General features: G+C 34.2%; 13 protein-coding genes and 2 long non-coding RNA genes across 23 annotated transcripts in view; 6 read left to right on the plus strand and 9 right to left on the minus strand.

The window, feature by feature from the left end:
* Positions 1-1,141: 1,141 nt before the first annotated feature.
* Positions 1,142-22,277, minus strand: LOC120327166 (annexin A6-like). 4 transcript variants are annotated; one of them, XM_039393596.2, is made up of 22 exons: positions 22,084-22,277; positions 19,786-19,866; positions 13,421-13,542; positions 13,084-13,192; positions 12,640-12,789; positions 11,870-11,968; positions 11,308-11,389; positions 10,525-10,739; positions 9,252-9,317; positions 9,126-9,159; positions 8,703-8,851; positions 7,636-7,840; positions 7,103-7,232; positions 6,692-6,831; positions 5,981-6,210; positions 4,862-4,949; positions 4,394-4,552; positions 3,870-3,979; positions 3,424-3,609; positions 2,489-2,666; positions 2,269-2,378; positions 1,142-1,923 (listed from the first exon to the last, which is right to left on the minus strand). In XM_039393596.2, the coding sequence occupies exons 1-22, from the start codon at positions 22,177-22,179 to the stop codon at positions 1,780-1,782; spliced, it is 2,883 nt and encodes a 960-aa protein (XP_039249530.2). In that variant the 5' UTR covers positions 22,180-22,277; the 3' UTR covers positions 1,142-1,779. The 4 variants fall into 4 exon arrangements, with proteins under 4 accessions (XP_039249530.2, XP_077968361.1, XP_077968360.1 ...); XM_078112235.1 differs by having other exon boundaries at positions 3,424-3,606; positions 9,126-9,162; XM_078112234.1 differs by having other exon boundaries at positions 9,126-9,162.
* Positions 22,278-23,945: 1,668 nt separating this feature from the next.
* Positions 23,946-29,607, plus strand: LOC120327219 (transmembrane protein 192-like). The gene is made up of 7 exons (XM_039393677.2): positions 23,946-24,105; positions 25,187-25,333; positions 25,869-25,991; positions 26,733-26,904; positions 27,657-27,812; positions 28,723-28,837; positions 29,260-29,607. The coding sequence occupies exons 1-7, from the start codon at positions 24,103-24,105 to the stop codon at positions 29,399-29,401; spliced, it is 858 nt and encodes a 285-aa protein (XP_039249611.2). The 5' UTR covers positions 23,946-24,102; the 3' UTR covers positions 29,402-29,607.
* Positions 29,608-30,210: 603 nt separating this feature from the next.
* Positions 30,211-34,434, minus strand: LOC120327185 (uncharacterized). Its single transcript, XM_039393622.2, has 11 exons — positions 34,307-34,434; positions 33,865-33,972; positions 33,331-33,512; positions 33,131-33,248; positions 32,797-32,920; positions 32,430-32,599; positions 32,092-32,322; positions 31,668-31,917; positions 31,190-31,399; positions 30,916-31,065; positions 30,211-30,536 (listed from the first exon to the last, which is right to left on the minus strand). Exons 1-11 carry the CDS (start codon positions 34,356-34,358, stop codon positions 30,344-30,346), a joined length of 1,788 nt encoding a protein of 595 aa, XP_039249556.2. The 5' UTR covers positions 34,359-34,434; the 3' UTR covers positions 30,211-30,343.
* A 1,723-nt stretch (positions 34,435-36,157) lies between these two features.
* Positions 36,158-91,577, minus strand: LOC120327206 (glucoside xylosyltransferase 2-like). 3 transcript variants are annotated; one of them, XM_078112256.1, is made up of 8 exons: positions 91,563-91,577; positions 40,184-40,287; positions 39,539-39,743; positions 39,216-39,353; positions 38,626-38,838; positions 38,050-38,224; positions 36,864-37,048; positions 36,158-36,689 (listed from the first exon to the last, which is right to left on the minus strand). In XM_078112256.1, exons 2-8 carry the CDS (start codon positions 40,267-40,269, stop codon positions 36,534-36,536), a joined length of 1,158 nt encoding a protein of 385 aa, XP_077968382.1. In that variant the 5' UTR covers positions 40,270-40,287; positions 91,563-91,577; the 3' UTR covers positions 36,158-36,533. The 3 variants fall into 3 exon arrangements, with proteins under 3 accessions (XP_077968382.1, XP_039249590.2, XP_077968383.1); XM_039393656.2 differs by lacking the exon at positions 91,563-91,577 and adding an exon at positions 40,413-40,715 and having other exon boundaries at positions 40,184-40,330; XM_078112257.1 differs by lacking the exons at positions 36,864-37,048; positions 91,563-91,577 and adding an exon at positions 40,413-40,716 and having other exon boundaries at positions 36,551-36,689; positions 40,184-40,330.
* LOC120327215 (uronyl 2-sulfotransferase-like) lies at positions 41,189-44,983 on the plus strand. Of its 2 annotated transcripts, none has more exons than XM_039393673.2 (7): positions 41,189-41,302; positions 41,571-41,783; positions 42,267-42,505; positions 42,616-42,754; positions 43,116-43,210; positions 43,901-44,051; positions 44,411-44,983. In XM_039393673.2, the coding sequence occupies exons 2-7, from the start codon at positions 41,607-41,609 to the stop codon at positions 44,573-44,575; spliced, it is 966 nt and encodes a 321-aa protein (XP_039249607.2). In that variant the 5' UTR covers positions 41,189-41,302; positions 41,571-41,606; the 3' UTR covers positions 44,576-44,983. The 2 variants fall into 2 exon arrangements, with proteins under 2 accessions (XP_039249607.2, XP_039249605.2); XM_039393671.2 differs by having other exon boundaries at positions 41,194-41,302; positions 43,895-44,051.
* On the minus strand, positions 45,098-52,563 carry LOC120327196 (uncharacterized). Of its 2 annotated transcripts, XM_039393640.2 has the most exons (11): positions 51,569-52,563; positions 51,088-51,222; positions 49,716-49,818; positions 49,202-49,322; positions 48,982-49,116; positions 48,424-48,537; positions 47,109-47,229; positions 46,613-46,709; positions 46,191-46,376; positions 45,604-45,688; positions 45,098-45,512 (listed from the first exon to the last, which is right to left on the minus strand). In XM_039393640.2, the coding sequence occupies exons 1-11, from the start codon at positions 51,654-51,656 to the stop codon at positions 45,249-45,251; spliced, it is 1,449 nt and encodes a 482-aa protein (XP_039249574.2). In that variant the 5' UTR covers positions 51,657-52,563; the 3' UTR covers positions 45,098-45,248. The 2 variants fall into 2 exon arrangements, with proteins under 2 accessions (XP_039249574.2, XP_039249575.2); XM_039393641.2 differs by lacking the exon at positions 51,088-51,222.
* On the minus strand, positions 52,699-67,661 carry LOC120327179 (BTB/POZ domain-containing protein 9-like). Its single transcript, XM_039393613.2, has 13 exons — positions 67,364-67,661; positions 65,985-66,117; positions 59,183-59,413; positions 58,115-58,239; positions 57,457-57,632; positions 56,873-57,107; positions 56,166-56,285; positions 55,587-55,696; positions 54,943-55,132; positions 54,548-54,655; positions 54,317-54,464; positions 53,866-54,024; positions 52,699-53,452 (listed from the first exon to the last, which is right to left on the minus strand). Exons 1-13 carry the CDS (start codon positions 67,561-67,563, stop codon positions 53,366-53,368), a joined length of 2,022 nt encoding a protein of 673 aa, XP_039249547.2. The 5' UTR covers positions 67,564-67,661; the 3' UTR covers positions 52,699-53,365.
* Positions 73,262-74,335, plus strand: LOC144421915 (uncharacterized). The gene is made up of 3 exons (XR_013475034.1): positions 73,262-73,318; positions 73,573-73,656; positions 73,881-74,335. It is a non-coding gene; the product is annotated as an uncharacterized LOC144421915 (long non-coding RNA).
* LOC120327230 (uncharacterized) lies at positions 85,957-89,895 on the plus strand. The gene is made up of 6 exons (XM_039393689.2): positions 85,957-86,148; positions 86,897-87,033; positions 87,518-87,585; positions 87,917-87,985; positions 88,088-88,171; positions 88,423-89,895. Exons 1-6 carry the CDS (start codon positions 86,023-86,025, stop codon positions 88,593-88,595), a joined length of 657 nt encoding a protein of 218 aa, XP_039249623.2. The 5' UTR covers positions 85,957-86,022; the 3' UTR covers positions 88,596-89,895.
* Positions 91,578-91,801: 224 nt separating the features above from the next.
* On the plus strand, positions 91,802-94,077 carry LOC144422259 (uncharacterized). Its single transcript, XR_013475245.1, has 3 exons — positions 91,802-91,984; positions 92,460-93,514; positions 93,791-94,077. It is a non-coding gene; the product is annotated as an uncharacterized LOC144422259 (long non-coding RNA).
* Positions 94,078-94,123: 46 nt separating this feature from the next.
* Positions 94,124-112,161, plus strand: LOC144422257 (uncharacterized). The gene is made up of 22 exons (XM_078112255.1): positions 94,124-96,911; positions 97,363-97,613; positions 97,953-98,227; positions 99,030-99,213; positions 99,280-99,587; positions 100,152-100,332; positions 100,415-100,607; positions 101,173-101,269; positions 102,068-102,227; positions 102,335-102,467; positions 102,559-102,761; positions 103,306-103,555; positions 105,904-106,064; positions 106,720-106,819; positions 107,358-107,606; positions 107,673-107,822; positions 107,904-107,968; positions 108,417-108,565; positions 109,097-109,179; positions 109,289-109,425; positions 110,183-110,363; positions 110,678-112,161. The coding sequence occupies exons 1-22, from the start codon at positions 96,740-96,742 to the stop codon at positions 110,938-110,940; spliced, it is 3,945 nt and encodes a 1,314-aa protein (XP_077968381.1). The 5' UTR covers positions 94,124-96,739; the 3' UTR covers positions 110,941-112,161.
* Positions 112,162-125,777: 13,616 nt separating this feature from the next.
* Positions 125,778-128,166, minus strand: LOC144422085 (protein mono-ADP-ribosyltransferase PARP11-like). Its single transcript, XM_078111878.1, has 2 exons — positions 128,038-128,166; positions 125,778-127,710 (listed from the first exon to the last, which is right to left on the minus strand). Exon 2 carries the CDS (start codon positions 127,628-127,630, stop codon positions 127,448-127,450), a length of 183 nt encoding a protein of 60 aa, XP_077968004.1. The 5' UTR covers positions 127,631-127,710; positions 128,038-128,166; the 3' UTR covers positions 125,778-127,447.
* On the minus strand, positions 128,083-139,303 carry LOC144422082 (protein mono-ADP-ribosyltransferase PARP14-like). Of its 2 annotated transcripts, XM_078111874.1 has the most exons (14): positions 139,208-139,303; positions 138,217-138,376; positions 137,977-138,129; positions 137,688-137,890; positions 137,110-137,359; positions 136,508-136,668; positions 136,246-136,345; positions 135,876-136,124; positions 135,643-135,795; positions 135,494-135,558; positions 135,023-135,171; positions 134,650-134,732; positions 129,519-129,655; positions 128,083-128,218 (listed from the first exon to the last, which is right to left on the minus strand). In XM_078111874.1, the coding sequence occupies exons 5-14, from the start codon at positions 137,306-137,308 to the stop codon at positions 128,183-128,185; spliced, it is 1,332 nt and encodes a 443-aa protein (XP_077968000.1). In that variant the 5' UTR covers positions 137,309-137,359; positions 137,688-137,890; positions 137,977-138,129; positions 138,217-138,376; positions 139,208-139,303; the 3' UTR covers positions 128,083-128,182. The 2 variants fall into 2 exon arrangements, with proteins under 2 accessions (XP_077968000.1, XP_077968001.1); XM_078111875.1 differs by lacking the exon at positions 135,643-135,795.
* A 415-nt stretch (positions 139,304-139,718) lies between these two features.
* Positions 139,719-140,696, minus strand: LOC144422084 (uncharacterized). The gene is made up of 2 exons (XM_078111877.1): positions 140,272-140,696; positions 139,719-140,087 (listed from the first exon to the last, which is right to left on the minus strand). The coding sequence occupies exons 1-2, from the start codon at positions 140,694-140,696 to the stop codon at positions 139,892-139,894; spliced, it is 621 nt and encodes a 206-aa protein (XP_077968003.1). The 3' UTR covers positions 139,719-139,891.
* Positions 140,621-143,668, minus strand: part of LOC144422083 (uncharacterized) — a 4,837-nt gene continuing 1,789 nt past the window's right edge. Inside the window, exons 4-7 of the mRNA XM_078111876.1 lie at positions 143,297-143,492; positions 142,685-142,959; positions 140,964-141,147; positions 140,621-140,879 (exon numbers count right to left, since the gene is read on the minus strand). Of these exons, the coding sequence (XP_077968002.1) occupies positions 140,748-140,879; positions 140,964-141,147; positions 142,685-142,959; positions 143,297-143,492 (787 nt within the window). The 3' untranslated portion in view covers positions 140,621-140,747. The remainder of the gene's footprint in view (positions 140,880-140,963; positions 141,148-142,684; positions 142,960-143,296; positions 143,493-143,668) is intronic.

A 143,668-nucleotide genomic window follows, 5' to 3' on the forward strand; every position in this document is an offset into this window, starting at 1 on the left:
TTCATCATTCACTGCCGAGAATATTATTGAAATCATAAAATCTAAAACCCGTTTCGCGAATTTTTTGTTGTAGCTGAATTCGAGGGACAGCATGACAACAGACAAGAAAAGCACGGTCGCCGCCTTTAGTTTATGACAGGGTTTCTTAAAAGGGGACCCAGGCCTTCTTGAAGGCCACGGATCGGTTATCTGGCAGCAAATATAAAAAATAAAAACATTTTATAGGAGAGAAGAAGAAAAAGTGTCTTTGGTAGTTTGAAAAGCATTGGCATGGAACATAAACATGAATTAGATTCTTTCCCAGGGATAAAATATAAAATGTAGCAATGTTCTCATTTGTGTTCTCGTAATAGCATTATCTTTCACTGCATCGCCGTGATCATCCCGCTGCATAACAATCTTTGCTAACAAATAATAGACTGTTCTCCACTGGGTGTATATTTGCGCACAAACTGTGCGCAATCCACTTGAACCCATGTCGACTGCATTAGCATACTTGTATTGTTAATTGCAACAATAGCGGGTTTTTTAAAATAGTAGCCTACTTTTTATTTTAGGGGTATGTTTCAACAGTGTTTCCCTATATTTTCGGTACGATTTTTTTCAACAAATATATACCCAAAAGTTTTTGATTTTATTTCCTAGTAAATTTGGTGCTTCCGTAGTATGTGCACCAAGATGGCGCACAACTTAGTATGTGTACCAGGTCATGTTTCAGGTTGTCGCCATTAGGGTACACAGATTGGACGAAAAACACTAATACAAATATCAAGCCGTAAAAAAAAAATTGCTCAAAGCTGCAAACTCCACATCCTTGTAGAAATGATGGCCAATGACCCCAAGATGAATAATCACAATTAAAAAAACTTTTATGTATGAAAACAAGGCTGGGCCCAAAAAGGCCCCTCATCTGCCGGACTATTTGGAGTACTGACCAACTTGCAGTTGTGTAGAAATATTCTCCATCATGTGGTAAAACTTTAGATAATTAGGTACCCTTCCTAATCGAGAGTAGCATTAGCTACTATAAAACTCGCAATAGCCATAATCGGGCTCATGAAGTCTAGCCGTGTGTGGCCGTTGTAACGTGCCTGATGTTTTGCTAAAGTGAATTTAAAAACTACGCCTGTTGTCATGAAAATATTTCTATATTAGAGGTATGATAAATGTGCAAAGTCGTTAAAATTGATATAAACTATCTCAAATGTAAAAATAAAGTTCATAGATAAATATTTTATTATGCAGTGAAAAGTTCGCGCAATATATTTTCTGTGGCGACTTGGCGAGTAGTGAAATTAGCTGAATTAGGGATTTTTAGAAGGCGTTTTTCAATAGGAATTTTAACAAGGGGACATTCTCGTGCCAGTAGCTACGATTTTTCAAAGGGTTTAAATCTATCAAGTATCCTACAATCCCTACATCCTTAGAGATGTGCTGGGTACGTAGGCTAAGAGAGTTTTACCGGCGTATTTAAATCCAATTCCTCAACGCAAATAGGTTCACAAAATTTAGGCAATGGCGTTTTTGTTTAAAATTCCTAAAAAACATGGGGTAAATGCCAGCGACTAATATAAGCTTACTGAGAGAAATTTCTCGACATTTTTTTGATTCCAGTATGCGCATCGCGTGAACACATATGCTGCTCTTAAACAACGCTACTGGTTTTTGATATTACTGTCACCAATATTTAAAGAATAACTGCCACAATGTGATATTTATTATTCAGCACATAGAATCGAGATTTGTTTGTAACTGAATCATCTGTTCAACATTCTAATTTCATTTTGATGATTTACGTTGCTGGCTATTTAGAAGTTGCAAAAGAAATTGTTTATAATCGCCGAAACAAATTGAATTCAAATCTTCTGTGATCGATTTCCCATATGTGTCGTTGTAAATCTGCTTGATGAGTTCGAGATCAACCTGCGTTCCAAAGGTAAATAAAATAAATTAACGAATATGAATATTGCGATAAAATTTGAAGGAGAAGCAAGGATATACTGCACTATTAGGTTAATTTATCAGCTCTAACAATTCAGCAGAAACACACCGTACGCGAATGCGAAACAGGGTGGGTCGTTTTCAACGAAGTCGTCCATGTTCTATAAATGTTGTCAATATCGATAATTTATTAACGATACGAATTACGAATAATTCTCGTCACGTGAATAAGATGAACACATGAATCGCAAACCATTTACGAATTAAGCGAGTGTAATCAATAAATAAGTAAAATTCCGTATTGGCAATATTTTTTAGTATACGAACCTCTGCTCTTGATAAAATGATTCGACTTGCAGACGCTAATTCTTGTTCTTCGACGATAAGTTTGTAAAGTTTTTCACAAAAATAGCCAGCAGGATCTTTGCAGCAGCATACTGAAATATATATATATATCAATAGTAGTGCGCCCTGAAAAACGTTGAAGATCAACTGCTTGGTTAGCATTCATAAGTTATGAATTGTAAACAATTATGAATATAATTACCAATAGCGTTCATTGCTTTCTTCTTTTCATTACTTTCGTCAGGACTACTTTTAATAAATTCATTTAGATCTTTTCCGGATACTTTCTTGAACGCATTAATGATCGCTTTTATTTGAGAGAAATTACATTTAGTGAAAATATGAATAAACTTCGAGCCGCCTAGTCCTGATATTTCATCCTGTAACATAAGAAAGTAAAAAACATTGGATTCTTTAATAGACAGACATGCAGTAGTTTATAACAAGCATAACTAAAAACATCTAGAGCAGTGGTTCTCAACCTTTATGGCCCCCTTACGGAGTTTTACAGCACGCATGGTCTCTCTGTTTATCATTCGAGTTGTATTTCTATTGTTATTTTGATTGGTAGATTTCAATACCTCATCACGCAATGGAACTAGAAAAAACGGGGAGTTTTCTTGAAAAGGGAAAGTAACGTCTGTTTTGCGCCTAGCATTGTCGCCTCTTCCAACTTCCATGTTGGGAACCAACAATCCACAGAAATCTGTAGTAGTCCAACGTGTACACACATAAAACATTTGCCTAGTGTAGAAATGAGCAAACTACGACCTGCAGGCAGCGTGATGCCAGAGCATATTGTGCGCCATTGGAGTGCCATGCTCTTGGAGAATGTTGTAAAGTTTCTTAAAATTATATAGGCCGACATAATTTATTTTCAAACTTTATTTGAAATATCTAAAGTGTGAATTATTAAAATAATATTAGTCATTTTTTATGTCCGATTCAACAACGTCAGTCACCAATAAATCCGACACTACCATAGAGAATGAGAAATTCATAGTCAAATGGAATATATACTTTATTGAAGCAGCGCTGGCAAAAAAAAAACTTTGCCCCTCCCTATAGTCCAGTGAAAATTTTCACGAACGTAGATGACTTCATAAAATATTTATTTTCATATTCTTATTATCTAACCTCATACAAGCTAGTCGCACTTGTCGTTGCTGTTCCAGTCGATACTGCATTTGTAATATCCCGTTCTGTTCTCGATAGCGCATATAAAATCTGCTTCCAATATCCTTCCCTGAATTTTTCTTTGATTGTTTCAGAAATAGTGGATCCATATAATCGACGATAAGCATCAGCAACATTTTTCACCTGCTGTATAAAAGATAATGGCTACTGCATTTCGACAATAGAAGCTATGTAATCGCGTTGACCTACTATCCATCTAGTTATCGTTCTAGTTACCGTTATTGCTCATATCAATTGATGAAGAAAGATTCAGCAAGAATCTAAATTAATATGATGACAATTATCATTGATCGAATGTTTTAAATAGTTAAAGTGATTTTTGTCGTTATCATCTTTAAAAATTATGAAAAGTAAAGGGACGTAGTATTGTATCGATATTAGACTACCTTGTTCGGTCTCGTGCAAAATATTTCCATGGCAATCTCTTGCATCCCGACATGCGTGAGTGATTCGTGCATTGCAGTTGCATCAAACTCAACCTTAGTTTTTAACCAACCTAAATAAAATTAGTTTATAATAGGTTGTAACAAGCATACTACGATTTTCTCGAAGTATATATCGGTGTGAACAATCGAACAATCAAGTTATTGAGTACCAGTAAATACATAGGATTATTGTTTTTGAACCGTAAATTATTCTGTCGAAGATTAGGAGCAAATTAGCACAAATCCGTTTGATATTTGATAAAAGTAAATATAAATATATATATGATCTTAATAAATTTTAGATTAAATTATCCCCATTTGGAGAGCAGGGTTAGATTTTAGGACAGAACCAAACACAAAATGCGTACCGCCAATTTAATGCGAGATCGTTTTTATTAGCTGAATAAACCTGACAAAAATCTATTCGGTATAGAAATAAAACCATTTTAAACCACCTATAAACCGTCTTTTCTCAGTATCCTTACCTGATAGCAGCTCTCCGTAAAAATTATCCCTGACAGTTTTTCTGAGATCGGTCACAAGATCTCTTTTATATTTCGAAGCATAAATAGATCGTAATTTTTGTCTTTGATCATTACTTCTACCACATAGAATTGAAAGTACAGTGCGATGACCTTCTCTCTCTAAAGAAATTATTAGCTTGTCACAGGTTTATATAAATATATATAATTATTTTGTGTATACTTTCCATCACTGCGGTTTGTATTATGTAATTCGCATTTTTATATAACATTTTTTGAACAAAACTGTGAAGGCCTTTGATATGTAGAAAGATACAAAGTTGTAGAAAAACTTGAATCTTCCTTCTCAACTAAAAGCACACCACCGGGCCATGCAATGAACTTTGGGCTTGACCGCATAATCTGCCAAGTAGTTAAGTTGAATGCAAATACCATATGCGGCTTCATAGCTGATCAACATCATCTGCTTACCCCAGATTCTCAGTGAGTTCCCGATCTGTTCGGCATCACGTTCCGCGTTAAAATCCCTGGCCTGCGTCACCGTTGCCATGTTTGACATCTGGAATTAAAACCTTAGGTAAAAACAAATCTATGGAAGATTTTCATAACTTTAGCTCATAAAGAATCATTTTTAATTATGGTATATGTTTGTACTGGATCTTTTCGATCTAATTTATTTTACATTGATTATAATGCAGACGTAGGCGTAGCCATGGGCTTAAGATATTGTTGGATATCAGTGGTTGATTTTATTTAATCTCGTTCGGAGCAAGAGGCGCGAGTAAGCGTCGTATTACGTCATTATACAAAAACAAAATTTGTCCATCCATAACTTCGGGCTGGCTACGCTCTTGAATACAAATTCGAATCGAAAAGTAGTAACCTGGAAGCATATAAATAGACAAATAGTTTCATAGAAGACAACATTAGAAAGCTTATTTTTAACAGCGTTAACACAAAATCATGCATCACACAAATTTAATAAATATATGTATATTAAATTAATAAATAAACATAATATTCTTACTCAACAGATCATCACAAGGCAACACGGAGCTAATAATTATGTCGTACATAATTGCCTAAACAACAACACATGTATAAATTTTACAAAGAACCTTGCTATTTATTATAGAATATAGGTCCACTAGAATAGCGAACATCTTCACAAGAATGGTTTTGGATGAAGTATAGGATATCTTGGCCTGGTTTTGGTCTAAATTGGTTTGTAAAGAAACATAGATTAAAATTGAAGGCTGGCTAACTTAGAATTTTGAAATAACCTGAAATTACGTGCCATCCCGCGTAGGCACAAAGTAGTGGTTGACGCGCTAGGAACTATACGTTTAACTTTGAGATATCAGAAGATAGAGGTTGACACAAAACACTCACGGAAACAGCGTGGGTCTTTGGGGAGAGGGATGAGAGTCACGGATGTTTATGGGAAAGATTTTAGTAAATAAATTTTGTGACAACTGGTAAGCTCAGTTTATGTATATAGAGTGGAACGACTAAAAAGCCTCCTGTATTCGTATTAAATAGAATGACAAGTTGTAACCCTAATCGGACAAAGACTATTTCTTCGCGTACCTTTCTTCTTGTATTTATTCTTCCATTTTCATCGAATTTTTTTGGTGTTGTTGTTGGTTTGTTTTGACCTTTATTCAAAGGACTGTTATTGAGTCTATCGGATGAATTCCAAACTTGAGTAGGTCGACTTAGTGATTGTCGCTGGGGTGGTCCTCTTATAAGCATTCCAGCTACCCGTTTGCCATTTTGTTGGTGATGAGGATGTCGTTTTCGTGAACCATTACCTTGATCTGCAATATATATGATTGAAATTTTAATCATCTAAAAAAATATTAGGCCCGTCTAGTAGATAGCAATCATAGGGTGTTGTTTATTTCATTCTTAACCAGGTAATATTTAGTGTAAAATTTAATGCGCAATTGCAAACCGTGTTAAATTGTATAAAATAGTAATGATTACGAAATTGTTGACAGTATGATTATTTAATTGCCCGTCCGTCTGCTAGTTCTTTACCGTCATATTTATTCGCCGCGTTGGTTGCGGTATTTGCTTTTTCGTGGTGAAGATCTCTACTTATTACTCCACTGTGATAAATGACTAAGTAACCAATGGGCCACCACTCACACACACCTGGGGGATTGGGACGTAAAATCAAGGACTCAAATAACGATTTATAGAAAAAGCGTTGAACCAATCTGACATCGGTGACCTTTTCTTATCTAAGTAAAACTTATGAATATGCAAGGCCATGCACTCGGCTTTGGGACTTACATTTTATAACTGCAAGAAGAATGTCTTTGTAAGGTAAATTGCAACTTTCATCGATATCTGAATGAAGTGTAATACCGAATTTCTTTTTATATGTGCGCAATATCTGTGAAAGATCGGCTTCACATCGTGTGAGAATACATCTGAATATAATATAACAGTTTGTTACTTTGTTACTGATGGGCACAGAAATCAGATCGTCCCCCTAAGAAAATTGGAGTTTGCCAAATAACAGTTGCATTTTTCAAGAATAGGAGATATTCAACAGATATTCAATATTGTCGCTAAAAAGCCATTGATACTTGTATAAATCACTACATATGAGAAACAGCACGCAACAAAAGAAAAGGTACATTCAATGTGCTATTCGAGAAATGAGATAATAATAGCAGTAAAAATAAGTCATATTTTTACCTTATTAGTGTTTTTTCTACCCAAGTAGAAATTATATCTTTTCCATTATCTGATGTTTGCGTTTTAATAATTGTCAAACTTTTGTGCATGTTGTCAGCGAAAAACGATGGGCAGTTCCGCAGACATTTTACTGAAGAAAAATAACAAAAAAACATTTATTTGGGGGGTTTTTCAAATTCATTTCAGTCTCAACAGTCAACACTACTTCGTTTGGCAAATGTTTGTCTTGTCATTGGAGGCTATAAATGCTAAGTACAAGCCGCTGTGAGTTCAAGGCTCCGCCTACCCCACCCATTCCCCAAGTTGTAAATATTTAAGTAGAAAACTCTTCCGCATATAGGTAATATAAATGAAGTCAATTTTGTTCTATACGTTTTCATTCAATTTCTGTCAATGTCAATGTCCATATACACTTTGCGTTGTATTTTGAATGCTGATGGCGCGGAAAGTCAAATTTGCGTCTCATTTCAAATCTATAATATTTCTACAATAGCTCAATGGTTTTCACCATCATATTTTTAGTAATAACTTACCAAACGCGAGTACGGCATCCCAATATTCTTCATGTGCTTCGTTTTCGTTTTCCATCGCTCCAGTTACTGAAGCTGAAACTTCCAAACCAGACATTCTTTCATATTCAACAAATGCAGCCCGCATTTGAGCATAACCTTCTGTCTTCAGCATAGTTGAAAATCTTCCCGAATTTTCACTTATTCTCCACCGATCTTCAACATCAATCTGAAATATAATTAAAAATGTTAGTGGCTACCTAGTTATTACTTATCGATTTTAATCGTAAGTATGTTGATAGGTTTTTGTCTGTCTGTCTGTCTGTCTGTCTGTCTGTCTGTCTGTCTGTCTGTCTGTCTGTCTGTCTGTTAGATGCACGCGATACTCACGAAAGCAAGATTGAATATGCTCCAGATTGTGCATGTGTATTCATCATATCTCGGACCAGAAGCCTATTGATTTTGGGCAAATTATGTCGTATAATTAGCGAGTTATTAATTAATTAGTGATGGGACACAAGGTGTAACTATGGAGCAAGAGCGCTGTTTTGGGGGATCTCCTAACTTTCGATCGATAAGTCTTCGGTCTGACCGATATTCTCGTTTGTACATAAATATAATTTGTAAAAGCTGCAAATTAGAAAATGTGGGTTCAATCCCAGTCAACGTACATAACTTAAACTTAGTCTTCAGTATGTAGTAGAGTAGTGTAACAGGCTCGGCGGTGTGGCGCATCGTGCTAAGCCTTAGAAATACGCTTGCCACCGCACCTCTGATTACTATGCGTGGGTTCGCAGGTTCGAATCGCTTGGGGAAAATTATGTGCGACAAGATTGCTGGACTCCTCGCCGCCGTTACGACTACCTCAGTCATCAAGTCCATGCATATAAAACGAATACCTACCTAACTAATCCAATAACCGACATGAACTGGTAACCGTAAGAGGCCTTATCGTCTTTCATGGCCCCCGGGATAAATATGTAAATCCTGGTCAGGTGAGTAAAATTTGCCGAAAGGCAAAATTTTTGTCTTTCCAAAAATCTATCCCTGCTCTGCGTTTAGAATCCTAAACGTAAAGAACATAAAAACACCTTCAATAATTCTTCGGCGTCTTCCGACGCAAGATCTTGATTGACGTCTAAATCTGACGACCGTTCTTGAGACAGTAACGTTAGCAAAAATTGTTTTAAATCTCCGGATGTCATCGCGGTGATGTCGCTGCTTAATTTAGATCCATATTCTAAATATAGAATAACAACTGTAGTTATTATCCGATAGTTACATGTGGAAATTAACTGTGCTGTCACGGCGTCTGTAATACACTAAAATAATAAATCAAGGATTCTAAGTTTAACGAAGTGTTAATGGATCATTTTTTGTTCTGAAATGGGAAGAGGCGACATCGCTCGTTAATACAGTCAGTGAGGTGCTTGATGTCAATAATAAAATAGTTTAACCACTCAAATTGACCTACACTAATCACGGTAACAAATACAATTTTGTTTGATACTTACTGTTTGCATATTCTTTTTCTATCGCCTTTAATGCCTGCTGATACAAAAACGAATTATGTGTAAAATTAATCGTTGTGTATATACATATATTTCATTAACAAACGAGTAATATATAAACAACGTTACCAAGTCATGTCTTGTGCAAATGATTTCAATCAGTGTTGATTCTCTTCCTCCAGCTCTGGGAGCATCCTGATCAAAATAAATTTTTAAAATATGTGAGAGATAGTTACAAGATATTTATTGTATCAGCTTTGAATAACTCGAATTGTATCGCTAGTTTTAACAACTGGATTGTAGAGTTTATAGTTTATACAAAGTATTATGGTGCAGGTATTGGGCTTGGAATGCAGAATCATCCAATCTAAAAGTTTCAATTTCGAATTAACCGGCAATCGTTAACTTATGCTTCAAAATAAGACAGACGCACTATCCGACTAATCACTTCTCCAGTCGGTCTTTCTTTATATTTGCAGGAAAGTAATAAAAAGTTGGTCATCATGGGTAGTTAGAATTCAAATGATATCCTCCGTGACTAAATTTGGACACCGATTGCTCAGTTTTCATTTGTGAATTTATATATTTTAATAACTTTAAAAATAGAAACGCAGTATTAATGGCAGTATATTCTCCAGACCAAGTCAGGTTTGAAAGTCAGAACACCTGCATCGAGAAAAAAAACATTCCTTTATTTGGCGTATTCAATACAAAGTTTAGAAATTGAAGGATTATTTTGACGAGCAATATGATATTAATTACTCACAAAATATTACCTCTTCGATCAACACGAGGTCATTTAATAATAGAAATATTAAGACGATAATGACAGGCTATGAATTATATGGGGTCGCATTATGAGGCCGAGGGCAAACTCAATGCTTGAGAAAAATAGGTGAAAAGACCGGAAATGTATTAAAAAAAATAAATTAAATGTGATATTTAGATGTAATTTTTGAGTGTTGTAATTTGTATCGCATTGCGTGACACGGCATTTCGTAAAGTTAGACGAGATAACGGTTGAGAAAACACCCATATTTTCTTTGGATTTTTTTTTGGAAAATATGGAAGCATGTCGGACAACAAACATACCTACAAAATGATTTTTTAATGTCATTTTTTGTGATTCTTTGTGATTAGTTGTATATTACTTTACAACGTTTAATAGCCGACTTTCAGGACTTTAAATTCTACTAACGCGCCAGCCTAATGCTGAAATAATGGAAAAATGAACTAATTATATCTGTGATAAAATTTTTGTGATTGATTGAAATTTCCGCTATTACTTGTATTCGGAAAATATCTTTTGATACAACTACAACATTGCAAGAATTCATACTGTACAAGAGTCCCTCAGCGCCCTTGAATATATATAACATATTCGTGTAATTTATAAACTCACATCTAGCGCATCTCGTAAAGTCAATGCGTCGTAAGCTTCTCGTCTTGATAGAAATGCTGTGATGATGGGATTGAAAGACGGATGAAATCTTTCCTTCAAAAAATCAACAAGATGATCTTCTTCATACAAACGTTCGAATTCGTCCTGAATTTGCATCCTTTCACGAAATCTTTTCTGGGCGAAACATCGCGATAATATACTGCAATCTGTGCTTCCTAAAAAGCAAATAAATGCACAATAAAGAAAAGAAAAAATAACCAAAAAATCGGTATTCTGTAAATAAAAAATTGGAATCTTGTACATTATTATACTGCTATCTGGCTTTGCGCGCAGAGGAGTATTTAGCATTGATGATGTACATCCAATAAATAGAAAATGCCCGAAATGGTACGATCCCGTGCAAGAACGTGACTTCATGATATAGCATAATATATATAGTCTAACTAAGTCGGCTCAAAATGTGACACAATAATTTCATACCCAAAGGGTAATTAAAATATTACAAGTAACTATAAAATAGTCATCGACTATCTGCCAAAATCTTGCGTATTAATTTTAAGAAACATTATTGGACGTTCCATGGTTCCCCAAAAGAGGTTTTATAAGTATTTGCGAGCAGCATAAACAAGGGTTTTCGATGATTATGAATTATCTTTGTGCAAATTATTTTCCGGTACTTGGTTTTTGTAGAACCAGAAGTTTTATTGTTAGTTGATTATGATGAAATAATTATAGGCTAATCACAAAGTGATTACTAAAATTGGTATTAAAACAATCACGTACTTTCATAATCCTCACAGCTGTGTAATAATTTTGCTTCTCTTGTTGCATCAAATTTTTCTTGGGTAGCCGCTGTTGTCTCAGACTAAATTAGAATGTAAATTATACAATTTATATATGTGACATATGGCCCAGGGTTGTAAAGATATAAAGCATGCCTCGAAAATAATATCATTTGCTGCAGTTCACCACAACATTGTAATTCCGTGATTTCAACAAGCATCAATCCCGACATCGGGCTTATAAAAAAAAGATATCCCATTTGGAATATTTAAAAATAACTTAAAAATGTTCTGCCAATAAATACAAATAACTGCCAATGGTTTCGTGCACGCTAAAATTGTTTCGCGGGCCGCACGGAAAATGTCGGCTTGCTGCATGCGGCCCACGGCCCGGTTTGGACCACCCTAAAATTGCGTGCAACATTTAATTTCTTGTAATCAAACACTAAAGCTAGGAAGAAATCGATTAGATGAAACCATGATTCAGAAAATTGCAAATTCTATAATTGTATTATACTGTATAGCGCAAGTATATGTCCTTGACAGCTTTTTCCGTTACATACCTTTCGGGTTAAGCCGTTTTCTTCTTTTGGATTTGCTATTTTGGGAAGTTTCATAACTCTATTCGGTGACTGCATTTTTATATTTCCGTTACGAAAATCCTGCACAATAAAAGAAATAAATGAGTTCGAGGCACAAAACGGATTTATTATTCATTCAGCTTAGGTCAAACAATGCTGGCATAGTAGATTTCATATCATGGTTTGAAAACTCCAGGTCCGGGTTTTTTGAAAGAGGAAAATTTCAATTTTTCCAAAAATTATTAACCACCTACATATTAATGGCTGGTTATGATTACCTAAAGCCCTTCTTATAGGTAGAGATGTAAACACCCAAACATTTTGCAATTCAATACTTTGCACGTAGGGATGAAATGTTCAATAAAGATATTTCCCAGCACATAATATCAAGACCCTAGAAGACTGAAGTTAAACCAAAATGTGAGGAGCTTATTCAACTCACTACTGAATCTGAGTTCCGTTTTGACATCCCATCTCTGATCATCTTGCACAATTCTAATCCCGTGGCGGAAAATTATGTGAAAAAGGATTTCGGGACTCCTCGTTGCTGATGGGTTACAGCTTTTTCACCTTCGAATGTGCTCCCGAAACGAACATCTGGTGAACTATTCTTATACCCAACATGGATTAGTAACCGGACAAAAGAACTAAGTCATCGGATTTCCTCTTCTTGAGATAAATATTAACATGTTGTCTCATTCTGATTATACCTTACTGGAATATACAACATGTTTTATTTTGCCCAGACTCACCACAGAAGGAAGTTTTATTCTTTCTTCCTGTCGTGTCGGTGAATGATGAGGTTGAGGTGATCTACTGTTGTTCTTTGGAACTGTTTCATAATCTTTTGTCGTTGACTTCATGTTTTGTAAAACGTATTCGTGAAAATTGAAATCATTTTCCTGAAAAATGTGATTGTTACGAATAAAATGAAGAAGAACAAATGCAGGCAAGGATAGAAAAACAAGCAACAAAGGGGGTGTATCAAGAAAGATATTGAAACAAATAAAACGTAATATTTCGCACAACTTATTAAAATATTTAGCAAAACCACATTCAAATAGCATTTTGAACTATAGGCCTAATGACAAAACTTTATAAGCGATTTAACCAACCAAACTAGTTACAGCTTAAGGCTTCTGCGTGCTGTGTAATATTTAACTTAGGATAAATATTTATGGTAAAAGATACTTTACCCATTTTCTGATATCGTATAATGGCTTGATCGCATTCAATCTCTTCACCAGCAAGTTGTTTTCACCTTGAATCTTTGTGGCAACAGTAGATCGGTATCGATGATTGAGACTATAATTAATTAGTTTTGTCTAAGTAAAACAACACAGCACTAGAACATTAAAAAGTTTATCAAAATGAAAACCGGAATTTCAATCCCATTTAATCAAAGCATGACCTGTTGATGACTTATGACGAACTCATTTCAATTGGCAACAGCTGACCTAAACTTGGCCTAGCCGACAAAATGAAATCAATGTGTTTTAACTGCTAGATGCAAGTATATTTTCAACAGCGTACCTTCGAGGTTTATATGCTTCATTCCAATTATCCAGTCTTCCTCTTTCTCTCATAATCCGAGATATTCTGTCGACAAGAACCTTATTTTCATTTTGTACTGTTGCGTTAGATTCTTCCTCAAGCTAAAATATTCCACATGAAATCAAAGGTATGATTATTATGAAACCCAAAAAATATTAGGCTTGACAAAGAATTGTTTTTTGTTTATGTACGGAATGTATGGCAACTATCTCTCTGGGTCAAAGGGTCATCCTTGATTAAAAGTTTCTATGATCGGCTGGCGTTGTCTATACTGTATATTTAATCTGTATGTAGAGTTTATCTGTACTGATTAACAAATACAAGTTCCTGCAGTAGAACATACTAAATGATCAATCAGTCTGTCAGTGCTGTTAAAAGTAGCCTGTTATATATAATATAAGTGCACAACATAGCAATACAGAACAATGTATAGTTTATGCTTTCGCGTTAACCTAACGAACGATGTTGTCAAGGGGCAATAACACGAAAGATCTTTGCATATGTGGCAAAAGTTAGCACGTTTTTTCATTTAGTCTCGAGTTATGTGGAACAAAAAAAAAACAATAACTCTATACAAGTATGCATATAGTATACAGTGATTTAGTGACAGTACACGTCTTACGTAGATCTCTAAAAATCAAAGCCATCGTCTGTATACCATTGCAAAACACCTTCTACAAAAGAGGTCAATCAAATAGCGATCGGGACCGTATATCTATCCCTACTTTTAAACTAGTTTAAGTGTTTGCTCACAGCTACTTCACGAAATATCTCATAAAAAAACTACGTTTGACTTTGTACTTCACAAAGTGATTGTAGCAAAATAATAATGATAAATTTCTGTAATAATTTCACTTGCTATTCTCAATTTCAGCATTTAAGAACACTCGGAATACAAACCCCTGACTTACGAAACACCTTTTCATAACAAACTAGAGGTAAATATTATCAGAGAATCTATTTTATAAATGAATACGTCAACTTTGATCAATAAGCGAGTCCTTTCTTTCTGATACGTCTGTACTGTAGTGATATGAAAAGCTTCAATGTTTTCCAACGCTGTTACAAAAGGAGGGGCGGTCACTAGAATTACCAAACTAATATTGTTGCGTGAATCTTGAGTTGCTATATAAATATATCATTCATTGAATAATATAATGTGGGTTTTCTCATATGTTCAGGGGTAACCTAAGTTCAATTGTTGAGACAAATTTGTGAAAAGTAACGGTACAAACAAGCCATTGTCAAGAAGAATATATGAGTAAAGGTTGTTAATAGATAGATTATATAGTATGGCTAAATCAATTAAATCTTCAGTACATAATATTATTAGTGAAACAATTCGTCACTTGGTCTGAAGAATTTAGTATAAACTAAATTTTAAAATGTAAATATTAGATTGAATTTAAATTGTTTGTTTCCCGAGATTTTTATTTCCGTAGCGAAACCATAATTTATTTCAAATTTTACGAAGAAACCCTGATTCGGGTGCAAGCTAGGGGATTTAATTCGTGAAAAAATTCAAAATCATTTTGATTTAAAAATAATCTATTTAAAAAAATTTCAAACGAAATTTGGCATTTATTCTTAATGCAGAATAATTACATTTAAAATATCCGAAATCAAAGTTATCTGCAATTTCTAAAGTGTCGGACTGTTCGGATAGTAAAAACCACAGGCAGACCAAAACCAAAGCAAAATAAGAGCTGTAACTTGTTGAGTTTGAGTTTCACAACGCGGGTTAGATTCAAATGTCACTAAGAATATTTTCATAACATTGATTTACGTCATCCTATCCTTAGATATAGTCATACTACTGGTAGATCTATTTCGTTTCAATGTATAGCAGGCAATGAATTGTATTTCTGTTGTGAGTGACAATATTACAGTGAAAGGACAAATAGTTTATGTGAGTTCACAAATACGATTTCGATAAATCAAAAATTTGAATTGTGAAGCTACTTCAGAGGGTCTGGTAAAATACAAAATTTTTCAATATTTCAGAAAATGATATTTGTGAATATATTGTCATAATTTTTGACTGTTTTATGTCAACCACCTTGACCTTCGACCCCATGAACACTGTTTTCAAAACGCAAACCATTGGACATCATCAAACACCATAACCACCAACTTAAAATGTTTTCACATATTCCGCTGAATACACTAATAGCTACTTAAAAAACTCCAAAATGAAGGGGAAGATTACAATGTTTTGCTAGTATAATGTACCCTTCAATAATTCATCTTTTTGTCTTATTATTGTACAGTTTTGATGTATCTTTAGGAAAACGACACAAGGATTGCGTTACAAAAAATAAGCCCTTCATATTTCTATTTTTAAACCACATAAGTACGATAACACACATATTCTGTACTATAGTCCAATTGTGAGTCATTGTGATTGTTGTAAGAAGAAACTTTACGGAAAGCAAATAAAGTTTAATGGATATTGAAATAACAAATTGACTGTTTTGATATTTATAAAGATCTTCAAAGATGTAAAAACAAATATTAGTTTATATTATACCAGGATATTTCAGTCACCCCGTGTGGGTATATACTATCAATAAATATCAGTAAATTTTATGATATGTTCAAAGGCAAATGCCCTTTTAGACATGTTGATGTGCTTTGCACCGATGCGCAAGGAGTGATGCGCAATCGTAAAAATGTAAGCAGATTAGTACAATCATGCTAACTACTACGAACCCTTGCTTACATTCAATTAATTCGAGCCAATTTCGTTCTGTTGAAAAAGTTTCAATTCGAGTCTCGAGTATCAAATTCACGTCGAGACAAATTATCGTTCGCTTTCTACTAAGCCAAGTGAATTTTTATGTCCAAGATACAAATAAGCCAAACTACTGCTGGGTCATTATATTGGTCATAATGCAGGGCACTTATTTAAAAAATTAGCCAACTTTTGAAACGTTAATAATTCAATCGTGTGCTTTCACATCTGAAAAAATACTAACAGAAATACAAGGGTGCAATATGGGCACGAAAGCCAAAACGAAATATTTTAGTAACAATTTCCCGAAAATCATATACGGTAACCAATTCCCAATTACAAAACGATCTATATGTAAATTTCAAGTTCAGAACTAGATATGGATACATAAGAAAATATTAAATAAAAAATATACTTCAAATATTTAAATAATACTGCCACATGAGCGATTGTTTAAATGAAGTTGAATGTAGTTTTGTTTTTATTTCTAGAGAAAATGTTAGGTCAACGAGCTCTTCAAACGTAAAATAAATCAATCAAAATGATACCACGAATGTTTTCCAAAGATTCGATCTATTGCTTATAAATCATCAATTCGACTTTTTGAATGGACCATTGTCATCTTATCGTGAACGATACCCATTAATCATATTACTATCAATCTTTTTATATTGGTCAATATTGTCCCTAAGTTGGCAATTTGGATTTAAAGCGATGTTGTCAACTGCAAATAATGGAGGATACCATATTTGGGCAGCATAGGGTTTTCAAATATCCGCCTAAGTTTTCATTACTTTAATGTTAATGAATTAAACAATGCTGTTATTAATAATCGAAAGTGGGTAGGATATTATCGTCAGGTCTAAGTTTGAATCGAAAAAACGAAAACTCTAAATTTTGAAAAAGCATTCAGGTTTTTACGGAAAATCGGATTAGCATTGGGTTCAGTTTGTACCTGTTTGGATGCACTTGAACTGCATTAAAATCTTTACCCCATGTCCACCATTTCCTCCAGGTCGTATGAAGAAGACTTCAATAAATATAAGATGTCCATAAAAAGCATGCGAATGGATATGATCAACTTCCATATTTTTCGTTCTCGTATAGAATAAGAGTATGATATATATTTTAGAAAAGTCCGAAACTAGTGGATTAAATAAACCTACAACCACAGCGTTGTTTTTACAAAGCGCCACGCAAAATACAAACAACAATGACAGCGTGTCATATCCCATTACAAAAGAATTTGTCGCGTCGGGTCACATGTTGATCCTATCTTAATCAGGTTTTTTCAAGCGATTCATATACGATACATGCTTGTTGTACTAAAAAGCACGAACTATAGTCTTCCATAGTTATCATAAGTAATACATTCATAAAGAGAAATTCAAACCAATAATTAGCCAGATTAGGATCAGCAGGCGCCGTGACTCTTCGATTTCAAGAAGGATTTGGCAACCTGGTTGAGTGGAATACAAATAATACCTTACCATCGATATATATTATTTCTATGAATGGGGGCAAAATAAACAAAGCATTGTACTGCTTAAACTATATATATTAAACGATACAAACTTTATTGGAGACATCAATATACTGTGGGGTCCCAAAAAGATAAAAAAAAAAAAGGCAACAAATGTAAAAACCCTAAATCTTTGAAATGTAATGCACTGCAAAAACTATAAAAAGCAGATATGCAAATTTTTAATGTCATTTCACGAAGATTTTTATTATCGTTTGATTTGCCAATGGTAATCGATAGTTCATAGCGGGCCGTGCTTGAGTTTGGCTATCATACAAGCGCGCGCTTAGATAAAGGACCTTATCAAACGGCCTAATTTGAAGTACATTAATATGTTATAGCTTATTGTTAACTTAAATATTCGTATTCATCGACAAGACGATAACATGATTACTAAACGTCATGACATTTACCGTTATGCAGATCCATCTGCATTAATATGTTATAGCTTATTGGTAACTTAAATATTCGTATTCATCGACAAGACGATAACATGATTACTAAACGTCATGACATTTATCTTTATGCAGATTTCCAAACTTCCTTCATTTATAATTTAACCGTGTCTCGTGATTTCATAATAGTAAATGTTTACGTAGTTCAGCATCTCAGTGGTAGCTTATAACATTTTTAGGTGAGAACTTGGGGCTTCGCATCATAAAAGTGCGGCAATTTAAAATCTTCCATGTATATATATATGAATTATACCGTAGGAAGCAAGCTTATACATCGGCTGTATTTGGTGACGGGGAAAGTAGTATGTATTGTAGTGTCAATTTCAATAGTACTTGAAACCTCTTAAAAATAGAATTCGAGTACAAAAGTACGACGATTGAGAATCGGAAAGCGATTTAAAACGTGGATTCTACACATAAGTGTATGGCATAGTAGCATAGGCATTGTTTTGTTTGGCTTTGGCGGATTTCGAGTGGAGAATGACATGGGTATGTTTGCGATAACGATGTGTGTGATTTTAGCATCGTTTGAAATTATTCGGATAAAAATAAACCAAACATGTGTTGCATATTTTGATGCCTGGTTTATGACCAGACCATGCAAAACGAGACCAGATTAAACTACTATAAAGTTTTTTGTGTGCCATTGAGTTACGATATAGCCATAGCGTATATAGCAATGCGAATTGAACCAAAATTATAGCACCCATATTGAATACATTCCAAGAAATAAAGATTGTTTAACCAACTTCGTCTGGATGACAGTAACCTACCAAGTTCATTATATCGAATACTTCGGTGCTAAATGTCCTCATTCGTAGCGTCAATTGGTACGATCGCCCGATTCGTCATCAGTTCCACACTATTTAAGACCCAATCCAATACACTGTACCAACAGTATATATGCATAAAATGAGCAATAGAAAAAATTCATTCAATACGATTTCGTTTCACTTCGTGATCATAAATTAACCTTTAATCAAGGATTTTAACGAGTAGTTAACAACATTATATTTTATCGACAACATGTAGCGCTATCAGATGGATCACGTGCTTTGTAAGGACATGCAAAGTCAAGATGGGAGCAATGCACTGGGGTTTAATTACTTTTATATCAGAATAAATCAATACTAATAACATGCAAATTTTTCCTTTTTAACAGTGTCTACGCTGTCTACGTACGAATATGTGAAAGTAAACAAGGTCATTCAACAAACTTCATTTATGAAAAAGGCGGATATTGGGCGTTGATTAGTTCGAACAAGACAATGAAAACCAAACAATTTAAAAACCTGCCTGAAATAGTCTGTTATTGGACAATGGAAATTTTCTGTAGTCCGAACCCGGGCAAAAGTTCAAATGAACGCACATTTGTTGAAAATAAAAGCTAAATTAACGACCGTACTGAGATAAATCTGACTTCTTAACGCACTGCTTTCGATTTAAATTTATTTGAGAACACCACAAATGTTAAGATATATTTTCACTTCAAATCATCCTGATGATTTGAAGCCGCTCGTTTTGCGGTGAAGTATTTTCAACGACAGAAAAAAAGTTGAAGAACACGATATTTTTTTTTCAGTTATTATACATCTATTATTAGTATTTGCTATAAAATCAAGTGTTCACAAACCTGGATTTTCTTCAACTTCAGTCTTAGATGGGAATGCACGAGAGGATTCTTGTTATCGATATCCGCTTTCATTGAAGCAATCTGAACAAACAGCATGAAATAAAACGAACACAAAATTAAAAAAATGTTCAACAAATCACCAACAGATCGTAATTATCGAATACATTTTCGATATCCGTCATTAGGTGTTGCTAGTAAAATATTGTCCTTATCTATATGACGTAAAATCAAGTATAAAATGTTTTTTAGCTTGTTTTGTGCAATCAAAGCATGGTCGCAAAATATCGTTATACTATTTAAATATTACTCCTACTCAACGTCTCGTAAGTTCAATAATTTCAGAAGTAACTCTCAATAAACTACATTATGATAGTGGATGTAACAAAAGATAGATGATCTGTCCTCCTGTAAAACGCAATTTTGTTGGATGCTATTCAAACCAAAAAACGATCATTTACCTTCTATATATTTTAAAACTCTGTCAAATTTAGCTGGAATACGAGGCAAACGATAAACTAATCTTATTTCAATTTCAAAATATAACAATCTTACGTGTTTTATTCGGAACATTGTCCGTTGCTGAGATTCTATTTTTGAAGTATTTCTATTTTGGAAACAGCGAAATTATATTGTTACAATTACCTACTGTTTCACAACCAGTAATGTCGATTCTGGTTTACAAAATAGCAATTGAGTCGCGAATCAGGTTCCTAATAATTGTCTTTAACCGGCCAGACATTAGCGCTCCAGAATAAGACAAAATAAGTTCAGCTAATCATTTATCAAGTGTGGCAAAATACATTTTGGGATCAAATTCTGAATCCATTTACATGAAAGAGGAATATGTTGTTTTAAGCCTTGTTTAAATACCACGAGCTCTTGTTTTCAGATCAAGTTTTTGATTATTGACACTTTTAACATGATATATGATACTCGTAATGAAACAGTGGAAGACACCGAATCATACACGAAAAGCGCTTGATTGTGTGTAATTGTGTGAAATTTACAACAATGACTCATACACGCATCCAATTAAAAAATAGAGTTGGACCATGTTGAATACGTTGAAGTCGAGACAAAGTTACAGTTTAAAAGTGGTATAAACTGAAAAGTAATTTGTTCGATTGTTTTTAGGTATTGGTATTTCATAACAAACCCGTTTGAATAAATTGATGTGGTGGACTTCGATTTTGATAGATTTGATTAATGTGGATCTACTTTGTTTTATAAGCTATTTTGAACTGTCAAAATTAATCGAAGACTCGAGTATGTTTCGAATGAAATAGAAATATTTCCATACGATAATCATCCCCGTGACAGCGCAAAACCTGTGGTGATCTCAGTAAACTTTGTTGCTATTCATTCCTATTATTGATAGTAGATTTGTAATGCTTTTACACTAAAAAAATTGTAATGAAATGCACTGTAATATGCCTATAGTTGCAACCGATAAGTAAATGTATACATGCATAAATATAAATATGTGCCAGTCGGCATGTGATAGCGTCCAGCAGCCTATGAATGAAATATAATAATTTTCGCTTGGATTGTTATATACAGCGTGACGTTTATCGTAAATTAAATTTTTGGCTTTTGTATCACAATAACAGAGGTATTGTGTTCCGCGTAAATTGGCGCTTGAATTAAAGTACCGATTACTCGAAATAAGTATTGAATGGAGGGAAAATAAATAAGGGGTTACCGTAATGAAAGTACAATAGTCAGTGGATAATCTATAAATTCCTCAAGACATTAAAATATTCTTACATTGCAAACAGGTAAAGTAATTTTCATTTTATTGGACTAAGTATTTGTGCAATTTGTAGAATCCTCATATTGAACGCAGATTAGCAAAAAGGGTGCGACACTGATGCTACTATAATACTCCAGAAATATAATTTTAGTTCTTTCGCAAATTTTTGTTCAATCATAGACAACTACAAACTTTTTAAACATAACTTAATTGCGGATAAAATAATCACAACTGATTCATTGTCTAGATCTAGATCCTCAACAACTATAACTACAATATAAAATAGTCCGATTTGAAAATTAACAAAGATCGATTAGTATGAATGGGATATATAGTACTCAAGTAATCTCAAATTCAAAATGAATTTTTTTTATCGTCTACTGGAAAAAATAGTGAATATTCATTGCCGATTCTTACAATTAGACTCGAATATACACGAACACAGTTATTATTAGTGATTCATTCATTAAAAACTGTTCAGATTATACAAAATATGGTTAGACATTATTTCTGTGCTTTCAGAACCTTTCATTCAAATGACTTACCTTCGTTTGATGCGTTTTTAATTGTCTTTCGTTCCATTTCTTTTGTAGTAATTTGCTCCCGACAGGAAAATGTCCGACAGACATGCTAACCGCCATACGTGAATAAACACGATAATATATTTATATATCACAGAGGGGATTAAATATTTCCACTTTTCAGATTATTACAACAGATTCATATTTAATCGAAGTAGATATCTGTAATTTTATTTTTAGAGATAATAATATTGATTACACCAGCATTATAAATTAAGGAATGAATGCACATTACCTACTCTATTACATGATATTCATCTATTTTAATAAGATCAAAAGCCAATAATGTTAAATAGATTTTAATATGCGATGAGCTTCCTTTTTCAGTAGCTTCGATTTTTGTTCCGTGGTCGAACGCTTACAAACTATCCTTTTCTATTTTTGCTACCAGCGATAGCGGTTTAATTCTGATAACATTGTCACAGTAACTAAGGCGACTATACTAAACCACTTTTGTGCGCCCATTTCAGTCAAGTGCCTCAAAATGATCGTAGCTTTTTGTCTAAGCGTTAGCGACATCTAATGGAGTTATTTTGAGCAAAATTTTATTGTTCAAACACGTCTAGGTTCACGTTCAAAGGTCTATATATCACTATAATAGCCGAGACAAGTCTTCATAATTTGTGTTAAACATTGGTTGAATGTTATTGGACCGTATATATTCATATCATATTGACGATGTTAATAGGTTAGCGAACAAGGCACAGCTCAGTCCACGAGAATGAGAATATATGCTTTGGCCAAGAATACGATTGGGCTCCTAGGAAGTTAAGAAAAAGTTAACTTTTATCAGTTATTTAGTCAGTCCCACTTCTCCTATGGTGCAGAAAAAAGTGCTGCCCAAGAAAACCAGCATGAGTTGATGCTAAATGTTCCGTCAGTTTTTTTGATCATTTGTTCAGATACGATCGGAGCCGCCCCAGTGAGAACAGCCTTGCTGTGTTCCTGTCTACGTGTCGATATTACAATGAAGGAATGTTTGTACTTCTAATATTTTTCTAATTCCAAAAATACCGGGATTGTTAAGTTATATATATTCAGTTCTGAAATCTTAACCACGTCCCAGAATGAATATGAAAATCCAATTCTGATAATACTTCGAGTTTTTATGACCTTTAACTCCCAAAAAATTCTTCCTATACTTTACCATTGCAAAATGTTCGGGGGTCATTTTAAGAGTGGTTTCACCAGTTGGCGCCTGTAAAATGGGGTATTTGTTTCAAACCATCATTATGATTCAACGCATACAACAATCTGTTTATTGAAAGTACCGGTAAAAATTTTTAGCCTGGTCTATCGCAGCTATTTCTACACCAATTTTTTTATTACTGCAATTAAATTAAAACTCATGAGAAGACAGAGTGATCATTGAATTATCTGATTTCTATTTAAATTTCCGAAACACAACTAAAAACTAACGAATAGAGTTCGAAAACGAGATAATGTTTACGACCATGCCTGAAAATCTGTCTGAGTGAGAAAAGTGTCTGAGCGGATGCGAAAAGGGAGCATTGTTAAGTCACTTTTTGCATCTTGCTGAATGGCTAATGTCACGAAGTAAACAAGGGAGTCGATGCTCGGGGAAAGGTCCATTGTAAAAATAACAATGTTATTCGATCAAATATTCTGTCAAATTGACTTTTAATCTCCTCAACCACTTTTTAATATGCATACTACCACAGAAAAAAATTCTATTGAGATTGACCATGGGCAGTGTTACAACTAAACCTCATTTGAAGACAATTTTTCGGGTTCCGACCCGTGTATAAAGCAGGGTCAAAGGTCGGTGAACCCTTGATGATTTTCTGATAAACCCGCGAGTAGGCGCTAAAGAGCAGTTAAAAAAAGTGAATCAGGTTTGTTTTATCTTCTTCATTGTTCGGACTTCCTTGATTTGCTTCTTTACAAATGATTCAGAGATTGGATGTGTGCGCTGAGGTTGCAAGCTGAAACTTAATATCTTCTTCTTGAAAAGGTTACATTATGGTATGTTGTGGTTTTAGCTTGTGCTCTATTTATTCATTCATTTATTCAACTATATATGTGTAAATAGTTTGCAGTGTAACTTACAGTGTAACATTTTTAAACATTCATTTAGTGGCATATTTTTGATTTGTTCTCTCTGTGTGTATACCGGTACTGTTTTAACAATGTTGGCCACGTCAATGTATCAATTAGGCTACAGACCTGCTCACGTGTGATTAGTGTTTTTCCTAATAATTGCTTTTATGAGTGTCCGCACACCGAATTTGCCGCCATGGTTTTGCGTTTGTTTGTATATTAAACCACTTATCACCTTTTCCGCAATGCCCAATCTAGCAATCAGTGTAGTTTTTCATGGCTTGGTTTTTCTTAAAGCTTTCATGGCTTCATGAGTATGACTATCGTCGCAAATTTATTACATTCCACTCCCCACATTATTTTTGCATGAGGTTGTAGGTATTGGTCATTATCAACGTAATTGTTGAAAGAGAGTACAACAGCCCGAAAGTTTATTACTATCGTGTATTTTGTTTTTTTAAGTTTGGCCCAAGCCTCATTTAATTGGGCTTGTGTTTTTGTGTGCGTGCTGGTGGGCAGGCACATGAGATACTTCATGTTTTAAACTTTTTTGTAGGTTTTGCTTGCCCTCCAGAATTCTCCATTTTAAATTTAAGTTTGTTATGGAGTTTTCGAAATAAACTATCTATCTATCTATTTATACGACAGTACTGTCGTATGTTTGTGCGATATTTTCAGGCAACGTTTGTGTTATTTTTTCAATTTTTGTAACGCATATTGATAGTAGGTTCCACAGACTTTGGTTTAAACATCTCTGTACTCTAATACTGCTATTTTTGTCTGGTTCATGCGAATCTAAATTAAAATGCTTCAATTCAATCAACATGTAGGCTACGGTACGCTTTAAACCTTACTTGAGGTTTCGTTTGCTTTCCCGATTTTATAATCAGTTTTATTTATTCTGTTTTTATCAATTATTTTTTTGTCTATTGTTGATTATGGAGTAGAAATAAACTTATACTTATGCAATTAGTGAAAGGTAAAATTTTTTTTCAATTATTTCTAGAGTCAGCCATCGACATCAGATACTTCACATCTTCTTACTGTTGGGGATTTTGGTCATGGTGTTGACAGTACTTTGGTCCAAGATCAAAACAGTTCATTCAAGCCTCTCCGAACTGTATTTTTGGTCATTTTTCAAATATTTTTAAATGTATGTAAATATGATTCTTTATCTATAATGGAAAAGGGTGAGTGCTTGAAATGCAATGTTCAATATAATGATATATTGAAGTTATGAAGTTTTTATTCTCTTAAATTGTTTCTGACTGCTGGGATATTGATTAATACTGATTCTGTAAATGTGCAAACTTTGAATGGTTATGCATATGTGTTTCATAGTATATTATTGTATAATTAGCCCTGCAAGATGACTACAGTGTTAATACTAACCTACTGACACTACAAATTCAGAAATTAGACTCTCGGATCGGACCTTATTCTCACAACCCATGATGTAATAAATTGGGTGAGCCACTGCCAAATGGGCAAGATCTCAGTTCTTCTAGAAGTTGTAGCTCCTTGCACATCAACAGAGGATCCAACGGTGCCTTGTTTATAGTGTGGGTGTGGAAGCGGCCTATATGATATACTATAATAAAATTTAGAGCCCAATGGTTGAAGTGTGATGAACTTTATATTATACACTTTTCGGTTTTAAGATTTTAATCTTTTCTCACTTTTCACAGGCTGTCTTATTGACAGAATCTATTTTCTATCTTGACTTCACCAAATATTGCAAAAATCAAACGAATACTGTAAATAACTTTACAAGTGAGGATTTCATAGGCAATGTGCAAAGTGTATTTCAGGTAATTTAAATTAAATTACCCATCTACCTTGAGATCGAATCCTGGTTCACATAGTGTTATATGGAACACTGGATTTGAAACAAAATTCATCCAAAATTAGGAAAAATTTATATATCAATAAGCAAAGTAATCTGTTTGAATTGATCGATGACATTTAATCTAACGTGTGATAATATCATACATTTTGTCCACCACCTCACTCAAAGTGCTGAAATGGATTCTGTTCCGAAAATAGCGTTGTTTCTTGTAGAAGTGTTAAAACTTTTTCTGCGTATCAGTTGCTGCTTATGCAAAGCCTTGTTCTGAGTGAGGGGGGGGAAGCTTCTAAGTTGAAAATTCGTCATGATGGCCACTCTAAAATATTAAGCCATTGTGTATCATTGGAACAGACGCATTTGTTAATTAGGTGCTTAGTACCGTGTTTCGCTGAAAATAAGACAGTGTCTTATTTGAATTTTCTTTCGAAAAATAACACTAGGGCTTATTTTGGAGGGTGTCTTTTATTTTCATTTATCAAAAATAAAATTACAGAGTAGAAAATAACGAGTTTCTTGCTATCGACTAGATAAAAAAATTTGTGCTATTGACTTGGTCTTATTTTAAGGGGAGTGCTTATATTAAAATAATTTTTAAAATTCAGGCTGAGACTTAATTTTGGGGAAACACGGTTGTTGAAGCATCAATTTTCTTTTTACTGCAAAACAATTTGTATAATAAAAATTTCTCTTCTTTGCATTTCAGAGGGATTGCAATTCTATCGTTATATTTTCTATTATTCTTGTTTGGATATTTACATGGTTCTTGCAACTTGGATTCAAGTCATTTCATCGTCAACATCGTAGCTCAGGATATTTAAAGCTTCATTCACAAATAAATCACATCACAGATATTCCTATGACTGTTATGACAATAGGTTAGTATTTTTGAATTTCACTTCATCTAGAATAGATAATAACAGGTGTACTGACAATTTAAGGATATAGCGAAGAATGCATTTTGGTTTGTTTCCCTTCAGATTGTAAGTCATGGGAATACAGCAGGCAATCATGCTTGAAACACATCAAATTCTTTTTTCTTTTCACAAATTCCAATTAGTTCTGACATGACTGTGACAAAAACCTCAAGGAAAGCGAATATTTCGAATTTGATTATTTCACTTACTATTTTGGTTAGAGTATTGAAGTCATGATATGAATATAATAATTTAATTGTGTGTCTCATGCAATCTCTGGTCGAATTGAAACTGGCAGACCAAAGAACTAGATGACAGAGATCAGTAATATTTTGTCACACAATAATGTAATTATTTTAACAATGCAAAGTTTGAGTATAGCGACTAAATCTAAGCCTGCATTAATACATGACCAGCCTAATTGGGCACTCCAGAAATGTGTGTACCAATATGGAGGTAGCTGATTTTGTTCGCCTATTTTACATCTATATTGTGTAGGGGACTGGAGCCTATGGGCAGGGGGTATATTGACTTGACCGACACAAACAGTCTCCGAACTCGTGATAGAACTCGAAAAAAGAAAATCAGAATAAAATTATGGCTAAACTCCAATCTGATACACACACTATGGGAGTACCTGTAATAGGGTGTTCTACTTGTTACATTAGATTTGCGACATATTCATCAAATAATATTGAACCCATTTTTTTAAGGAAATGCCATTCTTTTAATTGCTGTTACATTAAAGATGGATCAGCTTGTTTTCACCAATGGAAAGATATTTTCAAAACCTATTTTTTCTTTCGTTCTTCAAATTATTGCTGGATTGGAGTTCGTCATCATATTTATTTCTCTTATTATATATGCAGGTGAGACATCATAAAATAATTATAAATTTATATACTGAATTTCCATCGCAGACCGCAGTACATTTGTCACTTGAATCATTATGCATAATTTTTTATATTTTGCCATATTTTGAATTTTGTCTATTTTCACTGGTGGACCTGTATGGATCATTAACCTTTTAACCGAACCAAGTCTGTTAGAATCGGATCATGCTAATTCCGGTAGAAGCCTACCCATCCTAACTAAAATTACATTTGAACCCACGCATGTGTATATCCGCGGGTTCAATCTATATGCGGGTGCTAAAAATCATGGGTTAGGGTTAGTATGGGTTCAAATATCCGTAAAACAAAAACAAAAAAATTCTATAGGTGCAATAAGATGCAGGTGCAATTGTCGTGGGTTCAAATTTAATAGAACCAAAATTAAGCATTAATAAAGGTAGCAAGAGTCCTGAACAATTCATCATCTCAAGCGTCGGAAATACGATGAATAAAATTTGATATGAATGCGTCGCGCCGTTAACTGCTAACATTCTCTCCTCTCGGGCGTATCTCTTTTCCCGTCGACAAATAACGTCATGTCATACAGTGGGGTTGATGAAATACCAAGAAATTAATATGTAAATGTCATTTGAAATTCCAGAAAATAACAAAACTTTATTCGGCTATTTAATTGCATCACAATATATGTCACAAACTACACATATCTAAAAATCATTAAATAACAAAATAATTCATAGATATAGTTAATAAAAATCCGACAATGTCGGAACTCTGAAACGATTCGGGAAAAAAACACTCGTGACGCAAGAATATTATGTATTGTGCGTATTATGTATGGAGGTCGAGGTTCTGGTTCTTCCAAAATAGCATCTCTTTGCATCTTGTGACTACTGGCTACATCAATGATTGTTTTGGTTATTTGCAGTTAAAGTGATCAAGTTCAACAAATCTCGAGCAATGCCAGATGTATTCAATGAAAATTATGTTTCTTCCATGCCTACCATATTCAATGCAAGGAGAGCGGTGACAGTGGGACCTGGGTAAGTCGAACTAGAATCTTTCAGAAAACAAAGTATAATAAAAGGAATTCTAGAAATAATTGTCTAATCTCTATCTTTCATTTCACTCTATTGATTTCTTTCTAATAGAGATATTTCATTGTAAGTTTCTGCGTATTATTTTACTTTGTCCCATTCATATTGTTCAAATTTTTGTACCAAAATAGCAGGCGTAAAGACAGAATGGAAGTTTTCAATGTCTCTGCAAGAATTAGGAATGCTCAAGCAAGTGTTATATGCGTTAAGTGAATATGAATATGATTGTCCTTTGGTTTTAAATTTATAGTTAGATAGTTAGTTTTAGGTGCGAATGCTGCTGTCCGAGATAACACAATCAAAATCTAGAAGATCCACACGTTTTTGAGGTGTTCAATTTGTCATTTTTTTTGCTTTTTTTTTCACAGCGTCAGGGATCAGGACAAGGAAGTCACAATGTTGCAGTCTGTATGTGAACAACAGGCCAATCTTATTGAATATCTTAGGCATAGATGTAACGTATTATCTGGGAGACTACACCAAGTCACCGCTTCCAATGTCCATGTATAAGCATTTATGCTCCGAGGACGATTAGGGCTTATATCCACGTCATTGCCATAATATAATCTTTGTCTCTTCACCATGTTATCAAGGAAAGTATGTCGAATAAATTTTTTTCATTTCATGTTTTTTACCCTGATTTTTGATTCCGGTAAAAGCAGTATTTTGTTAGTGTGGCTGCGTTATCATTGTCTGAAAAGATTCAACCTGTTAGATTTCTTCTTGTCATGTTGCTTTTGAGTCCCAGAAAACACTGAGTATTTATCGAAAATCTCTGCATTAAGCAACAGTATTAAAATGATTTCAATTCACTGGGTAAAACTATACCAATGCAAAGACGACGAATCTTGGAAATGAGCAAAACCAGAAAATAACAGTACAGTATGTCTGCCTGGCACTGCTGGCGTAAAAAATATTCTGAGAGCTATCTACGGGAATACATTCGCGAATGTAGCTTTGTGAAAACAATCTTCCGATCTAATGGAGTTCGTGTAATGCCTTTTCTTAAAAAAAGGTCGTGCTCGCAAACTATCAAAACCCGCCGAACAAAAATTGCCAAAGCTTGCCTCCCGCAAGTGATAATTATGTGTGATATGATTAGTGGATTCCCCGCCGTCGCGGGGTAGTCAGACAATCGGTTGTAGTGCCATTCGCCTTCCAAGTTCGTACATATTAAACAATCATTTGATTGACTTAACCGTTTCTATACAAAAACTAGAGTGCCAACCTGTCGCAAAGAGTAATATCTAACTGGAATCTTGTTGAGAATTTGTTATTAGGGACCACCTATCTTCTTTTTTTAATAAACCAGAACAAAATTTCGAAGCAAATAAGATTTAATTATTTAAAAGTAAAAAAAAAAGAATCATTTGTGTTGAGCAACAATCTATCTCTGTCTCATTCACTCCTTCATTGGTTACTTAGTAGCCAAATGTCAATTTGCAAACATATTCATGTATGCTTGTTAACCAGTATTGAAACCTTGCCGGAGTTACTTCGACAGATGAGGTCGCTTTTACCATCGCCGTTTGCGTCAACAACCATTATTTTCTCGTTTTCTTCATCACAGAAATTATTCACATTTACCGTCCAGTCAGGTTTATATCCGAAACCACCACCCTCCGAAAACGTGACAGAAAGTTGCCTAAATAAATAAAAAAAAATAACAATATAAACCCACTAGGTACGACTGGTCGATTACAATTTTCTATGCGGTATAGAAATATTCAGCAGTGCACGTCTACTCGAGCCCGAGAGAATCTAATAAATTCTCTAGTCCTCATGATTTGCGAAGAATTGCTACAACATCTTGCACTAGGGCTCATTGGCCGATTAGGCCGCCCTGCTTACATATATGGTACATTGACCAGAAATAATTCAAAGCGAAGATGAGAGATCGTTCACAACCGAGATGGCACGCCGCCTATTGTTCTATTTGAAAAATGTAATGTATATATGAACTTCATGATTAGTAGTTCTTTTGTGTTTGGATTAGATGAATTCTACAAATGTTCAACACTCACCCTGAGTTTACGTTTATGCACATCATATCATCTGAGGAATCTCCGTTAAAGTCTCCAATGTAGATTTGTGCTCCATTGTTGCACGGAGTTGTTTGTGCTTGCCAGAGGTATTTACCAAAATAGTCTCCTTCATTGTCGACAATGATTTGCCTGTAAATATAAAATCTTTTTTGAAGAAGGGTCCTCTTTAATAATAACGACTCAAAGTTACTTGTAGCCTACATGATCATGAAATCAAATGTAATTGTAAGATGCAATACGCATGAGCACTTACGTCCAGCCACTTGAAAAAATACATAACAAATCGCTCTTCTTATCACCGTTGAAATCTCCATGATATAGGTTTCCACTGAGACAAAGTTGTTTTGAAGTCTCGATCGGATTGGCTTCGAACATTCCAGTGCTTGATGAACAGCTATTTGTGTTGCACTTTCCAGCTTGCCATACAGAGCCAATGCATTGCCCACCGTTGCATATTCTTCTCCTAATTTATTAATATATCTCAAGGGTTAGTCAACTATAATTTAAAAACTAATGGTACACACCCATATAGTGATTTAATAGCATAATATTAGTCCTTATTTCAATTTTCAACGGTCATGCACAATTTTGAAATTCCGGCAATTCAATTTAGGACCGACTGAAAGTGATACTATGCTTCGAGTTTTTATAATGAAATCATTGATGAGACATGAAATCGTGTTAGTTTTAATCTATGTTTAATGAGGCAAGTGAACAACATGATAACTGACCTCCATCGATATCCCCCACCACATGAAACGCTGCACGTAGACCAGGACAACCAAGAAGACCACGTTCCGGTGCTCGTTGTTGAACAATCTTTAATTTTACAGTTTTCTTGCAAAACCGCCGATCCTTCGCACTTTTGTACAGAAACAGTTTGGGATCCGAGCATACATGTTCTTGTTCTTCTCTTTTGCCCAACTCCACAAGTTAGAGAGCAGCTTGACCACTGTGACCACGTACTCCATTCAGGTTGCTCTGTTGATATAATTGTTTTTGTTAGACTTCTTGAGATAACATAAGGGGTTCTACTTGAGTTCTTAGTATTTATCCAGCACACACAATTCATTATTATTTAGTTACTGAAAAATTGGGAGTTTTTTACTCAAAACGAGTGAATATGTAGATATTTATGACATGAAGAAAAATTACCTTCTCCGCCTCCCTCAGCATTGCATTTATACATTTTATTGACTTGATATTTATCTGATTCAGACATTCCTTCTCTCTGCGACTTTATAGGCTGTCCTGTCGTTATATCAACGATGGTTGGTTGTCTGTTGCTGGAGAACGCATATCCTCCATAATGCATGATTGAGCCTTTGTCGTACATGGATCCCATTGAATCAATTGCCTGGCGTTTGTTGAAATTGTGTTTCATATCTGAAAGACGAATTAAATAGAATGAACATTTCCGTTTTCAATTCGTATATCAGTTAATAGCACAATAATCGATTGCCTAATATTTTATATGCCTTGATGGAACTTACTGCTAGCAATGTTGTCGAATCGAATCTCGACGTACGAATCTCTGTCTGGTCTTGATTGCTCATGCCAGAATCCTAAAGCATGCAGAAGTTCATGTTGAACGACTCCAACCCATTCGCACCCAGAACCAATAGATATATATTGCGGCCCTCTTCTTCTGCCCACATACGACCTAGTAGTAAAAAATTGGTTGTTAAGGTTGCTTATGTTCATCTTCCGACTGTTGTGTCAGGTATAAATTAGTGAATATATAATTATGTTATTAAAAGCATGTTTCTTAGTAAGATGCTTTGAGATAAAACGAATTCGGTAATGTGTCACGGTTTAGGATATATACAATGAAAATTTAGGCAGCAGATCAGCACTTACCAGCAGCCTCCCATACTTGCAAACAACAAATAATCATTCTGATCGGTTCTTGGTACAAAATCAATGCAAGTTTCTTCAGTGTATTTGCTGATTGCTTCTTCAATTGCTGCCCTGGCCCGAGAAGCTGAAAGTAACAAATGGAAGATAAGTCTAATTGTCTAAAAGCGTGCTGAGTTGATGTATTGACATCGAAGGTAGCAAATTCCTTGTTGCTCCAGCAGTCAACCAAGCTTTAAAAAAACTTAGACACAACTCTTTAGGTACAAGTTACTACTTATATGGAGGGAGCCTTGATGAAAATGAAAATTTGAATTCCAAGTGACTTGGTACTCACACATGTCAGACTTGATGACGTAGCCAATTTTGACGCGGCCATCAACCCTGTCTTCATCCCATCTAGGCATGTTTTCTGAAGCCGCTTGTTGCTTGTCTTGTGGTGGTTCATCATACGCCTAAATGATTTTAAAAAAAATACGACATTAATATCAGACCATAGGTTTGACAAAGTTAAAACAATTTTAAGAACAAAATTACCTCAATTAGTAATGGTATATCATCCAATGTAAATTTTATATCTCCTTCAAAGATGCCTTCGGTTGCACAAGTGCAGTCTCGTTTAGGGCAGCCGTTCTCATCGAGTTCGTATCCAAATCGACACGGAAAATCGCAAGAAGATGTGTCGAGTTGACAAGCTCTAGTATTACTGCGCAGTAGATCTAAACAAAGTAGGAATATGTTAGGTTTAAATTATATTTATTCGTATTTTGTGGATAATTGCGAATTTAAAAATTGGGAGTCGTGTGTATCGGAATCATCAATAAGTGTCTGGGAATTTATTTTGTATATATGTGATGATCACGAAAAATTATTTGCGAATCAAGCACAATGTTAATGTGGTTTAGATATCTTCGAAATCAAATTTGAGAAATTATAGCAATATTAACGAAAAACTTTTCCTACTGCAATCCCTGTAACAGGTCAATTTCCTCCTTTAATTTATCAATTGAAAGTTACATTATGTTTATTTCACGTTTTATGCTTTTATAGAAAATATAGTACATTACTCACTTGTACAATGGTTTACTTCGATTGGACTTGGTGTATCAGATCCTTGAATTTTATCATTATGCATCAGAATTTTGTTACAGTGCATATCAGGAGTCTCCAACAAAAATCCTAAAATCAAGACAATGTTGATGAAAATAGTACTTTTATTTTGCGGAGTAAATATAAAAAATTAGTTTAAGTAAATTAATCACGATGTGATGTTTTTTTTCAGCACTTTAAAATATTATGCATCTAATAATGTAAAAAAAAAACGCTGAAAAATATACGTTACTGTTGATTTCATCTTAATTCTAACATTAAAAAACTCCTCTGGATATTCAATAAAAATACTGATTATGGAGCTTTTTTATGAAATTTGAGGAATTTTTGAATACAAACTACATGATTTTCCCATACTTTTCTTTGAACATTTACAAATAATTCCCATATCCTGTATATTTACCACATGCGACTCTGATCATTGCCAAAATTAGTGTAAATTTCTTGTTTTCCATCTTGCTTTCTTCAGTTTGTATTTACAATATAAATGGAATGAGTGTAAACTGAGACATTCCTCTTTTATATATTTTCAAGTCTTACATTTTTTTTCCTGAATAAAAAAATATCATTGTTTACCGTAATTATTTCTAATGAGTAATAATTAACTGCTATAATTACGACCTTTTTGGTAAAGAAGCGTTAATTGTAAGCGCAATTTTTGAATAGCAATTGTTGATTGTTAAATGCTGGGTTAGTTTCATAGGCTCAAAGGGATTAAATTCAATCATTAAATAGGTCTAATGATCTTCTGTATTGGATATTTTTAAATAGTGCCCACCTACAGTAATTTTATAAGCATTATATAGCGACGATATGTCTATCTTTGGCATATATATGAAGAAAGTCTATGTCGATCGAAATCAGCGTAACTTAACATATTATAGTTCGTTCCTCTGTTATCTATGCACCAATGTATCATTCATTAGGATAATGTAGCGCAACTCAATGCAACACGATTCTTGTTCTATCTTCTAATTTTAAAATTCTAAAATTAAAATGAAAGTTTTCAAGCATTTAGACTCGATAATTAATCTTGCAATCGACTTACGGCGGCTCGTATTTAACGCAGCAACGGCCAACCCGTGGTCTGAGGACAAGAAAACCACAAGACTAAACAAATCCATTTACAAATCAAATTTAGCTTTTTTTTATTTTTAAACTTTTGCAGTGTGCAATATTTATGAACTGAATGACATCGATTACATCAAGTCCATATTCGAAATCATATTTATTTTTTCAATAAAATTCCACTATACGTCAAAGGTTTTTGAACATCATTTTATTGATGTTGTAATGTCCCATTGAAAGGGATTATCGAAAACGAGCTGATGTGACGGACATTGATGGAAATAATTGTTTTCTAAAATTTTGGAAAATTTACGTCATTTTAAATGAAGAGTACAGTGAGTTGAATATTCATCTATTCGCGTTTTTTCCTAGAAGAGTAAATTATATGACAATTGCGCTTGGCGTATATGCACTTTATCAATAACATCTTGGAATAGTTTGTATTAAACATTCTAATGTGGTTTGTTATCAATTTTAAACCGTATCTTTGTGCTGCCAATATTAAATGAAATGAAACATTGGTCTAAATCCATTTACCAAGCAAAATAAGATTTGCAACTCACACAATGTCTTATGTTGGTGGATTAAATATTCATGTTATTTTGAGAAACGGCCACTTTTATATCATATTTATATTCATATATAAGATTCTTTAATCACATTTAGAAAGATTTTGAAATCACTTGTTTAAATATTTATAATTTAGCTTTAAATAACTCATATATATATATATATATGGGACATGCATATACTAAGCATTCTCTTCGAATTCATATGATTCTGTAGTTTGCATTGGATCCTGTCACATATTGTATTTTAATACGATCATTCGTTTTAGCTAAAACAATACACAGCGGACAGTCACACAGAATTGCAAGGAATTCCCATCCTGCAAGCCTGCCTTGTTATTGAATCTTTTTATCGGCGGGGAAGATTATGTTTTAAGCCTATACATCTTATACCTCCCGAATATAAAATACCGATACCCCGAACAATTTGTCGAAAGATGTAGAAAATAAGAAGATTATATATTTCGTAGACAATAAGAGAGAAACATTCGCAATTTGTCTACTTGAAGCTGGTCAGCTTGTGGTGCTTTCAACAAGAATTTGATTTGACTGATATTATAAACTACACTGTCTGTCTGCCAATCATTAGCTGTAGTGCATCATTCGAATTTTATCAATCGATTTTGAGTTGAAGTGTAATTTAAAATAGACAAATATTTTCAATCAAAATAAATGAAACAAGATATAGGAAGTTGGTACAAAATTCAGGTTTAAAACCAAGTTAAACATATCACAAGAGAAGAATATAAAATGACAAAAAAACTGTAGCTTACGAAAATTCTTGGCCTGATACAACGCAAAGTCATTAGTAAATAAATTTACAATCGTAAAAAATCTAAGTATCAAACATTTTGATTCACATTTCCAACCAAGAAAAATACGTTCTTTTCACTGCTGTTTCGAAATTTTCGTTTTTGAAATGATGATATCGTTGACAACTTTGCTGCCATCTTGGTGCGCATACTTCGGGAGGTTCGATTTATCTTCCTGATATCAGCTTAGCTTTGTTCTTTCAATGATGTTTCGAATATGTTTTGTAAATAGTTCAGTTTTGCCTCCACAGTGTTCATGATTCTCAACTTCTGGTTGCTGTAGGTTGTTTATCATTGGTTGAAGTAAACTCGACGTTAAATCATTTTCAAAATTATACTGCAAATAAGATAAAGTTGTAACTACGTTGCCGGTGCAAATGAAAATAAACACGGGTTAAAAATTCGATAAAACATTTACAACTGAACGACGTAGCCGATTTATATATCAATGATTTGAGCTGTGAGTATATTTTGTCACGTGTATATCTGATAAAAGTACAATGCCACTTACCTGTCTAAACGCATTGTTTATCGCACCAAATGCAGGTGAATAATTATTGTAATATGTGTTTGCACTTCCATGAATTACAAAAGCTCCTTCTGTTTCGGCAGAAAGACATGATCGTCCTGGACGATCATTCTTGAAGCAAAACTTGTGATGGTAGTTAAATTTACATGGCAGGTAATGTAGGAGATCTGCAATTCAAAACATAACTCGAGTTTGGGAATTGTATTATGAGTTATGAGTTGTATTATGCAAGCAAAAATAATAGGACACTAAACTCGAGATAAAAAACTAATCTGGAAAAGATAGCTTCGCTAATCGCGCGTTGGCAACTATGTTGATACCTAAGTTTATGAGATTAAGTGACGGTAAACCCTTTTAAACAGCTCAATAAAGGCGTAAGGCAGGGATCGGCAACCTTTTGTTGCTTGTGGGCCAAAATTAGGGGTTGCAAGTCTTGACGGGCCACACATATTTTCAGAAAGTTAAAAACCGAACAGATGGCGAATGAGTCACAATTTATTTACACAGATCAGAAGTTGAAATTAAGAGACTGCGACAACTCGTGAACTCAACTTAGTCTTCTTAATACAATTACAAAGCCATTTAATGTGACACTTTTTGTTGCATCACGTTTGATAGCTTCCCGGCATCAGACAGCATGCTGGATGAAGCCAAAATTAAAATATTTTCTAAATGGGCATCACTAATCAGAGTTCTCAGCTTGTTCGTTGTGATGTTCATTTCCGAAAATAATTGTTCGCACGCATATGTATTTCCAAACATAGATGTGAATTTTTTCGCATGGTTTGTCAAATTTGGATAGAGTTTTCCTTCAATAAGATACTTTTTATAAAAATCAAGCAGTGATACATCTCTCGAATAGTATATAGATTTCATTTCCTCATTGCATCGAATATTTTCTGCGCCATCGAACCCGCTGCACCGGGAATCAACTTTTCTGCGTTTTATTGACATTTGTCTAGTTATAATTACATTGTAAGCTTAAGAGTCTACACGTGTCTCACAATAAATTCTGTTGCGTATAGAATATAATCTTGAAAACGGCCGTTTTGTCGCTATAACTTAGTGACCCGGATATGACCCGCGAGCCCTAGGTTGCCGACCCCTGGCGTAGGATACCTTGTGGAGTTTTAATTAAAGTAGAGACGTTGCACATTAAAAATCTCACCAGGATTATAATGAAATAGTATATTGATGAGATTCTGATCTCCGTTCATTTCTGCTTTATATTTGTGATAAAGAGGTAATAGTAAATCTTGATTCCACGAAAATGTATCACCAGAAATCGACGGATCTGTGTTAAATCTTCTTTCCCGCATACGAGTGAGATTCATCAGAAAAACCTGAAAACGCATTCAGTTTTGAAAAAGCGAATTTGTCAAATGACGCGGTAAATGGCTTTCCAAATTATAGATCATTTTTTTTTGATAGATCAATATGTGTTGGTCATATGAAAAAGCAAGGGTACTCCTGAAGTATGCGTACTAAGATGGCGGACATCGGAACGTATTATGTGTACCAGGTTAGGGTTAGGCCATAATTTTATTCCAATTTCCCTTATTTTCGTTCTATTACGAGTTTGGGGACTAGCCAAGTGACTCCCGTAGTATTTGTACCTAAAATTATGGCCTAATCCTAACCTGCTACACTTACTACGTTCCGGTGTCTGCCATTTTGGTACGCATGCTTCAGGAGTACCAAAGCAAGACCAGAAAGAAAATACTGTTTAGTACGTATTACCTACCCCTGAATTAACTTGGGTTAATTTCCCCTCGGGCGTCAATATAAAGTTCGGATTTGAAGAAGGAACCATGAAATCCCATCCAACTCTGGGTGCGAGTGCTCCAACTTGCTCGTCTTTAAAGAATTTCATTTGGTTCCAAAGATCATCGATTGCACTCAAAAATATAACGTCAGTATCAACGTAGATGACCGAGTCAATGTTGTAAAGAATCTCCTGAAATAATTTTAAAAATTCAGTACACAAATTTAGATGAGAAATGGGTATCGGAGAATATATATCCTATGTTTATTGGGCCACATAATTCAATGAAATTTCAGGCGGACCATACGAAATTCTCATTGTTAGATACCGTGTGTAAAAATACCAGTAGTAACCGTTTATTGTTTTTGGGGTACTCCCGTAGTGTATGTACCAGGTTAGGGTTAGGCCATAATTTTGTGAAGTGAATATACCCCCTGCCAAAAGGCTTCAGTCCCTTTACCCAACTTTATGTAAAGTAGGCGAACAAAATTAGTTACCTCCATATTGGTATACACACTTCGCTGTTTTCGGCAACTATTTATCAACTGTAACAGCGGTTAATTACTCACCGGTAAAAATAATCGAAAGGAAGCACAAGGTCCCCACCAATTTTTCAGAAGAGAAACTTCATCAGGATTGAGAGGATACTTTACTGGAAAGAAATGAATATTAATCTTGTTCTTTGTCTTGCGTGGCCATTTCGAAAGCTGTGAGAAGATACATATACCTTTAATATTTACTCAGCAATGGGGGTTCATAGGAAATAATATTACTAAATCAAAATTTATGTAGTTCTAACTAAAACACGTATTCGAATGTAATATAAACTTGCCGAGAAGATTTTTAGCCAATTTCAGATGTACATAAAACCCCAGCATTTCAAGTGACAAACCTCGTTATCAATATTTTGTTTTAATTCATCCGTAAATAAATGAACTTCAACTTGATTTTGCGCAAAGACGACGGCACTTTTTAGCATCGTCAACGTTTCTTGAACGATTTGTTTGCTTCCTTTACATGCAACAACTACGAGGTGCATCGCATCTTGTGAGAATATTGGCAAGGTGTCGTCGTTTTGACTTTCTGGTATTTCTTCCCTGCAAAATGAAGAATATTAAGTTAGAATTTCCCTTCTCAGCACTTCTAAAACATTGAAATTTGTGATTACTGTAAGAATGAGATTTCAATTTCAACTAAAATTTCTGCGTAATAACGCTGTGTCATGGAAGGTTACTTGAGAGTGATCATAAGAATTTTTTGTATATAGTGCGCTCATTGGCACCTTATTTAGAAAATTCACATTGTATACAAGGAGCCGCACCGACCTTAGAGAATGTTTATGGAGGGTTATTTTGAGCTCTTTCAATTTACAAATTTCACGACTGATTTTTACATTGTGCATGCCCTCTTGTGAGTCATGACTTAAGAAGTGTGACTTACAGTACGAAGTACCTATGTCAGACGATTCACCCTAATATTCATACCGATTGAGTCGGAAAAAGTGTTTAAAAATGTCGAGCAACGTCAGCCTACTTACCTCGGGATATAAACGACGTAAACAGTGAGAAGAACGGCTGCGACAAGTGAAACATTTCTTATCAATTTCAAAACCAATGGTGCCATCAATATATACTATTTCAATTGTTTTATCTTGCAGCGAAGCATAAACTTATAGCCATACTTGCTGAAAAAATGGAATAATGACATTTATACAAACACCATTGACAAAGTCAGACTTCAGTTACAAATATTCTGCACATTCTAACCTGTATGGTTATATGAAAGTATCGCGACAGACCTACTCTTAGATTTCGAAAATTGACTGATTTGACTTTGGTGTACTCAAGTCAGAAATGGTAAACGACATAAATATACTTTGTTCTTCAAATCAAATGATTCCGGTCTTTTTCCCGAGTCAGTTCTATTATCAAGTGAGAATAACTTAAACTAGTTTCTTGACTTGTTTCTAGCCTTAGTATGCATAAACTGTTTGATCACAAATGCAATACATTTAAAATCCACTGAATAATAATGGTTTATATCACTTTAAAATTAGACAATTCGTAACCTAAGAGCACACACTACATGGTCGGCTTAATTCTATTCGAATCCAGCACTTATTTCGTGAAGTATTTCGAACTTACTTCACGCGCGGGCGAACTTTTCTGATATCTAAACAACCTCTTGTGCCTCGGGCAATGTTAATTGTGTGTCTCGCTGACGGCGAAGATTTCCGCGTACGATTTTCCTCGGCGTTTTCTATAGTTAGGGATGGTAATAACAGGTATTGTAGTCGTGGTAACGTGACGGAACCCCGGGTTTTGAATCTGTTTGTGAGATAATTTGTTTACGCGATAATTCTCGGGATTTCAATACCCTCTTTATCGTTAGTAGAACGATAAGGTTGTATGGTTTCAGCGTTCAGTGATCAGTTAGACTTGGAACAGTATTAAATTTTATTAGTACTCATCAAGACCGTTTTCATCGAAATCGCTTCTTGTTATATTTCTTCTATGACAAAAACAGGTACAGCTAGTCTGAGTAGGTCGGCTTCAAGGCAGGTACCAACTTGAGTTTGGAATTGATAAACACGTTTTCCGAGCCCTCGACATATAGTTTCGTTGCAGATGGAACTTACGATTATGAATTCGTTGAAGTACGTAATATTTTAGGCCTGCTATCCAGTTTCCCAGCTTATAATTCTAGAATGGCCTAACAAGATCGTCCAAGTAATTTAACAATTATGGTTGATAACAATTGTCATTGAAATGATCTCATTCCAACAGGAAAGTGACTTGTCTGCTTTTTCCAATGTTTTCGACTAGAATTTGGTTTTCATCAAATTAACGAAAAGTATCTATCTCACCGTACTGAAGTAAAAACAGAAATTGAATATATTCGTTACCATATTTTCAACTTTACAGAACTTATTTTTATCATACTGTACGTCGTGACTGGAAATGTTTCTGAAGCGAAGATTTATCAAGCGGAGGCTTTTATACTTGGTCATTATATCTGCATTCATGGTGCTGATGTTTATGAACAATGGTCATCGTTTTACTTCGGCAAGAATGGGAAATCTTCCAAGATCAGGAAAGCATTTTTCTTCTGCAAACATTCAATCTTTAGTCATAAAGGTGAGCTGAATTTTAAGCCCGCATATGGTAGAATACTCTGAAACTCATTGTATCAAATGCAAAAATTCCATGTTTTAAAGTTTCAGAATTTGTTTTTTAAAAAAATTTTTTTTTTCAAAATGTATTCAAGGTTTTTTTTTATTTAAAAATAGTAAATGAATTAAATGGTAAAGCTTCAACAACGGTAGCAGACGATACACTCGGTATATTTTGAACCAAATTCACAGGAACCACCATTTAATACCATACAAATATCGATCGCAATAATACCGATGTCAAGATCCAGCTAGCATTTATAGGTTCCAATTGGGAACATAAAAGTACCATCAACCGCCAATTTTAGACATTTTTCTAGAACTCGCAATCCTCACGGCAGTCGGTAACAGTTAATATTCCAAAGAATGTATTAGTTTATGATTGGCGCCTTGTTGTTCTCTGTGAAATGGTCTACAATTTACATGACTCAACTGAATTTTGTTACAGAAAAACTATGACGATCGATACTTAATTTTCAATCGAGTACCAAAATGTGGCAGTATGTCGTTGACAAGTACTAGTTACAGCTTGGGAGCACAAAATGGTTTCAAGGTTGCAAGTCCGTATGAAGATGGAGAAAAACCAAACAAGTCTGGTGAAGAACAAATGGAATTTATTAAATATCTGCATTCACAAACACATCCGTTCATGTATATTCGACATCAATATTTCATTGATTTTGAAAAGTAAGATATTGGAGCTTATCTTCTCGTTATTGTTCTTCATTCATTCACTGATTCACTGATTTTCTAATCATTCTTTTTTTTTCTAATAATTTTCTCTTTCTCATTTCAAGCTTTGGCGAGAAACAGCCAATTTACATCAACATGATTCGTGATCCAATTGCCAGATTTGAATCATTTTATTATTTCTCACGATTCGGCAATCAACGTGGTGGGGGTGGTGCTAAACTTGGTGATCAAAAAACTCAAGAGGTAATTAATCATTCGTTCAATTATGCGATGCCATTGCTTTAATCGGACGAAATATCATCGTGGCTCATTCCCAAAACTATGTGACTTATTTTGGATAAACCACGAGTAACCCCGTCTTCGGATTCACGTTTTTGCGCCGTCTCTCCTAGGAAGGCCCTAGACAAGTTCTAGAAGAGTAGCTACTGATACACAATAAGCTTTCATTGCTTACCTATTTTTATTACCACCAGTGTTAGGTTTTATGCAAGGCCCGGATCCGAATTCTTGATTCTGCCATGCTAACATTGTTATCAGTTTTGTTACTATAATTTTATATATAGGACATATAGCAGTAATATTTGTTTTTCTATAATTCATTTAGACAATTGACGAATGTGTACAAAAGAGACGACAAGAATGCACAAAGCCATATTGGCAAGTTGTACCTTACTTTTGTGGACAAGAACCAGGATGCATGTAAGTTACTTAAATGTAAGTTACTTAAGTTAACGAATTTTCGAGTTGGGACCCACTATTTATCACCACAGCTTATGGCGACCCATCTCGTGATTTTCTACAATGTAATTTTATATTTTTGACTTGCACATATTTTTAGTAGGATGAGCGATAATTAAACTAATTAAACGCGCAATTGGGAATTATATACTTGTTAGGTTATAATATAATTTAGTCTACATGTGTCTCAAAATAAATTCTGTTACGTAAAGAATATAGTCGTCAAAACAGCTGTTTTGTTACTATAAGTGAGTTAGGGGCGGGCCGGATTATATTGCTCCGCGGGCCGGATCCGGCCTGCGGGCCGTGGGTTGCCGGCCTCTGTGCTATGCGTAAAAAGCCACATGATCATTCTTCGTGTAGCAAATTTTTTCTACATCTTTTCACGACCCACTAAGATTCTTTTCGACCCGACTCATAATTTGGGAACCGCTGTCCTAGAGACCTAGACTATTTAATTCACTCTAATTGAGTAACACTAACGCCTATAGCGCGTATGCCCAGTGTTCATACCTGAGATTTAAAATACCAATCATTACGAGTTGTTAGGATGCCAACCAAAAAAAAAACTTTGACGCAATTGAAACACGAAGATATTTCATTTATCATATATATCCATCAATCGTCTCATTTCTATATTTGAAGGAGCAGATCGCGCTGGGCACTGGATAGAGCCAAAGAAAATATTAAAAATCATTACGTATTTGTTGGGACCTTAGAGGATCTTGATGACAGCTTAAAAATTCTTGAACATCTCATTCCACGGTATTTTAAAAATGCTGCTCAGTCTATGAAAAGTCAGGTAAAAATCACTCAATTTATGGTATCATTTTTTATTCACTAAAATCACTTTCTATTCTCTGTTTCCTTTTGTATATTTATTGAAATTTAAGAGAATTATCGATGATGCTTGCCAATTGAGAGCGTCAGTATGTCCCGGGAAAGATTTTTAAGCATTTTATGATCATATAAAATGTTTTATCGAACACTTGAAGAATAATACACACAAAATGTACTTTAGTAGGTTCAATTTTCTCGCCATAAACAATGAAAATCCACTCTATCAGTCAAAGATTAGTTACTTATTTAATTGCAGTCATCGTTTTTTGTGTTATTTTATTCTTTTCATGTATGTCTAATGTATATATTTATTATTTGCAGAAGACTATAAAAGTCAGAAATGAAACATATACAAGAAATAAGAGAGAGACTTCTGAGGCAGCGAAAATTTTTCTCAGGACCGAAACATGCCTAAGTCTTGAATACGAACTTTATGATTTTGTCCGGGAAAGATTGTATCAATTTAAAGATATGTTATTAGACTAAATTATGGCAGATTTTCTATCTATTAAATGCGCTGTTTCGGCTTCAATAACTTTACCTATGCAAAGCGTTACAAAATAAATTCAAAACTAGAAAATGGGTGAAGAACTGCACGGTAGAAAAATGGTGCTCGGTTTAGAAACGTGAAAACTTCGTTGCCGAGAAGCATAACGCAATAAAGTCGCCGTCATGAAATTCAATTTCTCTCAATCGCAAAATTGATTTTAGCAGTCGGCAGCATGATAGAAGCCTATTCCGGACTGCACGTTTTTTCAAAATCTTATTCTGTACTTTTAACAAATCTTGTATACGAAGTAACGTTGTAGCAATGGTGCAAACATGCTGATATTTGTTTCTACTGCGTCAAACTCATTTATTGAAATATATATTTATATACAAAACCGACAAAAATAGTACATTGATATACAGTGAAAAGTGAGAACATGCATAAATATAACTATATATAAGTAATATGAAAATATCTGGGAATTTTTGACCAAGATATATCATGAATAGGTGAACAATATCTTCTTCCTGAAATCTCTTAACAGATAGTTTAATCGAGTCTTTATTGCGCGATAGATATGTTTGTGGTTTTTTAAGATATAATAAGTATCAAATTACTCATTCAATGCTAAAATAATATTCCATTTTGTTGAGGAATTGTCGTTTCGATTTATACACAATATCCAGCCACACATTTTTGTGATGGTTCACAGCAAGTATAATAGTCGGAATAGGCACAGCATGGTTGATTTGGCGGACATGGGTTATTTTTACAAGTAAGTGGCTTTGGTGTAGGTTGTGGTGGGTCGAAACCACAGTCTTTACCTGCACATTTGGTCTCCGAATTTATGCTGGAAACGAATAAATCCAAAACTGCCGTTTGAGTTATTGGATTAGATATATTGTACGGTCCTCTAAAGTCTTTGCTGAAAACCTGAAACATTGAATATATAAAAAATATTGAAGATGTAGATGTTTTCTCGATGTAGTCGTGACTAGTTCATTCAAATAAAAATATATTTTACCGGCCCAACTGTTACGTCATTCAGTGAAGGTCCATCCGTGAACATCACATCGCATTTTTCATTCAACGGCTCGCAACGATCAGACCTGGTACATAAACAATATCAAATGCTGTTTTAAATATGCTTTGTGGTGATGATTGCAAAGAACATATTAACCAATAAATAAATTTTCTATGCACTCCGACTCACCGAGGAATAACATCATTTTCTCAACTGCTTTCGTATTTTTTGAAATAAATTTGGGCAAATTTATGAGAACGTTAAAACTATATCAGGCAAATTTAAAAAAAAATTATTTATCTGTATATCATGAATGCAAATTTCACAAAAACTGTATGTAGATCAGCTTAAGATATTGAATTTACGACGAAAACACAAGCTATGGAACAGGATCAAAAGTTGTAATTCGGTGGATTAAATATAGTTTTGATGGCGCGTATGGGTCTGTTATACAAAATCGATGATCTGTAATCATGTTTTGACAATTAAGTTTGCGCTGATTTCCCACTCAATCCCAAAACCCAACCAGAAAATGCCCGCTTGACAAATAGCTCGGGTATATATTATAGCTGTTAACCTAAACGTACTTCCATACAGTGTCGCTGTTGTTACGTAAGTAACTTATGTATTCTCCCTTTCTGAAAACGTCCCCTCTTCTAGGATTCTGGTCCATGTAGTCGAGTAAGTACCGAAGATTTCGTAGAAAAATTCCCTTAAACAGTTTCGCATCGTCGTCACAAGTTGGTGTGCAGTATTCAACCAGGGTCCCATTTCTAATTTTGAATTAGTACAAAGCAGTAAACCTTATAATTTCACGTTTAGATCTATGCATGTATCATTTTAAATTGTTGCTCTATGGCTTTTCAAAAAATTAATAAATCTTACAATAGTGGAAAACATTAATAATGCAGTACAGTACTCATATGTTACTATCACATACAAAAAGCAATAGTCCACAAGAAATTGCAATGTCACTTGAAATTCGCATGTTTCATCTAATTTGACTTACTTTGTTAACAACTTTATCGCAGCAAATGCGATGCTATGAGCAATATTTAAGAATTCATCAGTTCGATTAAGTACTGGACCAGCTTCAACCAAAGCACCTATAATGTAAAACAAAAAAGATTTTAGAAATATTACCAATACAAACGGTAATTGTGATACATCTGAAAATTCAATGGCGGGAATGTAAGAAATGTTTTATAGGATTACGTTGGTTGAACTTTATAGGTTCTATTCCCGAATTCAACAAGAATAAATACAGATGTTCAACAAACAGTATGACTCTTCCCTTTCAAAAAAGTTGTAGAAATAAAACGGTACAATTTACTCTTTGATAGAATTTGAAAATTAAATGTGATTGGATTTTAGGTGAAAAAAATTATGTTGATTTTTAACTGCTGACTTTTATTTTATAGCGAATTTGATATGCCGGTTAATTAGATTACTATATCAATGCGTTTACATAGCCTTACAGCTGTATTGGGTATATATTAACATACTTATCATCAGTCCCATGTTGTAGGAAGGCCCGTAAACCTCATCGCTGCCACACGTAGTTAGGTTTATTCCATCTGCTACCAGGAATGTCACATTGTTGATTATATTATTGTCGTCAATGAACTGAAGAGATGTTTTAAATTTTGTTTGTGTTTATACAATTGTCTGTTTGTACACAGGGTGTACTCCTAGATTGTGCTTAATTGATGTTAGGAGAATATTACTTTCAAATGTCCAGTAGCAAAATGTGTTCAAACTACATTCATAACCGCATAAACATAATTATTTTTATTATTTTTGCTGGCTGTTTAATCTCAATATTTGAAAGAAACAGGATACCATAGGATTTTTCAGTATGTTATTTTAATTTTTAAGCAAGTTCGTTGCATGGTTACGTGAGGGTGGTCTACCAACATTGACTGCGTGTTTGACGCTCCAGAACCTATGGACATGGGGTATATTCACTTGGCTAACACAGACAGTCCCCGAACTCATAATTGAATTAAAATAAGGAAAATCAGAATCAAATTATGGCCCAACTCTAACCTGATACAGTGGCGTAGCATCCACCCCCGCAGTCGCGGGAGGGCCCACAGCGCAAAGGGGCCCAAGCGGTTATAATTTAGAAATTTAAGCCGCAAAACCAAAAGCTGCATCGCAAATCCAGTAATGCACATCTTATAACGTTGATGTTAGTTCTGCTCAAATCGTTTTGTTACGTAACAATGCCAGGCAGTCGCCGATTTTCGGCGTCTTGTGGTTTGATCGCACCGGCAAAATTACAAAGGCTGTCAGAATGATGTCGAAAGCAAAACCTCTCAGTGGCGCACAGAAACGCAGAAAACGGACAGAAGAGGGAGCACGTATGAAAAAAATTAAAGTAACCAAGATAAACGGCAAATTTTAGATTACCATCGCCTTTCAATAGCGACATGTTACGCTTTTTAACAAAATAAAAAAAAGCGTTGTTTTAGCTTATGTCCGAGAGTTTTCAGGGTCATTTCCACAAAATATTTTTGCGGGGGGGCCCACGAGAGTCTTGCTACGCCACTGACCTGATACACATATATACTACGGGAGTATCGCGTGTTCATATGTTTGATCATTTGTGTTTTGCTCTTGATGCAATTGTATTTGTTAGGCGTTTTCAGTTACTGTGAGCAGTAGAAAGTAAATTAGTATATTAGATACTCTCTATTTGTATTCTTATAGTAAACTGTTAAATATAGATAGGCCAGGCAACCTTTTGGTATAGTTCGGGTTTAACATAAACTAAAAAAGTACTCGCTAACAATTCTGTTTCATTTGCCTAATTACCTTCCAAATTGTTTCAGTTTGATTAGCAAAGCTGTCATTTCCAGTAATTCGGTGTAATTTTGCCGCCAGAAACAACATTTGGGCGTTTTCAACAGTTTGTTTCGATCCCAACGTCTGAAGAAACATGAAGTATGATTCAATTTAAAATATGACACGGGTTTAAGAAAATGTTATCATAAATTAAGGGAACAAAGTTAGAGTGGCCAGTTGATGGTCAACAATTATTTGCTAAATTGTTTCAAATCTATTCGAATGGGAAAAAAGGCGGACATCGAACGGACATCAAAACATAATTTCTAAATGTGCGTTTGTTTGATACCCAAAATATTCAGCATATATATACTCAAAAGATTAATCACAAAATACTTTCAATATTTCAATACTATTGATGGTAGTAGTCATTGCATTTTTTAAAGCGATTAATATATTTACAGGTTTTGGTTAAAGACGAAATTACTCATTTAGAATTCAAACAAAAAGAACGCTCAAGTGGTCGGTTATCTTGAATAGGTCACTGATTTAATTAATTATTATTGGATTGTTATCAAGCTAACCAACCTGATCAAACCAAAATCCTCCACCACATTCCCCGTATTCATCCCATCCATATTCCCAAATCCAATTATAAATTTGTATTGTTTCTCCAAAAAAGTTGTTGTATGACGTTGGATCATCATCTGCAGGACCTAAAACCTGATTTTGTTGGATAGATAGAAACGTGAGTGTATAAGTTGTAACCTAAGTAATTGAATCATTGAACTCATTAAATCAATCTTACTTCGTGTATTCGGAGATAGCTGATAGCATACCATCCCATATCATCATACGAAGGCTGAGGTCCGTAAGCTACTAACAGAGACCAAAGATCGCGGATAGAGGCTGTGATAACGGACTTGTACCTGAGTAGAAACATAATAGTAATGTGAACAGACAATGCAATTTAAATCAACCAAACTTGATGATTCTGTTATTTGCGTGGTTCAGTCTAATGTCTGTTCAGCGCACCGCGAAAACCAAGAATACTTGAGTCAAATTATCTATACACACTCATCTATGGCGCAAAGCGTAAAAATTGGAATTCCACCACGACTGTTCAGTCGTTTAACTTGAGGGCCAGTTTTAACTCGCGGTTCATGAATTACTGAGAAATTCACAAAAAGGCATGCTCTTTTCAGATTTCCTTGTGATGTGTTTTGGGTGTCTAAAACTAAAATAGTAAACACAACCAATATAGAATACTTCTGTTTGATGAAGGTAGGTCAGTAATATTATATATATATGTATATACTTACATTGTATTGTTTCCATACCACATGAAATTTGCAAGCGTTTCAAGCGCAGCACCATCTTGCCAAAAACCATCAAATCCGTTCCACACCGGATAACTGAACAAGCCTATAAATAAAGCGAATCGAATTAGCAATTCGATTACCAATTTCAGAGTTAGCTGTCGTATACAGTGATATATCTTAGTTAGGCTTACCATACGTCCCGGTTTAGCCGGGACAGTCTCGATTTTGACAAGCTGTCCCGGCGTCCCGCCCGGTAGACTTAAATGTCCCGGTTATGTAGCGTGGCAGTCAAAAACAATTTTTTCATATAATATTATTACAAAATTATTTTCTTAACGGAAGCATCCAATTTATCTCTGATTCACTAGTTAACAGAGGGAGAGAGAACTGCTGTTTTGTTGTGTCATAGGTATTATAATTATGTTAATTGCGATAATTTGACACACAACGTTAACTGACCTGTCGATAGATTATCAAAATTCCAAATAGACGCGTAGAAAGACACAATAATGTTTTTTTCAAACTCGAAAATAAAAATGAAACGAGCCTCTACGAGACTGGAATAGGATTTGCGGCTCATTTACCTTAAAACTGAATTCAACATCATTCCGTGGTTACTTTGCCCGTTTGAGTAGAAAGTCTTGTTGTCAAAATTTATAATTTTTTCGAACTTACACTGTTCAAGTAACAGAGCAGAAATCATTCTGCTATTTTGTCATTATGAGTACAATCGCAGGTGTCTCTCTTATGTCGATTATTGAAATGTTCAAATAATTGACTGCTTTCATAAATAATGTTTGGCGACTGCGCGTACGAATTGATTTATGGCTAATTTAATGCCCGGTATCTACTCGCAAAGATATGATAGAAGTTTCAGATATTACTTAGCCTCAGAATCGAACCGCAGTTAGTCCGATCCGTACCGTCCCGTTTTTTTGTTCCAGATATATGGTAAGCCTAATCATAGTACAGAAAAAATAATAAACATAAAAATATAAAAGTTATTCATATGTATATATATATATATATATATACTAGATGAGAGTACGCCGCAGAAAAAATCGTTTATGGAAAATTGAAATAAGGCCCCTAAATTAACACCATCAATCATGATAATATTCATTTTGTACTAAACACCAATCTCTACATAAAAATCGCGCTTCGATTCTCATACTTTTCGGCATTGAATAACAGGGAAGTAATTCGATTTTTGTCATAACTAGGGTTGGGAATGGTCAACCGGTAAACCGTTTTTAGATGGTTACCGGTTACAACAAGTTCTTTTGATCGTCAACTGGCGTCTAAGTCCTAAGGTAATAACCAACTTTATATTGGGTCACTAGATATGTATATATTACTAATGTATACTTGCCAGCAATTGGAGAAGGATACCAGTTGTGCTGCAATGCAAATGCTGACATGCATGCACGATATGCATGAATATCAGATGGATATGCTTCTGAACAGTTGGGTTGTGTGACTGCATTTATTACATCATTTTGACAAGCTGTATTTTGAAATGAATATATATAAGTATATATATGTGACTACTCTTTTCAATTATCTCTTACCGGTAATGATTGAACCTGATGATCGCATGGTCACCACCCAGACTATATATACTGAAAACTTTTCGATTATAAATTGTGTTTTATTGTATTCATATTGTTTTCTGGTTGCGGAAAAATAATCTCTCGCGATTCTTAATTTTATAAATTGATGGAAATCTAATTACGATCCGGCAATACGAATACATCGTGACCAACGACTAACATACCGTGACATATAGTAATTCATAAAAATGTCAGAATTTATTCAACTCTAGTCCACCAAACAGATATGCATAAACTTACTCTTTATTGGCATAAATTTACCAAGGCAGAACATAAGAAAAGCAGCCAAAGCAAATAAAAGTTTCCCGCGATGTTGTGGGTCGTCCATGTTCTGCGCAGAGTCAAATAAATATCAAACAAAACTTATTCCTTTAGCGACTGTATACTGCACATCTTTACTTCAACACAAACCCAGATTAACACTGATTCAAATTGCATTCTGCATTGCAATCACTAATTAATTTCTTGCTCAAACATACGAGTGACGTAAATTCGAATTAATTATTAACGTTAAACGATTCATATTTCGACACTTTATCGCACGCCTTCAGAACAGCCAAGCAAGCATATGTATAAATGAATACTGCTTATCGAATCAAAGTAATAGCCCTTCATGTTATATATACATGCATATCCCGATGATAGTTGCTTTGCAATTCAGCAAGTAAAAGCTATCAGTGAAGAGTTCACGTTAGCAAATAATCACAAATAAAACGAAGGGTCGCGCTAATGCTATGCAAATTGAGGATTTTTCGATCAGGCTTCGTCTTACTAACGAAGAGCATGTCCGCGACAACACTTATTGCATAAGATCCTTTCAATTTTAGTCCTTCATGGTTCACGAAATTCAATCTTCTGCGTTATGCGATTTGTGAACTCGAGTTCTATGTATATAGCGCGCACAACATGCATACTTTGTAGCATAACGTTTGTGCTCGAGTGTATTACATTTCTTCGCCGCTAAAAAGATCAAATCTGGGATTCCAACGAAGTTTCTCGAATGGCCCCGATATCAATAACGGGTACCGCTCACATTTTCAATTTCGGTCTCAACTTTAAACGATGCACTTGATAATATCAAGTACGATATATAATGTACCGCGTAATGTATAATGTAAGAAATTATACACTAAGATCTCGGAAACGAACAGCTATGGAGATCTGATCGCGAAACAAACCTACATATTCTGACAAGATGAATTATACAACGAACGATGAAAAATAGACCTTAAAAAAACTCAATATTGAGAAATATATTTTGGAATTCAATAAAAATGAACTAACAGCACTCTTAATTTTGGCAGCCTCCATTATCTTTCATACAAAATGCCTAAACTTGTTATTACAATTGTTAGTTATATTACAAATGCTTCCAGTTTCAAAGTTTATTGATTCAAAATAAGCTCATCAACTAATACTTTAGGTTAGTGTAATTGCATTACAAATGCGATGCATGGATATAAGGAATTTAAACTATAATAATGGAAACACTATATACTGGGTTTTAAAATTAATGGGGTTATGATTTCGTCTCAGGACTCAGTTGACATAACAGTCATCAAATTAGTTCTTTACTTACTTAAAAATAACATTTAAAAGGATATTTGCTCAAACAGCAAAAAGACTAAACCATTTTCTCAATTGCAAGTTATAAGCAAAATTTACAATTCTTAGGGCAACGAATATTGTTATTACTTTTTAAGTAGAGCATATTATACAGCTCATTTTTATTTTTTTTAATTTTTACAATCGAACGAGGGAAAAGGGCAGTAGAAAACTAAATGCAACTAATTTTTTATGGACAATCAGTGGAACAACGCACTGTGAATCGGAAGAAACTCATATCAAACATGTCACCATGTGATAAACAATTACAATGTGATAGAAGATGTATTTAAAACAAGTAGTTCAACACTCAATATGTTACATCTTATTCAACAAAGAGAATATAAAGTTGATATATTATGTACAATATATACAAATATATCTAATAATGGTAACAGGTATGTTGATTGTCATGGATAATACGAGTTCTGATTATGTTTTAGATTGTGAATTCTGATTAAATAAGGAACCACGGGAATGTCGCATTGTTCTTCTTCCTTCACCTGATGGGTTGTTGTTCTGAAAATGCAAAGAACATTTCTATAGCTGTAGGCAGGAAATAAAGAATAAGTTAGCACTATTTACTACAGCTCAAAATAGGGAGAAGTGATATTCCTTAGGTCTAAATCAAAGCCAAACTGCAATATTATTGTCCGCATTTTTCCCAAAATGTAACTTTTATATTATCGATTCCATCAAATTGTGGGAAAATATGTGGCCTCTATAGCAAGCCCAACTTAACATTGAGTGAGACTTTAGAAGATTGGTGACAAACATAATGTTTTTTCAAAGTTCATATCTATGTTTAGAAAACCATGTTCACTATCCCATGAAATACAAATACATCAGGGTGATTAAATCAAATATAACCATTTTGGGGGATTCAGACTGTCAAGCATACCTTGCACTGTTAAGAATGAGTGTAAAACTACCTGAAATCTCTGTGTTCTATTATAATCATCAGGTATCTCGATTTGATTTGTTGATTTTGTTTCAGCATCAGCAAATTCAAAATCTTCTCCAGAATTTTGTAGGATTGCTAAATCTGCAAATTCACTAATATCTCCAACTTCTGCACCATCCACTTTGTTCTAAAACAATTTGGTGAATGTAAAAAATTTATCATAACCATAGTATCATGATAAAATAACATTTTTGTATATGACGCTCATTCATGTCTTCTGCTCTAAACAAGGCCCTGTTACAAGCAGCCACTGACGTCTTTTGAGTGTAACTATTTTTGGAAAATCCAACCCAATTTATTGATGTGTTCATTAAAACAAGAGCAAGGACTTCAATCTAACAAACAATCTATAAGTATTAGAGTATTTTCACTTACCTCATTAGCATACAATCTATAAGTATTGGAGTATTTTCACTTACCTCATTAGCATCAGGCAAAGAAACGGATGTCGTTGTGTCGGGACATTCAAAATGAACACAATGAAATACTTCATTTGCAGTATTGTTTGTTCCAATGATACGAATAAAAACCACTGGCTGACGAGGAATCACCAAGCTTTGCCACGATCTGAAAATCAGGTGGTTGTTTTGTGTTGAATACCTGACGTAAAATTTTAAATCTATAAAATTATTAAAATTTCACACAGTTACCTGCACTCTTTTTTAGTGTTATCAATAATTCTTTTCCATTTCTTTTGGTTTGTGGAAATATCAACATAATATCCATAACATCTGTCATCTATATCCCACAGCAACATTCTGAAGAATGAGAAACATGAAAAATCAGGACACAATCAAAAAATGTAATATTGCATATACAACAATTTTTATAATGAAAAATGCCAGTACATATCAAATGTAAGACAAGACAATATCTGGAACGAATACCCAACAGAAGTTGAACATAACAAGATAATGTAGGATGGGAATCCCATATTAAAAATCCTAGAAGCAGGACACACTCAAGTCCGTATTTTGGACATAAGAGATCATTGAGGCAGAATAATAAAATAATTTTTTTTTTTCATTGCATTTATTGCACAAACCTCATTGTAGATATTTGATAAGGTTGAGAGAGTTGGATCACAATTCCTCCGTTACCAAGTTGGTGGCAAGTATAACCAGAATCCCAGTCATAATTAACAACCTCACCATTCAACAAAGCATTTCTATCTCTGCTGACACCCTCTATCACCGTTGCACATTTTGAAGCAGTGGCGACGTTTGATTGAGGAACTGCATATGGAAAGAATTAGTTAAGTAAGGAATCTGAAAAAAATAATTGACCACAATAACAGAAAACTAGTGGTTTTCTACTAAAATACTGTATTCAAACTTGACAAACGAACCATTTTGTTAAGACCGATTTGATATTATGTGTTTACTCATAGAAAGAAAATATGATGAATGGTAAAGTCATATAGCTCATACCAGTTTTGAATGAATATATCAATACCAGCTGAAATTTTCCTGATGAATGGACATGGACCAAGCAACTGCTTTATAAAACACCCAGTAATGACAATAAGTTAATCAATAATTTCAGAAATATTTTCACTGTGAGATTCAAATCTTCTGAACGAACGCAGAGATGAGATAGCAAGCATGTACAACAGTGGGGCAAAATTTTGAAGAAACAAAAATATACCACACATGTTGAATTTATAAAAGGGTGACAACAGTTGGTTACCAATGATTCCATCTTCCATTATCTCGGTGCTTCTTGTAAACATTGCTTCCAATGATACAACATGAAAAACTTTATTAGCGGTGTTGTGAGTTCCAACAATACGAATGTATCTGTGATTTAGGAATATCAATTCAACTTTAATTCCATACGAATCAAGAATAAACTTGAGAAGGGTACAAGATGAAAAAGAGTATCATGAGAGAAAAGGCTCAAACATTGAAACCACGCCTCTCGTCCGGTTACCATTCCATGTCGGGTATGGGATTAGTTAGTTATTTGTTTTCGAAAGCATGGACTTGATGGTGGAGGAAGCTGCAACAGACCTGCGGTTACTTGGACCACTTTGCGGCAGCGAAGAGTCCAGCAATCCTCTCGCACATAACTATCCCTGCATGGGATTCCAACTAGCAACTCATTACTGCTAAGCACGATGAGTCACACCGCCGAGCCAATGTATTTTATTTGTAAGGATTGGGATTATATCCATTGCAAAGGAAAAATCGTGAAACACAAAAATCCTCAAAAATGTGGAGGCTAATGACATAAAAACTGGCAACAATGCTGCTATTGTATACCAACCTGACCACTCTTCTTCTAAAATAAAGTGATTGCCATGATCTACAATGATATGTTGAATAGTCCACAACTCTAACCCAATCAACGTCGTTCATTGACACTTCAATGTAGTAAGAATATGACCTGTAAACAGTGTAATACACAAACAAGTGTAAGCAACTTTGTATATAGTGCCTTGAACATTCAAAATGGAATAAATTCGGTTCAAATTTGATTACCGTATGAATTGCATTTTTGAATTCTTAATTTAAAAAAAATTTGGAATAGCTTCATTTGAAAAATTATAATTTTCACCAATTGAAGTCTCCTCATATGACAAAGCTATTGGAATGTTTTTGGAAAACTGTAAAATGTAAGGGAACTTTCAAAATTTCCAAATTCAAATCCATAGAACAGTAATTCTCATACTTTTTAAGCCGTGCTTTTTAAGAATTTGTATGTTTTTTTCGAGACCATGTGTACATAATAAAGAAATGTAAACAATAGTGAAACGAAAATATCCAAAATAATGCGGGCAAGATCAAATCTAACAAATATTTTTATTTTTAATTAGCCTCTCGTCCCCTCTGAAATTGTCTACATCTCTCCCCTTCCTTGTGGGGCGCGCACCCCACCGTTCGAAAACCACTGCCGTAGGATATACATTGACTTATATATATATAATCTTTGTTAAATATGACCCAATCGAGAATAAAATATCACAAACAAACCTCATGTCCTTGTCCCATAACAACATACGAATATGGTTGATAATGCATGGTCTTCCTAGTTTGACTACAATGCCAGCTTCTTGTTTACTCCCGGCAACAGCATCGTCAATCGAATGACGACTAAATCCTCTTTCCATATCGTAATTTGTCGAGTCACCATCAAGCAAAGCTGCACACATTTCACCTTTAATTACTTGAGCGCCGTGCTGCATTGTAGCGATGTTCTCTTCTGGACCTTGAATTATCAATATTTTATTGATCGTTACGACAAATGCAATATTAGGACATTCACTTTTATTAATAAGTTTCAAGAAGATGGATCAGTAAATAGTTTGAAACAATTTTGCAACTATGTTAGTCCCAAAAAATAATGCAGCATAATAATCTTCATATTTCAAACAACCCAAAATCGAGTTACATACGTTTTCTATAATCCGGCTATTTCATCTAACAAAAAAATTGGAAAAACACTATTCAACTATACTATAGAAATTATATGACTTGGTGGATATAGCCATTCAGAGCACAAATCTTATTTTAAATCATTATATGCATTTTTAATTCTAGTCCGATATAACACTTACATAGAACTCCTCTGTAATTGAGATCAACGTTGTTTTGCTCTGATTGCCGTTCAATAGCGTCAAGTATTGTGTTGGGACATATCAATCCTGACGGTCTCACTGTGTGCAGAAGTTCTTGTATCGACATTAGAGAGAGTCTTACACCACCAAGCAATTCCTTTCTTAAAGTCTCTTTTCTGTGAAAAATATATTCAGAAATCAGAATAGCAACTAATGTTATCTGACAGCCATATCGAAATGTATAATTTTTTCCTGGGAAAAGAAAAGGCTCAATAATTTGGCAAACCACAGATTCTTGTCCAGTTACTAGTCCATATCAGATGCATAGACTTCCTGGTGGGAAAAGTCATAACCAACTGGCTATGACCAAGTGGTTATGTGAACCACCCAACGATCTTCGCATTCAACCAAGACAAGATTCGAATCTGCAAATTCTCACAGGATAATCAGAGGAGCGATGGCGAACATGTTTCTTGTGCTAAGCATGACGCGCCAGCTGTAATATTAATAATCCACCCTATTATTTTTAATATTCAGAAATAAGACCACATTGTTATAGATAGAGGATGAACATGATATGAGAGCGGAGCAAACAAAATTGTAGCATTTATCATTCTAATAACCCAAACTCTAGGGTCCAGATGTTGATAAAATTTACTTCGTTTTTTCAATTTCTGTTTCAGATGGCAAATCGTTTTGTTCCCACCACGCTTCGACAGCTTTGAAGATTGCACGCTCTGATGCACAAAACGAATCTCTCTTGATTATGCTGGTAACAGCTTCCTAAAATAGCAGAAAATAATAGAAATAAACTTTCCCAGTATAATTCAACAGGCTTCAAACTAAGGTGGCAGAATAAAAAAAACTCCTGTTTTACTTTTGAGCTATTCAGATTGAAAGTTTGACGATTCTCTGGGTTTGAAATAACGAAACAGATTATCAACTCATGGGGCAGTCAAAATTTTAAACCAAGTGTTTAAGTTCAAGTAAAACGAGGCAGCTGAATTTTTATTCTTTACCAATCGGAAATAAATACTTTTGAATATTTCCTGAATTTATTTATATGAAGAAATTTTGATTACTTTGCTAAGTAAAGTGCTATCTGACTAAGTCACTGGCAGGGACGAGCATAACTGAATACTTGAATAAAAGCTGAAAATATAGTTTCAAAGCTGGAATTCCAAGTACAATATATAGCCTAACCGACAATGGTGTTCTAGATCGGTGCTACTCAACTGGCGGACCGCGGTCCGAATTCGAACCTTTCGAGTATTGGATTTGGACCGCACCCAATTATTTATTTTGGATCGTTATCCCCACATTTGGAATTTCCTATTATAAAATGACTTTCATAGTTTTGAATATATACGAAAAGAACTATAACACCATAATAAACAATTTTAATTTCCTACTAATCATTATTCGGTCAAGGAAGTGCTCGTTTTAGGATGCCGAAATATCATTTCTGGAAAGACCGGACACAAATAATTTTGAAGTTTTGTTTGCGGACCTTCGATAAAAATAGTTGAGTAGCCCTGTCTAAGATGACCATTCCATATTATGATGAAATATTAAACACTTATTGTAAAATATGTTCAATCAAAACAGGCCCGTCAATGGTGTAGAACGAAAGTATTTGCACATGTGAATGAAAATTTGATACTAATATTATTCTTTTAAACACTGCCAACTATATTCGCACACCATTATTTCAAAATGTACTTGCCAATGAAAGTGTCAAAAATGCATCATTGTTCAAAATATCAACAGCATTTCTGTCAATAAACTCTGCTGCTGCTTCTTTCAAATCATCGAGAGAATAGAGAGTTGCAACTTCATAAATTTCACAGGCATTGCCAATGCTGATTGTTTTCAGTAAGAAGTTGGAAATTGATTTTTCCAATGCCGAAAAACCATATTTATTTGAAAGTGCTAGAACTTCAAGCATACATTCTTCCTAAATTGTTAAAAAAAAGTAAAGTTATTATTAGGTATTGGCATCCAACATGCTATACAAAATAATATATCAAACAATAGAGTAATGCTCAAAAATATGAACATAAATGGGTACTCCTTTTAGTGTGTGTACCAAGTTAGGGTTAGGCCATGATTTTATTCCAATTTTCGTTATCGTAGTTCTATTACGAGTTCGGGGACTGTCTGTGTTAGCCAAGTGAATATCCCACTGCCCATAGGTTTCAGTCCCTTTACACAACTTGATGTAAAGTAGAAGAATAAAATTGGTTACCTCCATATAGTACACACACTTCTGAAGCGCCCATAATTGTCATATATGCCAATAGTTTCTATATGAATCAAATAAAACAATAAAATAAAGCGATTTATCACAACAACATTAACCCTAAGACCACCACCACCAACGATCCATGAGAACACTTTGTGACCAATACGGTGGCATCAATAATTTTTTATTTGGACACAATACATATAAAAAAATTGCAGTAGATATGAATGCAAGCCATCCACTTGATAAACAATTTATTTGTATTAAATTCATGAAAATCAATGAATGAAAGATTTGTATACAGTGTTCACTATTAGCGCACTTCTTTGCGAAAATTGCGAAGCACTTTCGCAACTTTTTTTAGGGACTGCGAAATAGCACTTTTTTCCGATTTTGAAGAGAAATAGCACTTTTTTTCGATTTTGAATGGAATAAAAATTCAAAGTTGACAAATGTTTTTGTGTGCGTATTAAGTTGACAAATAAGTAACATACTAGTACTTTTGTAACTCAATTCTGCATATCATAACGATATTTACCGGAATTCTAACCTATGTGGTGAAGACATGGAAGATAAAGCTTTTGCATTAATGGCAAAATTCTTGTTTATAATATGATTGTTATACAAGCACACCGATTCCGCTTCGACCGCGTAAACGCTCGGCGGCGTCTTGGAAACCAGATGTCCGAATGCAAGGCAGTGCGTTTCTCTAAACGAGAGTGGTCATGTGACTGTCAATGACATCGATGGATTGTGACCAAAGTACACGATTTTCTAGTACTGGTTTGACAGGTCTGTGTTCTGTTCTTAGTGAATTTACTGGAGCCATTCAGAAATTCCTGATACTCGACACGACATTGTTTAGTAATGGAATGTAAACTTGGGCCATTGTTTGTTAAAATAGAAGAAACTTTTAGCAGCATCTCACAGATTTGCAAAATCGCCAAATTGACAAAATACATATGTCGTATTAACATTTAACAGCCATTTTATTGTAACCACGAATGTTAAAAGCAAATGGCGTTTCGCGGAATTTTGCGATATTCAGTATTAGCTAGTCTAGTCATTCACGATAAATCAAACTCAGACCAGGGTCAAAAATCAATCTAAACTATTTCCTCATTAATATGCGAGTAGGGGTGGGCAAAATCGAATATTTTTTCGAATTGAATATTTTTAACGAATAAGGAATATTTTTTATGCACAGCAGGAGTCTAGAACGTCGGTCGAAAAATTAGCAAGGAAGCCTTTTCTACTGGTTAATTTCGTTATAATAGCTAATTGTTTTTGTCACCGCAATCGTTTTGGCGACTATATCCTGGGTTTGGCAATCCAGGCTTACGCGTGCGTTCACATCGGCAACAACTGTTAAGGGCATCAACGACAAATTTCAAAACCAAAATAAACATTTGCGTTGACTTGATATTACCTATCAACGTTTGTAAATTTACTGTCCCAATTTTAAGCAAATGGTATTATTATTATCGATGCCGGAATGCAAATATTTAATACGATAATTAACTTTTATAATTTTTTTATGGTGTCTGTATTAATTTACAGATAAATCTCGCAAATCTGAGATTGTGCCAATCCTGAATGTTGATTTAAAATTGTGATTAAATAATTCGGCAATAAAGGCATTTCTGCGTGGCCATAAGACGAGATGACTTTAATAAACAGCACTTCTTTAAGGATATTTTACATATGCGACTAATGCTAAAAACATTGGGCTCGAGTGCTCTGATGCCTAATCAGGCGCTAATTGCAACTAATTCAACTCAAGTTTCAACGACTTTTTTCATCTTCACGATATGTTATCGTTTTTTATTCGGTACTGATAATGATAAATAAAAAATGTGTAATTGTTGATTGCAATTCCGGAAAACGAACGAATTTAACGGCGGTTAACCGCGCATTGGAAAGCAAAACACAATTTATTAACATTACTTTACAATGAGTTACGGGTAAGAATTAACCAGACGGCTATCACTAACATGTAGAAACAATAAATTTGAAACGATTTTGTATAAAGCGTGTCAACATCGTTTTTGTGAATTTAGAAACGTCGATAAGTAAGACGAGTAAATAATGTATTTTATGAAACTTTCATGAGATATTGGTGAGAAATATTATTTTGACCATGTCGAAATGCCATTATTGCCGATTTATTCACGTGTTTAGTTACTATCAGTGTTTTAACCCAAAGCTGAGTTACGTAAATACTTAACACTGAGTACTCAAGAGATAACTAATTTGCGGAGTTTTTCAATTATTATTTAATACAAAAGTAACACAGACACGATCTAAAATTAAAAGCATAGAAATGTCAACTATCTGCTTCACAAATATCGCATCCCGGGGTCAGTAATAATATTATTGTTCGCTTAAACTCGGGACGGTAATTTACGAACTGATACAAATCCTACACAGAAGATAAAAAATCAGAACAAAATCAATTTTCGTTGTGAATGCGCTCATTAATAGTTGTCTTTAAAATCTTCGCCGATGTGAATTCACAATTCTATCCGAAATATAAAAACCAAACGACGATGTCCGCCGTTACGTGAGAATTAATATTTGCTAGTGAATAAAAACATGCTTTAATAATATAGTTTAACAACACGATCGCGGCGACAAAAAATTTACTGCAGCCTTCGATTATGACAAAATTATGAAATAATCATTGAATGGCAATAAAAATTTAACTTCATTAACAATAATTCTCAAGTAATAGTTTCACATTTTCATGATTTTGATCGTCGCTACATGCGAGCGTGTTTTTGTACATATAAACCATGATGACACTACTGACATCTGCGAGTTATAGATCTCTCCAAATTTAATTTTCGCGATTTTTATTGTTTCATTTCTAGATGCGGATGCCCGCTGACTACCGATAAATGGCCGATGTTTAAAAATAGGACTTCGGACCGTTGGGCAAAGAAAGGCGGGCTACACGTAACTGCGAAATTTCGCCGTGAACGACCTCACATTTTAGTTATAAACGCATTACGTCGTCGCGAATTGCAGTTTTGGTGTAATGTTTTAACTTCCCCCTAATCTCCCGTTGAAAAAATCCTGGCTGCGCCCCTGCCCGGTGATAATTCTAGCTAAAATGTTACAATTTTATTCACGGAATCTGCAAATTCACCATTTTGATAATCACGCCCTAATTATTGGTGCAAAAACACTCAAAATATCACGAATTTAATCATTTCCGATGTTACTAGGCGCAATTCATGACGGCGACAGTGTGCGTTGTTACATCGAAATTCACGATTGATTTTACGTTATACTCTTGTTCACGATTTCAACACTCCACCCGCCATGCATGGCTGAGTGGAAGGTTCACATTTTCGAAACATTACTTGGCCAAGGATGGGAGGGATCACTAACGAGCTAATTGAAAGCACATTAAAAGGATTATGACTTGTCATTTTTTTCTGGTTATAGCCTGTACATGTTATACCATGTGTGGGCTCTCGGAACGTCAATTTAACTTTTAATTTTCGACAATCAATTGTATGTGCGGCTCCTACATGAAACGGCTAATTCATGCTGCCAATATACGGAGTTTGAAATCTGGGATATTTATTTCGAATAGTCTATTTATTTTGACTCTTCTAAAATTAGGAAGCTTTGTTTGGTACCTTTTTTGGCGCAAAGTATGAAATTGAAACGATACGAATATTTTGCCCAGTCCTATAGCAGGCTATAGGCGAGGTTATGATATTAACGCAGAGAATATTTGTAAGCATATCACTGGATGGAAATATTTTGCACCAAGACTGTTTGCAGAAGTTGATTTATCGAATACACAGAAAGTATTTATTTATCATCTCACTTGCGAACATCGGGGTTTGGGCGGAATTATACGATTATGTTGTTGTTCTTAAATAATAACTTTTTCGATGAATGTTTATTTTACTTTTGTGTATTAATTATGATATGTTGAGTTTTCGTTTATTTCAAATTAGAAATTGTCCGGAATACTCAAACAGGTGTAATAAGTGTAATATTGATAGTATAGTGTAATCGAGTAACCAACTTAGAAGTCTTTAGAGATGTCTAATGAACTTGATGTGTTACGGGTGTCGTAACCCCCGTTTTTTTATTAAATTTGATTGTTCTACCTTCCGCTTATAAAACAACATCGTTATACCGTCATCTAAGGTAACTCTCGCGACCAAATCTTTTTGTTCTGTATGGCATCACCTTAGCGCCATTTATTACCGACTGAATTTTAATTGTGATTTATGGTTATTTTCTGTTAGTTGGCGCTGATAACGTGGTTAATTTCTTTATAAACATTTTTAATATGTTTAATTTTAAAATTAAAAAAAAAATTTAAATATGTTCCTTACGTCTCTGCTATAATTGACAAGCGATAGCACAAGATTCAGCAGCAAATGATAAGCAAAGCTATTTTATAATCATGGGTTGCTTAATAAAGATTTGCTAATTATGGCAGGATATAAAGAACATGGCCTGAAATATATAATTAACAGAACGATGTTTATTTTTCAGTCTTGAAAACCCTTAATAATAACGATTGCCGAAATCGCGAAAAAAATGAATACGGATTTTCGATTGTGATCAGATGACTGAGAGGGCACATGTTTTTTTCTCTGTTCAAAGCAGATATAAAACGAATACCATGTTGCCGAAAAGCGGTTACGAGTTATCTTTCTTTAGCCAATCAAAATAGTGGTAATGTTATATACAAGAGGTTTCTAAACTTTACAAACTCGGAACGCAATTAATATTAAAATTACAAGTAATGGTGCATGGAAAAACGAATTTGATTTTATTGAAATTGAAACGCACACACATAAGAGTTTTACATTTCATGCACAACTAACCGATGCTACATGTGAGATTTGTGCACATGAACGATTATATATCGCGATTATTTATGTGAGAATGCGTACTTCTCTTTCAACTTTAATTTCCAGGAATTCGGCGTTCACGTGGTCGACTAAAAAAGATTTATCAAATGGATTGGTATTTCGCGTCACACTCAAAATTATTTGGGAACCACTCATGTCATTCGTTTATTTTTTACATTTATGTTTTTTTCAAGAATCACCCTGTTGTATTTCCTGTACCTTCGCAAAGGAAAACTCTTTGGTGTCATCATTACTATTAGTGTAATTGAAAGTGGCGTTGAGATGCGAATATTTCATACTAGGTCTGCAGCATTAGAGAGAGCGTTCTTTATAAATGCTGGAAGTACATGGCATTTCTAAAAAAAATTGCAAATATATGATGTTTTCTACCCGATTTGAACTAACTGGCACGCAAACCAATGCAAGTCGATATTTGAAAATTACACTACACGTCTTCGCGTAATCCCTGAGACAGTATAATATAAATTAGGCCAAGCTAGCTCATGAAAGGGATTTCAAAGTGATCTTGCATCATATTTCGGAAAAAAAATCTTCGATAGAAAGTAGGTCACTCTATCTATAAAAACAGCTGTACTTTTATGGTGATCTTGCCTTATTTCCCAAAGAAAAACTGGCCGGAGAAACATGACGTTAACCAATCTCTTAAAAGGGAAGAGGGCGGACTACTTTCAAGCATATTCTTTCGGACGAGGAAGCGTGTTATACTAAAGCGATATTGGTGATGGGTCATGGGGATGTCATTTTGCCCGGGTTTTGTACAAATGATCCCCCTCACTAGATATGGCCGGTAGTAACTAATATCTGCATGTATCAATCGGTGTCTGTTAGATGGAAGAAACAAGTTTGCAAGGCTTGTCTGTTCAGGCGGGAGTGCGGTTACTGACGCTGGTGGTTGATTGCACGAAACTTTTATTCCCGACAAGTGTGCTTATCAGGTGTCCTTTGATGAATTCGCTTGTTTTTAACAAGAGTTTAAACGAAACTCCGTCAACGGAAAGACACACTATTATTCACAATATTAACGGAAGGAGCGCTTTTTCGACTATCTATGCTGTTTGAAATGAGTTTAAACGAAAGCTAGGGCACCTAACTAGTTAAAATCAGAAAAAGCACTTTCGCACTTTTTTTTTCGACTGCGAAGCACTTTCGCACTCATAATTTCCTTAGAGTTAACACTGTTTGTATACATTGCTATTTTGACTTACTTTTTACAGGAATATTTGATAAGAAAAAGCAATCATTTCTTTATTGAAAGGCTGTCAATTTTATTGTACATGAAAATTCTGAACATTTTTCACAGGTACTAATTGAAGGTAAATATTTTGCTTTGGATGCCAAGCAAACCTCTTTTATATAGTCATAAATGAACTAACCGTTAATTCGGCAAGTTGTAGTTTCGCTGTGTAAATGTACTGTAAAAGTAAACCAAATGCTTCAGGAGTCGTGTCATCAACCGGTATTCTAGCCTCAGGCTGTGCTTCTCTCATACCACCAAAAAGAAGAGCTCTTAAAACAAATATAATAAAATATAATAAAACAAATAAGAAAATTGTTTTACCAAGGAAATAATTACATGTAATAAAATAGATACAGCACTGACTTTAATGCACTCGATACGCTGATAATTACCCACTCCCCAAAGGAGATGTGAAAGAGTATGCATGCCCAAAAACCCATACTTTGAAGAGGTTTCAAGATATACATTTTTTTTATTCAAGTGTTTTGGTTTAATTTTTTTTATGTATTTATACTTCACTTTGATAGCAAAATCATCCATTGATAAGTGATATTTTATGTTCTAAAAGCATAAACACAGCAACTTCTTTTATATTTGCACTGTTTATATCTCCAATAATGTGTTTATATTCGGTTTTATAAATTGTTTCTGTCTTCGATATCCTAGCAGTCTTATAGGATACACAAGAACCTCAGGAATACCTAAATGTTGGGTTTGATTGTGTTTATTCTCTGATAGACAAACCAACAGTTCAGCGGTTAGAAATGTGCGGTAAATTCGGTACTAGTAATCAAGCTGCCTTAACAACTTCCCTTCCTTAATGCATAATGCAGTAATGGGTATACGATAACTCCTATTGAGTTTTTGCTTTGCCAAACAAATACAAACAGCCTGAATACTGGAATATCGTTTTCTCCATTACCACCTCATGTTTGTATTTATTGACTAAAAAATCTGTAGATAGCATAGGATTTACATATTTATCCCGGGGAGAGGAAAGCCGATAAGACGGCTTATTCATGACGAACCACGGCCTCTCGCACGGTTACCATTCCATGTCGGGTATGGGATTAGTTACCGTATATTGTTTGTTTTCGGAAGCATGGACTTGGTGGTGGAGGAAGCCGTAACCGACCAGCGGTTACGTGAACCACCCAACGACGGCGAGGAGTCCAGCAATCCTCTCGCACATAACCATCCTTGCATGGGATACGAACCCACGCGGAATAATTAGAGGTGCGGTGGCGAGCGTATTCCTCACGCTTAGCCCGTTAAGCCACACCGCCGCGCATACATATTTGTCCAGTTAGTATGGAATTACTGGATTACGATAGTTAGCCATTTATTTGATTTCGAAAGCATGGATGTGATACCGGTACTGCAGTACTGTGATACCGGTAACGATACAAGGCAGCGAGGGCTGGAGGGGTTGATTTTAAAAATTAGAAATTGATTACTGGCAAATAAAGAAATATGATTATTGATGCTTGTAGTTAATATTTAACGGAGGCACACCTGAAATATTGGCATCTTGCAGCAAGAATCACTCGATGTGCGGAAAAACATTTCCCGCCGACGACGAAAGTGACATCACTATAATCTTGATTCAACACCAGGCCACCAATGTCTTCCGACAGAACTTTGCAATGGTCAACTTCGCCACTTTCAGATAATGTTTTATCTTCGACTAAACTGTCACACATTGATACTGACATTTGACATAGACGTTTCAACAGTTTGAAGAAATAACTCAGCCCGCAAGCAGACAAGTGCAGAAGTGTGACTGGCAACCCGCAAAAAAATCGGTCCGAATCCGGAGTCAAGTCTAAGGTGGGCTATCTGGAACGCACGCGGAAAATAAAAATTCCAACTTTTAAAATCTAACGAGATGGCTTTTGCAACTTTCAAAGAAAACATCTCAATAAAATCGACAGCTGTGAGGTAGCTTATTGCACAGCTAACAAAATAGTATATTGAGAAACCACTTTTTAACCGTACTAATAATTGGAGGGTCCGGTTCGACTAGATTAGTCACCCCTTCCGTATTGTAGACCTAAAATAAGATAGGATTTACATGTTTAACCCAGGGGAGAGGAGAGCCGATATGACGGCTTATCCATATGGCGGACCACGGCCTCTCGTCCGGTTACCATTCCAAGTCGGGTATGGGATTAGTTATATTGTTTGTTTTCGGAAGCATGGGCTTGGTGGTGGAGGAAGCCGTAACCGACCAGCGGCTACTTGAACCACCCAACGACGGCGAGGAGTCCAGCAATCCTCTCGCACATAACCATCCCTGCATGAGATACGAACCTGCGAACCCACGCAGAGTAATTACAGGTGCGGTGGCAAGCGTATTCCTAACGCTTAGCACGTTGAGCCACACCGCCGCGCCGCGCCGTCTGCTTGTAAACGAATTTTCTAGACTAAATCTTCCGCTTCGTAGAAATTCCTTGATGCGGCTTTTCTTGACAGCGCCAACTTAAATTGTTTTAAGTTGTGTGTCAATCGCTGCCCGCGTCGCAATGGTGAGTTGTATATAGTTCATAGGCATAGCACGTTAGTGGTATTTTGATGGATATGTTTTTTCTAAATCAAGGAACAATTTCGTCACTTTTTTCTCTACTGAAATATCCATTTTTGCCCATAACGTCGTTATATGAAAAACAGCTAAACAGCGCAATACAAACGGAAACAAATGTAATAGAGTAAGCTAAAAGCGCGACAGAAACGAAATCCCCCCGTTTATTCCGAAGTTTTATAGAATATTACATTCATTTTTGTCAAGAATTTAGAATAAACATTCCCCACAGAACGTCCGGTCCTCACGGGAACTAATGCTTATGTTAAAATTTAATTTTATTTCACAAAAATTTTCTTGAAGCAAGGTCATGGACACTCACTCAAAAAAAAGAGGTGATCTCTGAACGCGACAGAAATTTTTATGGTCGAATTTTCAATGGTATCTCATTCTCTTTAATAAAGTAATTAGAGTTGGTTAAACGATTCAAACATCAAAATTGACTCGGCTGAGGATGAATTTTTGATTACTTTTTTTCATTCTGAAGTTCTCTATAAATGGTTGTAGGAATGAGAATTATTTTTAAAAATTATCATGTAAATTAATAATAACTTTGCCTTGAATTAATACTGAATTCTGAAACTTATTCAGATTTCACGGAACACTAGTTTTATTTTTTTTTAAGTCTGAAGTGCTTGTAGACTCTAAGTCTAAAAGGAATGGTCTGTGGGAGGTCCCAGTGCGAGGTGCTTAGTCCGGTTCGAATCCCATCAAAGACAATCAATCTAAGTAAAGATAGGCAGAAACCAGGAAAATATTCAGGTTGAAAGAAAGGAATGGTAACAAAAGATCACAAAATATAGACAGGATAAGAAACCTTGGCGAAAGGCGGAAAAGAACACAAAAAGTAAAAGGCAGAAACCAGACAATTAAGCCACCGAGTCCCGAAATCAGAAAAAAATTCCGGATAAAAAAGCAGGACGTGCTGTCAAAAATAGTCATATGAAAAAAGAGTGAAAAAACAAATAATATAATAAAGACAGTGCCGGCGCTGAAAAAAAAATGAGCAAAATGAGATGAGCAAGGCGCGAAAAGAACGAAGCGTCGGAATGGCGACGAGTTAAAAATGCTAGACAAAACGCGAAGAAAGAAAATCCCGCGAAGAATGAATTGACACAATTTTAAGTTGAACACAGTGAAAAATGCTAGGCCTAAAGACAGGATGTATAAAATATAGAAGGTATTTATTTGCGTGCATTGTGAAATTTGATTGATCTTCAGAAGCATAAACATCTTAGATTCCCTTGTAGTTGGGCTTCGAAAGGAGTACGTTTATAACCGCGTTCTCTGATCAAACTTGGTCCAAGTCTGTGATAAATGCAAAAAGGAGCCCTATAAAATTTAGTGAATACCGTGACCTATATTGTAACTGCGTACACATTACATAGGAAGTCGTTCTTGAAATTTCTGCATTCAAAAATGCCATCGTCTCAGATTTATGTACACGTTCCATAAATTAAGCTATATAATGTCGAAGTATGAAGCAGTATTCTTCAATATACGGTATACCCAAACTGGAAAATGGTAAACGAATGGTGCACAGTCTCAGGGCTTCTAAGCTTTAATATAAGGAAAAATTCAATCGGAGACAACAATACAAACGCGCCGTCTGGCAGCAACAACCGTCGAAGGGGCGTTCACGTTTTGGTTATTGTAAATGTAAGTTATTTTCCTTCAGATTTAAGTGTGATAATTCGCTAGCGGGCCCTCATGTTGCAGCTGATGATGACATTAGTTTTGTAGTGCGCATGACAGTATGACGTCTTCCTATGCAAGGCCGTGGCCAGAGGTGGAACTAGTGAACCCGATTACCTCCAAATTTTTTAAACAGCCCCAAAGACCTTCTTCAGTTGACACAATGTCTTAATTTCCTTAACTTCGGTATTTTAAAACAATAAAAATATATAATGCCATTTCCACAAAGACCGATTTTAGCACACTGCTACATCATAATTTATATTGACCCTTGCTTCTGCCAGTTTAAATTAATCATTTAATAAAATTTGATCCGTCAACTATATTTGAAATTTTCATAATTAAACATTGGTATTTTTAAGTATTGGTATTATAAAAGGTGTGACACGGTAAAAAAGGTTGAAGATCACTGGTATAGATATCATATTTTTTGACTCAAGCCTTTCATCAAGGCTCACCTGTTTCGTAACGACCTATGTTAGAATTAGATTGTCCATCACAAGGTAATAAACCAATTCATGATTGTATGCATGCTGTATATATCCACCGTTTTTTGCAATAAAAAAAGAAATAAACGAAGTTACGTCTGTTAGATGATTTAATGTAGTGGTCGACAACCACCGGGAAGGCATTTCCATCCCGTCCTCCTTATTTTATAGATTGCTGATAATTATTTCATTATAACCTTAAATGTATACTTTAATTTAATAATTTAATACATGCGTTTAACACCCTTTTCTTCAAAGTCATGAAGATGGAAAATTGATCTTCAGCTGCATACACAATTTATCATATTCGGCCTTCCATATAAAAAGTTTATCTGGTTTCAAGTTCGAAGCCATAAAGCATAGCACGATGCCAGGTGTAAGATGTGCAATTGTTTATAATCATGATGTCAGGATACCACGATTTCTTCCGCAATATGCAACGTGACTTCATCTCCCATATAGAGACTTAGTTTGCTTTTAAATGTTCAATTGTTCCAGAGAATGTCTTATCATGAGTGTGAGATCTGTTTAGCAAAGGTCTTATTTCAGAAAATAAAATATTTGTGAGAAAAGGGATGTAAGCTGCGTTCAAATTTTTTTCAAACTATTTATTATACTCATACCAAATTATTTATAACCAAATAAATACCATCTGACACAATAACATAAATTTTGTTTGCATATTCTGTTTAATACTTTTACTAAATTTATTAATTCTAATTCTATGACAAATAGCAGAAGGAACCGTTTGTCCCATATTCATTAAAATGTTCAGCACAAGTAAATTCAATCGACTGCCACTTCTGATTCTTCTGTTTTTAGTCGCCTTGACAAAAGCAAGCTGCGCATCAAGTTATGTTTCTTCATTAATTCATGATATAGACTGGGAAAAGGTAAAGCATGAAATTTATTTGAAAACCGCGTACTTTCCACTATTACTTTTAAGACATATCGTTTAAATCTTATCATAATAATCAAAAATTTATAATTAAATATAATATATGCATAATTTTAAGATTTTGATAATGTTTGTAGCCTAGATTTTAACTGGACTTAAAGGTCTTACACAAATAGTTTATAATATGGAAATATTGCCTTTTTGTATGTGTTTTAAAAACAAGTCAGTTTTACCGTTGTTTAACTGAATGAATTTTAAGTTGGGTTCTAATTAGGTTGTGTAAAACTTCATATTTCTAAAAATTAGTGTTTATATATATATATATATATATATATAGATTTAAATAATCTATTTTATGAACAGTGAATGATTTTTATTCTTTCAATCATTAAAATTTTTTGAGCTATATTCTTTTTTGTATTCTGGTTTTTATAATTTTTAACAGGGTGTCCATATTAACTTGCCGCGGTATTTGAGTTTTACCAGTATATAGATGCTCTAGATCAGAACCTTTTGCAGTTCGTAACCCATTTTTACCGACATATTTTCTGTGTGACCCACTATGAAATGTTGATATATGAGGAAGGAGACAATGTATCCATAAACAGCGGCGTATCTAGGGTATGATATCCATGACTAGTGCCATCGGCGCCGTTTGGGCAGGAAGCAAAAAGTCTTAATGGTAAAGTGTTTCAATAAAAGAATTTTAAATTGGGAATAATTGAAATTAACGTGAAAGTATAAAATTTTAAAAACAGTCGTTAAAAATTGTCAGTCAATGGTCCAGAGGCGGATTTTTAAACTTTGAAATGGGCGCAATTTTATATAGATACGCCTCTGTTCATGTGTGTTATTGTCACGTAATTATAATTATAAAGCCACAATCAACATGTAGTATTTTCTGTGTTTTTATAACATACAAACTTTCACCACAGGTTCAATCAAATGCTCCTTGGTATGATGTTATCGACATTCCACGACCCAATGAACCTGTTGGTTGTTGGAAGTTCAATAATTTCACCGATGAAGGAGAGAGTCTTGTTATAACGATAGAGAAATTCGGAGACGGGAGGCAAATAGAAATTGAACATTAAAGATATAGTATAGATAATAGAGTATAAATGTTGCACCTTGAATATCTCGGACCGCATCTAATGAAGGAATTGCAAATCAAATCGAGATTTACAGAAAACTTTGTAAACTGGGTTATGTCGCCATCGTTAATATTACAGCAATTTGCCACGGCTTTTAAATGGAGTTGCAATAACATTTAGCAAACCAACACCAAGTCATGGATATTAGAGACGTTATACATTGTATAAGTTGTTCCGTACAACAAACCTAGAAGGAGGGTGAAACGTGCGATGTCAATATTTTTATTTCTATTTCAAATTTATTTTGCTCTTGTCATTTATGATATAACTGGGTGATAAATTTGCAGTTTATACCTAAACTTCAGCGATCGCTGGGTGCTCCAACTATTGTACCTACAAAAATTACTTTGATCGCAAAAATAAAAAACAAATATAGATAGAAATCACTTTTCATCTGCAGCGTTGAAACTACAATCTACCAGCAGTTGATTCGAGATCAGAAAAGAAGAATATATCACCACAAACGTACGTTGACAGGCTAAATTAAATGTTTACAATAACTGACTCTAACATGGAAACTTTGTGTTAAAGAAGTTTAATCTTATTTTGATAAACTTAATTGAATTATATCTAATATTTTGCAGGAAAGTCCCCTCGACGGGGCCTTTAAAAGATTTGTAGTTTTGGAGAAGGAGCAAAAAACAATTCAGCAAGGTTTGTCTAATCTCTATCTAATTGGCATTTACAACATTTAAAAGAAAAAACGAATAGGTAAAACATATCAAACAGCATTTTATCTCGAGGATTCCTTTAGCAAGGTAACGACACACAAATTTAATTATAACAAAACTGGTATATCTATAAGTTAGAAGCCTTCACTAATATACGCTATATGCGAACAATTTAATCTTTTATCAGTCACCTCGAACATTTTGGAGTAAAATATGTCATCGTTTATGTATATGCAGTATTTGAAAACGTATCCTCGAAAGACATTTTCTTTTTAACCGACTACGACAACTTCTTAATCATGATATTCAAATTCCAGACCGGTAAATATCATTTCTTGTTATTTGCTTCATATTATTCATACCCTACTTGCATCGCTTTGGTAACTTGGTCTTTATTTAAATAATCACTTCATTTTGGTCTTTTCGTCTACCCGGGCGACTTGAAATTAGATCGCCATCCCTGTCACAGTGACTCCGATACCAGTTACCAGTATTTAATAATTTAGTTCTGCTATATTTATAATATTAATATGATTATTGCGCAGGTTGGAATGGTTATGTAAAAGCAAGAACTCCTCAAATTACTTCAAATCAACTTCATCTAATCTCAGATGTTCTGACCAGAAACGGACTCGAATCTCCAGTAATGACTTTGAAAAATTTATGCCTTCGGATGGAAAGTCGATTCGATGATTCTGCTGTTGTTGTCGTCTAATTTCAGAACTTCTAATTAACTAATAAAAATTTCCATTTGACATTAACAAAATGCATGTACACAGAAAATACTAAATAGAAAGACACACTTTTCCCTTACCCCTCTTACTTCACTCATATTAGCCATCACTTTACCTTATATCTCAACTGCCATCAATAAATGAATATATGTTATCATTACGAGGTAAATAAACATAAATATTTACACATCTCACGTTATAAGACTTCAGTCCAACGAGCAATCACTCCACAGCCCCTTATCGGCTAGGTTCAAGGTGCAAAAATAGATTATGAGGTTTATTAAGAAATAATGAATTGATACACATTTTCAATTAAAGTCGAAAAGATAATTGAAAAAAAGTAAAGTAGCAGAAACGCGGTAGTCGCGAATATTGCAATAATATCTGAACAACACCGAAAAGTTTGATGAGAATGCTTTTATGTATGAATTTTTTTTTGAGAATTTTTTCAATTAAATAAACCTACTTGCCTACTTTGAATGTATCAGTGATTTACGATTTATAGGTATGAAAAATAGTTTAAAATACAGAGGTATATGGTTTGATTTGTCAAGAAATAAATAACTGTCACATATATGAAAAAAAAAACAAGAGGTAGTCTTGATATATTCAATAACATATTATCCTGGCTAAAACGTCATGAATAGGTGCTATTTTAAAACTAGTTTTTGCATATCATGAACGATTTAGAGCAGGCATGTCCAATCTATTCAGTGCCGCGGGAAACGCATTGCGGACCACAAACTTAAATGTATATATCTGGTTCTGATTCACTCTAGAATTTGAGCCTCGCTGAATCAAACGTTTGGATTGCACAAAGCTATTGCGAATAGCTGAACATAATACGCACGCATATTTCGCAGTGACTAAATTTCTTCCTATTGAACACACAAAAGCAAAGATATTGTACAAGTACACTTTTTATTTTACGGTGGCGATGAGGATGATCAGAGCCCACACGAAAGATAATAATCATAATGTATTAAATTTGGGGTGCAATTTATTTTTATAATTTTCGTCGACCAATGATCGCACAATAGCTTTTGATTTTGTTGAGCAAAATACGCGGTCCTTCGAGAAATAAAATAAAAAAACATTGATGTCGACCAGAGCGCAAGATTTGGTACATGTGATATCGAGAACCGATATTGGGATGTACATGGCCGGAACAAACAAACCAAATTAACGAAACACATCTTGCATTATTTAAAATTCACGGCTCGTTGTGAAGGGTGGTTGAATACAACAGACTGAAATAGACAAATCGTACATATCAGCGCTAACTACAGCGAAAGTAAATCGAGAGCGATGTCTTTTCATTTAGTCATGTCTTTCGCGTGTTTGAACGAGGAATAATTTTTTTAGTAATATTTTCTTTCATTTTTTATTGGAGGTGTCAAATTTGTTGGAGACATCGGGTTAAGTTAAGTTTATTTAATTCCGAAAAATACTGCACGGGCCACTCAAAACTCTTCTGCATGCCACATGTGGCCTGCGGGCCACGGGTTCGACGACCCTGATTTAGAGTTGGACAAAGTATTCAAAAGCCCTACCTGTCTCAAATAGGCGACAAATAAATCGTAGTGGAAATTATCTGCAAACTATCTAAGACAAACGGTAGTTCAGTGAAGACCGTTATATCACGTGAGTGATATTGTACAAGGAGCTGGTTACCTTGCATGCACACTTTGTTCAGCCGAACAAAGCAGCAATGAGAAAACGTGTGTAACTGGAATCGACAGCAAACTATGCCACCGAGAATTAATCAATTAAGGTATATCGCTGCTTTGTCTCAAAATAGAAACATATTGCTCAGTGTATAGGCTTTCACCTTTAATTTTTGTTGTAATAGCAACGAAAAATATAAAATAACCCTCTAATCGTAATTTATTTGAAAATACAGTATCATATTATTAAACTTCGTCTTGGGATTCTCTGCTTTCTTTATTAGTTTATTTGTATTTTGTTTGATGCAAGACAAACCCGACAAATAATAGGTAAGTTATAGCGTTAGCATGATTATATGTTTAATATATTGAAATATAAATCTGACATAGAAACGTATGTAAAGTTTTCTGCTTACATTCTATTGCTTCGAAAAGTTGATTTTGATTGATCGTCTGCATAAACAATTAAGCTTTTGACGTTGCAGTATTCGAATTCAATAAAAAGTTACTCAATTGGATCCATTTATGGGGACATAAAACAGGGTCTGTTGTCAAAAAGTACGTTTGAAACCGTGATTCCAGGTCAGCATAATTCCGTCTCAAAAATTATTACAATTTTTCATATATACATGAAAAATCTTGCAGAATTCTCTTTTTTGTAATTTTTCGTATTGGCAAAATTCGGAGTTAAACATATAGTAAAAGGTATTGCGGATATAGCCATATTGTATAGATATTTGCTTGCATTTTAGTATTTGATAAACGTGTGACTGATCTTCAGAAGCGTAAACATTCAGAACTTGTTTCTGTGACGTGTGGGCAGAAGTAGGTCTACGTTTGTAACCGTGATGCAAGGCCAGCATGATTCTGATCTGCAAAACATTATAATATGCAACATGACTTCCGCTCATTCTTATACTAAGAAGTACACTGGTATTGTTCAAAAAGAGAATTGTTGCAGAGTAACCTCTTGTTGAGGCAGTGTTCTCTGCCAAATCCTTGATTTTCTTCACTAAAAGCAAGGCATACGAACAAATCCCCGGCCTTAAACGCAATGGTATAACAGCAATCGAAGATTCTGCAAAAGCTGAGCTTCTGGCGAGTTCGTTCTCGACGGTCAGTAGCAATGAAAACTACACCCCAAAATTTCTTCAAAAAAGATCGCGTTCGAATCCTCACATGACGTAACAATCTTCAAGGCTAATCACAAATTGGATGAAAATATCACAATGAAAGAACTTAATCAAGTTTTAAAACCAAGAAAAAGCACTGCTCCAGGACTAGAGAAGATTTGCTACGCGATGCTTATAAAATTGTCCGCAGAATGTAAAGACATATTACTCAAATTGTTCAATCTAATTTTGAACAAAGGGAGTATTCCAGATACCTGGAAACGCTCTGTTGTAATTCCGATTCCTAAATCCAATAAACAAAAAGTCTTGGAAAGAATTATAGTTCGCAGACTGAAGTGGTTTGTTGAAAAAAAATGGCATATTATGTAGAGAACAGAGCGGTTTTAGGTGGAGGAGATCTACAACTGATGCATATCTAAAATTACACGATGACATATATAAAGCTTTACCAAATAAAAGATCTGTACTTGGCATTTTCTTAGACATGGAAAAATCTTATGACATGGTATGGAAAAGAGGACTGTTATACAAACTATATAACATTGGTGTCACAGGGAAAATTTGGCTTTTTGTTGCATCTTTTCTGACGAATAGTTCATTTCAGGTTAGAGTAGGCAGTCGTCTTTCAAGTATCTTCTCATTAGAAAACAGAATTCCTCAAGGGAGCGTAATCAGTCCACTGCTTTTCAATATAATGATGAACGATATGCCTAGTACTATTTCATCAGATAATGTTGGATTGTTTGCAGACGATAGCGCTCTATGGCACATTGGGCTCAAAATTGAAGATTTAATCATTTCCTCTCAGAACTCGTTGGATTGTATTCAGTCCTGGTGCAATCAATGGGTTTTTAAGATCTCGGTCACAAAATAAATAGTTGTACTCTTCACCCAAAAGCGAAAATTACCACCAATACAACTACACATAAATGGTGTAATACTACCAATCAGGAATGAAGTAAGATACCTCGGAGTCTATTTCGATAGGCCCTTAAATTATGAGAGACATATTATATCGAATATGTTGTACAAAAATGTAGGAAACGGATTAATCTGCTGCGTTTGCTTAATGGAACTAGCTGGGGAGCTAACAAATCACCCCTTTTGTCATTGTCATGCCTAGTTCGACCCATTATTGAATATGGTATGGAAGCGTATTTTCAGCATCAATAAATGCCATAAGAAAAATCGAAATTATCCAATCTCAATGTGTACGCATCGCTGCAGGTGGCATGATGAGTACGCCTAAAATTGCTTTACAAGTTTGTTGTAATGAGATGCCATTGTGTATACGACGACTACAATTATGCCTCTTATATAGGGCTAAACTGCTAACATTTGTTGACCATCCTTGCCACGAAGTCATCGAACACTCATGGCATGAGATATTTCCCAACTCTCCAACATTTCGTACATTTGGTATGATCGCTAGAACTCTAGATATTGACTAATTGGATATTAGTATTATTAAAGCCGAAGAAATTCCTCCATGGTATTTGGACGAGATTAATATCGACGATGCATTATCGAATATACTTTTTCCTTGGAATACGCCCAACCAAACAAAAGCTATAAGTTTAGATTATATAAATGAATCCTATCAATCACACGTGCATAAATATATACGGATGGATCAAAAATTGATGACAAAAGCGGTGCTGCGGTTTATGTTCCATATAATAATTCTCGTATAGGTTTTAGGCTGGACAAAGACTGTTCCTCATTTGATTGCGAAGTTTTTGCAATATATAGTGCCCTTACATGGTCAAAAAATAACTAAAAATGGAATATATATACTTATCATATCGGATATTATAATATCATATCATAATATCTCGGATCAAATTAGTAATATATCTTCAAATATTCAGACTTGTCTTTTTGAGTTACAGGAACAAGGATTCGAAATCACACTACTATGGGCTCCAAGACATGTTGGCATTCCGGGTAACGAAGTCGCCGACAAAATAGCAAAGGTATCAGCGGCGAAAGTCAATGTGGACAAAAGATTATCCCAATCACAAAACAAAGTCAAATCACAAATTCGACAATTCTGCGCTAATAAATGGGATCAACATTTTATACACAGTGACCAAGCGTTTCATTACGAGACAATTTTTCCCTCAGTTGAAGACAGCATCAAGAATTCCACTTGGTCACCACGAATAATGGACAAAATTTTATTTCGACTTCCGACGGGACATTGCCGTTTAAATAAGCACCTCCATAAAATAGGAAGCCATAATAATGGACTTTGCAATTTCTGTAATGTTCCAGAGACAGTAGAACATTTTCTAATGAACTGTCGTGCATATAGAAATGAAAGACGCATACTAAAGATGAAATGCCGCGATTATTGCATTGATTTTCAACTCAAAGCTATCTTACGCGACCCTAGCATTTTCCCTGCTCTTGTTGATTTTGTGAAATCTACCAAGAGAGTACTATAGGCATATACAAAGTTTGATTTAAGTTGTCTGGCGCAAAAGACTTAAATTGTTTAAAGCGCCATATACTTTCATACCACACACATCGAATGAAATCTTTGCCACTAAAATGCAGCCACGGTCTCATCTCAGATTGATGTGCATGTTCCATAAATTAAGCCAATCTAAGTAAAAATAGGCAAAAACCAGGACAAAGATCCAGAACAGAAGAAGGAAATGGTAGCAAAAGAACACAAAATATGACTGGACAGGAAAACAAACCTTGGCGAAAGGCGGAAAACGAACACAAAAAGTGAAAGGCCGAAACCAGGAAAAAGTTGAAGTTGAACATAGCGAAGAATATTGCTGGTATAGACAGAATGTAATAGATGTGGAAGGTATTAAGTTGCTTTTTGAAACTTGATTGATTTTCAGAAACATAAACTATTTAGATCGTGTTGGACTGGCATCGTGAATATAAACATCTTACAAACGACATCGTGATCGCGACGACGTGACTTCCTCTCTCGCATGAAGATTTACGGTTTCATTTATTTAAATGTTCAATACGTTTAAGTCTTAAACTTTAAGAGAACGACTTGTCAGAAGTGTGAGATCTGCTTTAACAAAGGTCCTATTTTAAGAAATAATATTTTTATGGAGAATAGAAACATAAGATACTGAAATAAGGAAATCGCGTTAAAATTCAAGTTCTATTCTTTTTAAATTATTGGTTACACTCATACAAAATTAGTTATAACCAAATAAATATCATCTGACACACTAAGATCATTTTTGTTTGCATATTTGTTTTAAAGTCACTAAATTTATTGTATTTAATTTCATAGCAAATAGCAGAAGGTAAAGCTGGCTACATATTTACTAAAATGTTCAGCACAAGTGAATTTAACCGACTGTCACTTCTGAGTCTGCTGTTTTTAGTCGCCTTGACAAAAGCAAGCTGCACACCACGTTATGTTTCTTCATTAATTCATGATATGGACTGGAAAAAGGTAAAACATGAAATTTAGCTTACTTATCCGCTGTTGTTGTGAGAAATGTCATTTTTCTGAAAAATAGTGTTTATATCTATTTTTAATAATCTACTTCATGAAAAGTGAATGACTTTTATTCTTCCAATCTTAACATTTTGAGCTATATTCTTCTTTGTATCCTGGGTTATTTATAATTTTCTAACAGGGTGTTCATATTATATATATGCACCAAGCAAGTTGCAATCGTATTTGTGTTTTACAGTATAAAGTGTAAAGATGTTTTAGAATAGATTAGTGCTTCCTAACCTTTTTCAGTTCGCGAACCACTTTTATTGACATTTGTGCGAATCAATATAGAATGTTAATATATATATAGGAAAAGAGTTAAAGTATCCTAGTGCATCGTCGCATCTAGGGTATGACAGTCAAATTGGGAATAATTGAAAATATCGTGAAAGTATCCAATTCCAAAAACAGTCGTTAAAAATTGTCAGTCAATGCTGGTACAGAGTCCAGGGGCGCATTTTTAAACTTTGCCATGGGCGCAATTTTATGTCTAAATACGCCTCTGCTCATATGTGTTATTGCTACGTAATTACAATTTCTTGATCTGATTGAAAACTGTATGTAACACTTAGAAATACGTCGCGACCCACCACGAAATTGCTTCGGCACCCACTGGTTCGGAAGCACTTCTCTAGATTATAAACTATTTTCATACGCTTTACCGATCAACGTATAGTATTTTCTGTGTTTTTACAGTAAACAAACTTTTATGACAGGTTCAATCAAAAGCTCCTTGGTATGATGTTATCGACATTCCACGTCCTCAGGAACCTGTTGGATGTTGGAATTTTAATAATTTTACCGACGAAGGAGACAGGCTTGTTTTAACGACAGAGAACTTCAGTGACAAAAGGCGAATATGGATTTAACGTTGAAGATGTCGAATAGCAAATAGAATAGAAATATTAAATCTTAAATATCACAAAACGCATATATATAGTGACTCACTAAAAAGTCGAATCGGGATTCACCGGAAATTTAAAAAAAATTCCATGACTTATTCTGTCAAGTGGAATTAGAACACGATTTAGAAATGGATTTGCGATAACAATTACCAAGTCAGTACCAAGTCATGACTGTTAGAGACGCTATACATTATATATATAAATTGTTTCAAATAACCTAACATAGCGGGTTAAACGCGTGATGTAAATTTTCTCATACTAATGTTTATTATGCTCTTGTTATTATTTATAAATTTGTCTGATAAAATTGCATCTTACTCTCGAACTTCAATGGTATTCGAACTATTGCCTATATATATATGGTATTACTTTAGTCGTGGAAAGTAGAAGAACAACTATTTAGAATTTTTTTATCCGCAGCGTTGAACCCAGAACTCATCAGTTCGAGATAACTCGAGATCAAAAAAGAGGGATTTACCATCTCAAGAGTAAGTAGATCAGCTACTACAGGATAGAAGTTTCGTTTTTGACATAATTTACGTCGTGGGTAATATATTTCAATCTACAATATAGAATTTATCATCCTGACGTGTGAAGGACGTTGCGTTTGTTTTCCTATTTAATAATCAAATCTTATTGTGAAGAGTTTGAATGAATATAGATTCCTCCATTTTTCAAGCTCAGTTAATATCCATTTTCAAGAATATGCACTAAACATTTATAACACATATTTGATCAACAGATTCAGATCACAATGACTGATTCTGACAACACTTAATTTTAATTAACACTAAAATTATGAGTTTTGATATTTTGCAGAAAATGACTTTGTCGAAGTATTTAATAGTTTTGCAGGTTCAGAGAAAAAGCAGAGCACGATTCAACAAGGTTTGTCTACTCTCTGTATATATTGTCGGTTTTGTTTTTACTTTTGAATTGTCATCTTTGATAATTTTAATGCAAAATATGTCATTCACCTTTTTTATGCAGAATCCGAAGATTTATCTTCAGAAGAGGTTTTCTATTTAACCGACTACGACAACTTCTTCATTGCGATTTACAAGTCCTACAACGGTAAAAAGTGTTTCTCTTACTTGTTTTATATTATTGCTACCCTACTTGCAGCATTCGGTGTCTCGGCAACATTACGGTTATTTTAAATATACAATTCATTTCAGTCTTTATGTCCATTCGATGGCTTCAAATTTTGGATTCCGTTTTAGCCATGCTGTAACGTCATAGGAGTCCACTTGTAAATCCGATATCGTTTGTATATAACAATCCCATTATACTATATTTATAATATTAATATGATTATTGTGCAGGTTGGACTGGTTATGTCAAAACAAAAACTCCTCAAATCACTTCAAATCAACTTCAACTAATCTCAGATGTTCTGACTGAAAACGGCCTCGAATCTCCGGTAATGACCTTGAAAAATTTATGCCTCCGGATGGGAAATGGATTCAATGACCCTGCTGCCGTTATTGTCGTCTGATTTCAGAACTTCTACTTGAAATATAAAAATTTTCATTTAATATAACAAAATGCTTGTACACAGAAAATACGGCGCTCCCGAAGTATGTGCACCAAGATGGCGCACAGCCTGAACCCCAATCTGGTACAACTACTATGTTCAGGTTGTGCGCCATCTTGGTCCACATAATTCTGGAGGTCCGAAAATACTATATAGAAAGGCGCACTTCGCCTTACCCCTCCTACTTCAACCACCCTAGCCATCGCTTTGCCTTATATCCCAACTGCCATTACAAGTACTATATGTATTTTAGATTGTTTGTTTTGTTTAATATTTATCAGAAGAAGTGAATACCGCACATTTTTGTTTTACGCCAGTATGGCTTAGTGCAAGGGTGCCCAACCACGCCGGACTGTTTTTTGCGGCCCGCCCTATAAATTTTGTAAGCAGACTTTTTGAACTTTCACTATGTTACATAGGCGAAAGTTTGTTTCGTGATTTTGGTGTGATATTCCATCCATCTATCTACATACGGATGCTGATTCTTATTGTTATGTATGTATCAAGTCTTGCGCCCTGATGGACATCAACGTTATTTTTTTTATTTCTTGCAGAACTGTGTGTTTTGTTCGACGATCTTGATTGTGCGATCATTGGCGACGAAAGCTGAGCGCAATTATAGGAATTAATTTGGAGCCTAAATTTCCAAATTAGTTTCACTCTGATTGTAGGCGTTGATCTTCTTTATCGCCGACGTAAAATAAAAAGTCAACAATATCTTTGCTCCTGGCTCCGGGACACGTTGTTCTTTTATGTTTGTATTTTTGTGTCTGTTATGTTAGGGTTAAATAACAATTTGGAAATATCGTCACTGCGTATTCGTCAATAATTCTGATAAAATTGACTTAAATGGCAATTTTACCAATCAAATTAGTATATATATTTGTCAAGAAGTCTTTGTAATGTTTCTTCATTAAATACTTGTATTGAAGTTTCAAATTTTACGAAACGGCCCACTAAAATTTGATGGCTCACATTACGCTCATTAAAATATTGAAACAATATCATAGCCACTGAAAATAAATAAATCAAAAACACCATGACTTAAATATAAGACTCAATTTTGACGCCTTTATTTGTTAGTGAAAACTGTGTGCGGATTCTTGTGTGGTCTTCAGAAATCCACAAGTGCGTTGTGTAATGGTTGATTTTTTGATTGAGCGACTCGCGAATGCCATGTCCACGCCCCATGTTACCAGATATTCGAATACTAAACTGCTGATATTCGAATATTTTGCCAGCACTAATCAGTAACCAGAAAATATTTATTAACTTGATTGATTTTATGTTACCGTAATAATCTTGCCTTTTATGTATTATGTAAATTCTAACAAAATCGGGACTTGGCTAGTATTAAAGTTTGTTACAATCGTTTGCGGCCCGCAACGAATTTCGTTATGTGAGAGTGGCCCGCGAGACGAAAAAGGTTGGGCAGGCCTGGCTTAGTGCATATACACCGTTACATTGATAATTGTTAATATATCAATGTATATATCTTATCATTACGAGACAAATAAACATGTATACTCATCTTACGTTATAAAACTTCATTACAACGAGCAACCACTCCTCTAGCCTATCTATCGTCCCCTAGATTTAGTGTAAAAAGTACATAATGAATAAATGAACTAATACAGGTTTTCAAATAAAGTCGTGAAGATAATTTAAAAAAGGTTCAATAGCAAGAAAACTAGTCGTGATGAATATTGAGACTGAAGCAAAATATAAATTGTTAAAAAATACTCAAAATACGACTGTACATAAAAAGAAACTTTGGTGAAAAGCGAAAAAAAAGTAAAAGGTAGAAACCAGGAAAAGATTTCTGGCAAAATACCATAGGCAATAGTCTTCAAGTCGAAAGTCAAGATGGAATGGTATCAAATAAAGCGGAAAAATAAGTTACCGAGTCCCGAGATCACAAGAAATTCTGGATAAAAAAGCAGGGCGCGCTGTCAAAAACAATCATATGGAAAAGAGTGAAAGAATAATATAATAAAGACAGGTCGGCGCTGAGGGAAGATGCTTAAAATGATATAGGCAAGGCGCGAGAAAGGCAACTGGATAAAAATTTTAGACAGAACACTAAGAGTATTAATTAGAATTTTTATACATGAAAATCCCGTGGAATAATTCTTTTGCTATTTTTGCATCGACACAATTTGGAGTTGAACATAGCGAAGAATGGTAGCTTATAGATAGAGTATATACAGAATGTATTAGTTAGATATAGAATGTATTTATTTGCTCGCTTTTTGAAATTGATCTTCACAAGAATAAACAATTTAGATTCACTTTCAATGGGGTGTCGAAAGAAGATAAATGCAGAAAAGTAGCCATATAAAATTTAGTGTTTGCAGCTTTTTTCCGTTCCCTATATTTTAACTGCGTACAGGTCACATAGGATGTCGTTCTTGGGATTTCTGCATCTAAAAATGCCATCTTCGTAGATTTAAGAACACATGCCATAAATTAAGCTATAATACGTCGAGTATAGAGGATATCATATTGTCTAACTCAAGTCTTCCATGTATACATATATATATATATACTTCGTGACGATTTACGTCCATCACAAGATAATATATCAATTCATGCTTGATACATGCTTGTATATATACATAGCTTTGAATGTATACTTTATTTGTGCAAATGTACGATATGCCTTGCATGGGATATTTGTGGCACATGTGTCTGCCACATTTTTCTCCGAAGTCATGAAGATGGAAAATTGATCTTCAGCTGCATGCACAATTTATCATATTCGGCCTTCCATATAAAAGTTTATCTGATTTCAAGTTCGAAGCCATAAATCATAGCACGATGTCAGGTGTAAGATGTGCAATTGTTTATAATCATGATGTCAGGATACCACGATTTCTTCCGCAATATGCAACGTGACTTCATCTCCCATATAGAGACTTAGTTTGCTTTTAAATGTTCAATTGTTCCTGAGAACGTCTTATCATCAGTGTGAGATCTGCTTAAGGCTTAAGCAAATGTCTTATTTCAGAAAATGAAATATTTGCGAGGAAAGGGAAATAAGATGCGTTCAAATTTTTTCAAACTATTTATTAAACTCATACCAAATTAGTTATAACCAAATAAATATCATCTGACACACTAAGATCATTTTTGTTTGCATATTTGTTTTAAAGTCACTAGATTTATTGTACTTTATTTCATAGCAAATAGCAGAAGGTAAAGCTGGTTACATATTTACTAAAATGTTCAGCACAAGTGAATTTAACCGACTGTCACTTCTGAGTCTGCTGTTTTTAATCGCCTTGACAAAAGCAAGCTGCACATCACGTTATGTTTCTTCATTAATTCATGATATAGACTGGAAAAAGGTAAAACATGAAATTTAGCTTACTTATCCGCTGTTGTTGTGCGAAATGTCATTTTTCTGAAAAATAGTGTTTATATCTAATTTTAATAATCTACTTCATGAAAAGTGAATAACTTTTATTCTTCCAATCTTTTGAGCTATATTCTTCTTTGTATCCTGGGTTATTTTTAATTTTCTAACAGGGTGTTCATATTATATATATATATATATATGCACCAATCAACTTGCAATCGTATTTGTGTTTTTACAGTATAACGTGTAAAGATGTTTTAAAATAAATCAGTGCTTCCTAACCTTTTTCAGTTCGCGAACCACTTTTATTGACATTTGTGCGAATCATTATATAATTAAATATAAGAAAAAAGTTGATGTATCCGAGTACATCGTCGCGTCTAGGGTATGACAGTCAAATTGGGAATAATTGAAAATAACGTGAAAGTATCCAATTCCAAAAATAGTCGTTAAAATTTGTCAGTCAATGCTGGTCCAGGGTCCAGGGGCGCATTTTTCAACTTTGTCATGGACGCAATTTTATGTCTAAATACGCCTCTGCTCATATGTGTTATTGTTACGTAATTATAACGATAAAGCCACAATTTCTTGATCTGATTGAAAACTGTATGTAACACCTAGAAATACGTCGCGACCCACCACGAAATAGCTTCGGCACCCACTGGTTGGGAAGCACTTCTCTAGATTATAAACTATTTTCTGTGTTTTTACAGTATATATACAAACTTTTATGACAGGTTCAATCAAAAGCTCCTTGGTATGATGTTATCGACATTCCGCGTCCTCAAGAACCTGTTGGATGTTGGAATTTTAATAATTTCACCGACGAAGGAGACAGGCTTGTTTTAACGACAGAGAACTTTAATGACAAAAGGCAAATATGGATTTAACGTTGAAGATGTCGAATAGCAAATGGAATAGAAATATTAAAACTTAAATATCACAAAACGCATATATATAGTTTCTCACTAAAAAGTTCAATCGGGATTCACCGGAAATTTAAAAAAAATTCCATGACTTATTCTGTCAAGTGGAATTAGAACACGATTTAGAAATGGATTTGCGATAACAATTACCAAGTCAGTACCAAGTCATGACTCTTAGAGACTCTATACATTATATATATAAATTGTTTCAAATAGCCTAACATAGCGGGTTAAACGCGTGATGTAAATTTTCTCATACTAATGTTTATTATGCTCTTGTTATTATTTATAAATTTGTCTGATAAAATTGCATCTTACTCTCGAACTTCAATGGTATTCGAACTATTGCCTATATATATATATATATATATATAGCATTACTTTAGTCGTGGAAAGTAGCAAAACAACTATTTAGAAATTTTTTATCCGCAGCGTTGAACCCAGAACTCATCAGTTCGAGATAACTCGAGATCAAAAAAGAGGGATTTACCATCTCAAGAGTAAGTAGATCAGGTACTACAGGATAGAAGTTTCGTTTTTGACATAATTTACGTCGTGGGTAATATATTTCAATCTACAATATATAATTTATCATCCTGACGTGTGAAGGACGTTGCGTTTGTTTTCCTATTTAATAATCAAATCTTATTGTGAAGAGTTTGAATGAATATAGATTCCTCCATTTTTCAAGCTCAGTTAATATCCATTTTCAAGAGTATGCACTAAACATTCATAACACATATTTGATCAACAGATTCAGATCACAATGACTGATTCTGACAACACTTAATTTTAATTAACACTAAAATTATGAGTTTTGATATTTTTCAGAAAATGACTTTGTCGAGGTGTTTAATAGTTTTGCAGGTTCAGAGAAAAAGCAGAGCACGATTCAACAAGGTTTGTCTACTCTCTGTATATATTGTCGGTTTTGTTTTTACTTTTGAATTGTCATCTTTGATAATTTTAATGCAAAACATGTCATTCACCTTTTTTATGCAGAATCCGAAGATTTATCTTCAGAAGAGGTTTTCTATTTAACCGACTACGACAACTTCTTCATTGCGATTTACAAGTCCTACAACGGTAAAAAGTATTTCTCTTACTTGTTTTATATTATTGCTACCCTACTTGCAGCATTCGGTGTCTCGGCAACATTACGGTTATTTTAAATATACAATTCATTTCAGTCTTTATGTCCATTCAATGGCTTCAAATTTTGGATTCCGTTTTAGCCATGCTGTAACGTCATAGGAGTCCACTTGTAAATCCGATATCGTTTGTATATAACAATCCCATTATACTATATTTATAATATTAATATGATTATTGTGCAGGTTGGACTGGTTATGTCAAAGCAAAAACTCCTCAAATCACTTCAAATCAACTTCAACTAATCTCAGATGTTCTGACTGAAAACGGCCTCGAATCTCCGGTAATGACCTTGAAAAATTTATGCCTCCGGATGGGAAATAGATTCAATGACCCTGCTGCCGTTATTGTCGTCTGATTTCAGAACTTCTACTTGAAATATAAAAATTTTCATTTAATATAACAAAATGCTTGTACACAGAAAATACGGCGCTCCCGAAGTATGTGCACCAAGATGGCGCACAGCCTGAAACTCAATCTGGTACAACTACTATGTTCAGGTTGTGCGCCATCTTGGTCCACATAATTCTGGAGGTCCGAAAATACTATATAGAAAGGCGCACTTCGCCTTGCCCCTCCTACTTCAACCACCCTAGCCATCGCTTTGCCTTATATCCCAACTGCCATTACAAGTACTATATGTATTTTAGATTGTTTGTTTTGTTTAATATTTATCAGAAGAATTGAATACCGCACATTTTTGTTTTACGCCAGTATGGCTTAGTGCAAGCTGCAAGGGTGCCCAACCACGCCGGACTGTTTTTTGCGGCCCGCCCTATAAATTTTGTAAGCAGACTTTTTGAACTTTCACTATGTTACATAGGCAAAAGTTTGTTTCGTGATTTTGGTGTGATATTCCATCCATCTATCTACATACGGATGCCGATTCTTATTGTTATGTATGTATCAAGTCTTGCGCCCTGATGGACATCGAAGTTAGGATTTTTTTTATTTCTCGCAGAACTGTGTGTTTTGTTCGGCGATCTTGATTGTGCGATCATTGGCGACGAAAGCTGAGCGCAATTATAGGAATTAATTTGGAGCCTAAATTTCCAAATTAGTTTCACTCTGATTGTAGGCTTTGATCTTCTTTATAGCCGACGTAAAATAAAAAGTCAACAATATCTTTGCTCCTGGCTCCGGGACACGTTGTTCTTTTATGTTTGTATTTTTGTGTCTGTTATGTTAGGGTTAAATAACAATTTGGAAATATCGTCACTGCGTATTCGTCAATAATTCTGATAAAATTGACTTAAATGGCAATTTTACCAATCAAATTAGTATATATATTTGTCAAGAAGTCTTTGTAATGTTTCTTCATTAAATACTTGTATTGAAGTTTCAATTTTACAAAACGGCCCACTAAAATTTGATGGCGCACATTACGCTCATTAAAATATTGAAACAATATCATAGCCACTGAAAATAAATAAATCATAAACACCATGACTTAAATACAAGACTCAATTTTGCCGCCTTTGTTTGTTAGTGAAAACTGTGTGCAGATTCTCGTGTGGCCGTCAGAAATCCACAAGTGCGTTGTGTAATGATTGATTTTTTGATTGAGAGACTCGCGGATGCCATGTCCACGCCTCGTGTTACTAGATATTCGAATACTAAACTGCTGATATTCGAATATTTTGCCAGCACTAATCAGTAACCAGAAAATAATTATTAACTTGATTGATTTTATGTTACCGTAATAATCTTGCCTTTTATGTATTATGTAAATTCTAACGAAATCGGACTTGGGCTAGTATTAAAGATTGTTACAATCGTTTGCGGCCCGCAACGAATTTCGTTATGTGAGAGTGGCCCGCGAGACGAAAAAGGTTGGGCAGGCCTGGCTTAGTGCATATACACCGTTACATTGATAATTGTTAATATATCAATGTATATATCTTATCATTACGAGACAAATAAATATGTATACTCATCTTACGTTATAAAACTTCATTACAACGAGCAACCACTCCTCTAGCCTAACTATCGTCCCCTAGATTTAGTGTAAAAAGTACATAATGAATAAATGAACTAATACAGGTTTTCAAATAAAGTCGTGAAGATAATTTAAAAAAGGTTCAATAGCAAGAAAACTAGTCGTGATGAATATTGAGACTGAAGCAAAAAATAAATTGTTACAAAATACTCAAAATACGACTGTACATAAAAAGAAACTTTGGTGAAAAGCGAAAAAAAAAGTAAAAGGTAGAAACCAGGAAAAGGTTTCTGGCAAAATACCATAGGCAATAGTCTTCAAGTCGAAAGTCAAGATGGAATGGTATCAAATAAAGCGGAAAAATAAGTTACCGAGTCCCGAGATCACAAGAAATTCTGGATGAAAAAGCAGGGCGCGCTGTCAAAAACAATCATATGGAAAAGAGTGAAAGAATAATATAATAAAGACAGGTCGGCGCTGAGGGAAGATGCTTAAAATGATATAGGCAAGGCGCGAGAAAGGGAACTGGATAAAAATTTTAGACAGAACACGAAGAGTATTAATTAGAATTTTTATACATGAAAATCCCGTGGAATAATTCTTTTGCTATTTTTGCATCGACACAGTTTGGAGTTGAACATAGCGAAGAATGGTAGCTTATAGAGTATATACAGAATGTATTAGTTAGATATAGAATGTATTTATTTGCTCGCTTTTTGAAATTGATCTTCACAAGAATAAACAATTTAGATTCACTTTCAATGGGGTGTCGAAAGAAGATAAATGCAGAAAAGTAGCCATATAAAATTTAGTGGATACAGCTTTTTTCCGTTCCCTATATTTTAACTGCGTACAGGTCACATAGGATGCCATTCTTGGGATTTTTGCATCCAAAAAATGCTATCTTCGTAGATTTAAAAACACATGCCATAAATTGGGCTATAAAACGTCGAGTATAGGGGATATCATATTGTCTAACTCAAGTCTTCCATGTATATACTTCGTGACGATTTACGTCCAACACAAGATAATATATCAATTCATGCTTGATACATGCTTGTATATATACATCGCTTTGAATGTATACTTTATCTGTACAAATCAACGATATGCCTTACATGGGATATTTATGGCACATATGTCTGCCACATTTTTCTCCGAAGTCAGGAAAATGGAAAATTGATCTTCAGCTGCATACACAATTTATCATATTCGGCCTTCTATATAAAGGGTTTATCTGTTTTAAAGTTCAAAGCCATAAAGCGTAGCGCTGTGTCGGGTGTAAGATGTGCAGTTGTTTATAATCATGATGCCAGGAAAATACGATGTCTGCCAATATGCAACGTGATTTCATCTCCCACATAAAGAGTTAGGTTGCATTTAAATTTTCAATTGTTTCAGAGAACGTCTTATCAGGAGTGTGAGGTAGGCTTAAGGCTTATTAAGCAAAGATCTTATTACAGAAAATGAAATATTTGTGAGGGAAGGGATAAAGATACCTTCAAATTATTTTAAAACTATGTGTTATACGCATATCAAATTGGTTAGAACCAAATAAATATCATCTGACACGATAGCTTCATTTTGTTTTGTTTGCATATCTTGTTTGAAACTCACTAGATTTATTGATCCTAATTCTATAGCAAATAGCAGAAGGAACCGTTGGTTACATATTTATTAAAATGATTAGCACAAGTAAATTCAACCGACTGGCACTTCTGAGTCTGCTCTTTTTAGTCACGTTGACAAAAGCAACTTGCACTACACGTTATGTCTCTTCATTAATTCATGATATAGACTGGAAGAGGGTAAAACATGAAATTTAGTTTACTTATCCACTATTACTTTTAAAAACATATCGTTTATATCTTATCATGATAATTTTTCGATTTCATATACGGTATGTTTAAAAAACAATTAAGCCTCCCTGTTGTTTAATTGGATCAATTTTTAGATGGGTTGTTGTTGTGTTTTGTGCATTTCATTTTTCTAAAAATTAGCTCGCACTTACACAAAAAAATGCTGCTTTCAAATAAAACTTAATTAGGGGATCGCTAATGTGTACTTTATGCCTTTTAAAAATTGTAAACATGTAGGCTTAAGAAAAAAAGCAAGAAGGTCAAGTCTTTCTCACCATCTCTGCCCGATTTATCTTCAAAATGCTAAAATAATCACTTATGTTCGTTAAACTCGGTTTAGCAGATAAATAAACTGCAGTTAAATAAACTGCAACCTGTAGCCCTTTCTGTGTTTTTACAGTATATATATAACCTTTTATCACAGGTTCAATCAAAAGCTCCTTGGTATGATGTTATCGATATTCCACGTCCTCTGGAACCTGTTGGATGTTGAATAATTTCACCGATGAAGGAAACATGCTTGTTATAACAACAGAGAACTTTAATGACGGGAGGCAAATAAATATTTAACGCTAAAAATGTCATATATATAGCAAATAGCATAAAAATATCAAACCTTAAATATCACGAAATGCATCTAGTGAACTCACTAGAAAGTCCACTTAACATAGCGGGTTAACGTGGGATGTCAATTTTTGATTACAATTACAAACCTATTTTACTCGCGTTATTAATTACAAATTTGTGTCATGAATTTGCACAACTATTGCATCTATAAAATTACTTTGACCGTGGAAGTAGGAAAACAAATACTGTATATAGGAATTTTTCATCTGCAGCGTTGAACGTACAACCCATCATTTCGAGATAACTCAGGATCAAAAAGGAGGAATTTACCATCTCAGAAGTAAGTAGACCAGCTACCCTATAGGGTAAAAACATCGTTTTTGACATAAATTTATCCACGGGAAATACATTTTAATCTAACATATATAATTTGGTTTCACTTTTATGTGTGAAGGAGGTTGCGTTTTTCCTATTTTTAATAACCAAATCTTTACTCTGGCTGTTCCGGTACTTTGTACTCATTCTTCGTGCAGAAAACGATGTTTACTTCCTTCCACTTACCACCTCCGTTATTTGTACATAAACGTTGTATATAGTTATAATTGCCAGCATGACAAATTGAAGATATTATTGTGCATAGTTCTCCATTCTTCAAGCTCCGTTAATATAATTTTCAACCATGAGTATCCTCTTTCAAGGTATGCACTATTGACTATATATTTATAGCACATTCTTCAAACACCAGAATTTGCTTACATTAACAGATTCTGACGTGGAAACTTTATGTTAATAAATTTAAGCTGATTTTAACACTGAAATTAAGAGTTTTTTGATATTTCGCAGGAAATGACTTTGTCGAGGTGTTTGATAGTTTAGGGGGTTCAGAGAAAAAGCAAAACACGATTCAACAAGGTTTGTCTACTATTTTTCTCGTTGGTTTTGTTTTATACCGATACATTGGTACTTAAATGAAACAGAATTAGATTAAACATACCAATCTGCAATCTATATACAGAATTAATTTAGCAAAGTACCGACATACAAATAACATTATAACAAATCTGATATATAAGTTGAATCTAGCTAAATACTTCCATACGCCAGAAATCTTCTCGAACAATTTAAATCTTTAATCTATCATCTTTGATACTTTTACTGCAAAACATGTCATTCTTTGGTTTCACGCAGAATCAGAAGATTTATCTTCAGAAGATACTTTCTTTTTAACCGACTACGACAATTTCTTCATTGCTATATACAAGTCCCATGCAGGTGTTTCTTCTTATTCATTTTATATCATTGCTACCTTACTTGCATCACTAGGTGTCTTGGGAACATTGTTTTAATTTAATTAATGACTTTATATTAGCATATGCACCTATTCGTTGGCTTGAAATTAACGATTTCTCAAATTTTGGATTCTATTTTTAGGCTCGCTGTATCGTCATAGTGAGTCGATTTGTAACTCCTACACCGCTTCTATATGATAATTTATTTTTGTAATATTGATATGGTTATTGTGCAGGTTGGACAATAATTGGTTATGTAAAAGCAAGAACTCCTCAAATTACTTCAAATCAACTTCAACTAATCTCAGATGTTCTGACCGAAAACGGACTCGAATCTCCAGTGATGACTTTGAAAAATTTATGCCTTCGGATGGAAAGTCGATTCGATGACCCTGCTGCCGTTGTTGTCGTCTGTTTTAAGAATTTTCAATTGAATTGTAAAAAATTTTCATTTGACTTCAACAAAATCATGTATACAGAAAAATACTATATTGAAAGGCACACTTCACCACCATCACTCACCTACTCTAGCCATCACTTTGTCCCTATAACCCAGCTGCCTTTTTAAGTAGGCTATATGTATTTTAAAATGTTCGTATTGTTTAAAATTTATCAGAAGGAGCGATTGCCGCATATTTTTGTTTTACGCTAACCATACGCCAGTATGACTTTGTTCATTCATTACATTGAGAATTGTCAATATATCGGTTTTCAACTGAAGAACACCCAATTATCAAATAAACTATTTACTGTATTATTCAGACATCAACTGATATAAGTCACAATAGGATATCAGACCAATACAGCGCTATGAAGTAAATTCAATCAGATCTCTGTTTTCAGTTAGTGCATAAGAGAAACCACAAATCTAAGTTTATTTTAATTCTCAACATTACTTAAGTTGTATAATACAAGTATGTCACGGCAGTTGAAGGTTTGTAATAATATAACCCAGGTTAGGAAATAGGCAATTCTCAACATACAACGAGCATCAAATCTAACTAACATATATAACATAAAACAGTGGGATTTTTTGTACGAAACCCCGCCACCAATGCAGAAATGTGTGAATTATTAAAAAATTATCCAGTTAGGATAATTCATAATAGGAATTACGAAATTTTTTTAGGTAAAAAAAGTATTTTTAGAAGTTGTTGTTAGTAGCCTTTTGTACAAAATATAATAGACTCGGGACTGACTTTCAATATCTGTTTCGACGGATGGGGAAACACCACTTTTGATACTGGGGATTACCCTACTGTGAGATTGTACTTTTCAAAATTGGTAGGTGCATGAGATGAGATGGATGTTTTTTTAGGTATTTTGATGGTAATATTAAAAAAGTTAGTTTATTTTTCATTTTTAATACCGACGTCACAAACAAACAAAAACAAGAGGGAAATCGTAAAGTTTAAGACTTCGCAGACACACAAAAACAATACAGCAATAACAGAATACGGTCAGACGGTAGAGCAAGACATAGGTAGATGGGTGAAAAACCTGTTTAGATGCAGTAGTTTAATGTTTAGATAATCCCTATACTCTGGAGCAGTGTAAATATGGAATGATAGATTGATAAAAGCAGACATAAATAAGTCAACACATTCTAGATCCTAAAATGTTGTCAAAACCAAACTACAAGACTAAAATATCACATGATCGATGCATACATTCTAAGGCAAACGTAAAAAAAACATTCAGTCAACTCAAAATATTTTTCTAACATTTCAATAAAAAAATGATTGATAGGATGTCAGCAGGTACACTTATGCAAAAATAGTCCATAATTTTGTTTATATGCTTACTCGTGCATTTTGGTTCAAGCAAGACCCTGCGCAAGCATCCATTGATATTTAATAATGTGCAAGGAGCTGCTATTTTGGGTTCTGCTTTGCTTACCCATATTTGGTCTGTAGGTGGTGGACATGGGATTTGAACCTGAGATGTGTAACCAGCGATGTCAAAGCAGTGCAGCTTAGACCTTTAACTTCAAGGCTATAACGCCTATTGAACTATTATTCCAATCCTATTCTTTCATTAGCCACTCTGTGACTCTGAGATGTGATCCGCTGCGGACTTCTCGAAAATATATCCACATCTGATAATGTCCAGTCTGATTGAGCTTCTATAATGAATTTTCAAATGTCACTCCTAAAACAGTAAATTATCATTAGAATTCCATTTGTCTCAATGTGTGAGAGAAGAAAGGTTATTGAAATAATGAGATAGCTGGGATACAGTAGGCAATATAATAGCCAAGATTTTGTTTTCCTGGATGAACATAAAAATAATAAAACAGATTAGTCATTTGATGCATCATGGTTCATGACCTCCCTTCTTGTTACCTTTATTGGTTGCCTGATTGAGTGTAGGTCGTGGGAGTTGACGTCAGCCTCCCTGCATGAAGACTATTTTTTTGAAGACAGATTTCTGTCTTTATTTTATAATTTCATATTGTTATAATACATAACGACAGTTCGATCACAGCATAAATAAAATGGTCAGGAGCTTCGGTGACGTGTGAGGGTCTTGCGTACTGACCAACACGATTCAATGTTTAAATATTCGCTGCACTGTATTTCTATGAAAATCTGTACTATTGTTCTTTTTTAATAGTTTTGTTGAAATAAAATCTCTTACACTCAGTCAAGCTGGGTTAATATTTGATCAAGTTTGCCAATTAGAACTTATTTTGCTTGAATCATAATATGAACAAGCACAGAAAAACTAACAAAATTTTTATTGCTATCTAAAAAATATCTTTAGTACACAAGTGTTGAATCTGAGAAGAATCTTCATGAAACTGATTTATCTGAACTCTCTATTTTGAATGTAAAACCCACCGATTATGGCACATCATTCAGGATATTCATCAAGAATTTTGGTATCAAATATTCCAAATAACTTTCCAAAATCAAAGCTTAAGTTGAAATTAGAAGAAGTTGGTGGTGCTGGCTGTATCAAAGACTATGAACAGCTCAATGATAACCTTGTAAAGATAACAGTAGTGGATATTAGAGGTACAAAATATGCATACTTGCTGAAATATACAAGTTGCTCAGTTTATTTCTTTTTTCATTCTGTTACATGTAGCAGTACCGAAGTGTGGTCGCACCTCAATGGGTTTAATGAACCCATGGGTTTAATGAACCCATGGGTTTAATGAACTTGCCTTACCCAAGGGGTTATGATTTTGTTATAATGAGTCCCCGTTTAGATTATTACAGACAATTCCAAAGGTAACAATTTTATATCATTTCAAATCATGACAAATATTTGACCTAAATCATGAATTCATTTTCAAGGTACCGGTAATATTATTTTTTAAGTTTTGTTTGAACAAAATTTTGTAAACATTTTTAAAATTAGGCATAAGATAATTTGGAATATGGCTTAATACTGAAACCTTTCGCATTCACAAAATTGCATGCATGTATAAGAAATTAGAGAATATATATATTATTTTTTTAGCCCAGCAAAAATTGCTGACCTCATCCATTTTTCTGACATTTGGTGGGCAGAAACATCAATTGAAATTAAAATATTTGGAGGAAAATAATGCGAATACAGGGATTCATACTTTTTTGGTATCTGAAGCATATCCAAAGCCAATACTGAACTACCTGAGTAAAAGCCCAAAGCACACTGAAGAATTCAAAAAAATGCTGCAACAATATAATTTGAAATTGCTGCATATATCATCTGAAAAGATTGAAGTTCAGGTATCGACTCTGCATATATCTCACCAATAATTAGAGTTAAATTATTGTATAAAAAGTTATATCATGGTTTAGTAAAAGCTCATGTTAACTTGAATTATGCAATTGAGATTTTGAGCTTTCAGTTTGTTTTTATTACTCAACAGCTCATTTTTAGAAGTCACAGATGTGGTTCACCTACCTTGATCATTGGGCTTTTTCAAAATTTGTCCCAAACTTTTTGACTCTATCTTATAAAATTTCAATAAACCTCTAATGAACAGATAAAATTGAACAATTTAATTATTCTACGAAAGTGACAAATTGTAGTGATGGCGTCCATTTAAAATTATTTTTTTTAAGAATACTGGAGAATTTCAATTTGTCAAAAGTGAAGATAATTGTGGAGAATGTATTCAAAGATTTCTCAACTTATATTCTACATGGAATGAGAAACTTGTAAATTGTTCTGGGGCTGATGTCAAACATATCAAAACGATCCGTGCAAAGTATAAAGAACAATGTTTCATTTGTTGGTTCAATGATTCATCAACTATTCTTGTCATTGGACCAAAGACTATTGTTGGAGAGGTTCAAAATTTGATAAAAACTCATTTAGAGAAATCACCCAAGAATATGTAAGTACCTCCTTGTGTCATTAATAATTGCTTTGAGAGGCTAATTTTTCTGATAGAGATAAGACAGATAAAGCAGTATGACAAATTGTGGTCTCTTATCCTATTATAATATCAAATCATTCCAGATGCCTGAGAATGGGTGATTTGGTAAAAAGCAATTCTCAGTAAAAAATATTGAGACAGTTCAGGATTTGTTTCTATCAATTCTTGATATTATATTTCTATACATGCAGTTGTTTTCATTAACATTATTAACAAGGTTTATTAATTGTTTTATGGCCACAAAATCCATTATTTTTGATCATGCATGGTCAACTTTGGAGGCATATATAAATTATATGTCATTGTCAACTACTATTAGCGATCATCTTGATTCGACTTGAAAATCACAACTTATTAAAAGACTGCAGAAAATCTGGAAACACAGTATAACATAGATGGCACTTAAATATGTTACCTAAACAAAATATCATTTTTGAAGCAGTTCAATGTATGATACATTAATAATCAGTCCATCATAAAAATGTAGACTTTTGGTATTTAACATTCGAGAATACAATGTAATGGTCATGCTTGGTATTATGCTTACTGTTATGCTACTATACAATTTCTTCTTCTCACCTAGTTTGAAAGAGATCAACGCAAAATTGGATCTCGTCTGTTTCTCAACTTATAATTGTGGTGCATAATAATATGTAGCAGAATAATTTTATAGCTTTTCAAAATATAAACTTAACCAATAAAGTAAAGCGTCACTGTTAAAATGTATTGCAAAAATATATTTATTGATATTTTTATTCAGGCCACCTCCTGCAAATCCCACTGCACATCCTTTTAATTATGAAGATGATGAACCTGCAATCATGCGCTTTGTCTCACATGCGAAAACTTACAAGGATCAGTTGTCCTTATGTTTAACTGGTTTAGCCAATGTCAAAATTGTTATAAAAGATAAAACTTTAACAGTTCATGTTTCTCCTACCCAGGTAATATTAAAGTAAAATTTGTAAATTTGTTTCCGTTTATAATATTTTACAAATTTTATATTACAGATGTCACATGCAAAACTACATATAGATTTCGAAAATGAGTGCAGAATGAAGTTAAAGCGATTTTTTATGCAGTTTACTGTGTGGAAAGGAAAAGTTGATCAAGCTGTGATAGCTAAACAAAGGCCTTACAAACCTGATTTATTTGAAACCAAAAACTTTCAAGATCATTACGTGCAGTGGTTTCTGAATACAGGTGTTGTTAATGTTGTTGGCACTTCTTCGCAAGTACAACACTATCGAAGCCTGATGGAAAAATTACTAGGTGCTTCAACAATACATTCATCAGCAGATAGTCAATCTTCTTTGAGGTAAAACCTTTCACTTCTTATGTTATTATTATTTTTTTGAATAATTGACTATATTCAGTAATCTTACAATGCGATTTTCTAGTATATGTATGTATGTTTATTCGTCTCGTAATAGGGTTAAAAAAATAAATGAACGATTATTATTATGTAAGACAGGATGCATGCACAAGACCGTACTGGCCTAAAACACAAATGTGCGGCATGCACCCTTTTTAACAAATATAAAACAAAAAACATTAGATTAAATATGTATAGTATGGTCCCTTATATAGACAGTTTTGCAAGGTGGGGCAATGGGTCGTTTGGTGTGGTGAAAGTGGTAAGGGTGGAGTATACAAAACTGTTTGTACAGGGGAGTTTATAAGACAAGACAATATATATAAATAGAGACAACACAACACCAAATAAACATATACATAACAATGGAATCAAAATTTAGGCGCAAATACAGCGCCTAATACAATACTATTGCTATTGTTACTGATTAAATGGTGTTTATGGTTTTATTCATTTCTAGACAAATTATTCATTCTGTTATTGCATATGTTGATTTTGGTTTACTAGAGCTGCTTCTATGACCATGGTACAATTTGATACAAAAGACTATAAACCTGCAGTATTGAAGTTTGTTTACAACGACGCTGATGCCAAAATAAAACTTGGACTTTGTTGTGGTGAACTGGCAGAAGTGTCAATCACCAATGATAAAGGGCAGATTAAAGTTCACATTACTTTCAGAAAAAAGGTTTTGTATTCTCAATGACTAGTTCTATTTATAATAGGCTTTGCAAGTGAAAATCTGTTGTAATTTTAATATTTACACCTAGCATACCAGTGATGTTGACAAATCGAGGGCTTGGGAACAAGTTGGCAACTACTTTGACCAATTTTCAGCAGAAACTAATAAATATAATGTCAATAAAATGGAAAGTGTCATGGAAGAATTTCCTAAATTATTTTGTAAAGAACCTGGTGTTTTTGTGCAGGCTTTCCCTAGTACTGGGACAATAAAATATGCAGGTGAGTTGAAAATCGCATTTTACTACCTTGTAACATTTTCGACTTTTCATTTTATATATGCTGCTCTAAGAATATTTTGATTAACATTCTGACATTTTTCATGTTGAGTACCGTAGTATTTTTTGAACGAAAATAACTATCTCTGTGCGATCAAATTCTCTTGTTGTGTCTGAAGAAAGACTTAATGGAAGATCGCAATAAAGCATTCATTTCTGTAGAAAAAGATTAATTATTATATATTTATATGTGGTCCGAAAGTGTTACTAAATTAAAATAAGGAAAGCTATTTTTTCATATATCCTCACTTCCTTTCTACATATTCTATCTCATTTTTTTCTGTTGATATACTACATGTTTAGTATGTATTTTAGTTCATAGATCAATAGTCACTGCCTTTACCTCTTGAAAACCATTTCCTAGTTTTTTAATTAAATCAGGCCAGATTATTTAATATTTCTGTTATAATTTTTTGAGTGATTGCATTTCAAGGATAATGATTAAATGAAATATTATCAGCTGAAGTTTTTATATTAATGTGTGATGGAATTTTTTTTACATTTCCCAGGTTTGAAAGAAAAAGTAGAAAAAAGAATTGAAGACATAGATTTTGAAATAAAAAGTGAAAAAAGAGAAGAGCGCATTTTATCTGTAGATGTATTCATGTAATATTTTTCTTTATTTACTTGGTAGAAACGAAGCAATACAAATTTGATTATTTGTTTTAAAGTATTGTGCAATGTTTATATCATTTGTCTTAAAGTAAGCACTGAAATATTTGAATCAACATTCAATGTTGATTTTGATGTTCACATATACCGTACTCGTGATTTTACAGAATATTTTCTTCCTGTTTGTGCTCTTTCACAGTTACATTTGTGAGGTTAAAATATTTATTGCATTACATTTAAGTACAGCCATCCCACCACGGAAATTATTTGAAAAATTGTGCATTTTCTCATCTATCATAAAGAAATTATCTATTTATATATATATTATCTTATCTATTCTATTCAAACCTTGTGCCAGATCTGGAGATGACTATTGAATTTGCCTAACACCTAATTTACATTCTTAACACTTGAGAAGTATTAATATACAAAAATCATTGAATATATACAGGGTGGTAAAAGAAGTTACGCAAAATTGAGGTAAAATTTTTCGTCATGGCAACGTTCAAAATGTAACTGTTAAAAAGCGTCAGTCATGAAATGTTTAAATGGCATTTCACCCTAATTCAATACTGTTAAAAGGTGTCAGTCGTTAAATGTTTGTAGTAAAATTTCATCTGAACTTATGTTAATTTTACGTTACTTTTATAACACCCTGTATATATTTTTTTTTCGTGAAAATTCTGTCACTCTGCATGTATGAAACTGGATGCTGTTGGGTTTAAATTACTTATTCATGAGGTTAAATAATATCACTTATTTTGTGTACAATATTTTGTTACATTCATGCAGTGCGCAAAGGGAATGTGATCTTTGGAAAAAAACTGAGCAGAAATGCAGCTATAAAGGACATCGTGTATCTATTGAACCTTCTGAAGAAGGGAAAATTATATACAAAGGAGAGTTGAACACAATACAACTTGCTAGAGAAATTTTAGGAGAGCTATCCACGGTTTGTCATTTATTTTCACTTTCTTTATACATTCATATTTTTGAAGATTGTTTCAAAACTGTTCTCATCATATATAATAATTCATTTAACTTCTCATGCATTTTCAGAAAACCTATCAAAGACCAGTTGAAGGCCTTACATCAGATCAGTTGACATTTCTCAAAAAATGTGGAAATTCCCAGCAAAATAAAAATATTCTTGATGGCTTATACGAGCAATTCAAAAAGGAATATGTTAAAGGTTGAGGGAACTTATTATTTATCACATTATCTTGGATTCCATTTTAAATATATATAGTTTTCTACCATAATTAAAATTTTAAATTTCACAGGATCTTTAGCCTTTGGAGATTCTGAAGTTAGTTTGGTTGCTGTCAATGATGTCCATTGGCAAAAGGCAAATGGACTTTTGAAGGAAACTATAGTGGAATTCGATATATCGCCTGCTGAATATCAGAAAGATGCCCCATTTTCTGAAGTGGTTGCTAACTTGAATAAAGCTTTCAGAGATAAAATTGTTCATTTGAAATTGGAGGTAAGGCATGTTGTGTGATGAATGTAATATGGATGATCAAACTTAATTGAATATTTAAATTTATTTTAAATAATATATATTTTATATAGTAAACTCTCGAAAAAATTTGGAGGTCAGTTATGTTCTGTTAATTACAGAAACTAGAATAAAATTACTACTATAAAATACTACAATAAAATTATACTAATATGGATGTGTGTTTCAATCTTATAGCATGCCAGTTTAGATAAACAACCATTTGTAACCTATATCAGTGGCTTCCATTGTAATATGCAATATTTTGTAAATCTTACTTAGTTACTTTTACTGATTTGTGAGAAAACGAAGGTTTTCACGTAATCTCAAGCTGGCATCAAGAAAAGTGCTTTAATATATATTATGTAGATAATCTATTGTAGTATAGTTGTTTTATTGCACTAGATTGGTCACAGCAAAACTTAAATTTATTTGCTGTGCACTATTATTCTTCATGTTTATGTATGCTCTGAAGCCTAGGAAGTATATTTGGTCGAGTATTATATTCTTCACATTGAATTTATTTCAGCGAGATGCAAGAAAAATTACTGTGTTTTGCTTCAACTTCCAACATGCACAAATGAGGACGGAGATGATTGAAACAATAAAACTGATGGGTGATATGAATAACAAGAATGAATTTTACCCCATGTCAAAAGAAATTGCTGTACATGTCATCAACCATTGTAAAATCAACAAAGCAAAGTCTGTTAAATTAGTGACAGAAAGTACAAAAACTGGATTGCTTGTCACATTTGCACAAGAGGACATTGATACGGGTATGTATGTTGTTATTTCTTCTATTTGTCAAACTAATTATTCTGATTGATCGATAAATATTTGTCAAGCCTCACACTTTTGTGAATAAATATTTTAATGGAAAATCATAGTTGTTGCATGTATTTGTTTTATTTGGTTTGGCTTTGTTGTAATATCATTCAATTGCTACGATACAACCTACTCTATCACAAATTATTACTCTATTAAACTTGTAATATCATGGATTCAGATAAATACTACTTAAATTTACCAGCTTGAATTAAAATGTACTAAAAACATTTCTTGATGTTTACTAATTTTGCAATGATCAAGTAATCATATAATTAATTACTTGAATCAATGCTAAACTGAAGATATATGTTTTATCTATTCTATTATAATTGTTGACCAAATTTTTGTTTGAAATTTAGAAATGAATAAGTTTTAATTAGTCATACATACTTCATTGTCTGTGAGCTCTTACTCGTAGATAAAATGCTGAGCTAGTGTCAAAACTGAAGTAATTTTGTATAACAATATTTTTATTGGATCTCCTTTGTAGGAGACCCTTATTATCGGTCATTCTGTATGTCTATTTGTCTGTCTTTTTCGTCTAGCTGTAGCGCCCAAATGGCTAGATAGATCTGGATGAAATTTTTCATGTGGGTTATCCTGTCACCCTAATATTATGTGTTTTACCCAAATTCACGATTGATGTTTCATTTTCATTGTTGCGAAACAACTCGCAGATCCATAAGATTTTTCCAGTTATCTTATATTATGTTGTGCTAATGATTTGGTTTCTGCGAGACTAACTACCCATCCTTCTTCTATGCTTTTGTGCCGGCGGATCCGTATGCATATAATGCAAGGATGCTGTAGCAAGAGTAAAAATGACGAACTTAAGTGATTCAAGAGTCTTGCTGCACACTAACACAAATATATTTCTGTAACGTTTCGTCTGACCAAGGTCAGACTTCTTCAGACATACTATAACAAGAAAAGCGGTTACATACATATTTAAACAATCAGTATAAGAGTATGGGAGTTACGCATGTTAAATAATCAATAAAATCAGTGAATTCTTGAATAAATAACAGCGGGTGACTGAGATGAGATGACATTGATGAGCTCTCTCTCTCTTTGTTATATATTGAACAATTGAAGTCCAAATTAAACAATGGTGTTTTGTGTTTCTCAGCACTGGATGATGCTGACCAGAAAAGTCGTCTTCGAGTCAATTATAATATATTGATTGTTTGTCTGTTGATGACATATCTGGCCATGCATGATCCAACCCTGAGAATAACATTAAATACAAAGGATGAGTTTCACAATGAATGAAAGATTAGTAATTGCTTTAAACTTATTCATTCCTTGTGGCTCATGTGTCCCGAAGAGATGAATGAGATAAGATTCTTTGTTTTTTCTATAAATGTGTTCATGGAATAGTTTTTCAATGCCAATGACACTGAAGTCTTTGAGTGAATGTGCCGGTTGGCTGAAATGGGCACCTACAACTAAATCTTTGTTTTGGATTTTAATACTTCTGATATGTTCACTTATTCTATATTTTATATGTCTTCCCGTTTCTCCTATATATTGCATGCCACACTTTTTGCAGCTTATTAAGTATATGACATTCTCCGAGTTGCAAGTAATTTTCTGATCAATTTTCATTTCTACGTCCTTGTGTCTGCTTGTTGCAATTTTTCTTGCTTCGGAATGTTGGTAAGTGCTGCATGACTTCCTGCCACATTTGAAAAATCCAGGATTCTTTTTGACTGGTGTTTCTGATTTCAATCTTGCTCTGACTAATCTGTCTCTTAGAGTAGGGCACTTGCGGTGAGATAGTCTTGGTGGCTTGGGGAAAATTTCTTTTAGTCTTTCGTTGTTGTCCAGAATATATTGGTAATCTGAAAAAATTTTTCGGATATTTGGTTGGGTCGGGTGATAACTTGTGATGAACAGTAGCAAGGTTTCTTTTTTACTTTCAGTTTTTGGGGTTAAAAGTAGTTTTCTATCAAGTTCTTTTGCATATTGTATCGCATCGTCAATTAGGGCCTCAACTATCAGCGGAGATCCTGGGTGCCTACCAGCTTGTTCAAATATATGTTCATTGGAAACGATATCTCAACTTTTAAATACTGGTATATATATAGGTCTGATTTTTATTATAAGATTGGCTCTGTTGTGTATGAGCCTCGATATTAACATGGAATTTGATCAGATATTTAACCTAGTCACACATGATATGGCACTACAACCGTTAATACCGCTTCGGAAACAAAGTCTATTAAGGAATATGTTAAATATTTTTAACCTTACTAATGACATTCATGCATCTTATAATGGAATTGCTTTTCAGTTGATATCGAGTTGGAGGACTTGGAAAAAGAGATTGAAATAAAAAAAAATCAAATCATTGGCTATGCTTTGTATGAGTATTTATCTGGAGATGGTAAAGCTAGTCTGCAAATGACAGAGCACGAGACAAAATGTTCAATAATTCTGAATCCGATAGGACAAGTTAGTTAATTTTGTTATTGCCTGTCTTAGTCCATAACTATATAAATAAAGAAAATCTTCAAATGGTTTCTGTAAACTACTCAGAAGGATGGTAGGTCTTAATATATAGCAGAGTAATGTAAACTAACCAAACAATTCCCTGTCAAGCAGAGTCTATAACAAATTTTAAATTAGATTCTATTATTCTATATACCACAGTCCGAAACAAATTGAATATTTCAATACATTCGAAATTCCTTATATTCAATACAAAAAATGTATGAATTTAGAAAAAATTTAGAATAGTTTTATTTGAAATATTCCATATCTCATATACTTTCTCAGAATGTATTCGTAATAATGAAATATTTGGTTTTGGCTATCCTTGCTACACCAACTATTTCAAATTACTATAAACTATCTCACCTGTCTTATTAAAAATGTCTTGGTATATCAATGAAAAAAGACCGATAGGCCGCCCTTGCATCACCGTTACTATCTCGATGTGGTGCGACATTGGTAATTGGCAGGGAGTTTGTTGGCCAGGTAATCACTTAAAATTTCCCACTGTCAATGTATCCATTGTTGATCACCATAATATTATTATCTAGCAACTGATAAAAAACCATTTGTCAGAGTACAAAATTGTCAATTTTTCCATTTATTCTTTCAACAGAAAAATCATAATAGTTTGGTATCTGTCAAAATTGGTGATATTGTTCATGAAAAATGTGACGCGATTGTCATTAGTACAGGAAAAACAATAACCTTTTCAGGTGAGATTCTGTGAAATCTATGCATTTGGTAATAATTTATTGCCTTGAATCTAGCTTTTTCAATTTGCTGAAAACCAATGTAACAACTTAGTTCTATATTTACATCTTCTCAGCTTGTTCCCAAAACCGTCCTTGTACTTGGAATGTGAGAGAAGTCATATTTAACTTGGTAGTTAGTGGTTACTTTTTCGATTTTTTCACACTTTCTCGCCACCCATTGGTTTTGAATCGAGCTTGTAATCAACAATGTGCATGTAATGTTATTACCACTTTCACTGCATACTGTGTGGCACAATTTGTTTACTCGTATCTTACATCGATAATCTCGTAGTTAAAAATTTGTTGGACGGACAGCTGAAATTTGTTTGTACATTTTGTGTTTGTCTGTCATAATTTTGCTCTAGATTTCTTGCTGTTGTCTATCAAGTGCAATGTATGTGTTTTACCAGTATATCACTATAAATGCGATACATATCAGGAATTGATGTGCGTAGTAAATGCAGATACAACCATTGAATTTTAAATTTTCTTGTTGAAGGTCAAGTCTCAATAGCTCTCAAAAGGAAGTTTGGAGCTGATCTAATGCATCTTGTTCTTGAAAACGTTTCTTCGATTATTCAAGATCAACTTTGTGTTTGTCCTACAAATGGTCTGTTGCCATGGAAATATATCTTCTGCATTGCAACCCCATCTGATAAGAATGAACTAACGAAGGCAATTTTGGACCTATTAACAGTAGCAGACAGGTTTTGTCTCCAAAGCTTAGCTCTGCCTACGATTGGGACAGGTGAGACATATTTGGCTATGCAACTCACAACAGTACTTGACCTTGGGTTAACAAAACATATTTCAGGTAATATGGGATTGGATTCTGGAGTTGTTGCTTCAAGCATGAAAGAGGCATTCTCACAGTTTGTAGCCGAAAACAAAGTCTTGAAAGATATCAGGGTTATAGTTTACGAGTCATCTCAATTATTTGTATTTCAAGATGTAACATCAAAAGGTAGGTATAATTTATTGAATTGTTATGATTTCTAAATGTTGGTATATTTAGTGATAAATATGTAATTGATTTTGTATTTAGGTCTAACCAAGTCAACAGGAATTGCTGTGAAGATTTATGGAAACAGTAAAAAAAATGTAGATGAGGTAAGTTGAGACTGTCAAGTTCAGAAAAATTTACAATAAACTCTGAGTTGGAAAATCTTTACTCTGAGTTTCAGTAGAAACTTTCAACTCCAACTGCATAGCCCTGGATATAATTGTAATAATTATGTTTCATAGATTAGTTTATACCTTATATTGTTATTTTCATGTAATAGCTAAAAGTCCTGTGATCAAATTTCTTTTGTGTCATGGTCAAAGTAGTTCTGTTATGCTTTTACGAGATGTTCTAACTGCAGGGTTTGTCACTGACAGTTATTTAAATGAAGAAACTTCTGGGTATACCGAATTTTTATTTTATTTCTTAAAAACAAAATCTCATGACCAAGTTAATAATAAAGAGCTTTCACTTACGATATTTCTCTAACATAGAATAAAATTGGAAATCCTGAGATATCTTTGCTTGATGTTTCTGTTTTTACAATTTTCACAGGCCTATGAGAAACTTCAAGAAGTTTGTGATAAAAGCATTAAAACTTCCATTATCAAAAGCACGCAACAAAATTTTTACAGTTTTGAAAAATCAGAGCTACAAAAAGTTTGTGACAATAATGATGTTTTACTTGAATGGAAGCGAGCCACGTAAGTACATACATATTTCAGCTCAAAATTTGCAGTTACTTTTTGAACTGCTGGCTATACCTAACATGGGGAATTGATGTACCGGTAGGTAGGCACCAGAGGTTTTGACATGACAGAAACAACTCGGGCGTGAGAACTGCTATGGATGTACAATTAGAGAATAAGATTTAGCAGAGAATTTGTTTGAATTTCTATCAGAAAAGCATACAGTTGGATTTCATTGATATAAAATGTAGAAATCTTTAGATTTAATCTGTATATTTCTTATTGTATAAATTCTCATGTGCGCTATTGTGAGGCAAAATTAATGAAATAACTATAATGTTGATTTATCAGTTTATTTATTTGTTTATCAACTATTTTATCGTTTGTTATGTTGATTGCGTAGTCAAAATAAACTCATACTTACTTGAACTTATATCAACAATTTGATCATTTTTTCATGGTTTGCACTATTCAATATACCCATGTTGTCATGTTACAATTAGTTTTCAATATTCAAACGTTTTGTTGTGTTTTGTATGAATTCAGGTTTGTCGAGGAATGCCATATTCAAGGTCTACAAGTTAATGTCACAAAAACTGAGGATATAATTAACAAGAAACTGGAAGCAGGTATCAACACACTTTGTTTTGAATTTGATATTACATAAATCATCCACATTTCAAACAAACAAAACCTGTAGTTTCATCTTATTTTTTAATCCATCTTTATTTAATACAGAGTATCCTCACAACTGGAGTTCAATGCCAAGTGATACGAAATGTATTCGAATCCAACTGAATAAATATTCGCCTGAATATCTTGAAGTAAAACAGAAATTTGAAGAAAGTCGACCATTATATTCCAAATTGATTAAGGTGAGCTTAGTTCATTCTCGGTTCCTCATTTTTTTTCTGATGATTATTCTGATGATTACCATAATTGGACGGAAGAGGTCGTCAGAAGTCTATTACATTCAATTTATCTACCTAAATTTTGTTATATTTTGTGTAAGTTGTCCACAGATCCCTTAAAAAGCATTGCCCGATTCTGAATCGTGTTTTTTGTATTCTTGTAGTAATATTTTTTATTTTTTTTGGTGGGCGGGCGCGTACTTTTACGTTTTTTAACTTTATTTTAAGTTATGCTCGCCTTCCAGGTATCTCTGCATTTTGTTTGTTTGTCCAGTTTTTGTGTTGTTTTGTTTTTATGTCAGAGTACCGAAATAAATGATTGATTGATTGATTTTAAATCAGTTTGAAATGCTTCTTTTTATCATTGCGAGAAACAGAGTATGTCAGCACAGCGGCAAGAATATAAACAAAATAAGAATAACATACGTACAGTGAAAGTACAGTATGATTTTACATCAAAAAATGTTTAGTTAGATCTAATGGTTGCAGCTTGCAAATAAGACTATTCAAGAAATCGTTAATCAATAGTATGAACAGTTAAGGTCCAAAAACTGAGCCCTGAGAAACACCATGGAACATTTGGAACGCTGACAACTAATAGAGACGGTGCATTTTCAGTATTACAGTAATCTAATGGATTGATAATTCCAAATATGTCCATTTTTTGATTACTTACGCAAAAATTTCCATTATTCTTCATCTTTTTATTGTATTATTTCAGATTGAACGAGTTCAAAATAGATTTTTGTATTCCCAATTCAAACATCTTGAAAATGATAAAAAAGCGGAGTATTCTGGTAGGAGCATGATAATTACCAGGCAGTTGTTTCATGGAACTTCTGTAGACAAGGTTGATAAAATTTGTGCATCTGGATTCGACAGAAACTTTGCCGGAGAGCATGGTAAAAAAGGCCATTGATTATTAATATTTTTAATAAAAAATAATAAGCATCTGACCATATTGTTGCACAATGCCTAAAATGAATCTCATGCCTTAATGTATGTTTCAAGATGTAGTTGTGTTGTTTCATATTAGAAATTGGCTTCCTAATTCCATAGTGCGAATAATATGGACGAATGCCCTGTGAATTTGTTATTTGGGTACCTTCATCTGGTGATAGGAGAAATTGTCGATTTCAATATATATTCCTATACTTTATGTAAAAGAGTGATTTGTATCAAATGGTATTACTGGAATAAATTTTCCAATTTTTAGGTACAGCATATGGGCGCGGTATGTATTTTGCAGTCAAGTCTCAATATTCTGTGAGATATTGTAAAGATGTTACAAAATATATGTTCCTCTCAGAAGTAATAACTGGAGATTATATTCTTGGAAATTCAACATACAAGGCTCCTCCAGAGAAAAGTCAATCTACAAGATATGATAGTTGTGTAGACAATCAATCAAACCCATCTATCTTTGTGGTTTTCCCAGATCCAAGTGTTTATCCATCATATGTCATTACTTTTCAGTAATATTGTTGTGTATTCGTTTTAGACAACTAACAGTTGTAAGTAGCTATGTATCTATATCTATAACATAAGCATAGGTTAAATCTCAAAAATATATAATATCTTAATATGATTACCCCACATAATAATCAAAATGAAAATGATTGTCACGGCCAATAACAACATATGCGATGATAATACACACATTACAGAGTAGAAATTAATCATATATGAAGAAATACTTACATAAAGAGAAATTACTCCTCAGTCGGGGATGAGGGCATTCGTATACTGCAAGCCCAGAATTGAAACTTCTTGTACGTTTGAAAATAGCGCCTTGATTTATTCACCTTATATAAACATTGTAGAGATGTAGGTCATTTGCATCGAATGTAACCCATTATGATGCAATCGCATATAGTACCAACAGCGAAGATTTGCTAATTCTTCCCACTCTTCCTTGTACATTATGGTTTGTGCAGCATGGTTGAGTAAATTTTAAACTTGAGTTGCAATATTTATTGTACTTATTTTGAATGATAGATTGAAATATAAAACAGCATAAAAAAGTAAGTAAGGCATTCCCCTTATTCTAATTTATTAGTCACACACATGCCTAACTAGACATGATACTTCAGACTAACAGGTTCTATAACTCAGTAACTTGTTTACTAACAAAGATTGTACAAATGAGCACTGAGTGTTCTCTACATTCCTATTCTGTCATCGGGTCGATTTCAGTGCCATAATATTTTGACCAAATTTTTAAATCTTTATATAAAAATGTGAGACAAACAGTTCAAGTTCTTGCGTGCTTTGTATGTTATGTAACCACTGTTGAATGTATGATATGCAACCAATCAACTTTCTCAACCTACTCTTCAATATTTTATTTGTCAATTTTATGTATTGTAGCATTCAACAATTCGTGTAGTGTATAAAATACTTATGCCTAAACACATACATCGTGCCTGTTCATGTTATCTCATACGAAGATTTCTATTCAGTTACATACAAAATAAGGTTTTAAAAATAATAAATACTGGCTATTAAGATAAGAGCAAGGGTGCCTGACAACTTAACATATCTTCAAGTTCTATGTTTTATTTACCACTTTTATGTATTGCAGTATTTAGATTACTTCATCCATATACACTTATAATCTCGTTTGTTCCCATTTTTAATCATGATAGTTCAGTTTATTTACATGCAAAATAATGTTTAAAAGGCAATAAAGCTAACTGATTACCTTTTGTTGTGAACTGTGTATTTCCGAATTGCTGCTACCACGTGAGAACACAGTATTGGTAAATATTCGCTTCATTCTCTATGTTATAACTTACCTGACTGTGGTAGCTGACCACGCCCGTGTTTTGAAATGAGTGGATCTTTTCTTTTTTTTACAAAGCCTTCGCCAACGGTCAAAATAAGAAAATTAGTAATTATCCAGCAAGGATTAGGATTGCAGATACCACTGGAAATTCAAATTTGTCAAATCATTCCTAAGCCTAACCCGAACTGGACAATTACTAATTTGTTATTTAAAAATGTGACTGGGGTGGTGTTTTTTTTTCCAAATCTCACATTTTTGCATTAGTGACGGGGGCTTTGTACAAAAGCCGTGAATTTCGTGGGCCCGTATAAAATCACGGGTGTGTATTAGTTCTCGAACTGACAAAAAGAGAAACGACGGGATGCAGTTTTTCTGCTACTTGAAGAAAAACTCCAATCACAGGTTTGCATTAGGAGTTGAGAATTATGAAATGTTGTTGAAACACTTACAAACGATGACACGAAAAACGGCAGACTTTTTCATCTTTCGGAATTTTAGTGCAGATTCGTCAGAACCTATTGCCCACATTGCAAATAAAATGCAAGTCGACAATACCTTTTATACTGCATAAAATTTTTACTCGTGTGTCATCGTTGTTTTTCTGCTACTTAAAAAAAACTCCAGTCACAGGTTTGCAATTGGAGTTGGAAATTATGAAATGTTGTTGAAACGATGACACGAAAAACGGCAGACTTTTCATCTTTCGGAATTTTAGTGCAGATTCGTCAGAACCTATTGCCCACATTGCAAATAAAATGGCGCTAAACAATATTGGCGCTAAACGAAGTTCCATCATTCCGTTTTTAGAAATCTGTATTTTTGCTATTCCTATTTTTCATATCTTTATGCAATTTAAACGGCAATAACACTGCATATCGTGTGTTGTTAGTCAGACAACTTTTGCCATTACTGTTTTTCATATTTATATGCATTTAAACGGCAATAACACTGCATATTGTGTGTTTGAGTCGAACAGATTTCGAGGCTGGATGTAATGCGTGAATTCCCCCCATGTATCGTTTACAAGTCGTTGGTCGCTTCACGAGTACGAACTTACAAAAATGACGTTGCGAGCTTGCGGGAAAAGTGTTTTTCGTATGGTACTACGTGCCGACGAAATTGCGTAACGTCGCTGCGTAACGGAGTAAATGTGTTAGGTCGTTATTTACGTCACCATGACGTAGCCTCGATCTTGCGACAAAGAAATACACGAATAAAAAGGCTTCTAAAATTTTAATGGTGCAACATATTTTCAATCTAATGGTATCATTGGAAAGCTATCTTCAACTTCTACAAATATAGTCGATAATGTACTAGGTTAAATCGAAAACAAATTGAAGTTTTTTTATTTGATTTAGGAGTTTTTCAGAAATTTTTTATGCTTCTCAATTTTGCCAATTTTCATAAGATGATCACAATATTTTATCTTAATTTTAAAATTATAATTAGTCCTGTAGATTATCTTTCATACGATGTAAAACTTGTCTAAATATAGTATATGGTTCGCGAGATATGAGGATTCAAAGTTGCATATCTCATACATACATACATACATACATACATACATACATACATACATACATACATACATACATACATACATACATACATACATACATACATACATACATACATACATACATACATACATACATACATACATACATACATACATACATACATACATACATACATACATACATACATACATACATACATACATGTATGACATACAAGATGCCAAAGCGCTAAAGCGGCTTTCAGCGTCAGAAGACGTTCTCGGGAAAGCCGCTATAGCAGGGTTCAAAGAGTTAATAGAGCTTTTTTCGGTTTCCATCAACTTTTATTGTTCATGTGTTGTTATATGACAGTGCAACAGAGGCATTTCCGTAAACGAAGTTTTAGTGCCGGAGTGTAATAGACTTGTTAAAAAGCGAAGGTTTTATGAAACAGTTGATCCAGGCCAGACAAGGGCACGCACAGTAACTTAGAAGTAAATAATACTGCTCTATAAGCAGCAAAATAAATTCATGTAAACCTATGGTGAGGCATAACGTGCTAGAATTGAACGATTGATGTAATATTTCAAGCAATTCGTTTCAAGAGGATCAGAAAAACAGTTGTGGAGAGATGTAAAACACACAAGTGGTGTTTTTGAAAAGAAGATTGTCATAAAAATTAGCCCAGTTCTCACGTCCCAATTCCGAAAGTTTTGAAATGGTTAAAAGTAAAACTATTTTTTAACCAGCACGGATACTTTTAGGAATTTTTTGTCATGTAAAGCAATATTTCAAAACGTAAATGTATCCAGATTAAAAAGGGGGTATCATACGTTAATATAATCAATGAATTGTTAAAAAGTAGTAATATGTAGAGCACTGATTTGACTAAATGAAACATAAGATAAAAAGTAGATTGTTATTAGTTCTTTTTATGAACCAGATAATTCATGCTAGCTAATTACGCAACACGGTAAATCATGGCCATTAGTAGAGTTTTTTTTATAACGTTTGCAGTTCTACTAGCAATGGAATTAGCTACATTATATATGCTCGGTAAGTTAAGTATCATTTGCGACTGCTCACTAATCTTTGATGAACGCCTTGTGTCAATCACTTCTACGTAAGCCCCATGTTTAGGCTGTACGGTTAAAATAAAACAAAAAACGTCAGATTTAATACGTATAATGCGGTCCCTTATGAAGACACAAATCCTTTACAACATGTGTCATTCAGAGAAATCCAGAGCTGGTAATTATTCCGGTCCCGAAACGATAGTTGGTTTGGTCATGCAGTTTCAATTCTCCTTTTGCAATGGCAATCTCCTTGATTTCAAAATTTTTTTTTTTATGTTTGAACCAGAGCAAATCACATTATATGCCATTCAAAGCGACTGTTTCATAATGTAACCTACTTGACCTGACAGCATTTTAAGTCAAAAATCAAACAACGCAACCAAGAGTGTTTGATAAAAGATGCCGTGATAAAGGCAGGAGGTAATATTATCACTATACTTTTCTTATGATTCGTGGCTACATGATATTTTGAGAATAAGAAATATTCGTGTATGCAAATACATACTACCTGTGAATTTATAATAAATAATTTATAGTTGATTTTTATGTTTACCGTACACTCCAATCAGAGCTGAATGCTACACTTGTAAAATAATTTGAGAAAAATTAGGATACTGAGAATTTCCGTCGTTTTGAAAGTGTTTTGTAACAAATTTATATGTAAAAGAATAACCATATGTAACGTAGCGGGGTTTTTAGGCGATGGCGTTCGACGGTGATATACTGTGTAGAAAAGACCGTCTACTTCCTCGCTAAACGACAGCTTAATTGACTTTTAAATACTGGCAAATACTCGGCTATTCTGTTGCCCCAGTCCACAGGTTCACACGATCAACAGTCAAGAAATATTCACGGTGCACTTTTGTATTCAACGCTAGGATACGATACCCAGCCATCAAGGTCAGAGAACAGAAAAGAACAGTGTGTCCGATGCAACAGACACGACTTAAAAAGAACAAGTGATCAAAAACACGTGGCAACACAACAAATGCGTAACGCATAAGCGCCACACAGTGGAATGAACGTAAGACTACGTATTACGTTACACCTCCCTTCTTTACAAAAAAAGAAATTTACGTAGTCAATTTCTTTCACACCAAATATGGGTACAAGTAAATCCAACGTGAAGGAATTAAAATATATCTATACATCATCTGATTAGGATGAGGGCGTTATTACTTGAACTTGGGACAATGCAATAGTTGAAATCAAATATTGAAACACATTAGCAATGAAATGCGATAATTACAAAATTCACACAGTAGATAACGATTACATTGAAAATACAACAGCAATGTAATAATATGAACTAAATGTGAGAATACAATTACAATAAATTCACACCCATAAAAATATGAAAATACTGAAATAAAATAAAACTAATACAATTCAAAATTATCAAATCTGGTAGGTAATTTTAAAACACGAGTTTTTGAAACATAGGGTTTGATTTGTGAAGTACTTGGAATATCGGGTACACCACGACAAACCAAAGATTCAAGTCATCGAAAGATACTTTCGAACGAAAATCTGAAAACTTTTCTTTTAAACTACTTATCTCCGGGGGATTCTTTTTCGTGCTCTCGGTCACGGTAATATTGCAACAAGAGTGACCCGCATTGTGTTCAACAAGAATCCAGTCATTGGGCGAAGCATTAAAAGCATCACCCGAACCTATTACAGGTGTAAATTCACCAAGTAATTGATTCATATTTACTTTCAATGAGAACGGTCCTGGGTTCATAATACGAACCAGTATTTGGGCATCAATAGAATAAGAAACAAAGTTTGAAACAAGGGCCGACTCTTTTTGCTGCAAGGGAAGTCTATTTTCAAAATAACCAAAAATACGGGTCGGCACAATACCACTCGACTCATCAAAAGACACAGATTGCAAATTAGTCTCGATAATATTATTGGTGCTTATGTCTGTGTCATTATAATCATCACCCACCAAACTTCCCATTAGGACGACAGTTTCAGATGGTCGGATTACGACTTCATCTATTGACGACACTTTGTAAGTGCGTCTTGGATATGGGGTAGGTTCACATGTAAAACAAACGCAGCTATGCCCAATCTTAAGACTACAATCATTGTAATCTAGAATGCAGGAATACTTATTAAGGAAATAGTTTCCTAACAGTATCTTATCGACATTACCCCTAATGTCTCCCGTTACAAAAACATGTGATAGTCGTATACGCTTCCAATACGAATACATATTTTTGTTCTACCTTTAATATTAATAGGTTCTCCCCTATAACATTCAAATCTCTGTGTGACGGATTCTATGTCCTGATTTTTGCTAGCTTTTTCCCACAGAGTAGATGAAATGAAAGAGGCACCAGCACCACTATCTATGATAGTATTTGCATGCAAATTATCTCCGATCAAAATGTCGGTGTAAACGGGAGTACACAGTTCCCTGTGCTGGTTGGTAACATTGGAAAGGGTGTTCGAGACTTTCTTAGCATATTCTTCATATGCTTTAGTTGTCAAGGGTTTTTCAGTTTCATTTACAGGCCGTTCATTTGATTCGGGATTTACCTTGGAATCTATTTCTCGGGTTGGTGACTGGCCTCGTTCCCCAACCCTTCCGTGTTTAACACTGTGTTAACATCGGATTTGGACTGTTTATCATCCTTAATCTTTATATTCTTATATCTACGTAACACTTTCTGTAAAGCAAAACAATTCTCATCTATGTGGTTAGTCTTTTTACAATAACTACAACCATCGCGATTTCGAGGTTCTTGTGTGCCGGAGAAACCTCCACGGCCATCCCGACCTCTGTTACATGATCCACGGCCTCGGCGGTCATTTTGTTTACCGCGATAGTTTTGGCGTCTGGAATCGCCACTACCGCTATATCTTTGCTTTGAGCTCATCGCATTGATTTGCGAGTTTTGTGAATCATTAGGATCCACATAATTATATGCAAATTGTTTCGTATTAGCAGCCCTCTCCATTAGACATTTAACATAAACACGAAAAGACGTATTCATAGGTCCAACCATATCTAAAAATTCTTTAGCTCTTTTATTTCTAAGGCCATACTTAAATTGTTGGCACAGTATATCTTCTGTAGTTGGTGTTTTACCATATGCCAAATAACCCAAATGTTCGAGATCCTGAGCATACGCATTATAGCTTTCGCCAACCTGCTGTATGCGATCTCTAAATTTCTGGTGGGGACTAGTTTCACCAGCGGTACCAGAAAACTATACCAAATATTGTAAAATAGCATCAGAATTAAAACTGTCTTGGGCAGGAATAACAGTTTTCAAGCGGGTAAGAACATCAGCATCAATGAACCCATACAAGCAAATTGCTTTTGCAGGGTCATCCCTAGACCAAAGTGCAAATTTATTCGGATCATCCCCGCCATGAAAAACTTTGATACTACGGTTAAGGGTTTTTGTTGCTGAATGAGCAATTTGATATCTTCCCGTGTAACATTAGGACGACGTCCCTCGACCCCCGGTACAAATTGTACATACGGTTGTTGAATAGGTTGCTGTTGGGGGGGGGGGGGGGGGGGGGGCTGTTGGGACTGGTAAAATGGATATTGCGGAGAAACCATAGGAGGGTTACTAGGGAAATAAAGAGCGTAATTCTGACAATACATTTGATACGGAATATTCCCATAAAACATATTTGGTAGTTGACTACTAGGATAAGCAACACCAGCCAAGGACGTTGAATTAACGGGTTTAGATAGGGTGGTAACAACTACCATTGTTACCACCCTAACACTTGGTGTTGTTACGCCAGTAGCAAAACCAGAAAAAGTAACAAAACTGTTAGACATACTTGATACGATAATTTCTCCTTCTGGAGTCGCACCAGAAGTTGACGGAATATCTTCTTCTTTTGATTGGTTCATTATTTTACGTGGAATTGTTTTTTTTTTGTCGTGTCGATGTGGAGTGACAGTTATTGAAGTACTCGAAATATAAGTACTTGTAGTTGTTTCGAGAATGTTCTGGAGATTTCTGCTGCGCAATTCCATAAACCACAACAAATATTAGAAAAGTTTGTCACTGTCCAGTTCGTCGTTTATCAATCCAATTTAATTGCACTAATTGTTCAAGTGTTCTACAACCAAGTAACGGAATTTGATTTGATGAAGCGAATTGTCCAACTCATTTGAAGTTGTCTCGACTCTCGAGCAATGTGATTATTAACGCGATGATATGCTGATAGCAATCGGTGTTTTGGTTGTTGAGTTGACGCAATCTTCTGTTGTGTCTGCAAGACCAAAGAACTGAAGGTTGATTGGAGTTCTTCAAGATTTCCGAGTCCCGTAGTCTGGTAGTACTCGCCTTCTTGTATTAAGCAAACTCCAAATCAAACTTTGAATAGTCAATAGTCGTCATCCACGCTCTTACAACGCTGCCACCAATTTGTAACGTAGCGGGGTTTTTAGGCGATGGCGTTCGACGGTGATATACTGTGTAGAAAAGACCGTCTACTTCCTCGCTAAACGACAGCTTAATTGACTTTTAAATACTGGCAAATACTCGGGTATTCTGTTGCCCCAGTCCACAGGTTCACACGATCAACAGTCAAGAAATATTCACGGTGCACTTTTGTATTCAACGCTAGGATACGATACCCAGCCATCAAGGTCAGAGAACAGAAAAGAACAGTGTGTCCGATGCAACAGACACGACTTAAAAAGAAAAAGTGATCAAAAACACGTGGCAACACAACAAATGCGCAACGCATAAGCGCCACACAGTGGAATGAACGTAAGACTACGTATTACGTTACACATAACATGATTTCTTCACACAGAGAATTATACCACCGTCGATGGTAAATTATTGTGGTCCGGTATTGCACCTGGATTGAATAATACTGTGGCCTACAATGTGTGTGCGAGTTACTGGTCAACAATGGCACAAATAAAAAGTCAACGAGAATATGATTCCGTGATGTCAATGTTGCACCCGAAAAGTGAATACATTACTGTATGGACTGGCTTGGAAATAAATTCTATGGTAAGTCCCACGATATTTCCATTTTTTTCATTTTGAGAATCTTTTACTAGGATGAATTTTCCTGTTGTAACTGCTAGTTCACAATCCCATTTCTTATCATCAAATCCGTCATGTTGAGAGTATCGACTTTTAACTTTTTTATCTGCTCTTTAAATTTTAAATATTTACTGTGTTTCAATCAATCAATCAATCAATCAATCAATCGTTTATTTTGTCATCACAAAAAAACACGTTCAAACATAAAGTGACATAATGAATAAATTACAGTACTAATCATGTTTTTGCGTGACCGGAGTCGCGAGGGACCTAAGAAGGTCTTCAAGCAGCGACACCTACAGCGCTACAGGTTAGAATAAATATAATTAAATGAGGGATAAAATGAATAAATCCTAGGAATAAGTCACAACTGATACAATTACAGCGACATTCGAAATGTATGCGATTATGACACAGTAAAACAGAAAATGTAACTTTCACGGAATAATTACTAACAACTAATAAAAACGCGAGGAAAGCAAGATAAAAGCACAGAAAAAATATAGGAAGGTAAGTTTGGCGGAATATGCAACTAAAAGCAATATAAGGCAAACAGTAAATCGAAAATATTTACAGCAAATGCAATTTAGGAGACACTTACGAAAAATTGATAAGGTCTAATGAGGAATACAAACAAACTATTACATCTATATAATGTACATAATAAAGAGGAAAAGATAAAACGGCCTGGTCATTGAAAATAATAGCGAACGTAGGTTAAGGGCAATAAGCTATCGCTCTCAACTCTGAACGATTTTTGAATCAACTATTAATGTAGCAGATACTCTCGGATTCCGACTCCTTGCACCTATTTTCGTTCGGGTTGATTGACGTTAGCCAGTGTAGGCCAGATCGTTACGGTAATAAAAAGTAAGCGATCTTAGTAGAAATTTCAGTGGTTACCCGTACTGGTATAAGAGGAGAGATATTCACCGATATATTTATTTTTTAGGTCTCTTTTAAAAGTGCAATATGCTAGGGATCTAATGGTATTAGGTAAAGCGTTCCACAGTTTCACACCTATATATTTAATGGATTTCTGTGTTCTGCTCGAGGAGTACCTTGGGACATGGAATGAACCTGATGAAGCCGATCTGGTAGAGTAGGAATGGATATTACTCTGCTTCGTAAAAAATTCGGTGAATGCCATGGGAAGTTTGTCATCAAAGTACTGGTGCATGAGTTTCAATACCTCAAATTCATGAATATGACCAAGTTTAATTATTCCACATCTGTGGTATAAAGGATCTAGTCTAGACCGAAATGGTGCGTTACATATGGATCGAACTGCTTTGTTTTGTAAAACCTCCAATCTTCGAAGGAGAGTAGTCGATGCGTTACCCCATGATATGATACCATACTGTAGATATGACTGGAAAAGAGAAAAATAGACCATTCGAAGGACTGGCATGGTAAGAAATTTTCTAAGTTTGTATAACATACCAGTTGCACTTGCCAGCTTTCCAGCAACATAGTTAATATGGGTGGCCCATTTCATTTGATCATCAATGTGGATGCCAAGGTATTTAAATGAGTTCACATTTTCGAGTAGAGATCCATTAATGCTAATCTCAAGTCGAATTTTATTTTTACGATTATTTTTGTGGCTAATCAATAGGCATTTAGATTTTTCGACATTGATCGTGAGTTTATTGTTAGTCATCCAAGTTGAAATTTTATCCATTTCAGAGTTCATACCCAATTCCAAATCACTTGGAGAAGCTGAACTTCCAAACAATCCGGTATCATCAGCAAAGAGTTTGACAAGCAAGTTAGTGGCGTGCGGAAGATCATTGACGAAAAGGAGGAACATTAATGGGCCAATTATCGAACCCTGTGGAATTCCACATTGTACAGTTGCAAGCTCCGAGCAACTTGATCCGATTTTTACACACTGCTGGCGATAACTCAGATAGCTCTGGAAAAATTTTGACGCGTGGCCGCGAAAACCATAATGGTTCATTTTTCTAATTAGTATGCTATGGTCAACGGTATCGAATGCCTTTTTGAGGTCAAGAAAAATAGCACTGATAAATTCCCTACTCTCTAACTTATCATAGAAATAAGAAATCATATCGAGAATTGCATGATTAGTGGAGTGTTGTTTTTGGAACCCAAACTGGGATTTGTTTATAATGCCATGTCTTTCTATGAATTCGGTTAGTCTAGCATGTAAAAGCCTTTCAAATACTAAAGTCAATGGGGATAGAACTGATATTGGACGATAATTTGATGTACATTCTTTATCCCCAGATTTATATACCGGTGAAACTTTGGCAGTTTTCAAACTATGAGGGAAAATTCCAAAGTCTATAGAGGCATTAAATAATTTACATAGCAATGGGGAAACTATGTCAACAGCATATTTTAGAAATTTCGCTGGAATATTATCATAACCAACCGATTTACCATCAGGTAAACTTGCTATTGTGTAATATACTTCATTGACGGTTATTGGTCTCAGAAAAAAAGACTCTTTTATTGGATTCTTAAGGTTGCTCAAAAAAGATCCAGTGTGAGGGATTTTTTCAGAAAGCTTAGGGCCTATAGAGATAAAATAATCATTAAAATAGTTGGCAATAAGATCTGGATTGCTTACTTTCTGCCCAGTTTCTGTTTTTAGTGCTTTAATTGTAGTTGTTGATGTTATGTCTTTTTTTATATTGACCAGTCGCCCAATTAGGTTCCACGTTGATTTAACGTCGCCACTGACTTGTTTAAATTTATTAAAGTAATACAATTTCTTTGCTTTAGCTATCAAGACTCTAAGTAAATTGCTGTAAGTTTTGTATAATCTATATTTTGTGTCGCTACCATTTTTAAAATATTTTTTATGCATTTTCTGTTTCGTCTTAATTGATACGCGGATGCCTTTAGTCAACCATTGTTGCATGTCTCATTTTTGATCTATTCAAATGATCAATATTTTTGAAATACGGCAAAGTGACAGCAATTTGACATGAATTTTGATTGGACAATAAAATTAAATAATGTGCATCGTTTTGATATTATTTTTCAGACAGGACAAATCTCCCAACGGACGGATTCACGAAATGGTTTGGCGTAGAACCAGGAATCGGCAGTAGCTACAAAGCTTATACAAAAGTTTCACTTGTAGTTCATTCAGATTCAATGCCGCCAAGAAATGATGAACGCTGAACCAAATTGATGGAGAGATAAAGTATTATGTCAACTGTAAGACGAGAGACAACGACAGTGTTCTTTTCAGTAATTTTAAAGGCAATTTGCCATCTCCTAGTTGATGTTGGTTTTATGCAGGGGCGTTAAAACCTAATATTTCATTCACATTTAAAACAAAAAGGACATAAAGAGGTTTCATCCATACCCCTTAAATTCTTTTTTTGCAGCGCGACATTTAGTTCAACCCTCCCCTTGGCCGTTACATAATAATGACACGAAGAATTATTTTCATTCTGCCTTCCTCTCAATTATTGAGCTCGCGATCAATTGCTGTTTAAAATATTTCATTGTCGATATATTTTCGATGCGGAGAATCAAATCTCTTACTGGATACGAGAAGTGTCCTTCTTCAAAAGAACCTTGAAGATCAATGTGTTTCTATTTTAAATTAAAAGTTTTCCATCATTTACTTTGTATCTATATATATATGTACTGCATTATCACATTTTTTCAATAGATCATATAAATGTATATATATATATATATGAAGATTGAATCATTCCTTACGGAGTTGTATCCGCTTAGTTCATTAAATATCTTTTTGGATTGAAAAATACTTATGAAATGATACATATATTGGCTGAAATGGGGGAACCTGAAATTAGCGAGTTCGATACAAAAAACAAGCTGTTCTTACAGTTTTGAAAACCATCACTGCCAATGGTCCTAAACACTCATCGACTATACAGCAGTAATATCAGTTTGTTTTGAACTGTGCACTCTGATTTGGCATTTTGATTTTTCATGAAGTTCAGTGAACTCCATTTTCAGTTTTTGCGAGGAAGATGATGCTCACGCTGAATGTTTATGAGGGTTCGTGAGTCGTCACCTCATCTGGTGCAGAATTCAATGCGGACTCGGTAACATAACTGACTTGAATCACGGAAATTAAAAATATAAATGTTTTGAAAATTAAACGTGCATTAAAAGCCTTATAAAATTGCTTCGTTAATGTTTTAGGGTGACAGCACATTTGCACCTACGACTTTTGCGTACCTGTGCGCCCGCAACACTTGGCTGTGGGGACTAAAATATGTGGGTGCAAACGTTCGTGGATACAAAAGTGTGCAGTTACGAATGTATGTGGGTGCAAAGGTAATGGAATTGAATATAGTTCGTCGCGGCAAACGTATGCATATATACAGGCTTGTCCATGGGAAACGTCCCATGGGATAGGATGGGACAGCACGCGGGACACGAAAATCGTATATTTTTTGGGAAAATGATGATAAAACATTTCGTTATGGACTTCGTGTCCATATATTTGAGCATAGCTCTCTTGTTAGTTATAAAGAGCAAAATACATTTAGCATCAACAACATATTTCGTGAATGGGCTGATGGACACATGTATGATATTTATGAATATAAAGTTAACAAAGTCCGTGAATTTTGTTGTTTTGCATGTCTCTTCGCACATGTAGTCCTATTTAGAAGATGCTAAATAATTGCTATGGGATGGGAATGGGACGGAAAAATATGCCCCATGGACAAGCCTGCATATATGCTATCTATAGTTTGTAGGTCGATTGCGGAATACGCAACTGACCAGTTGTTGCGTGACAGCGAGATTACATTATCTTCAAAACATCTTCTAAGCCAGGGCTTCCCAAACTAGGGGCCGCGAAGAGAGCACCAATTTTACACAAAGTACCATATATATTGTACTTTTTCCGACTCTTCATTCGAAATACAATTATTATAAAAATAGTGTAAAACAAAGATTTCACGATTCCGAGTGATTACATCATCATAATACCGTGTTTTCCCGAAATTAAGACACCGTCTTCAATTTTCTTTCGAAAATAACACTTGGGCCTATTTTTGAGATAGAGAAAAATGAGATTTTTTATTATACAAAATATGAATACCGATTTTTGTTTACTTATAAATAGCACGTTTTTATTTAAAATAACTGCAACATATAGACTATTAACCATTTAAAAAAGTAGAAAATATTTCTTGCTATCGACTGGGACGCAGTGGTTCTCGAACTTCATCGTATTGTGACGCCCTTCAAAAATATGCTCAAGTTGCGACCCGTGAAAATACGTATTGATACCTTTTAATAAAAGACCTTTTTCGCAATGAGTTTCATATAAACGAACAAACAAAACTTAATGGCAGTCAGTGAAATCGCAATTAATGGGCCTTGGTAGAAAAGCCTGCTTTATATAAATACGAAATCGCAAAGAAGATGGGAGTGCGCAACGTTTTTTGAACCAATGACAAATAATCTTTATCTACAGAAAACCGAATTTCCAGAATTAAACTTTCTTATTATAGCAACATCACAGGTAAGATCGATTTAATCTTTCTTTTTTCCAGTGAAAGTAGAAGATATGGGTTGTTTGAAAGGTTCATGAATCACGAAATTTTGCGACGTCCTAGCAAAATTGAAACGACGCACCTCCACGGGATTGACTCAAAAAAAAAAGTTGCGCTATCGACTAAGTCTTTTTTAAAGGCGAGCGCTTATATTGAAATCCTTTTTAAAATTCAGGCTTGGTCTTATCTTCGGGGAAACACGGTGAATGATCGCGCTTGCATAACAATGCATATTCTGATCGTGAAACCCGATTTGCGGTTTGCATAACAATGACGGCTTTAATTGTTAAGCTAGCGCTTCCCGAGGACGATTTGCTGAGTGCGCCTCGAAACATATTACACATCATATTTATTCTAAATGTTTTATAGTTTCAAATGACGTGTTTATGAATCAAAGTCATTTTGCCGTTCTATGTGTTTACTTTCTGTACATAGGGTCTATTGTTACGTAATATAAGAGATAAACCCTACATGCTGCAATTTCGTATAGGCTTTCGTTTAGCAGTTTATTCATTTGCTGAACCGAGTTCATCAAACTTGATTGATTTCTTTAGCATTTTAAAGAAAAATTGAGCAGAGATAAAAAAAAAAGAAATGTTAACTTTTTGCCTTTATTCCTCGGGCCTATGTGATTAAAAACTTCAACAGACATTTAGTACATATTAACGATGACAAAATTGTGTTTCGTTTCGAGGCAGTATATTTTTCGTGTAGGTGCGCCATGAGTTTTTTCCCTGATAATTTGGCGTCGCACAAAATGCTGCCTTATGCTAAGTTTGATCAATAAGAGTGAACAATTCGAGATAAGGACCATGCCGTCGGTAGCCAGATATCGTAATTCATCATCCAGGCCTGTTTAAACCTACATTGAGCCTTGCTATGCAGCAAAAAGCATTCGTACCCATGACACTGAATAATTGGGAAACGTTAATCTGAATAAATATGTGCTTGTTTTTGTTATTGAGTAGACATGTTAAAGTTGAGAATTAGCTGTGCCAATAAAACATCAAAAATGCATAATTCGAATTGTTTGGCATTATTTAAGGTGGACAAGGGCCGCGAAAAATTTAAATATTTGGGAAGCCCTGTTCTAAGCAATTGAACGGAAATCATTGTATGAGAAAACACGAACATGAACACGAGGTGTTAGTATGAATAAGTATTTCAAATACTACACTGAGTGCTACAATACCTGAATATGATAAATAATATATTGAAGAGATGGCAAGTTGATTAGTTGCATATCATACATTAAACATTCGTTAAAATAATATATAAAACACGCGGAAATTTGAAGAGTTTTCTAACCTTACGGTCCATTACATTTTTGCATGTAGATTAAAAAAGTATTTGAAATATTGCGAATATGAAATCTTCAATCTTCTGGATAAAATTATATACAAACGATATTGTGGTGCATAGCAATAACTTGCTTACTATACTACAAAGATTAGCAGAAAAATCTAAAATTATATGGTCACTGTATGCACTTTCATTCACTGCATCAGTCTCATAGTTCAATTAATGAAATATAAATAAAATATTACATTTCTACCATAAGCACACATGGTATAAAACGTGGAGGAAGGTCTTATGGTGTAAAACGTGGAGGAAGGTGTCTTACAAAGGTTTATGTTTCATATATGAGTTTGCATTAACGAGTAATTCCTCGGTCGGGGTAACAAAGTTTTTGATGCGACGTCTAACCTGTGATGTTCGTACCATAAAACATATTGTCGATAACAATCATCTGTATCATCCATTACTGCAAATCACCATACAAAGTTTATATAAAAAAAAAATAATAATAAAAATATTGGGTTCTAAAATTTTCAAAATTTAGCACATATGTATTCATTACTTTCTTGCGTTAAATATTATAAACATTTTGTCACAGCATGTTCCGCATTTATTCGAGCAATAAAGTAATCTAAAGCAAACCCACAACACAACCACGCTATTATGTTATCATATTTAGATATAGGTATAATGAAGTTTAGATTCATGTTCATGTAAAAACAATTATTAGATATTCAAAATCGGGACAATATTACTGAAAAGTAATGATATATGAAGGATAAACACTTGAATCTGAAAAAACCACAAAAATATTTGGGCTTGATTGGTTGTCTACACAACTATCATATCTTGTAGATTGACTTTTCTCTGGAGGAGCTTTGTATGATGAATTTCCATAAATGTAATCTCCTGTTATTACTTCTGAGAGGAACATATATTTAGTTGGACCTCGGCAATATCCGACAGAATACTGGGACTTGACAGCAAAATACACATCACTTCCATACGCAGTGCCTAAAAATAATATTTGAGGTAAGAAACAACCATTCAAAATAATCTAAACAAATCCTTTAGATTTCTGTAAGGGCAACTTTCCTGTCCATTATGATATTTTACACAATACAGGCATATGATACGAGGAATAGTATTATATTACTACTCTTCCGAATAAGGCAATGATTTGAGAAGTTATCATACACAAAATTTCTTTATACTTTGTAATGTGTGAGAGGCGACATCTAAAACAAAATATCCATATCAAGTGTAAGATAACAATCAAAACAATAAAAGTTACACTACATTATGTATATTGGATGTATATGTGACCTATAGTTTTCTCACCATTTTTTCCAGAGAAGTTCCTATCAAATCCTCTATCACAAATGTTATCAACTATGTCAAAAGACGTTCCATGAAACAATTGTCTGGTGATTATTTTGTTCTGACCTGCAAATTCAGCCTGTTTTGCATTTCTACGATCTTTGAATTAGGTGTACAATAACTTGTTTTGTACCCTCTCAATCTGTAATGGATTTACAATCAATGATAGATAAAATTCCATCAAAAACTGACTGGCAAGATTTTCTGAAAGTTTTTTTTTAAAGTACGTGTATATCGTTTTATTGATTCCTTGGAAATTTGAATAACGGCAGGAGCATAGGCGGAAGGGTGGGTGGAGTGGATATAAGATAAGATATAAGATTAGTTTAAGAGAATACACTGCTGGAGGGGGAAAAGGGAAACTATATACATTATTCGAAGTAAATATTAAACAATAACATTTTTGATTATGTCAACAATCATAGAATCATTGATCTCTTGGGGTGAGTGTGAGAGACTGAAGAAATACATTTGAATTGCTCAGCTTGTTGAACGTTTGTTTGAATCCTTATTTCTGAAGATCTAAAAACTGGCACCACTGTGGTGATCAGACTGATCCTTGTATATGTCGCATTAATAGACATTTTCCAATCAGTAAAGTATTTAAACCACTTATCAATTCCGTCTTAACTGGACATTCTAATTAACTGATAAACAAAATGGTTTTCGTTGAAAAGGCTTGTTAACAGTTATAACTAGGAGTATATATCATTCATTAGATCAGCTTGGTGGCACTAAATCATGTGTTGTTGATATTTTAAAACTTTTGATAGCGTTTTGAATGCCGGATCACTGCACAAAATTCGATCCTGTTGACATTCTGGACTACATCAGGGATCAATTATTAGACCTACATTGTTCATAATATTCATCAATTACGTCATTTATGCTAACGTTTATAACTCATTTCTGTTTTATTTCTGAATTTGGGCCTCACACTGGCCAGTGTCAGGTTGCTCTAAAGCTCGCATAAAACTAAAGTTTTGTCACGACCAATTGTTATATTAACCCCTTTACAGCTCCAATTTTAATGTTGTGTGTGTCAAACGTCACGCTGCGGTTAAACAGTTAATTTTGTTGTTTCGTGTTTTCCCTGAAATTCCCAGCTCTAGTTGTGTGTATATATACGGTAATGTACGTGGCTCGAAATGTTGAGTCTCTGCACAATGCACGCCGGCATTCGCCCTGCTTAATTTCCAGAACTCACTGATATGTCCTTGCATGTAGTATTGCTGTCATTGGATTGGTTCTCACCTGGCCGTACTAAACCTGTGAGCTGTTATTTGTTTACTGACAGTGTAGCCATAATGGTTTTGCAAAAAGATGAAACAAAATATGTTCATACCATAGTAAAAAAATAAAGCAAGAAGGATATTTTCATGTCCTGGAAAGCAAAACTTCTACTTTAGGACATGTATAGAAATATGAGAACATATTCTAACCTTTATTATCTTTGAATATGAAGGTTGACTTTCTTCAAATTTGCGCTTTACATCAAGATATTCATGTGAGATTTCACCAAGTTCTACTCTCTTAACATTCTGACCGTCTGACATCGAACTCCAGTTTGCAGGATAGTCTGTGTAAGATTGTTATTGATTTTAAACAAAGATAGAACTTTCACAAATATTTACATACTAATCCTGGAGGAGAGGAAATATGATAAGACGGCTTAACCATATGACGAACCACAGCCTCTTGTTTGGTTACCATTCCATGACGGGTATTGTTTTCGGAAGCATGGACTTGATGGTGGAGGAAGCCGTAACCGACCTAACGCTTGGCACGATGACGTCGATGAGCCACATTGCCGCGCCCAGTTATCAGCTATCATCAATGCCTGCTCATAAAATTACCTACTAAACATTATAAATTAGCAGTCAAATATCACGCATACATACATTGCTATACTAAATAATATTTAATCATTAAATTTTTAGAATTATTAGTAACTGCATCAGTGTTAACTCTAAGCGAATTATGAGTGCGAAAGTGCTTCGCAGTCGAAAAAAAAAGTGCGAAAGTGCTTTTGCCGATTTTAGCAAGTTAGGTGCCCTAGCCTTTCATATAACCCATTTAAAACAGCATAGATACTCGAAAAAGCGCTCCTCTGGTTAATATTATGAATTAAAGAGAAGCCTTTCCGTTAACCGAGTTCCCTTTAAGCGAATTCATGTTTAATTAAAACAAGCGAATTCATCGGCAACGAAAGGACATCTGCTAACACCTGCCGGGGACAAAACTTTCATGCAATGTATCACGATGTCAGATGCTTACTTGCGTTAACAGCAAAGGCTTTCACATTTGTTACTCCTTACATCTAACAGACAACGATTGATACATGCAGGCTGGAAACCATATTAGTTACAGGGTGGATCATTTGTACAAAACCCGTGCAAAATAATTCCCCTCCCCCCTCAAATATAAATAGCAATCAACTAATTAGGGTTAGGTGCCCTGGAAATTCAACTTTTTGATTTATCACTAAACCTAATCTGATAATTATTAATTTGTGATTTTGAACCACTTTGAAAGTCGCCACCCGCTGTTGTAAAAGATAGGTTAACCTTGTTCCCTCGGAAATATTACGCAGGATACTCCCCTTTTAGGAGATGTGTTGACCTACTTTCCTTTCAAACTTTTTTCTTCGAAATATTACACAAGATCACTTTGAAAATCCTCTCGTTTCGTGAGCTAGCGTGACCTAGTTTCTCATTTATATTATACTATTTCAGAGCTCAAAGACCAGTAATTCTTAAATGTCGACATGCCTTGGTTTGCGTGCGATTTCGGGCAGAAAACATCATATATTGGCAATGAATAATTTTTAATCGACCACATGAACGCTGATATCCTGAAAATTAATGTTGAAAGAGAAGTACGCATTCTCAGATATCGGACATCCAGTCGCGATATTCAATCGTTTGTATGCACAAATCTCACATTAATAGTAATTGCTACCCAAGTTTGTAAAGTTTAGAAACCAACAAACAGAAAATAACTTACGGTATTCTAAAACACAATTAAAATTCAGTCGGCAATGAATTGCGCCAAGACGATGCCATACAAAACGAAAAAGATTTAGTCGCGAGAGTTACGTTAGATGACTGCAAAACGACGTTGTTTTTTAAGCAGAATGTAAAACAATCAAATAAAAAAACGGGAGTTACGGCGCCCTTAACACATCGTGTGTATTAAACTTCCCTGGTAAGTACTATTGTTATTGTACTTATACACCTGTTGGAGTATTTCGGACAGTTTCGAATTTAAAATAAATGAAAACCCGACATACAATAAAGACGCAAAAGTAAAATGAACATTTATTGAAAAAGTTATTATTTAAGAAAGACAACATGATCGTACAATTCCGCCAAAACCTCGATGTTCGCAAGTGAGAGGATAAATAAATACTTTCCTGTATTCAATCAATTAACTTTAGCGTATCGTTGTTCTGCCAACAAACAGCGGGGTGCAAAATATTTCCGTCTTGGGATATGCTCACAAATATTCTCGATATTAATATCATACCCTCGCGTATGTACTTTCTATTAGCTCTTTAGTGATCCCTTTCATCCATGGCCAAGTCATGTTTCGAATATGTGAACATTTTATCCGACCATACATGGCCAGCGGGATGTTAAAATTGTAACAAGAGAGAGGTAAAGTCAATCGCGAATTTCGTTATAATGGCTCGTTCACGAATTGATGCGCTTGTTATTTTCGAAAATGATTACATTTGTTGTATTTTGAGGCATTTAGGCAGTAATAATTAGGGCATGACATCATTAAAATCGTCAAGTGAGATCTTGAAATTGCAAATTCCGTGAATAAAATTGTGAATTACTCGGGTAACGAATTCAGCTTTAATGACCGTCGGGGTATTGTTTTGTTGAAAATTATTATTAATGTGAGAGCGCCAAAAAGATACAGTCCATACCGATGCGACTGCAATTTATATGGCCGCACTTGGTGTGGCGCGTTTATTAATAGTGTAAAATAAATTAAACGGATATCAATTATAACCAAGCGTGTCAGCGTGTTTATTTTCTGTGGTCAAGAATCGTAAAATACCATCTTGAGACAAATTCACTTCTATTGCCAAATCTTAATTTTCAGTTATTATCGTTATACAAATAACGTGTGGCAACTTTTTGATTTATCGTCGACCAAAAAACCGCCCCACACTCGTCCAAACGTGTGTCGAGCTTGAACGACAGGAACAGATTCATCGACGACTTTAATTAGGGAAAATAGGTATTTTATTGTGAATGCAAAATAAATGTAACAAAACGCTTTTTTGTGATATAACTTTGTATTTTCGGAAACGGGTTGCTGTGAAAGGTAAATTTTGATCTAAATTAACCGCAAAAATGTTTTATTTTAAATGTAACAAAACACATTTTGCGATATAACCTTGTATTTTCGAAAACGAGTGTCCTGAAAAGTAAAATATGATCTAAATTAATCGCAAAAATGTTTTATTTTAAATGTTACAAAACACATTTTCGCGATATAACCTTGTATATTCGGAAACGGATGTCGTGAAAAGTAAAATATGATCTAAATTAATCGCAAAAATGTCTTATTTTAAATGTAACAAAACACATTTTTCGCGATACAACTGTATTTTCGGATACCGGGTGTCATGAAGAGTAAAATATGATCTGAATTAACCGTAAATAATGTTTCATTCCAAATGTATCAAAACACATTTTTTGCGATATAACTCTGTATTTTCGAAAACGGGGCGTCATTATTAATCTAATGTTTTATCTATCGTCTGACTAACGTCTGGTACACATCATATTCGGGGAGAACTCTAGCCCGCGAAACGTCATTTAATTTAAAATAGAGAATGTTTCACCCATTCCAAAACGGAAAATCGCCAGTAAGTCGACAGGGATTCAACCCTCCGGATTCAGTATTCTATATCCCCCGTGTCAGAACTTTCTGAAGAATGGAACAAAGAACCCGTCAAACCGCCGCGGAAGAAGGGGAGTATTTTTTGCACTAATAATCAGGGCGTGACATTATCAAAATCGTCAAGAAACTGGTGAATTTGCAAATTCCATGAATAAAATTGTGAATTGCTTGGTAACATTTTAGCTATAATTATCGCCGGGGTATTGTTTTGTTGAAAACACGTTGAAACTTGAGGGAATTAGTTACAATTAGCGCCTGACCTCTATTAGGCACTCGAGCACTCGAAAAAAAAGCACTCGAGCCCAATCTTTTTAGCATTAAGTCGCATACGTAAAATATCCTGTAAAAGAAGTGCTGTTCATTAACGTCATCTCGTCTTATGACCACGCAGAAATGCCTTTATTGCCGAATTATTCAATCACTATTTTAAATCAACATTCAGGATTGGCACAATTTCGGATTTGCGAACTTTATCACCATGGAAAAACATGAGAAAGTTAATTATCGTCTTAATAAATATCTGCATCACGGTATCGACAATAATATTACCATTCGCATAAAATTGGGACGGTAAATATACAAATCTTGGTAGGTATTAAAGCCAACGCAAATGTTAATTTGATTCCTCAATGTCTTCAACAGCTGTTGCCGATGTGAACCAACGGGTAAACCCGAAATATAAAACTTCGATGTCCGCCCGACCCGCAAGAATTCATATTTGTATAAAAGAGAGGGCGGGAATATAGATTAACAAAACCTGGATGTCGCCGCCAAAACGATCGGTGACAAGAACAATTAGCGATTACAACGGAATTAACCTATAAAAAGGCTTTGTTGCCGATTTTTTACCGACGTTCCAAAAATATTTGTTATTGGGTACTCGTTAAAAATATTCGATTCAAAAAAATATTGAATTTTGCCCACCCGTACTCGCATATCAATGAGAAATAGTTGTGTAAATATCGCAAAATTCCGGAAAATGCCACGTGCTTTCAACATTGTGATTACAATAAAATGGCACCTAATGGTATTTTGTGAATTTGGTGATTTTGCAAATCTGTGACATTCAGCTAAAAGTTTCGTCTGATTTGAAAATCGTGCACTTTGGTCACAATTCATCCAAAGTGACTATAATATTTTACTAACACTTTTATAGTCATTTTTGAATCATCGATATCATTGATAGTCACATGACCACTCTCGTTCAAAGAAACGCTTTGCGTAGTATTCCAACATCTGGTTTCAAAGACGCCGGGAGCGTTTATGCGGGAAAAGCGGGAATCGGTGTGCTTGTATAATAATCATTTTATAAACAAGAATTTTGCCGTTAATGCATAAGCTTTATCTCCTATGTCTGCATCTCATAGGTTAGAATTCTGGTAAATATCGTTATGATATGCAGAATTGATTTACAAAAGTACTAGTATGTTACTTATTTGTCAACTTAATACTCGAAAATATTTGTTAACTTTGAATTTCTATTCCATTCAAAATCGGAAAAAAGTGCTATTTCTCTTCAAATTCGGAAAAAAGTGCTATTTCGCAGTCCCTAAAAAAAGTTGCGAAAGGGCTTCGCAATTTTCGCAAAAAAGTGCGCTAATAGTGAACACTGAACTGCATCAACCTTTTATCCCACAATCAGGTTCATACCTCTTCCAAGTAACTTGTTGATCATGTCCTTCACCTTTGTGACATTATCACTGAGGCCCTGAATGTGACATTCCTCCACATTTCTAAATTTATTCAAAGTATAATATTGTTACAGTAAGTGTTTAGGATTTTTAATACACTGAGAAATTAAAAAAATATTTGATAAAAGATGAAATTCCATAAAGTATGCAAAAATCCCTTGCAGAAATATGTCCATTTTAAAAAAGCCGAATATTAGATTTTGTCTGACATATGTAATAAGACTGAAAAAGCATCAAATCAATGTTGCACTGTAATATTCAATAAATTCTTTTTGATGGAAAAATCAGTGAAAACATCTCTTGTGTGAAATCGGGTAAATATTTATGCTTACTTTGTCCACTTCCATTCTAGTAAAACATCATTCACACAACAATATTTTTCAATTTCTGATTTTTCAAAACCATAGAAATCAGGTCGAGTAGTTGTGATAACAAAACTCTTGATAATTTTGTCACAACTTTCTTGAAATTTCTTCATGGCCTATATAGATAATATGGTATATTATAAGATCAAAAAAGAGAGGAGTCTTTGGTGTTGAAATGACTGAGATATGTTTGTGCCTCTCATGATGGAGATGCAAAACAGCGCTCCTGAATTTGTATCGAAATCGATTCATTGATTAAATGTCACACAAAAAACAATCATGGCAATTGAATAAAAAACACATTTTCACTGAAGTGGAACTCTGAACAAACATTGAATGACTTCCGATTACTTTGAAAAAAAGAGAGAGAAAAAAGAAGAGATCCTACTATAATAGCTTTAAGTCGAGTAACTTTAAAATCGTGAAAAATGTTTTCACCTCATCTAGACTTGCTACACTGCTTCCATAAATTTTCACATTCATTCCAATTGACTTATTGATACCTAAAAAAATATCATGAAATCATATAAATCACTATGTTAGTATATTGATATAAAAAATAATTGCAAAACATTAAAAACATATACCTTGTTTTGGTATTATGTCCTGAAATACTGATAATTGTGACGACTGGAAAACTACAATTCGGATATCATGCAGAAGTTTTTTTTGTGCATCAAACCTAGCAAATGCATCTTTCATATAAGAAGCAACCACTGTGGGATCCAACCCCATATTACCTGATAAATGTTCGTTGAATTTTAACATTGTATCCATAATTATAAATATACACGAAAGTAATGGCAAATAAGCTTTTTACCTGCCCCAATAGTAGGGAGAGCTAAGCTTTGAACACCCAACCTCTCTGCTTCTGTCAATAGGCATAAAATCGCTCTTGTAAATTCGCTCTTGCTAGTTGGAATAGATATGTTAAAGATATATTTCCATGGTAAACGACCACTCGTATCACATAAACATAGTTGATTCCCTATAACCCATGTAGAGTTCTTGAGAAGACCTTCCAACACATCCGCTCCAAACCTTTTCTTAAGAGCCATTGATACTTGTCCTACAAAATTATGTTTGAAGATAATGGTTAATTCATTTTGCATAACATTTTTCCACATAGTTACACACACTTTGATTTTGTTGATGAAAAAATATGATAAACAGTTTTTATAAAATCTCACCTGAAAAATCAAGAGATTTACCAGTGCTATTCACAATTGCATCACATTTTTCCTGGAGAATATCGCCACATTTTACAGTTATCAAAGCCTTGGAACTTTTCTGCACATAAAAAGTTAGGAATCAGTTTAGAATAGAATCAATTATGACTTGTTATTTCGTAGACTTGAATATTTTTACCATTAATTAAAACCGATTCTAAAACACACCGAAAAATAAATCGCAGAAAAGGTTGATAGAAAAGTGAGCTTGTTAATAACTTACTTGTTCGACCGAATCCAAGAATATGGAGCATTTTGTTTCGTGTTCCGTGGCTTTTTTAATAAATTTTCCTTCGCCAGATAAATAGTCATACAATGAATGTCCAGTAAATTGCTTTTCGATTTTCTTGATCTCTTTTTCCAAGTCTTCAAATTTCATATCAACTATAAGTAGGTAAATAGAATGACAGAAGGGATACCTATTATTTAAATAATTTCAAAAGATAATAAATACCCAAAATCCCACAATAATAAACAATATTATGCATACATTTTGTGAAAATCTGCTTTGAGACATAAACTACCGGTTAAGTGAATGTTAAAATCATCTCAAAAAAGTTCATTTGATTTGAATCACTTTTTGGATTGGCATATTTTTAAATGACTGTATTGCCTATACACATCAGGCCATTTAATTGTAGATGTATCTTATATTGAAGATTGTCGGTCATTCAATTAGATCATATTAAAAGCAAAGAACGACAAAAGGCCTATTCATGAATTAGCATGTTATATCTATTCACAAAGGAGTGATGCTGACAAAAATTTCATTAGAAGAACCAACGGTATATGTTAAATAATGAAAGAGACATAATATATTTATACCAGTATCAATGTCCTCTTGCTCGAATGTCACTAGCAATCCAGTTTTTGTATTTTCATTTACCAATTTAACAGACTTTGATTTGTCTATTTTACAATGGTTGGCGACATGTTCTGCTTTTTCTTTTGACAAGGAGTAAAATTTTTCTATATTGTTCATATCACCCATTTGCTCAATTGTTTTAATCACTTCCATCCTCATTTGTTTATGTTAGAAATTGAAGCAAAACACAATAACTTTTCTTGAATCACGCTGAAATAAATTAGATAACAATAGAGACTTACAGGCAATTAATAGTTAACTATCATAAAATTATGGAAACCTCACAGCACATAAATTCCAGTTGCATATTCCAATTGATGTTACTCAACTAAATGGTACCTATGGTAATTTTTATCAAACCAACTAAAAATACACTGACTTGCTAATGCAATTACCATGTTTCATCTATGTTATTTTGAGACAATATTTGAATGAAAATAACTTAATTTTTTATCGAATTCAAGAATGGATGAATTGAAACATTTGACTTGGTTTGGTGACTTTGGTCCTAATTTATTTATCACATAACATGCCTTACCTCCGATTTCAAATGAACAACTTCATCTCTGAAAGCTTTTTTCAAGTTAGCAACCACTTTAGAAAATGGAGTATTTTTCTGATGGTCAGCCAGGGATATATCAAATTCTTTAATAGATTCTTTCAAAATTCTATTTGCTGTTTGCCAGTGGGTATTATGGCCAACAACCAAACTAACTTCAGAATCTCTGAAGGCTAAAGATCCTGTTAAACGTGAAATTGTTTAATATTGGTTAAAATCTAGATTTCAAAAGAAATTATAGGTAATGTGATAAATGTATCACCCTGACCTTTGACATGTTCCTTCTTAAATTGACTGTATAAGCCATCAAGAATATTTTGCTTAGTACCGGTACCAAGAGACTTTTGCTGTGAATTTTCACATTCTTGAGAAAAATCAACTGATCTGACGTAAGATCTTCAACTGGTTTTTGAATTGTTTTCTAGAGATACAAACGAATAAAAATAAATGAAAAAAACAGTAAAACAAAGTATGAATCTATAGACAAAATCAGAAATGACTGACAAACCATAGATTGCTCTCCTAAAGTTTTTTTAGCCAGCTGTATCGCATTGAGCTGTCCTTTGTATACAATTTTCCCTTCTTTAAAAGGTGTTATAGATACTTGATGTCCTTTCCTGAGGCATTTCTGCTCAGTTTTTTTCCAAAGACCACATTCTCTTTGAGCGCTGCATATGAATATAACAAAATATTATACACAAAACATTGACAAGTTTTATCCTCTTAGGTCATAGGATAGGATTTACATATTTATACCAGAGAGAGGAAAGCCAATAGGACGACTTGACCATATGGCAAACCACGACATCTCGTCCGGTTACCATTCCATGTCAGGTATCGGATTAGTTAGTTATTTGTTTTCAGAAGCTCGGAGTTGATGGTGGAGGCGAGGAGTCCAGCAATCCTCTTGCACAAAACTATTCGGACACAGAATTCGAACCTACAAATCATCAGAGGTGCAGTGGCGAGCGTATTTCTAACGCTTAGCACCATGAGCCACAATGCCATGAATATGAAGTTTCAATCGTTAAATATTTATGTATCAGCATCCCTCTTCATACACAGTGACAGAATTATGATCAATATGTTACTACACGCACTAAATAAGTATTTGTTCGACTTTGCTTTAGTTAATCAGTCGCTAAAATGCAACAGTCATCCAGGTTGCTGGTTACAATTCTTGAGCTTTTTTCTGTTACAATGTGTCAGTAAAGACATAGAAATGTTTAAAATTTAATTGCTTTGTAATGCTTTTGAGATATGTACAAATACACAAATTCAAACAGATGACTGAGTCCAATATCCTACAGAAGCATACTTTTGATGAAGTATATATGAATACGCATAAAAGCACCGAAGTCACTTTTCAATGTGAAGTCAATATTCAATGGTTACTTTGTGACAAATTATATACCTAAGTCATGGAAAGGTATTACATAAAAATAATTTTAATCAAGTTGCTTCATTACTATCGAAAAGTAGAACAGGCAAAATATTACATGAACACATCTACTGGAAGACGTTCTTCTCTTTTTTCACTCTTAATTTCATATTCTATTTCATTAATTCTTTTCTTCACTTTTTCTTCCACACCTTGGAAAGGGAAACAAAAAATTTAATCCTGCATCAATACCAATTTATAAAAAGCAAATGACTATAGAAGAGTCACTTTGGAAATATTATGATGAACTCCATTTTTCGCTTACTACTCGTGGTACTTTAAATAAAATTAAACTACTGATTAACTACAACCAATTAACTACAATAGTTAAAATTAAACTATTAAATAAAATTAATAGTACATTTAGGTAATACAAAAATTAGATCCTGAATAGCAGATGTTCCTTGGAGCAGCATATACAAAATACAAAGAGATGAAGAATAAATATTTACAAGATACCGAATTGAATACACACAGTTTACTCACCTGCATAATTTATTGTCCCACTACTAGGGAAAGCCTGAACAGAAACACCAGGTTCTTTAATTTGGGAAACTCTTTCATGACGGTTTTCATTTTATTGACATTATATTTATTTGTTTCTGCTAAAAATTTGTTGAAGTAGTTCCCAACTTGTTCCAGATCTCTCGATTTATCAACATCACTGGGATGCTAGGTGTAAATATTAAAATTACAACGAAGTTTCATTGGCAAAACTTATCACAAATATAACTATTTATTATTAAGAATAAAAAACCTTTTTTCTGAAAGTGATGTGAACTTTAATCTGTCCTTGATCATTGGTGATTGACACTTTTGCAAGTTTACCACAACAGGATCCAAGATCTTTTTTAGCAACAGCGTCATTGAAAACAAAATTCAATACTGCAGGTTTATAGCCTTTTGTATCAAATTGTACAGAAGTCGTAGAATCACCTCTAGTAAATTAAAAACAATATATAAAATAACAAAATCGTATAAAAAAAACTGTTTAAAAATGAATAGAACAACAAACAACATTTGATCAGTAACAATAAAGCAATAATATACTAGAAAATCTCATTGCGATATTACATTATTTGATTATTCAGAACAAACTATATGATAAGTGAAAAGTTTTACTTCGAAGAAGATGATGAATCATCACTGTAATCTTCTGATGACAATTTACGTGATCTTTCCAAATTGTGATTTGATGTAACCCCATTTGCGGTTGGTGATACTGGCAAAGGATGCAGAGTCTGAACAGGATTGCCACGAAGTTGAATAGGTGCGGTATTCATCACTTGTTGTGGACGTAAGACATGCAGTATCGAAACAGGTGTTGGAAAAGGTTGAACATGTATCGGAACAGGAGTTAGAAAAGGTTGACCCTGTACCAAAACAGGAGGGGGATAAGGTTGACCATGTAACGAAGCAGGAGGTGGAAAAGGTTGACTGTATGCTGATGAATGTATTTGTGAAGCACCCAGTAATTTTTCCAGCATGCATCGACAGCGTTGTACTTTCCAAGAAATGCCAACAACGTTAACAACACCAGTATCCATAAACCACTGAACAAAATGATCTTGAAAATTTTTGGTTTGAAATAAATCAGGTCAGTGATGCTTTTGCCTAGCTATCACAGTCAGATCAACTTTTCCTTTCCACACAGCAAACTGCTTAAAAAACTGTTCCAACTTGATTCTGCATGCAGTTTCGAAATCGTGATGAAGTCTTGCACGTGAAATCTGTAATTTCACAATTGTTACAATTTATTATGTTATTGCCAACTAAAAAGTCTCTCCACATTACAAATTTAACTTTAATATCACCTGAGTAGGAGAAACATGAACTGATAAAGTTTTATCTTTTTCAACAATTTCGACATTGGATAAACCAGTTAACCATAAAGACAAATGTTGCCTGTATGTCTCTGCAAACGATACAAAGCGCATGATCGCAGGTTTAACATCTTCGTAATTAAAAGGCTGCGCAGTAGAATTTGCTGGAGGTGGCCTGAATAAAAATATCAATATTGCATAAAATTTCAACAGTGATGCTCTATTTTGAAAAACTAGAAATATTATTCTGCTGCATCTTAATATTTATTAATAAGCAACACAATTATCAGTTGAGGAACAGAAATTTTACTATGGCGTCAATATCTTCCAAACTAAGTAAACCATTCCATGTCAGGTATGAGATTAGTTAGTTAGTTTTCAGAAGCAAGGACCTGATGGTGGAGGAGGGTGTTCTCAACCAGCGGGTCCGTGAACCACCCTACGGCAGCGAGGAGCCCTGCAATACTCTCGCACATAACCACCCCCGCGTGGGATTCGAACCTGCAAACCCACGCAGACTAATCAGAGGTGCGGTGGCGAGCGTATTGCTAACATTTAGCACAATGAGCCACACCGCCGCACCAATGATAAACATAATAAATTAAATGCCATCTACGGTATATTAGAGGCCTACTGTGTTTGCTGATTTTCAGTCTTTTATCAGTGCTGTGTTGTAATTTATTAGTCAAATCAGGATGACCGCTCGCTAATATTAGATGGCATATTATATATAAATATATACAGTACCGAAGTTTCAAATTGAATGATCAAAAATAATGAATTTCATTACAAAAACATTTCATATAAGAAACCTTATATTATTAATGACAACATCTCTATATGATGGAAATACAATTTCAACCATAAAGTGAAATTTATAAATTTAACTTGTTATATGTTCTACTCATACAAAATCATGGTTTAATCCAAATTTGACCCAATTTGGAATACTCATGGTTCACAAACTATGTGTTCCTACTTTGAATGAATCAGAAATCAGTATTTATTTTATCACTATAAAGAAAATACACTTCATGCGAACAATAGAATGAAGAAACTCAAATTTGGCATTTCAAGGTGAAAGGTGGTGCGAGAAACCAATACTGGTTATTGTGCAGCGACATCCATGACAAGTTTAACCATTGCTTTAAACATGAATTTTCACCTCAGATGACTCATCATGCTATACCAGGGGTGTGCAATTGGCGACCCACCAAGCCATTTAGTGTGGCCCTCGTCAACATTCAGATATTTCCCCACCAAGCGTGAAATCCTAATCCGCCAGTTTATGATTAAAAAGGTGGTCACATGGATAAAAATACAAGTTTTTCTTCTTGCCACAGCGTTAAATCTTTTGCTGTTTTGCCTGGTGCTTTTATTACTGTAAGGCTAAGCGATCTCTTCTCTTGCCTCTCCCCCTAAATTTTTTGTGTGGCATGTCTGAAATTGGCTATATGGCCCGCTGACAAAAAATGTTGCACACCCCGTGCTATACGGTACCTCATGTACGACTCAGATTGCCTTACTCGAAGACCGTCTATTTTTTTTCATTCATTGCTTTTCAAATAACCATTCTCAAGCACCTGGAACAGAAATGAACCATTGGCACAACGACTTTCTGTTTGTTTGCCAGACTGCTTTATCTGTTGTACTCTCTCTCAGTGAAATAAGCCTCACAAAGTTAACTATTCATAGCACGAGAGGTTACTTACATATTCTTGGGTGATTTCTCTAAATGATTATTTATCAAAATCTGAATCTCTTCAACAATAGTCTTTGGTCCAATGACAAGGATAGTTGATGAATCATTGAACCAACGATGATAACATTCATCTTTATACTTTGCAAGAACTGTTTTGATATGTTTGACATCAGCCACAGAACAATTTTCAAGCTTCTCATTCCATGAAGAATATAATTCAAGAAATCTTTGAATACATTCTCCACAATTTTCTTCACTTTTGACAAATTGAAATTCTCCAGCATTCTTAAAATAAAGAATTTTAGATGGATGACACCACTACAATTTGTTTCTATTGTGAAATATTTGAATTGTCAAATTTTATCTGTTCATTAAAAGTTTATTGAAATTTTATAAAAAAGAGTCAAAGTTTGGGTAAAATTTTGGAAAAGCCCAATGATCAAGGTAGGTGAACCACATCTGTGACTTATAAAAATAAGCTGTTAAGTAATAAAACAGAACTGAAAGCTCAAAATCTCATTCGCATAATTCAAGTTAAAATGAGCTTTTACTAAACCATGATATAACTTTTTAAACAATAATTTAACTCTAATCATTGGTGAGATATATGCAGAGTCGATACCTGAACTTCAATCTTTTCGGAAGATATATGCAGCAATTTCAAATTATATTGTTTCAGCATTTTTTTGAATTCTTCAGTGTGCTTTGGGCTTTTACTGAGATAATTCAGAATTGGCTTGGGATATGCTTCAGATACCAAAAAAGTATAAATCCCTTCGTAAAAAAAAGACAGTGCAGTAGAATTTGCTGGAGGTGGCCTGAATAAAAAATATCAATATTGCATAAAATTTTAATAGTCACGCTCTACTTTATTGTTCAAGTTTTTATTTTGAAAAACTATAAACAATGTTCTGCTACATATTATTATGCACCACCATTATAAGTGGAGAAAAAGAAGAGAAAAATCGTGTAGTAACATATCAGTAAGCATGAC

Source organism: Styela clava, chromosome 4 (genome assembly GCF_964204865.1).
Source record: "Styela clava chromosome 4, kaStyClav1.hap1.2, whole genome shotgun sequence".
NCBI classification, from domain to species: domain Eukaryota; kingdom Metazoa; phylum Chordata; class Ascidiacea; order Stolidobranchia; family Styelidae; genus Styela; species Styela clava.

Bases quoted from the DNA above. Each gene is read 5' to 3' on its own strand.
- LOC120327166 (XM_078112234.1), bottom strand. From the start codon at position 22,179: ATGGCGGTTAGCATGTCTGTCGGACATTTTCCTGTCGGGAGCAAATTA. The intron at 11,390-11,869 runs GTATGTAACGGA...ATTCTAATTTAG, and splicing joins AAAACGGCTTAACCCGAAAG to TCTGAGACAACAGCGGCTAC. The intron at 7,841-8,702 runs GTGTTTTTATGT...ATTATATTTCAG, and splicing joins ACGCCGAAGAATTATTGAAG to ATTGATGTTGAAGATCGGTG.
- LOC120327219 (XM_039393677.2), top strand. The intron at 25,992-26,732 runs GTAATTTAAATT...TTTGCATTTCAG, and splicing joins ATGTGCAAAGTGTATTTCAG to AGGGATTGCAATTCTATCGT. The intron at 26,905-27,656 runs GTTAGTATTTTT...CATTTTTTTAAG, and splicing joins TATGACTGTTATGACAATAG to GAAATGCCATTCTTTTAATT.
- LOC120327185 (XM_039393622.2), bottom strand. From the start codon at position 34,358: ATGGAAAACAAGAAATTTACACTAATTTTGGCAATGATCAGAGTCGCA. The intron at 33,973-34,306 runs GTAAATATACAG...TCTTGATTTTAG, and splicing joins AATGATCAGAGTCGCATGTG to GATTTTTGTTGGAGACTCCT. The intron at 33,249-33,330 runs GTAATTTTGTTC...AAAATCATTTAG, and splicing joins ATATACCATTACTAATTGAG to GCGTATGATGAACCACCACA.
- LOC120327206 (XM_078112256.1), bottom strand. From the start codon at position 40,269: ATGGCACCATTGGTTTTGAAATTGATAAGAAATGTTTCACTTGTCGCA. The intron at 38,225-38,625 runs GTAGGTAATACG...ATGCGTTTTCAG, and splicing joins TAACCCAAGTTAATTCAGGG to GTTTTTCTGATGAATCTCAC. The intron at 36,690-36,863 runs GTAAGTGGCATT...TCTTATTTGCAG, and splicing joins TAAACAATGCGTTTAGACAG to TATAATTTTGAAAATGATTT.
- LOC120327215 (XM_039393671.2), top strand. From the start codon at position 41,607: ATGTTTCTGAAGCGAAGATTTATCAAGCGGAGGCTTTTATACTTGGTC. The intron at 42,506-42,615 runs GTAAGATATTGG...TCTCATTTCAAG, and splicing joins TATTTCATTGATTTTGAAAA to CTTTGGCGAGAAACAGCCAA. The intron at 43,211-43,894 runs GTAAGTTACTTA...CTATATTTGAAG, and splicing joins GGACAAGAACCAGGATGCAT to GAGCAGATCGCGCTGGGCAC.
- LOC120327196 (XM_039393640.2), bottom strand. From the start codon at position 51,656: ATGGACGACCCACAACATCGCGGGAAACTTTTATTTGCTTTGGCTGCT. The intron at 49,323-49,715 runs GTAAGTATATAC...GTTTCTACTCAG, and splicing joins TGGTATGGAAACAATACAAT to GTACAAGTCCGTTATCACAG. The intron at 46,377-46,612 runs GTAAGTCAAATT...ATTCAAAATTAG, and splicing joins GCGATAAAGTTGTTAACAAA to AAATGGGACCCTGGTTGAAT.
- LOC120327179 (XM_039393613.2), bottom strand. From the start codon at position 67,563: ATGTCAGTATCAATGTGTGACAGTTTAGTCGAAGATAAAACATTATCT. The intron at 58,240-59,182 runs GCAAGTACATTT...CTGCTATTTTAG, and splicing joins CATTTTTGACACTTTCATTG to GAAGCTGTTACCAGCATAAT. The intron at 54,465-54,547 runs GTAACTGTGTGA...CCTGATTTTCAG, and splicing joins AACACTAAAAAAGAGTGCAG to ATCGTGGCAAAGCTTGGTGA.
- LOC120327230 (XM_039393689.2), top strand. From the start codon at position 86,023: ATGTTCAGCACAAGTGAATTTAACCGACTGTCACTTCTGAGTCTGCTG. The intron at 87,034-87,517 runs GCAAATATGGAT...TTTTATCCGCAG, and splicing joins GAGAACTTTAATGACAAAAG to CGTTGAACCCAGAACTCATC. The intron at 87,986-88,087 runs GTTTGTCTACTC...TTTTTTATGCAG, and splicing joins GCAGAGCACGATTCAACAAG to AATCCGAAGATTTATCTTCA.
- LOC144422257 (XM_078112255.1), top strand. From the start codon at position 96,740: ATGGCACATCATTCAGGATATTCATCAAGAATTTTGGTATCAAATATT. The intron at 96,912-97,362 runs GTACAAAATATG...TTATTTTTTTAG, and splicing joins AACAGTAGTGGATATTAGAG to CCCAGCAAAAATTGCTGACC. The intron at 106,065-106,719 runs GTTAGTTAATTT...TTCTTTCAACAG, and splicing joins TTCTGAATCCGATAGGACAA to AAAAATCATAATAGTTTGGT.
- LOC144422085 (XM_078111878.1), bottom strand. From the start codon at position 127,630: ATGTTCCTCTCAGAAGTAATAACAGGAGATTACATTTATGGAAATTCA.
- LOC144422082 (XM_078111874.1), bottom strand. From the start codon at position 137,308: ATGAGGATGGAAGTGATTAAAACAATTGAGCAAATGGGTGATATGAAC. The intron at 136,125-136,245 runs GTGAGATTTTAT...ATAATTTTGTAG, and splicing joins TAAATCTCTTGATTTTTCAG to GACAAGTATCAATGGCTCTT. The intron at 128,219-129,518 runs GTTAGAATATGT...AATCCATTACAG, and splicing joins CATATTCAAAGATAATAAAG to ATTGAGAGGGTACAAAACAA.
- LOC144422084 (XM_078111877.1), bottom strand. From the start codon at position 140,696: ATGGATACTGGTGTTGTTAACGTTGTTGGCATTTCTTGGAAAGTACAA. The intron at 140,088-140,271 runs GTAAAACTTTTC...TTAATTTACTAG, and splicing joins GATTCATCATCTTCTTCGAA to AGGTGATTCTACGACTTCTG.